At 42.1% G+C, this 144,179-nt stretch overlaps 2 protein-coding genes and 1 long non-coding RNA gene across 4 annotated transcripts; 1 reads left to right on the top strand and 2 right to left on the bottom strand.

The window, feature by feature from the left end:
* The first annotated feature begins 586 nt into the window (after window positions 1–586).
* LOC109899719 (zinc finger protein 436-like) lies at window positions 587–5,274 on the top strand. Its single transcript, XM_020495186.2, has 2 exons — window positions 587–1,232; window positions 3,337–5,274. The coding sequence occupies exons 1-2, from the start codon at window positions 863–865 to the stop codon at window positions 4,284–4,286; spliced, it is 1,320 nt and encodes a 439-aa protein (XP_020350775.1). The 5' UTR covers window positions 587–862; the 3' UTR covers window positions 4,287–5,274.
* A 5,782-nt stretch (window positions 5,275–11,056) lies between these two features.
* On the bottom strand, window positions 11,057–67,058 carry LOC109899715 (apoptosis-stimulating of p53 protein 2-like). 2 transcript variants are annotated; one of them, XM_020495183.2, is made up of 20 exons: window positions 66,565–67,058; window positions 51,392–51,539; window positions 47,438–47,551; window positions 44,517–44,587; window positions 43,833–43,934; window positions 41,330–41,489; window positions 41,017–41,198; window positions 39,452–39,616; window positions 39,150–39,191; window positions 28,417–28,464; window positions 27,556–27,751; window positions 21,789–21,899; window positions 21,427–21,551; window positions 20,215–20,620; window positions 16,309–17,147; window positions 14,158–14,295; window positions 13,687–13,820; window positions 13,338–13,504; window positions 12,971–13,170; window positions 11,057–12,840 (listed from the first exon to the last, which is right to left on the bottom strand). In XM_020495183.2, the coding sequence occupies exons 1-20, from the start codon at window positions 66,589–66,591 to the stop codon at window positions 12,799–12,801; spliced, it is 3,417 nt and encodes a 1,138-aa protein (XP_020350772.1). In that variant the 5' UTR covers window positions 66,592–67,058; the 3' UTR covers window positions 11,057–12,798. The 2 variants fall into 2 exon arrangements, with proteins under 2 accessions (XP_020350772.1, XP_020350773.1); XM_020495184.2 differs by lacking the exon at window positions 39,150–39,191 and having other exon boundaries at window positions 66,565–67,057.
* A 4,228-nt stretch (window positions 67,059–71,286) lies between these two features.
* LOC116376219 (uncharacterized) lies at window positions 71,287–72,730 on the bottom strand. Its single transcript, XR_004211624.1, has 3 exons — window positions 72,687–72,730; window positions 72,425–72,488; window positions 71,287–71,619 (listed from the first exon to the last, which is right to left on the bottom strand). It is a non-coding gene; the product is annotated as an uncharacterized LOC116376219 (long non-coding RNA).
* Window positions 72,731–144,179: the final 71,449 nt, after the last annotated feature.

The following is a 144,179-nucleotide window of genomic DNA, read 5'->3' on the forward strand; positions in this document are numbered from 1 at the left end:
TTATTAGCCAGACAAAACCCGCTGAGTTCAACAATAAATAGTGGCAATAAATATCTACAAGACAACATTCCCCCCCCTGATTGTTAGGCTATTTGATGTCCTTTTTATAAAAAAAAAAAAAGTGATGTCCTTTTTTATAAAAACGTGTATAAATAGTAGCCAAATACTGTATACTCTAGGTAGAATATCCTCCCATGTAGGATAGTTTTTAATTAAATAGTGTGTGATAATGACATACAGGTGTGTGAACAGGTGATTAGAATTCATGTGATTGGGATCTGGAGAGTGAGCTGCGTTCAGAGGATCTACGTGTTTGAGAGTGTGAGTTGGAAGCAGACGTTACAATATAGGAAAAAATTATAATCCGCTAATGCTGGCTGGGTATTCCTGTGGTTCACCTCAATAGTCTGAATTGTCTTACTCTTCTCGTCGTTGCATCCATAACTCTGGACTGATTAACACATGCTTCATTTTGTACGTTTCCAAATAATAATTGTATTTAATGAAACACTTTTTGTCAGAAAATAAATACATATAAATGACCAACTGCGTTACCCACTCTAGTCAGCAGATGGCAATGTGCGTCTTTCAGGCGATGCTGCTAGTCTGACGTATAATATAGTGGACGGGACGATTGTTCAACAACAACAAAATCTGGTCAACCATCTCGGTAGCTTGCTAGCCAACATACCCGAAATATTGGAGCTCTTTAGACGCTTTCGGTGATTATTAGCCACTGTGTTTGAAAAATTTCCGTCTTATCTACTAGTTGCCCCATTTAATTGTTGTTGTTAGTCAGCTAACTTTACTGTCTGGTTAAAGTAGAACTAGGCTAGTCGCTAGCTAACTAACATCATCGACCATGAGCTCATTAATGTACTACCCCCCTGCTAAAGAAGAGGTCTGTTGGACGGAGAAAGAAACTATCGTGAAAGTGGAGAACGAAGAAGAAGCCGTCACCGTAAAAAAAGAGGTAGAGGGTGTTACAGTGAAAGAAGAAGAGAAAGAAGTTGCAGTGAAAGAAGAGGACGAAGCTTTCCAAGTGAAAGAGGAGGACGTTACTGTGAAAGAAGACAAAGAGGAAAAGAAAAATGAGGATGCCGTTTTTGGAGTTAAAGAGGAAGAGAATGATATGACTGTCGCAGTGAAGGAAGAGGAATACGTTTTTGGAGTGAAGGAGGGGGAGATTACTGTCACATTGGAGGAGGAGACTGGCGATCTGATTAGCACCAGTAAGTACTGTCTCAAAAACATTGCAGTTGTTGAATGTGTGGTTTAAAAGGGTCATTCTACTGACGTTTTACTGTACTATTTTGTTAAAGCTACAAAGAGTGGGGACCACCAACAACACATAATGTATCAAATACATACAAAATAGCACTTTATGCTTTCTATGATAAAGGTAGCTATCATATTTGAATTCCTGCACACTGTATGAATATAATAGTTGTTTATTCATACTAGTTTAATTTCTATGTACCAAAAGGAGGGTAATGTTTATAGAATATTACACATGCTACGTGTTAGTATAAAGCCAACACCAGACTTGGTTTTCATCTGTTGCAGTTTGTCTTTGTCGTAGTGAAAAACTTGGCCTCAGATTATTGAGGAATCTGATTTGGATTAAACCTCACAGGAAGACAGGTTTATCATATTAATGTTTCATTCAGGGTCATATTCATTAGTGCACAACGTAGCAAAACGTTTTACAACTTAAAAGGAAAACAAGCATTTCTTATTAGACAAGATCAGGTAGTTGCCCCCCACCCCCCCATTTCGGTCTGTTTGCTTCCGTTTACACAACCCTGGTCTCTCTGGAGTCATTCCACCTTAAAAAAGCACAAGAAATAGGATTTCGAACCCCACCAACTCAGATTGTTCTGAATTCATGTCTGTAGTTAGAAACAGACAAGTTTAGCATTCCTGAAACAATTTATTTTGTTTAAATATAATATGATCTCTGAGGAATCAAATCAAATGTTATTGGTCACATACACATATTTAGCAGATGTTATTGCGGGTGTAGCGAAATGCCTGTGTTCCTAGCTCCAACAGTGCAGTAGTATCTAACAATTCACAACAATACACACAAATCTAGTCTATGCCTATAGGCAGCAGCCTTTAATGTGCTAGTGATGACTGTTTAACAGTTTGATGGCCTTGAGATAGAAGCTGTTTTTCAGTCTCTTGGTCCCAGCTTTGATGCACCTGTACTGACCTCGCCTTCTGCACGATAGCGGGGTGAACAGACTGTGGCTCGGGTGGTTGATGTCCTTGATGATCTTTTTGCCTGTGACATCGGGTGCTGTAGGTGTCCTGGAGGGCAAGCAATGTGCCCCCGGTGATGTGTTGTGCAGATCGTACCACCCTCTGGAGAGCCCTGCGGTTATGTGCGGTGCAGTTGCTGTACCAAGCGGTGATACAGCCCGGCAGGATGCTCTCAATTGTGCACCTGTAAAAGTTTCTGAGGGTCTTAGGGGCCAACCTGAATTTCTTCAGCCTCTTGAGTTTGAAGAGGCACTGTTGCGCCTTCTTTACCACAATGTCTGTGTGGGTGGACCATTTCAGATTGTTAGTGATGTGTACGCCGAGGAACTTGAAGCTTTCCACCTTCTCCACTGCGGTTCTGTCGATGTGGATAGATGCGTGCTCCCTCTGCTTTTTCCTAAAGTCCACGATCAGCTAATTGATTGCACCCAAATTGATTCCACACAAATTGGCCATATTAATTTATGCGATTCTTATCTTATAATCTTAAATAAATATAGTACCTAACATCTGATTTGGACAATGAGTAAGACATGAGGAATCCAATAAAATGATCAATAGCCCTCCCCCAACAACCAGTATACAGTATCAGTTCTCTATCTCTGACAAGTAGTATGGAGATGCAGCTTGAAGTATTGCTTTTTCAACCTTTGTAATGTATCCCCTGTGAATCTGGTGATGTTTTTCCCTCTGTTCAGAGAAATTAGCCATTGAAGTTGCTTGCATTCTTTACCGTAAATATGTTTGAAAGTACCATGTTTTGCACACTAGAGGCTACTGTTCCTTCTACTGCCACCACACCCTTTTATCCATTTTGCTTGTCTCTTGTGTTTATTAAATGGATCATCACATTTTCTTTGCAACTTTGGGTGAAAAAACAATAGCTTTGGCTCATTTCTCAGAGATCAAATTATATTAAAAAAGAAATATGTTTCAAGAATGCTAAACTTATCTGTTTCTAACCACAGAAACGATTTCAGAACAATCTCAGATGGTGGGCGACATGGCTTGCTGAAATGACATGGAATGACCCTCTGTTTAACTAAATACTCTGTTTTACTTTGGCAGGGGAGAGACCAGGCTCTTACTCTGAAAGTGGGACGAGTCCCTCAGAGGAACCAGACCCAGAGACGTCCAGACCAGCAAGACCACATCACTGCTTTCAGTGTGGAAAGAGATTTATCCAGTTAGGGCACCTGAAAGAACATAAGAGAATGCACACAGGGGAGAAGCCTTACCACTGCTCCCAATGTGAAAAGAGATTTTCCTCATCAGGGTCCCTGAAATCACACGAGAGAACGCACTCAGGAGAGAAGCCTTTCCAATGCTCCCAGTGTGGAAAGAGTTTTACCCGGTTAGGGAGCCTGAAAAAACATGAGAGAATACACACAGGAGAGAAGCCCTATCAATGTGCTGAGTGTGTAAAGAGTTTTAGCTGGTTAGAGCATCTAGAAGAACATAAAAGAATACACTCATGTGAAAAGCCCTACCAATGCTCCCAATGTGGAAATAGTTTTACCCGGTTAGGGCATCTGGAAGAACATAAAAGAATACACTCAGGAGAGAAACCCTACCAATGCTCCCAGTGTGGCAAGCGTTTTACCCGGTTAGGGAGCCTGAAAAAACATGAGAGAATACACTCAGGAGAGAAGCCCTACCAATGCTCCCAGTGTGGAAAGAGTTTTACCCAGTTAGGGAACCTAAAAGATCACAAGAGAATACACACAGGAGAGAAGCCTTTCCATTGCTCTCATTGTGGAAAGGGTTTTACCCAAGCAGGGTACCTGAAGTCACATAAGAGGACACACACAGGAGAAAAGCCTTACCATTGTTCCCAGTGTGGAAATCACTTCTCCACATCAAGTAACCTGAAAAAACATGAACGGATACACTCAGTAGAGAAGCCATTCCACTGTTTTCATTGTGAAAAGAGTTTTAAGAAGTTAGGGAAACTGAAACAACATGAGCAAAGACACACAGGAGAGAAACCTATTTCAACTGCTCCTCCTGTGGATTGAAATGTACCTGTTTAAAGTAACCGCAATCACATAAAAGAATCCACACTAGAGAGAAAATGTATCATTGCTCCCAGTAGCTAGGTTTCCATCTAATTTGTGACAGATTTCACATTTTCAGATTTCACATTTTCCCAACAGAGGTGCATTTCCATCAAACTTACTTGTTGCAAATAAAAAGCTATACGTGATGACATAGTGCACATAAAAAGCACTAAGTCGTATAACTTTTAATTTAGGCCTACCAAATAAATAGAAAAAGTTAATGTTTCCATCCCATTTTTATCTCTATCTCAAGATCATTTTTATTTGTCAATTGGCAGCCAAGCACTGATCATCATGTCGCCAGCATACAAATTAAGACACTCAATATTTATTGGACAGCATCAAGCTCATCACCGTGCACTTTCACCACCATGGGAATTCAATCATAACTTATTTCATGTGTAGCCTAATAAATTGCATGCTTTTTGAAGTCGTGATGGGAGGACCGCACAACATAACATCATGTCACTGCAACTTTGCTTCGACGTGATGGTTATTCTATCAATATTTGTGCATAAACGTGTTTTCACCAGAATTGTTCCGTAGTTCATTTTACAGACACAAAAAATCCCACCAAGTTGAACGAACAAGTTGTCTATCGGCATTTATGAAATTGTACCAACACTCCCTGTTTCTATCACCTGTTTTGAATTTGTTTTTATATGGCATGACTTTACTCGCTTAAAAATATTGGATGAAAACATTGTTAGTGTGGAATTATATTTACCCAGTTAGGGAACCTGAAAGACCATGAGGTAATAAACACAGGGGAGATGCCTTACCACTGCTCACAGTGTGGGATGGAATATATCACATCAAATGGACTTCAAGTTCATGAGAAAACACATATGCTGCTCCCACACTTATCACATATGTTTGACTGAGAAATTGTGCTTTTGTTGACGTCACATGAAATCAAATTGTATAAAGCGGACTTAAAACTGCAGCTGTATTTTATTTATTTTTTAAACATGAACTAAATATGGAGTATGTCAGTTTGAATGTCAGTTTGAACGGCCTCCCGCTGTCTTATTTTATTGAGTTTCAATGGACTGTGTCATTCCAGTGAGTGTGCATAAAGTCGGTGTAAGAGAGTTAGTGCAAAAAAGGGTCAATGCAAATAGTCCGGGTAGCCATTTCATGAACTGTTCGGTAGTCTTATGGCTTGGGGTTAGAAGCTGTTCAGGTGGCTTTTTGTCCCAGACTTTACACTCTGGTTCCCCTTGCTGTACGGTAGCAGAGTGAACAGTCTATGGCTTAGGTGGCTGGGATCTTTGACACCGTCTGGTATAGAGGTCCTGGATGGCATGGAGCTCGCCCCCAGTGACATACTGGACCATCCACACCACCCTCTGTAGTACCTTGCGATCGAGGGTGGTGCAGTGGCCATACCACGCTGTATTATACAATGCATTCGGAAACTATTCAGACCCCATTTCTTTTTACAGATTTTGTTATGTTAGTAATATTCTAAAATATATATTTTTTGTTTTAATTCCTCATCAATCTACACACAAAACCCCATGATGATAAAGCAAATGTTTTATTTTATCAAATGTTCTGAAAGTCAATAACACTGAATTATCACATTTACATAAGTATTCAGACCCTTTACTCAGTACTTTGTTGAATCACCTTTGGCAGCAATTACAGCCTCGAGTCTACTTGGCATACATGTATTTAGGGAGTTTCTCACATTCTTCTCTGGAGATCCTCTCAAGCTCTGTCAGGTTGGATGGGGAGTGTCATGGCAAAGCTATTTTCAGGTCTCTCCAGAGATTTCGATCGGGTTCAAATCCGGTCTCTGGCTCGGCCACTCAAGGCCATTCTGAGACTTGTCCCGAAGCAACTCCTGCGTTGTCTTGGCTGTGTGCTTAGGGTTGTTTTCCTGTAGTTGGGTGAACCTTCGCCCCAGTCCTGAGCACTCTGGAACAGGTTTTCATCAATGCTCTCTCTGTACTTTGCTCCGTTCATCTTCCCCTCGATTCTGACTAGTCTCCCAGTCCTTGCCGCTGAAAAACATCTCCACAGCATGATGTTGCCACCACCATGCTTCATCGTAGGGATGGTGCCAGGTTTCTTCCAGACGTGATGCTTCGAATTCAGGCCAAATAGTTCAATCTTGTTTTCATCAGACCAGAGAATCTTGTTTCTCATTGTCTGAAAGTCCTTAGGTGCCTTTTGGCAAACTCCAAGCGGGCTGTCATGTGCCTTTTACTGAGGAGTGGCTACCGTCTGTCCATTCTACCATGAAGGCCTGATTGATTGGTGGAGTGCTGCCCTCCAGGACAACTACAGCACCCAATGTCAGAAAGGCCAAAAAGATCATCAAGGACAACAACCAACCGAGCCACTGCCTGTTCACCCCGCTGCCATCCAGAAGGCGAGGTCAGTACAGGTGCATAAAAGCTGGGACCGAGAGATTGAAAAACAGCTTCTATCTCAAGGCCATCAGACTGTTAAACAGCCATCACTAGCACAGTAGAAGCTGCTGCCTACATACAGACTTGAAATAATTGGCCACTTTAATAAATAAATAAATAATTCACTTTAATAATGTTTACACATCTTGCATTACTCATCTCATATGTATATAGGGTATTTTATACCATCAATTGCATTTTGCCTATGCCGCTCGGTCATTGCTCATCCATATATTTATATGTATATATTCTTATTCCATCCCTTTACTTAGATTTGTGTGTATTAGGTAGTGTTGGAGAATTGTTCGATTACTGTTAGATATTACTACACTGTCTGAACTAGAAGCACAAGCATTTTGCTACACTCACAATAACATCTGCTAACCATGTGTATGTGACCAATACAATTCGATTTGATTTGTTCTGATAACATTGAAAAGTTTACATGAAAAACATTCACTAACTCATGAATATTCCCATCGTTATTATTCCACTATGTCAGAGAAAACTTGTGCTGATTGTAAAAAAGGATTTGAATACTGGAGTATTTTTATCTGAATATAAATAAATGCAATATTTTTGTGTTAGCCACTAATCAATGTTTATTTTATGGTGATTTCCATGTAAAAGGACCCATGAGCACCAACGTGAAGTTTATAGGAGCATATCAAATTTTGTGTCAAATGAAAGCGAAGAGTCTATATTTTTCAAAACATTTTGAAGGCCCCTGCCAACTAATATCAACATTTATATTTAATTTTGCATCAATTATTTGCCTTCTGTAAGTTTAAGAAATATTGCGTAGTGTCTTGTTACCAAAAACCCACATATCTTTAAGATATTCTCCAATTTATGTCCCTCATGAGGGAGGATTTCACAGAAGTAAAGATAGATAGACCATCGAATTAGTTCGTGTTTTTACTGATAACAATTTTGTTTATGAATTATTAAGTAATTCAAATGTGTCATTCTGGTACAAAATTGGTAACAGAGTGACCGAAAAATCTGTAACAGAATGACTGCAACTGAATTGGACGCAACGGGTATTCACAAACCACAGATAGTCACAAACCACAGTTACAGTACAGTACAGTAGAGTACAATTCAGTAAAAAGTAGAGTATAGTTAAGTACAGAAGACTAGAGCACACATGAGTAGAGTGCAGTATAATGTAATATACTCTACTCGTCTGTACTGAACTATACTCTTTACTGTACTGTACTCTACTGTGCATTACTGTACTTTTCTCTACTGTTCTGTACTGTAAAAGAGACCTTGGTCTCAGCATGACTACTTGTCAAAATAAAGATTAAATAAAATATTCTACTCTATTTTACTGTACTCTACTGAACTCTAGTGTACTTTGCTGTGATGTCCAACTTGTGAAACATAGATGTCTATGATTGGTACAGATTTGGTCCTGTAATTACAATAATAGCCCGTGTGTAGAGTAATACCTAAACATTCAAAAGGAGGATATTAAATTGTTCTACATTTGTGTACCTATTCAGGACACATCACCATGAAGAGAAGGGCATTAATAATTATGCATCTCTGTATAGTACAGATCAAGGACCCATGACGTGATTCTCAGCGTTACTCTGGTACCGTGAAATTGTCTATATACTGTGCCTTCAGAAAGTATTCATACCCCTTGACCTATTCCACATTTTGTTGCTACAGCCTTTTCTTATCCATCTACACACACAACCTCAAAGTGAAAACATGTTTTTAGACATGTTTGTTAATTTATTGACCATGAAATACAGAAATATCTCATTTATATAAATATTCACACCCCTGAGTCAATACTTTGTAGAAGCACCTTTGGCAGCGATTACAGCTGTGAGTCTTTCTGGGTATGTTTCTAAGAGTTTTCCACAACTGGATTGTGCAACATTTGCAAATTATTATTTTCTAAATTCTTCAAAGCTCTGTCAAATTGTATGTTGTTCATTGCTAGACAACCATTGTCAGGTCTTGACATAGATTTTCAAGTAGATTTAGTGTAACTTGGCCACTGACAAACATTCAATGTCTTCTTGATAAGCAACTCCAGTGTAGATTTAGCCTTTTGTTCACTGTTTTTGTCCTGTTGAAAGGTGAATTCCTCTCCTAGTGTCTGGTTGAAAGCAGACTGAACCAGGTTTTCCTCTAGGATTTAGCCTGTGGTTAGCTTCATTCCGTTTCTTTTTATCCTGAAAAACTCCTCAGTCCTTAACGATTACAAGCATACCCACAACAATATGCAGCCACCACTATGCTTGAAAGTATGAAGAGTGGTACTCAGTAATGTGTTTTATAGGATTCGCCCCAAATATAACACTTAATATTCAGGACAAAAAGTTAATTGCTTTGCCACATTTTTTGCAGTATTACTTTAGTGCCTTGTTGCAAACAGGATGCATTCTTTATCTTGGCCAGGTCGCAGTTGCAAATGAGAACTTGTTCTCAACTAGCCTACCTGGTTAAATAAAGGTAAAATAAAAAAATGTTTTGGAATATTTTTATTCTGTGCAGGCTGACATTTTATCAATCTGTCAATTAGATTGGTATTGTGGCGTAATGACAATGTTGTTGATCCATTCTCCCTTTTCTCTTATCACTGCCATTAAACTGTAACTGTTTAAAAGTCACTCCGGCAACTGAATTAGGAAGACATATATATCTTTGTAGTGATTGGTAGTATTGATACACCATCCAAAGTGTAATTACATCTCCCTCGTTCACTTTCATTTCACATACAGAGCTCGGTCTGGCGGACATCTCACTCTGTCTGTACTTGACCCCAGTCTTCTTCGACACATCATCTCGCTTTTTATCGTGATTTTCATCAAATTCAGATTCAACTTCTGCTTTCCCAATTCTCATCGACCACTTCTTCCTCCTCTTTCAAAATCCACCTTTTCATGTCCCAGTCCCAATATTCCTCTTCTCCCGGTTTTGCGGCATACGGATTTAACTCTTATCTCATCATCGTCCCATCGTCTAGGATTGATGTGCATTCCTAGTAATACACTCATATCCCCCATGGACCAAAAATGGCGGTGGAAATTGTTTTATTAAGACCGTACATATATTTGGTATATATTTTTTTTTCAGCGTCTCGCCATTAAAGCTAACTAAGGAAGAAAAATATGCCGATGCAGCCTGATTGGAGGATGCTTTATGTATGAGCCTAGTATTACCGGGAATGACATTCAGCGATTGTCATTCGGTCTATACTCCTGTAGCCTGAATGAATTGATGAGTCTTGCTGACAAAATTACCGTTTTATGTAGAAAGAAAAGTTGGGATTTTAGGGGGACTCATGTCTCATTCAGGTGGTCTCGTTCTCTCCAGCAGGTGGCAGCAGCTTAACAGAGAGTGAAGTCCCTCGAAATGACAAACCCAGGTCCAGTTCCATTTCAGTCCCTAGTACCTACGTCTTTTGGGGTTACTGATCTGGGAGGACTGGTATATATAATAAGAAGAAGAAGAAGAATAGAAAGGGTAGGGTTATGGTGAAAGGGTAAGGTGCAGAAATGTATTAGTACCAGTCTTGTTCTTTTTCATTGCGCAGGCTCTGCTGGCTTAATTGTTACCAGTGAGGAGGTATTCTAGACAAAGGCAGATTGTTATTTTTGATTTTCTGAAAAACTTAACTGACCAAAAATAGAAATGCAATATGTAGTGTTAGTCCCATGTTTAATAAGCTAATATAAAAGATCCCAGAAATATTCCATATGGACAAAAAGCTTATTTCGCTCAAATGTTGTGCACTAATTTGTATACATCCCTGTTAGTGAGCAAGCCACCCATGGCGACACCCCTGCTCAGTCATGTGAAATCCATAGATTAGTGCCTAATGAATTTATTTCCATTGACTGATTTCCTTAAATGAACTGTAACTCAGTAAAATAGACTGCACTAGCTCAGTGTTCCTCTGTGTATTCTAAAGTTTATGTAGTCCACTGCTTCATGTGTATTTCAATGCTTCATATCTCAAGTCAACTTTTATAACAATAGACTTACCTGAAACAAATTCACAGGCGATTAAGATACTTACATATTTTTAAGAATGCAGAGCACTATTTCATCTCACAAAAAGAGGATAGAATCATTCTAATGGTAGCACACAACTTTGAGACCGTATGCATCGAGCATCTCAGAGTAGCAGTGCTGATCTAGGATCAGCCCCCCCCCCCCCTGTCTATGTAATCTTGTTCATGGTGATCTAAAAGACTAAATGTATCCTAAACAGCACTCCTACTCTGAGACGCTTGATACATATGGCCCCAGGTCTAGAAGACACAGTCACAGCCATTAGTTTGCAAAGTATTTTTATTGTAAATGTTTACAATTCTCCATGTGAGGTTATAGTTTTGACGAGACAAAAACAAATGATAATAAAGTAACAAAAATAAATACATCTGTTGAGTAAGACAGTGGGAAGGGTGGAGGCGAGTTGATGCAGAATTCCTTACTATGAATGAGCAGATTAACCGAGTTTTCATTCAATTAAACCTGCTTGAGAGACATCCTTGTCTGCCATGAATCTTTTGCCATCTCTTACTCTTCAATCAAAAGCTACACAGGTATAACAGGTGTAAAAATGTCTCTTGAAGTTTAGTCTCATCCTTCCTACATGGCTAAATGGTCCAAATGAATTGCGTGGACATCATTTCAGCAACAGAAAACATGGATTCGACAAGTGAGTTAGTTTCAGCGGAATGCTCATTGTGACAATAGCACAACCGCAGTACAATTAGGTTTGTTATATCTCAACCATAAAGCCAGTGTAGAGAAACATAATGAGCGATGCTAATAATCTGCTCACATAGAAATCATATCACAGGCTATATTGGCATCATAAAATAACAAGAGTCAATAGCAATTGCTATATCAACAGTGGCATAGGCTATATTTTGCCAACCATTAGCATTATACATTCCCCCCCCCCCCCCCATTTGATAAGCTGAACAGTGGTAATAGCGCTACACACACACACACACATTAACTCTTGCCAATACAGTAGGGTCAATGCTGAAACATGGGTTAAACATTTTAGTTACACAGAGGGACACGGCCACTAAAAACAGGAAATGACAAGCAGACCGAGCCCCCACAGGGATTGTCGAGGTAACAGAATAACTGTTCAGACAGAACGTCACGCATCACCAAACATTACACTCATTCATTCACTCACCTAATACTCTCTTCAGCTCCAGCTCTTTCTAACAGGGTTAAAATTAAATAATAACCCAGAAGAAAACACAGTTTGAAAGACTATTTAGAAGTGTAAAAATCACCTTTCTACATAAAAACACTGTTTGTTCCATTTATCCCCAGAGTTCCGATCAATATAACTGCAGATACTTAAATCTGATCTGAAAATAATATGACGAACATGTAGAGAAACAGAATGCCTTTAGTGCCTTATACACACATAGTGGTCTGAAAAATACACGTGGAAAACCTCTTCTGCTGGTATATAAAAGTGCCACAGTCGAGCCATAGAGTCAGTGGTTATAGGCCCACCTGACAAGTAGTGTTCATAGGTCAGTTTAAAATCCTTCAAGTGGTTTGGTCTTTCAACAATTCTTCATGTGATTGTTGGCCTGTCCTTGTAAAGTCCTGTTAAAGCCTGCATGGATCTCCATATCAATTGTTGTCTCAATCGTCTCGACTGGCTCCCTTCCCTTGCCTCATTTCATCCATCCTCACTGATGTGAAAGAGCTGGCAAAGTGAGATCAAATTACCCTGGAACCTTCTAACATATTACTAGTACCCATCGTGACATGACAGGTCAGAGCAGATGAAGCAGAGAAAGACTAGGAGAGGAGAGAAAGCTACTGTGGACCAATTAGGTTGCATTTAGACAGGCATTTCTTTTCTTCACCATTTGGTCTTTTGACCAATCAGATCAGCTCTGAAAAAGTTCTGATGTGAAAAGATCTGATGTGATTGGTCAAAAGACCTATTAGTGGAGAAAAATATTAGAATTGGGCTGCCTATGTAAACATAGCCTAAGATGCAGACCGTGTCCAGTTCAGGATGAGTCGGTCTAAGCCAGGCTTCTCTGTCTGGGCTTGATTCTTGGGTAAAGCTGTTGAGAAAGATACACATATTGCTTATTAGATACATTGGAACATTATCAAACAATAATGAACCTCTTAATGCAAAGCTATTCAGTAAGGTTTAACTTGAGGAAACTCAGTTGTGACACTGGGACTCACCCCCAGAAGGTTCCGAGGGATGTACCCCTCGGTGTCGCCCATGCGCGCCCACCACCACTCGATCTCGTCCTCGTCCTCCCGGCGAACGATGGTCATGCAGTCACCCTCGCGGAACGCCAGCTCATCAGAATTGTCATCGGAGTAGTCCCACAGGCCGTAGACTACGGCCCTGTTCATAATGCCCATCTTCTCCTGCACTCCTGGAGGAAAGAGGAGAAAGAGGGTTTAGCAGAGCAAGAACACATACACTCATACAAAAAATGTACAAAGCATAAACACACAGAGATATATGCACGCATACACACAAACTTTCCCCCAGACAGAACACTCCAGGCTATAGGATCAGTAGATATGTTGAGCTACTAACCGTAGAGGAACTGGGAGCACTGGGTGTATCCCTCCTCCATCTCCTCACACTTATCTGCTGCCGTCTGCATGTCACTGTAGGTCATAGCAAACACCGCTGCTCCCGACTCAACCAGGAACTTACACACCTGCACGTTATTACAGGAGGCCGCGCAGTGCAGCGGAGTCCTGAGAGAGAACGAGAGAGGGAAAATAAGAGAGAAATGGAGGAAAAAGGAGTGTGATATTAAGAGAAAAATATATATATATATTCCAAAATACGTTCAAGTTGGACTGCAGTTTACAACACTCATCACTGACTGCAGTAAGAATCACAAATCAGAGGTGTTGGTAGTATAGGGTCCACTCACCATCCATCACTGTCGGCTGCATTGACATTGACACCAAACTGCACCAAGAACTTGACGATCTCCGTGTGTCCAGCACAGACTGCGTTGTGGAGGGCTGTGATCCCCTCATCATTTGGCAGACTAGGGTCCTCCACCTGAGAGGGGAGAGAGAGGTGGATACAATTTCACAACTCGCTTTACACACAGAATATTTTACACCCACTTAATAAAAATTATAATCAGCTAAGACTACAAAACAAACATTAAGACTACAGTACTTCACTTTGAGAGGGATGGTTTACCAGCTGCCATTCTACCTGCTATTACAGAAACAACTTTACACCTGTTCCTTCACTACATACAAGCCTGTTAAAAAGCACTTGTAAGCACTGTTCGTCTATGAAAATCTTTGCCTACAAAATACCTTAATAGAGAGCCACTTTAGGGAATAATATACAGTATACATCTATACATACACAGACATAGTCTTACCTCGTAGATGATCCTCTGGACCAGGTCAAACTCTCCCTCCAGAGAGGAGTCCAGGAGCAGGGCCAGGGGGTTAAACTTCACCCTCATACCGTGGTCAATCCTTTCTGAGCCAGTCTTACGCAGGTTGGTCCTCTTCCCCTAATACAGACACACGGAGGTGACTACACTTTTCAAACAATGTCATGCCTTGATGAAGTTCCACAGCCACTGACACACACTCACAAGGAAGTGTCTACGGATTTTAGCTAGTGCCCGGTCCCATCTGTGCTCAAACGGATAGAGAGATGATATATGGAGGTCCTTGAGCCACATTCCAAATCAATGCTCAGTTCATATGAATGGCCCACAATGCAACACCATGCTAAAGAATAATAAACACGTTGCAAAAACGATTCGATAGAGCATCCAGAGTATCCATTGAATGTGAATACCCTGGCTTGAAAGAGATAAAAGGTATGAGTGACCTGTTCCTTCAGCTCCTAGCTCAGTACTGAGCTTATTGTGAGGGGACCAAATCAGTGAAAAAACAACTGGTTTCACTAAGCAACCTGATTATTACTCAACCAGATTATTGTTATTACTGGCACCATGAAAGAAAGGGCCCTTTTTGGGTCTTAACAGGGGCCCATTGGGTTCAGTGGAAGAGAGCAGGGACTGGGAGGCAAAAATGGATCAGACCATTCATCAACACTCCTAGGGTAGGACCTATTACTGAGTAGTTTACCGTATTTTTACAATTTACAGGTAGTGATGCACGGACAGGTTTGGGTTTTTACTCTATAACGGTATTTTAATGTTTGTTTAAATGTGGTACGTTGTGTGTAACGTCAATTTTTATAGTTTACTTCACTACTTGAGTCATCTCTCTACGCTCTCTCTCTCTCCATGTCGCTTTTCACACAGACCTAGCCTTGTCCCGTCACTCAAGGAGAACATTTGTTGTTCCTCGACCATGAGACACTTGAGTTCAGTCTGCATGGTCAATGCAGCACATGCAACAATGTTGATGACAACGATGCTGTTTCACTTTGCTTCTTAATATGAATCCACAAGTGTTGTATAATTACACTATTAGTTTGTGTTTCTTACATCTGCAAACAGCTAGTTAGTATTTTCTTTTTTAGAACTCATTGCATTTTTCTGCAACTCCCCAATGTGCTCAGGAGGTAAAGGTCGAGTCATACGTCCTCTGAAACATGAACTGCCAAACCACACCTCTTAACACCCGCTTGCTTAACCCGGATGCCGGCTGCACCAATGTGTCGGAGGAAACACTGTTCAACTGACGACCAAGGTCAGCCTGTAGGTGCCCGGGCCACCACAAGGAGTCGCTAGAGCGCGATGAGCCTTGTAAAGTGACGAGCCTTGTAAATCGCAATTGCAACATTTGGTTAAAAATAAGGCTTGGATTGTTTGCCGACATCATGCAGCCCTACGTGGCAGTGTGGAAATGATCTCAAATAAGTGCAGGAAATGTAGAAATTGAAAATAATTTTTGGTTGAATTGAACAGTATAACAATCAGAATGGAGAAGACCCATTAAAATCACTTAGAATGTGTTGACACCCTAGGGTCACGCACTACTCATAAAGCAAATTTAGAACTTTTGTTATTCAAAAACGTCAAATAGTCATACCGTCCATTTTTTAAATGTAAATACTGTTATATGATATTTTGGCCATATCGCCCAGCCCTAGTAGGACCCCACTGATAAACCAGCTTAGATGGGATCAACAATGGAATGCAGCTTGTTGTTTACCTACAGGGCTAGAAAATAACCAAAGCTCATTTCATTGTCACCCTTGGACGGGCGAAGATTGAATAGGTTCCACTCCCTACTGCACTCGATCAGGATTAATGTGCTCATATAACCAACGAGAGGGTGGAGGGTGAACATGTACTGTATGATCTGAACAGTCAGAACAACCCATGATCCAGCCATGAGACTAACAACATGAGGCACATACAGTACTGTAGAGTACAGTCGGCTACTGTTAATACATGCTATGGTTTAAGACGTAGAGTGGATGTGTTTGATCTGCTACTGGTGTTAAATGTGTCTGATTGCAGGCTGATGTTTATGAATGTCATGGAAGGCACTTAAAATGAAATCATCATCATTAAAACAACAGTGTAACTTAGGTTTCTTACAGGTGGCAATGTGACCTGTCCGGTGACCTCTGGTGCCTGCATGCTGAGAGTGTCCTCCCCCAGGCTCTCCTGTCCAGTCCCGCTGGGGTAGGGTGGTGGGGGGTAGGGGGGGAACTCCTCCGTGAAACTCTCTGGAGGAGGGGTCAGGCTGGGTGGGCTGGGCTCCTCCATGCCAACAGCAGCAACAGGGGGCGGTGCGGGGAGCAGAGGCTGGTCAGGTCGCGGTGCAGGATGGGCCGGATGGGGAGGCGGAGTGAACTCCTCTCTGTCTTTCTTTGGGATGGCTGGTGGGGGAGTGTGCTCTGCGGGGAGTGGGGGGAGGAGGTTAGGGGAAGGGGGCAGGACTTCACAAGCCTCAAGTGTTACACTCTCCGGTTGGCTGCTATCCCCACCAATCTGGGCCCCTGGAACACCAGGCCCTGCACCTCCCTCCTCCTTCACAGCCTCGGGTGTGGTGGGCGTGGTGAGGATGGTCTCCATAGCAGCCAGTGTGGTCTTCTGGTATAGCAGTTTCTGGATGTTGGGCCCCGCGGGGCCCTCGGGCTCTGTGATAGAGCTGCGTTTCTTCAAGGGCCGTGGAGCGTTGTACAGCTTCTTCCTGAGGGCCTCCAGGTCCCCGTCGCTCTGGTGGCGGTAAGGGTTGGAGATGAAGGGCAGCAGCTTGGTGGGGCTGAGGGGACGAGGGGTGCGCTCTGTCTCCCCCTGCTGGCCCTCGGTGGGGGGGACATGGGGGGCCCCGTGGTCCACCTCAGAGTGCTGGTCTGGGGAGTGTCGCTGCTCGCAGTAAGGGTTCTCTGGGTACTGAGGGCCTCCGCTGGGGATCACGGGCTTACCGTACACTTCACACACAGAGAGAGACACAGAAATAAACAGAGAGAATCAGTTAGGATTTAAAGCAAGCTTTATAAATACAACAAAGAGACAACCTTTTTTCCTGCTAATAAACAATGACACGCCAGGACCAGAGTTGGAGAACATGTAACATTTGAATCAGCTTAAGAATATCATCCAGGCAGTATATAAAATAATTAAAAAAAATTAAAAGATATGTTTTATTGTCACACACACAGGTGTAGTGAAATGTGTTGTTTTACAGGAAAGCCATAGTAGTATGTCGCCTCTTGAGCAAATTAGGGTTAAGTGCCTTGCTCAAGGGCACACTGACAGTTTTTTACATGCCACTGGACCCGGCCCCTATCTGTTAAGGACCATGTGGTTGCTGCCCTTGTATCAGTCTCCCGACATTAACAGAAGCACCGCTGGGCCCCGAGGGACCCCCTTCAAGCTAATGAGCAGTCATTCTGACTGCAAAATTTAAAAACTTAGACATTAACTCACTAATAAAAACAGCAGCTCTGCTGTATTCTTTGACAGTTTCTCTCTGGTCATGGTTTTAAAAGTTATGAAATCTCACATATGCCAGTATCAAACTTTGCTGTGGCCGAGGTCGTGATTTAAGCTATTCGATTGAGTGTGTAGGCACACTCAATTTAGCCACAGATCTCCCAGTCTGCCGGGTAGGTGGAGTGAATATTTTCAGACAAATGAAATGCATCAAAATGGGGACACTTTGCCTACCTGGTGCGCAGGTCTTCTGAAACAAGTGCACCTACTGCCAACAGCGCAACACGAATAACACGGAAAAAAGAGCACAAGCCTTTACGCCTTCATCATTGGCTTTTCTACAGAAATGTTTATTGATCGACTAGGAGTGCCTTAGATTAACCAGTCCATAGCGATTGACCGTTTGGTGACCACTGTACCAGCATATTTTTCCTCCTCCGTTCTTCTCCCCTTTGTCCTCTGTACACATGCTGCTTTTCCTTCAGAAAAGCATGCATCACTACTTTGTTCAATTGCACAATGTGTCTTATTCACTTTCACTTGTAAATGTCCATCCACACTCACAAAAATGACATTAGGTAGCTACTAGCTATGCTTGTATAACTTTATGAACTGGATTTACCCATTTTTGCAATAAGTTTGTTCATTTTCGCTCGTTAGCATTTAGCGTGCATGTGATTTTGCTATTAGTTTGTGATAATTGTTGGCATTCTGGTAACACAGGCCCAATGGGCATTCTTGTATTTTTAGCACCCCACCACATACATGCCCTGCTCCTGAAGATCTGGGAGAAGGAAAAACTACCCCAAGAGCTCATGGATGCTCTGATAGTAACCATCTTCAAAAAGGGAGACAAGGCAGAGTGTGGGAACTACAGAGGCATCTCCCTCCTGTCAACCACATGCAAAGTAGTTGCACATGTCCTTGCCAACCGACTGCTAGGCCAGTCTGAGGAAGTACTCCCAGAATCGCAGTGTGGCTTCCGCCCATCCAGTGGAACTGCAGATATGATCATCACAGCACGCTAACAACAGAAATGGTGGGAACAAAGCTGCCATTGTAAATGGCCTTCATAGACCTGTCTGTCGGCCCTGCATTAACCTGTTTGGGATAGGGGGCAGCATTTTCACGTTTGGAAGAAAAGTGTGCCCAGAGTAAACTGCCTGTTACTCAGTCCCAGTGGCTAATATATGTATATTATTAGAATATTTGGATATAATACACTCTGAAGTTTCTAAAACTGGTTGAATGATGTCTGTGAGTATAACAGAACTCATATGGCAGGCGATAACCTGAGAAATATCCAACCAGGAAGTGGGAAATCTGAGGTTAGTAGTTTTTGAAGATTTATGTTAAAAACATCCTAAAGATTGATTCTATACATCGTTTGACATGTTTCTACGGACTGTAACGGAACTGTTTTACTTTTCGTCTGCTCGTGCGTCATGAAGTTGGATTACTGGGCTGAACGCGCTGACAACAAGGAGCTATTTGGACATAAAGTTAATAATTTATCGAACAAATCAAACATTTATTGTGGAACTGGGATTCCTGAGAGTGCATTCTGATGAAGATCAAAGGTAAGTGAATATTTATAATGCTATTTCTGACTTCTGTTGACTCAAACATGGCGGATATCTCTTTGGCTTGTTTTGTCGTCTGAGCGCCGTACTCAGATTATTGCATGGTTTGCTTTTTCCATAAAGTTTTTTGAAATCTGACACAGCGGTTACATTAAGGAGAAGTATATCTTTAATTCTGTGAATAACACATGTATCTTATATTAAAGTTTATGATGACTATTTCTGTAAATTGATGTGGCTGTCTGCAAAAATCACCAGATGTTTTGGAAGCAAAACATTACTGAATGTAATGCGCCAATGTAAACTGAGATTTTTGGATATAAATATGCACTTTATTGAACAAAACATACATGTATTGTGTAACATGATGTCCTATGAGTGTCATCTGATGAAGATCATCAAAGGTTAGTGATTCATTTTATCTATATTTCTGCTTTTTGTGACTCCTCTCTTTGGCTGGAAAAATGGCTGTGTGTTTTTGTGACTTGGCTCTGACCTAACAATCATATGTTATGCTTTCGCTGTAAAGCCTTTTTGAAGTTTGGACACGATGGGTATATTAACAAGAGGTTTATCTTTCATTTGGTGTATTGCACTTGTTAATGTGTGAAAGTTAAATATTTCTAACAAATATTTTTGAATTTTGCGCGCTGCCATTTCAGCGGAATGTGGTCGAGAAGTTTTAAAGTCCAAATTAGCTAAAGAAAATTGTGATAAATGAAACTGGTATATTTTTATTTATTTAAGGACAAACAAATGTACAGCCGTGCCATATAGATTGCAAAATAGTTGGGAAGAGATGTTCGATGTACCAATTCCATGGTTTATGAACTGATACATAAAACAATGCTGTTTGATTGAGTGTGTGGACAGGTGTCTTTTATACAGATAACGATGACAAATAGCCAAATGACTCCAGACAGACAGTAGCCCTGATAAAGTCAACAGGAACAGAAGAGGAACCAGAAGGTAGTCTTACCACTGACAAATCCGTTGCCGCGGCTCTGGTTCCTGTTGAGAGCCCCCTGCAAGGCCGGTGGGAAGGGCTTGCCTGGGGTGGGCTGCTGGGTGTACATGGAGTAGATGGAGCTGGCTGTCAGGGTCTGGGGCTTGATCAGGTCTTTAGGCAGCTCTGGGGTGAAGGGTCTGACGGTGGCGGCCGGAGGGGGGTCCTGCTTTGAGGGCAGGGGCAGGGTCTGGCTCTGGGAGGGGGGCAGGGAGACATGGGCCTGTGGGCCCCCCTGGGATTGCTGGTGCTGGCTGGGAGGCTTGGCCTTGGGGAAGGTGCCTGTGTTGAAGCCTGGCTTGCCATAGGGGGCACCACTGTGGGCTTTGGGTTTACTGGCAACGGGTGGGGGAACCTTAACTGGGGGTTTAGCAGCAGACTGGGGAAAGGAGGATAGAGAGGAGCTGGTTAGACCACAGAGGAATGACACACACACACACACACACACAACTGATCAAGGTGGCATGCACACACACACACACACAACTGATCAAGGTGGCATGCACACACACACACACATAACTGATCAAGGTGGCATGCACACACACACACACACAACTGATCAAGGTGGCATGCACACACACACACACAACTGATCAAGGTGGCATGCACACACACACACAACTGATCAAGGTGGCATGCACACACATACACACACAACTGATCAAGGTGGCATGCACACACACACAACTGATCAAGGTGGCATGCACACACACACACACACACACAACTGATCAAGGTGGCATGCACACACAACGGATCAAGGTGGCATGCACACACACACACAACTGATCAAGGTGGCATGCACACACACACACACAACTGATCAAGGTGGCATGCACACACACACACAACTGATCAAGGTGGCATGCACACACACACACAACTGATCAAGGTGGCATGCACACACACACACACACACACACACAACTGATCAAGGTGGCATGCACACACAACTGATCAAGGTGGCATGCACACACACACACAACTGATCAAGGTGGCATGCACACACACACACAACTGATCAAGGTGGCATGCACACACACACACAACTTATCAAGGACAACTCCTGATGTTAAGTGTTCATGTTTAATACATGTTCAGTTTCGACATTCTGGGCACCATCCATTGGGTCTGCAGTAAAAATAGCTAAGGGGCATTTTTGTTGAGATCCACAGTTCTTACCTGGGAGTCTCTGACCAGGTCGTCACTGCTCTGGTTCTTGCGGAGGGAGGCGGTGGGCACTTCAGTGGGCTCAAACATGGAAAAGGGACGCACCCTCCTGTCCTTCTTCATCTCCTCAGTCTCATCTACACACACAACAACACAGGTGTAAAACATAACTATGCAAACATACAGGGAAAACAATAGCAAAACCCTATCTGGACTGTGTAAGTAATTAAGTGCATATTCAAGGGAAATGGCAATTTGAGTCTTCATGTTTGGGTGGGTTCGCAGATATGATTTGGCCACTACATATCTGGTCATCGTGTTGTTGAGTCTACAGTCATACTTATGTGTGGTTGTTGTGCTGTGGGGGTGGTTACCTTGCTCTGTGTTGGGGTTGGGGTGAGAGGTCATTCTGGGCAGTGTGGAGGATGACCCATGAATACTGCTGTTGGGCTCTGGTCCAGAAGGGCCCCACTCTGACAATTTAGCTGAGAGAGGGGGGTGAGGGTGGTGGTTAGGAAGTTGTGGTTTAAGGGGTGTTTTCTAAAAATACTTTCAATTGAAACCAATGGAAGGCAAAATATATTTAGAAAGGGTCTGGCCAAAGTGGGCTATATAGGAATACCCTGTGGCAGGATCTTCTCTTTTCTCAGCAGAATTAGGACAGTACAGGAGCGCAAAATGTGGTAGAACTAACGAGTTCTTTCCATCTTTCTAATTTCCTCAGTAACTGATTTAGACCTGATCGGGCCAGCCGAAACCACATGGTTGTCAGACTGTCAGTTCTTCTGGAGATAATGTGTTCGTTCCAACGGACCCATTTAGAATGCTGCCGGATCCAGAGTGGAAGGAGAATAGCAACAGGCACGGTTTAATTCAACAAACAGGCAGTATTGCCTCACAGCAACACATACAACAACAGAGATCTGGCGGAAAGAGAGATGACGATGACAATACTAAAGAAAAATGTTTCTTCCATAACAAACATACCCCCTCAAAGCATATTTCCACACCCACACAACTCTCTCTCTCTCTCTGCCCACATAGAATCTACTGAAAGGGTAACAAACCGCAAGGACAAGCAGACACACTCACACAGAGCACACCACACCAGAGGGAGTGTACTTTTTATCTCAGCCCGCAGCTCTTTTAGAGGCTTAAGCAAGAACATGGATTCTAAAATAACCAAAAATGCACGAGAGACAAAAAGCAGAGGAGCCTTAGATATCCAGATATCTTGTGTTAAAGATTCTGTCCGTTATAGGCCAGAGAAGGGGGCCCAGTGTGGGCATGGTGAGGGGTGCAGGTATGGCTGGACCCGGGGCCAGGCAAGGACACTTCCCGTCGATGGAGGAGAGCTCTGGAGGGGTTTGGACCAGCTACAGATTCACCTCTTTCCTCCCCTAGGTCTCCCTCTTTTTTTTCCAGATAAATAAAAAAAATGCACCAGTTTAATTTAAGGACCAACAAATGTACAGCCGTTACTTTAACTCCTGTTTTTCCCTCATTTTGCACTGAAGAGGACGTGTAAAGGAAAAGACGGACCGATGAAATGACTAGTTTTAATTTCATATCATAAATGTTTATTGATGCCTCTCCCTGACACACGCGCACTTGCACACGCGCACACACACACCTCCTTCTACCAGGGTAGTTCTTTAAGGCGGACTGAACGAGTGAGTGATCAAGTGCATGAGTAAGGCTGAGTCATTCTGTAGATAATAAAAAAAGACCAACCAATGTGCTTTAACTGGTTTTGTGTGTGTGTCATTAGTGTGTCATTTATGCAACCGGACTGAATCAAAGCTCTTATTGTCAGTGTTGGGGTCAATTTCCTTACATTTAAGTAAATTCAAAAAGTGAATGAAAATTCAATTCATGAGTTAAAAAGTCCTCATGGGAAATAATCGGTTGACTGAATATGAAATGGAAATTGAGCACAATATCTCCACCGGTATTCTATTCAGCCCAACAATTGAGTCAAATCCATTACTCACTTGTGAGTAAAATAGTACCGGATTTGTCATTCCTACTCAGAAGCACTGTAGAATTTGGATAGGGTAATCTGACCATCGTATCAATTTGCACTACTCTCCCCTCTGGTGGAATAAGTATGTCATTACAGGAAGGAATGACTACTCTACTAAAGGCTTCCTTCCGCATGCCAAGAAAAATGTAATTGAAGAATCCCTACTGTTGACCAATGACTGACGAATGGGTGTAGACTTCGGCTACCAAAATTTGTTTGCATAAACAGCCGAATAAAAAAAACCTTGCTGAAGACCAAAACCCAGCTAGCACAGTGGATCTGGGCCGATTCCGGCTGAGAGTCGGAGCACTCGGCTGAGAGTCGGAGCACTCGGCTGACGTTATGTGGCCTGAGTCTGGGCCGCCTTTGGCAGTATTACTTATGGCTAAGATGTAGGGATTCAGCTCAGGCCGATTCCGGTGTGAGTTATCAGGCCAAAATGTATTACTTGGGGCTCGGGCTGATTGGGGCTACTCTCTGGCAGATGATTACACAGGCTGCTTTATATAATTAATTAACATTTAATTATTTATTTTTCCATATTTTCCTCATTGTTTCTGTGATCAAAAAATACAATTAACATTTAAATGAAATTCTTTAAGAGTCCTGTGTAATATTTTGATACTTGTGCAAGGCAATTGATAAGCATTAAAAACTTTGTGGATAGAACTTCCCGAGTGGCGCAGCGGTCTATGACACTGCGCTGCAATGCAAACTGCGATTCTACAGATGCTGGTTCGAGACCCGTGCCGGCCGCGACTGAGAGACCCATGAGGGGACAAACATTTGGCCCAGCGTCGTCCGAGTTATGGGAGGGTTTGGCCGGCCTGAATGTCCTTGTCCCATCACCCTGTAGTGACTCCTGCGGCAGGCTTGGCGCATGCACGCTGACACAGTCACCACGTGTATGGTGTTTCCTCCAAGACTAAATGTTTTTTTTTGTGGATGGGTATAATTCATATGTATAAAATGTATAATAGTACTATTTAAAATGACTAAATGCGGTAATTTTGTATACATTAAATTTGCACCGGGTCGCTTCTGGGGGGGATTCTGGTAAGATGCCGGCAAAGTCGGCTGAATTCTGTGAGACGGAAACAGCCCGATGTACAGTGCCTTGCGAAAGTATTCGGCCCCCTTGAACTTTGCGACCTTTTGCCACATTTCAGGCTTCAAACATAAAGATATAAAACTGTATTTTTTTGTGAAGAATCAACAACAAGTGGGACACAATCATGAAGTGGAACGACATTTATTGGATATTTCAAACTTTTTTAACAAATCAAAAACTTTAAAATTGGGTGTGCAAAATTATTCAGCCCCTTTACTTTCAGTGCAGCAAACTCTCTCCAGAAGTTCAGTGAGGATCTCTGAATGATCCAATGTTGACCTAAATGACTAATGATGATAAATACAATCCACCTGTGTGTAATCAAGTCTCCGTATAAATGCACCTGCACTGTGATAGTCTCAGAGGTCCGTTAAAAGCGCAGAGAGCATCATGAAGAACAAGGAACACACCAGGCAGGTCCGAGATACTGTTGTGAAAAAGTTTAAAGCCAGATTTGGATACAAAAAGATTTCCCAAGCTTGAAACATCCCAAGGAGCACTGTGCAAGCGATAATATTGAAATGGAAGGAGTATCAGACCACTGCAAATCTACCAAGACCTGGCCGTCCCTCTAAACTTTCAGCTCATACAAGGAGAAGACTGATCAGAGATGCAGCCAAGAGGCCCATGATCACTCTGGATGAACTGCAGAGATCTACAGCTGAGGTGGGAGACTCTGTCCATAGGACAACAATCATTCGTATATTGCACAAATCTGGCCTTTATGGAAGAGTGGCAAGCAGAAAGCCATTTCTTAAAGATATCCATAAAAAGTGTTGTTTAAAGTTTGCCACAAGCCACCTGGGAGACACACCAAACATGTGGAAGAAGGTGCTCTGGTCAGATGAAACCAAAATTGAAATTTTTGGCAACAATGCAAAACGTTATGTTTGGCGTAAAAGCAACACAGCTCATCACCCTGAACACACCATCCCCACTGTCAAACATGGTGGTGGCAGCATCATGGTTTGGGCCTGCTTTTCTTCAGCAGGGACAGGGAAGATGGTTCAAATTGATGGGAAGATGGATGGAGCCAAATACAGGACCATTCTGGAAGAAAACCTGATGGAGTCTGCAAAAGACCTGAGACTGGGACGGAGATTTGTCTTCCAACAAGACAATGATCCAAAACATAAAGCAAAATCTACAATGGAATCGTTCAAAAATAAACATATCCAGGTGTTAGAATGGCCAAGTCAAAGTCCAGACCTGAATCCAATCGAGAATCTGTGGAAAGAACTGAAAACTGCTGTTCACAAATGCTCTCCATCCAACCTCACTGAACTCGAGCTGTTTTGCAAGGAGGAATGGGAAAAAATGTCAGTCTCTCGATGTGCAAAACAGATAGAGACATACCCCAAGCGACTTACAGCTGTAATCGCAGCAAAAGGTGGCGCTACAAAGTATTAACTTAAGGGGGCTGAATAATTTTGCACGCCCAATTTTTCCGTTTTTGATTTGTTAAAAAGGTTTGAAATATCCAATAAATGTCGTTACACTTCATGATTGTGTCCCACTTGTTGTTGATTCTTCACAAAAAAATACAGTTTTATATCTTTATGTTTGAAGCCTGAAATGTGGCAAAAGGTCGCAAAGTTCAAGGGGGCCGAATACTTTCGCAAGGCACTGTACTTGGGACGATTCTGGGCAGTCATTCATTTTGATTCCGGGCCGAATCTGACACCGGGCTGATTCAATCAGTTCCGGCTCCCCGGAAGAGAGACGCTTCTGGGCGGGGAACGAACAGAAACATCACAGAATGGCATCATAATATATGCACAAATAGTTCTGAACTGTTTCGGATGGGATTCATGTAGATGCCCTTAGTGCCAATGTAAAGGTAACTGCCAAAATAATGGAAACACGAGTACATTATGGATACAACGTTTTTGAAAGCAGGTGCTTCCACACAGGTGTGGTTCCTGAGTTAATTAAGCAATTAACATCCTATCATGCATAAAAATGTTGGGCAGGCCATTATTTTGGCTATAGGATGACAATGCCCCCATCCACAGGGCATGAGTGGTCACTGAATGGTTTGATGAGCATGTCAACGATGTAAACCATATGCCATGGCCGTCTCAGTCACCAGATTTCAACACAATTGAACACTTATGGGAGATTCTGGAGCTGGGCCTGAGACAGAATACTCCACCACCATCAACAAAATACCAAATTATGGAATTTCTCATGGAAGAATGGTGTTGCATGATCCTCCAACAGTGTTCCAGACACTTGTAGAATCTGGGTATTGAAGCTGTTTTGGCCCATTCTATTAAGTGTTGGTGTTTCCTTTATTTTGGCAGTTACCTGTAGATTAGGTAAATTCATAGTAGCTATTTGACCAATCTGAAGAGGATACTACGGAGCTTTCCCTGGTTCAACCTCTGAATGCACAATCACACAGCAACATGAGGGTTGGTATTCCACCCTGGCAGACATAAGTCACCATTTAGTTGCGGAAGAATTATGGATAAGGAGAAGGTAGGCTATCATCTCAGACGGGCACCACAACACAGCAACATAACCACTGATTCAAGGTCTGGTATCTTTTCAATCCCCTGAATGGTTCATGTTCAAATTAGCAGGGTAATGGGATCCTAGATCTATGGTTAGGGGCATTGGTAGAGGAAGTAGCCACACCAGAGCACCAAGTCCATAGGTTACCTTCTGAGCTCAGAGTCACTTTACAACCGGAGCCCATCTACCAACCGGAGTATCTCAGAATCCTCAGCTCCTCAGCTTCCCCACCCTCAGCTCCGTTAAGGGTTGGGAACTCAGTCACATGTCAAACCTCTTACAAGCTCGTCATCTGGATTTTATGCATCACTCAGCTTAGGTAGAGATATAGAGTACCTTAATTAAAAGGAGACTGTGAGCGTAAGAGGTGGAGTGGAGACTTCGGCAGAAGAATTGTCAGGCAGACGTTTGCCAGGGCCAAGATGTAGGAAGTGAGAGGGGAAAGGTGAAATGAACATGTGTAAGGTTAAGGTCACTGTCACACCTGTGTTGGCCTTGCCCTGGGGATCTGGTTGTGCAGGCATGTTAGCGGTGCCGTCGGGGTAGACAGCAGGTTTGACCAGCAGCTCGTGTCTCACTGGGCCGCGAGGCATGGTGGACGACTGGATGTACGGGCCGACAGCCGCCACACGAGAAGGACCCTGATGCTGCTGCTGACTCCCCGGACAATCAGAGGGCAGCTAGAGGGAGAAAGAGAGATGGAGGGAGGGAGAGAGAGAGAGAGAGAGTTAGACAGACAGTTCAGAGCAAGCCAAACACACAGATCCAGCTTGTCATCAGTGTGGAGGAACAACAGGGTCACTCACTGACAGACACCGTATGTAAAGAGTGAAAAGTACAGCACAAAAACATAAATAATACATTTTTTAAGCATCTCCCTCAGCTTGGTAGTAGATTAAGCTGTTAGTCTATTTGCCACTATCCTAAATACACAAGTTATGGATGAAAATATGATAAAAGCTCATTTAAGGGAGCTAAACAGTGTTGAAAAATACTCCAACTACCCCACATAAAGCCTGATCAAGTTGAACTCTGAAACATTTAGAAAAAAAACACAGACCAAACTATCAGCTCTCTTTTACGTTCCAATATAACCAAAGTCTTTCTCCGAAAGTTTTTGGTTCAGAAAACAAACTTTAGCAGCTGTGTAAAATGAGGTCTTTACGCAACGGAGCAGATTAAATAAGTCAAGCCAGTGCCCTTTAAAACAAGATCAAATCAACTGCACTCCGCTACTGGAAACAGAAATGCAGATAATCCTACGGCTGCTGCTTCTCTACCAAGTCAGGCTGAAGAGATCAGTGTGTGTCTATGTCAGGTCCAGCTCTGCCATTAGTTACTGTACCTGGGGATGAGCGTCTTTTGAAGTCCTCTCCTTACCAGGGTAGCCATTCTTGAGAAAACAAAAACACAAAATGCAACAGCAGTTGAACACACTAGTAGTCAAACCCCATACAAGAACATAAGTCGCTATTGATCAGTTCCTCCCATATGTTCAGACAGAGCGAGGTTAGGTGATTCTAGGCTGACATCTTTCAGGCTAGCGTTTCGCAACCAATGTGTTTGAAACATGCCTTCCAGGTGATGTCAGACAGACCCTTGCTGTGTCGTTGGCCAGAGAGAAGGGTAAATGTAACAGCTCTTTGTGGCCGCCTGAAAAAGCCCTGCTCATTATAATTCGAGGCAGACTGTCACTAAATCCCCTCCTCAAAGAGTCCTGCTCTATTCAGCCTTCAGCTTCTTTGCTTTCATCTGTAATAACTACAGTACATACATATTACACTTTTACCTCTTCAGCTCTCTCCCTTTCTTTACCTCAGCTCTTCCCTTCAACATAGGAGGACTTCAAAAGATGGTGGACTTCTTTAATAATGTATTACATTATTTTCTACTGGTTGTAACTGACAATTAACCTGTCAGTCTATGTTGTTGTTTTTTGCTTGAATTGCTTACGTGTTCGCTATGTGGGGGAAATGGTAAGACAAGCAGAACTACGTGGCTAAGAACTGTTGTAACGGGGAATATTATCGTAGCAACACACTTGTCGAGTGAATGCAATCCCACACTGTGTTAGCTAGGTTTGTCATGTCTTCGGGTGTAGTTCGTAAAGGTTGAAGCATGTATGTTAGGATTGTAACGTTATAATAATTAAGGATGAAGCGTACAATCATGCCAGGAATAAAAAGTGTTTTTGATTTTCTCCCTTCTGTAATAAGCAGCCAATTAAGTCTTTTTCCTTTATTCATGTGTTTAATCTGATACTGTTATGTCCAGCTAAACGTTTTTGATGTATGTAAGCACTTCAGTGTTATATCAAGCTAATAAGTAACTCATAAGACAAGACAGTTGTAAGAGTGTGCTTAACTGTATTTTCATTTAGTTCTAATAGAAGGTGATAATTCTGACTAAAACTACAGAACAAAACCGCCAGTTAAAATCAAGGAACAGTTGTGCTCGTGGTTACTGAAGGGAGCTACAGTGAGAACACAATGCTCTTCACAAGCAAGAGAGAAAGAAGAATCTCATCCAGGTGTAAAACGTCTACAAGATTCCCAAATCCTGGTAGACCCTGTCATCTGCCAGATAAGAGTTTTGCACCTACCTGCAACCTAAGAAGAAAATCTCCACTTAAGGAAGTGTCGTGAAGCAGCATAAGGTCAATGCTAACAGGAAGGTCAGACAAGCAAGTACAAGTCAAGGTGTTTGAAGGTGATCCTTGTGAACTGCTAATGAGAGGCTAAGTTTACAATTCGTAAGGGAGATAGTTGTGTATTTCATCAAGACTTGCTGGTATTATGCATCTGCTCTATCTATCTGAATGTATCACTAGTATGTGTATTACTGGAAAAATATTATTTGATACTTACTAAAGAATATATATATTGCTACAAAACATTAAGGGTTAGTGTACACCTATTAATTATATTTTCACCTGTAAGTTAAGTGTAATTGTTTGGTAAAGTGTTTGTTCAAGCTTTTGTTCCAAGCGTTATACGTGTTTATATCACAAACCGAGGTTTAAATTACAGTGAATTGGAGTATAAATGACATACTTATCCAAACCTTATCTAGAATTTCAGTAAGAGGTAGTTTCACTAAAGGTGACAGGGGATGGGATGGGTCAAGTTGAGCAGCCGCAGCAACACCTCGGGAACATCAAACCTTCATCACAACAAACAGAGCAGCAGGAAGAGACCCAGACCAGTGTGGAGTCATGGCTGCCAGCGAATGATGATACAGAGGCTGCTAATGAGACATCACAACAAGAGCCACGAAGAGGTGAGAGGGTCCGCAGGTTAACTGAAACGGGCAGAGAACTGAGTGATGAAAGGTGGAGACAGCTTGAACATAGTTTCAGGGTCAGCTATGAGAAGTGGAAGGCTCTGGTAAAAGGAGGCAAAACGGTCACTGACAGGCTGTTGCTCTGAAGACCTACTACAAGATATCCTAAGAAAGTTTAGCCATACCTCTACAGAGCTAAACCTAAGCCTATGTAAATTTGCGTCAAATCGGCATTCCCGACAATGATATACGCCGCAGAGTTGATACTTGCGAAGCTATTACAAGGTCTATTATCAAGACTGTAAGGTGTCTGTTAGAAAGCAGGGAAGAAGGTCAAAGTAACCCAATAGAAGAGCTGCACTGGAATGAGAGCAATTCCTTGTGCATGTCCGAACTCTCACATAAGTCAAGTCTCAACTATCAGCACTCAATTGCTTCCTCCCAGTCTCAAAGCAAAAGGTCACCTCCGGATGCTCAAATGTGTCATCTGTCAAGAGACAAGAGGCTGTGGCAGAAGTTGCTGCTAACCAAGCAGCTTTAGAAGTAATGGTTAAGCAAGAATGCCAACTAGAAGAGCTTTAGAGACTTGAAGATGAAGATAAGAAGAGGACAGCGGAGTGTACGAGCAAGATGAATACTCAGAGGACGAGAAGAGAGAACTACTCTAACTCCAAATCTGTGAAAGAGAAAGAAGTCATGCACAGAAGTTGCTCATTTCAGAGTCTTTTACCACAACATGTTGTGACAAGCAGACAACAAGAAAATGGCACCAAGACCACGGAATCCATCAGTGTAAGCCGCCTCCCCATACCAGAACCAGTAACATTCAACGGAGAACCACTCTCTTTCACTGACTGGAAGGTCTCTTTTTAGACTCTGATAGACAGGAAGAAGATACCAGCAACTGAGAAAATATGCTACTTAAGAAAATATGTTGGTGGACCTACCAAGAAGACCATCGCAGTTACTTTCTGTTAGGAACAGAGTCAGTCTACCATGCTGTGTGGTCCATTCTTGAAGAAAGGTACGTAAACAAATTCCTTATCGCCAAGTCCTTCAGAGATAAGCTCAAAGCATGGCCTAAGATAGGATCCAAGGACAGTAGAACTTAGAAACCTTGTAGACTTTCTTCGCAGCTGTGAGGCTGCTATGTCTCAGAATTAAGGCCTTGAGGTGCTTAATGACTGAAATGAAAACCAAAAGATCCTCGCTAAACATCCAGATTGGCTAACTTCAAGATGGAATACAAAGGTCATAGACATCTTAGAAGAAACTGAGACCTTTCCTAGCTTCAGCCAGTTTGTGAAGTTTCTCACGAGAGAAGCCAAGATCGCTTGCAATCCTGTAACATCCCTGTACGCTTTGAAACCAAGTGAAGATGGGAAACCTAAGACGCCAAGGATTCAAAGCCCCGGAGCAAGGGTATTAGCAACGAACTCTGATGAAAAAGGTACTGTTACTAGTTGTGTCTTCTGTGAGAAGTCAGGTCACAGTCTCCACAAATGTTGGAAGTTCTTGGATAAGCCCACCACAGAGCGACAGAAGTTTGTTCAAGGAAATAAATTGTGCTTCGGCTGTTTAAGGCCTGGGCATCGTTTGAAAGATTGTGATAACAGGAACACCTGTGACACGTGTCAGAGGAGGCATCCATCCTGCATGAACGAAGATCGTACTAAAAAAGGTCAAGGGATAAGAATGAGCCCCCACAAGATAAGGGGACAAGAGCGTCAAGTGAGGCCATATCTAACAGAGTTGTAAGGGACATTAACACCACTCAAATCTCCACAATCATTCCAGTATGGGTGTCAACCACAAGCGAGTGAAGTTCTCATGTACGCACATCTTGACACCCAGAGCGACACCACTGTTATCCTTGAAGAGGCAACAAAAGCTCTCAATACAAGGAAGGAGCCAGTACATCTGAAACTCTCTACAATGGCTTCAGGGAATACCATTGTGCCCTGCCAGAAGCTGTCTGGTTTGCAGGTTAGAGGGGTTTTCTTGAAGAAGAAAATCCCTCTGCCAACGACCTACTCGAGAGAGTTTATTACCCCAAACAGAGATCATATTCCCACTCCAGAGACTGCAAGAACACGGTCTCATCTTGAACACATTGCAGAGGAGATTGCTCCTCAACAGAGCTGTGATGTCGGCCTCTTAATTGGCTACAACTGCTCCCAGGCTCTCCTTCTAAGAGAACTTGTGTCTGTAAGGGAAATCAGCCTTTTGCTCAGAGAACAGACCTTGGCTGGAGCATAGTCGGCCGTGGAAAGCCATGCATCGACTATGGCGATGCTATTGGAGTGAGTCATCGGGTTATCATTAGACAGGTGATGCAAAGACTTCAATCTTCTTCCAACCTCACAAATCAAGTACACTATTTTTGTAGAACACACGTAAGAGGTAATGACAGCACTGGATATTATCAAGACGCTTGAATCTGACTTCAACATGAGAGCCGCAGAAGAGGACCTCATATCTCAAGAGGATATCTGGTTCCTGACAAAAATGAAAGCAGGCATCAGATGCAAGGACAATGGACATTACGAGATGCCTCTGCCGTTTAAGGAAGAAAGACCCAACCTGCCGAACAATAAGACATGTGCAGTTCACCGTCTCAAGTACTACACAACCTTCATGGAAGAGACCATAGCTTGTGGAGATGCTGAGAAGGTCTCCGAGGATGAAATGAACAAGCATCCAGCATGGTACATCCCGCACCATGGGGTTTATCACCCACAAAAGCCTGGGAAGATACGAGTCATCTTTGACTGCTCAGAGAAGTTTAGAGAGACATCCTTGAATGACCATCTCCTTACTGGTCCAGAGTTGACAAACACATTGCTGGGTGTCCTTTGCCGTTTCCGTAAGGGACCAGTCACAATCATGTGTGACATGGAGCGCATGTTCCACCAGTTTCATGTGAAAGCAGAAGACCAAGATTATCTGCATTCCCTTTGGTGGGAGAACAGAGATCTAGATCTAGTCTCAAACCTCACTGTATCGTATGAAGGTCCACTTGTTCGGCGCAGCTTCATCTCCTGGTTGTGCCAACTACAGTTTCAAACATATTGCTGCCAAAGGACGAGGAAGCTTCAGTGAGGAGTCTATCCAGTTCATAGAAAGGAACTTTTATGTTGATGATGGGTTGATGAGCGTATCGTCTGTAGCTGAAGCGGCCCAGCTGGTGAAAGAAGCAAGGGAGCTTTGCAGCATCAGCAAACTTCGGTTGCACAAGTTTATCTCCAACAGCAATGAATTTATAGCTACAATTCCCAAAGAAGAACGTGCAGAGGGTATCAAAGACCTGGATATACCTCTGGGTTAACAACACACGGAGAGAGCACTTGGTGAACTCTGGTGTGTCGCATCAGACAAGTTCCAGAGTGCTCATACCTCAGAACAATCAGCACAGCAGGATAAGTTCATTGCTCCCTAGTTATGGGGAAGTGGAGAATCGCCCCTTCCAAGGTTATGACCATACCACGACTGGAACTTTCAGCAGCGGTGGTAGCTGTTCAAACAAGTGACATGCTCAAAAAGGAGCTAGAAAAACAAGGTCTACAGGAATACATCTGGACAGACTCGAATGTATTTCTTGGCTACATCAACAACGAAGCCAGAAGATTCCACATCTTTGTAGCTAACCGTATTCAACGCATTAAGCAAAGAACAGATCCCGAAGAATGGAGATATGTGACCTCTCAAGAGAATCCTGCGGATCACGCTTCCAGAGGTCTCACATCAGAACAGCTCATGGCTTCCAACTGGTTCACAGGTACAGACTTTCTTTGGCAGGAGAAACTTCCCAAAGGACAAATCAAGGTGGGAGAGATCTGACAATGACCCAGAACCCCTTCCCAGAAATCACAGGTGATTGGCGGGAGTGTAACTGACAATTAACCTGTCAGTCTATGTCGTTGTTTTTTAGTTTGAATTGTTTACGTGTTCGCTATGCGAGGGAAATGGTAAGACAAGCAGAACTACGTGGCCAACAACTGTTGTGACAGAGATTATTATGGTAGCCACACACTTGTTCAGTGAAGGCAATCTCACGCAGGGTTAGCTAGGTTTTTCATGTCTCCGGGTGTAGTTCGTAAAGGTTGAAGCGTGTATGTTAGGATGGTAACGTTATAATAATTAAGGATGAAGTGTGAATTCGTGCCAGGAATAAGAGGTGTGAAGTTTGATTTCCTCCCTTACGTAATAAGCATCCAATGAAGTATTTTTCTTTTATTCATGTGTTTAATCTGATACTGTTATCTCCAGCTAAACCTTTTTTATGTATGTAAGCACTTCAGAGTTATATCAAGCTAATAAGTGACTCATAAGACAAGACAGTTGTAAGAGTGAGAGAGTATTTTCTAGTTCTCGCGGAAGGTGAGGATTAATTCCACTACGGTGTGTGGTTGAATTATTAATTCTGTGAGTTTTAGCACTGCAGATTGGAGGGAGGTCTAATGGCATAGAATGTGTTTTGCTTAGTATAAACTTTCATCCAAAGCAGTTTACAAAGCAGACTATTTGTGACTCGTTTCAGGAAACTAGGCGTATGCCGTACGTCACTACTTCACAGGAGTGGCATTTGAACGTAAACATTTATTTTTGATCAGAATGCATTTTTTTGGGCAGAAATGCCTTAATAACAAAATTGTATTCCATCCATAAATATGAAAACAATTATTAAATTACGAGCCTAGTTGGTTTAGCCACGGATAAATACAGAAACCTTCCTGCTAGCCATGATTGGCTGAGATAATGAATGGGCGGGACATGTCGAGAGATGAGTTTGGATTGGTCTGCCATGTAGCATGCTTCTGTCTATAACATGAGTGTTGACAGTCTTTTCTACCTCGCTGTTTTTGAAAGATACAAAGTTAGCCATTGAGAACTACAAAGGTTTCTACTTTCCTCAACAACATTGATGCCCTGAATTTAGCTGGCGCTATCGACAGATCAGTTGGAAAAAGTGATGGGCTACTTTCTGCACACACCACGGTCAATGTGAACCGGAGTGACTTGACACAACGCTGGTCAAACAATATGTAGCTACAAACAAAATGGAGTTAAATGGTTCCAGTCTGCCGTGAAGCATTCATCGATGAATACGGGTAAGAGTCTAGCTATATTTTCAGATATGTTTATAATTTCGTCAGAAAGTTGTATTTATTGCAAGTTAAAGCATACTGTTAGTTAGCAAGGAAACGTTAGCTTGCTCGCTCACTAGCTAACATTACTTGTATGATATGTGTAGTAATATTTTTTAAATCCGAAACCCATTTGCATTATTAGTTATAGCCTAATGTTAGCTAGCTAAAATTGAACCTACTTTGTTAGCTTTAGCTGCCTGCAAATTCATACTACATCTATGACAATGTTTGTATGACTTGGGATTATGCAGGTTCGTTGATTAGCTAGCTACCTAGCTAGCTACATGTCTAAACAAAAAGACTCCACTTCAAATGGATTATTACATGACCCATCAAATTAGCCAGGTGTGTCTGGGGTTGATTGCGGCCATCTACTGGATTTCATGAACATGTGTACATGTCTAGACAAGTGTAACCCATCCATTTAGCTAGATGTGTATGGGGGGTGGTTATAGCATTTCCTTCAGATGACCCATCAATTTAGTGTGTCGGGTAAGCGTCATCTATTAATAATAAAATATTTATAAAATATTTTTATCTGGACACTTCTGTTTTTGATATTGCTACTATGCAAGTAACCACTTCACTGTACCGCTGACACCTGTATCCTGTGCATGTGTGAAATTAACATAGATTTTATTTGATTACCACATGGCCTCACATGTGAATCCTTAAAGAGTTGGGTGGGGCTTAAGAGGGTGTGAACGATACTGAATGGGTTTAGACAAAGAGATCTCCAGTAGGTGTACCAAAACATTCAAGGGACATTTTCTCAAAAGTGGGGTTACAAGTTTATCAACTTTAAAACCAGAATTACTTTCCCATTGTCCCCAACTGCAGTGTACGATATACCATGCTCTAGCTCTGAGTTTATTTTATCTAATGTAAAAAAACAACAACTTTCTAATGTTGTTACATAAGACCGAATCAAGGCAGTCGGTCACATTTGCACATATACAGCTTAATATATACTTTATGACATTCTCTATGCAAATACCATATGAACCAGGGAATATTGTGATCCGTATCATGCACACTTTTAAGGAAACATTTTCAACTTCATCATCTCCAGCACCATACCAAAATGTGAAAATGGTGTGTTTCTTTGTTACGTAAAAAAAAGAAGAGGTTAAGTGTTTCTGATGACACCATCTGTGTGTCACTGCATCCTGTGATTTAACCAACTATGAGTAGGCAAAGGTTAGCAGTAGTTGGTTAAAATCACATAATACACACCAGATGGTTTTCCGATGACATTATCTAAAAACACTTTGTGTGTATCTTTATGACTGCAACACATAGAATCCTGGCATTTTCACATAATATTATGTTGATGTTTGGGTGGTGCAGGAGATTAACATTTGGGAAATGTCCCTTTAAATTATAAAACTTGGATTAGTAGGCATAAAGTTACTCAACTGGACAGATAAAGTGCCTTCAGAATGTATTCACACCCATTTACTTTTCCCACATTTTGTCGTGTTACAGCCTGAATTTGAAATGGATAAAATTTAGATTTTCTTTGTCACTGGCCTACACACGCACAACACTCAATAATGTGGAATTGTGTTTTATGACGTTTTTTACAACTAAATTGAAAATGAAAAGCTGAAATGTCAACCCTTTGTTAAGGCAAGCCTAAATATGTTCAGGGGTAAAAATGTGCTTAACAAGTCACATAATAACTTGTGTGTGCAATAATAGTGTTTAACATAATTGTTGAATGACTACCTTAACTCTGTACCCCACACATACAATTATCTGTAAGGTCCCTCAGCCATGCAATGAATTTCAAACACAAATTCAACCACAAAACACCAATACCTACAGTATTGGTCGATGGATAAAAAAAAACAGATATTGATTATCCCTTTGAGCAAAGTGAAATTATTAATTACACTTGGGTTGGTGTATAAATACACCCAGTCACTAAAAAGATACAGGTGTCCTTCCTAACTCAGTTGCCGGAGAGGAAGGAAACCGCTCAGGGATTTCACCAGTTTATTGGCTGTGATTGGAGAAAACATCAACAACAGTGTGGTTACAAAGTGTTATGTTTGGGGAAAATCCAATACAACACATTACTGAGTTACACTCTCCATACTTGCAAGTATGGCGGGGGCTGCATCATGTTATGGGTATGCTTGTAATTGTTAAGGACTGGGGAATGTTTGATGATTTTTTTTAAAGAATGGAGTTAAGCAGGGGCAAAATCCTAGAGGAAACCTGGTTCAGTCTGCTCACCATCTGACACTGGTAGATTAATTCACCTTTCAGCAGGACAATAACCTAAAACAAAAGATCAAATCTACACGAGTTGTTTACAAAAACTTAACTTTGACTTAAATCTACAAGAAAATCTAAGACCTGAAAATGATGGTCAAGCAATGATCAAAAACCAATGGCAGAGCTTGAATAATTTTCAAAGGAATAAAATGGGCAAATGTTGTACCTTCCAGGTGTGGAAAGCTCCTTAAGACCCAGAAATACTCACAGCTGTAATCGCTGCAAAAGGTGCTTCAACAAAGTATTGACTCAGGGGTGTGAATACTTATGTAAAGTAGATATTTCTATATTTCATTTTCAATACATTCGCCAACATTTCTAAAAACATTTGTTCAGTTTGTAGTTATGGGGTATTGTGTGTAGATGGGTAAAAAAATATATATATTTAATTAATTTTGAATTCAGGTTCAACAAAATGTGGAATAAGTCAAGGGGTATGAATACTTTCTGAAGGCACTGTAAATCTAGACTCCCCACATTAAGTTAGTTTGATTGAGATTCAACATGATAGAGTTATCAAGGAGGAAAGTAAAGGCTGTTGGCTATTCATTTGACAGTGGTTTTGTTTCTCTATTAAAATACTATTAAAATTAAAATTGCCCACCACATGAAACATGTAAAATCATAATAAATTATGCCTGGAATTTACGAACATAATTTAAGAATTTGAGTGCCCGAGCAAATCATCCACAACCACTCTGAGATTCCATTTGACAAACACTCCTCGCCCTTACATGTTGTTGTAGTACACTAATAGCTACAGCAAATCTCATTTGTCCAGACAATTTCCTCACAAAATCTTTCAAAGACAGATGAAAAAGTTCCATGTTTACATAGATTAAAAAGTGCAATGGAAACCACAGGAGTCAAAAACAATTCAGAGGAAGAGGGGCAGAGAGATACCAGGCAGTGATACCATCTCCTCTGGCATTCCTGTCTGTCTGCCTGCCTAAGCTTTAGTCTCCTCCCCTCTCCTGGAGTTGTTTTTGCCAAGTTGGGCTGAAGAGATGGAATGTTGTGTGTAAACTGAGATAGAAAAATCAAACCCGTGACAAGAATCAAAACAATGATTCATTCCATGCCATTCATGTCCTTCAATCCTGATCTTTGGGAGCCACCGGGGTGCAGGCTTTTGCTCCAGCCAAGCACTAAAATACCTTGATCAGGTGTTAGTACTGGGCTGGGAAAAGCATCTCCCCACTATGTGGGTCCCAGGGATGAGGGTTGAAGAACGCTGAATAGAGAGAGATTGAAAAAGTGAACTGTGGAAGGAGATATCTGAGTGTATTTCAGTCCTGTGAGTCAGTGATTTGTTTGTCAGTGCAGAAAGGCAACAAGAGACAGGTTTGAGGCGTCTTACTTTTTTGATAGAGGCCGGCTCTGAGGGCCAGGGCATCTGGGGCTTTCAGAGGTAAACAAAATACAGTTGTGTTTATACTCTGCAGCCCCAAGGGGGCGCTCAGGTTATCAATTTTGATAGGGTGTGCTTCACGATAAACATTTCCATTTCTTTCACAAAGTCTTGAGATGTCAAAGTAGTAGTTCTGCACTCATCTGTGCGCATGTGTGTGTGCGAGTGCACATGTGTTTGTGCGTGTACAGTATGTGCGCATGCACACTATGTGTGTGTGTGTGTGCGTGTGCGTGTGTGTGTACACTCACAGGCAGGTTCTCTTTCTGCTGCAGAGCGGCCTTCTTCTTCCAGAGGCGGTCTCGGAGCTCACTGACCCTTTTGTCCATAGAGGCCACCTCCAGGTTGCGCTTGTTCAGACTCTCTCTCTGATGCTGCAGCTTTGAGTTCTGCTCCTGGTTCAGCTTGTTACGCAGCTAGAGGGGACAAGAGATGACATGTCAGAGAGCTGAACTAGGATGGAGGACAGGGTAGAGTACATACAATGCGCCATCAGAAGTATTCATACACCTTGACTTATTCCACATTTTGTTGTGTTACAGTCTGAATTAAAAAATTGCTAAAATGTATTTTGTTTCTCACCCAAATTTACTGAAAATTAAATACAGAAATATATGATTTACATGAGTATTCAGACCACTGAGTCAATAAATGTTAGAATCCCCTTTAGCAGCGATTACAGCTGTGAGTCTTTCTGGGTAAGTCTCTAAGAGCTTTGCACACCTGGACTGTACAATACAATTGCACATTATTCTTTTTTTAAATCTTCAAGCTCTGTCACGTTGGTTGCTGATCATTGCTAGACAGCAATTTTCAAGTCTTGCCATAGATTTTCAAGCCGTTTTAAGTCAAAACTGTAACTAGGCCACTCAGGAACATTCAATGTCGTCTTGGTAAGCAACTCCAGTGTATATTTGGGCTTGTGATTTAGGCTTTCCTTCTGAAAGGTGAATTTGTTTCCCAGTGTTTGTTGGAAGGTAGACTGAGCTAGGTTTTTAGGAAGGACGCCTGTATGTTTGTAGTGACTGAGTGTATTGATACAGCATCCAAAGTGTAATTAATAACTTCACCATGCTCAAATGGATATTCAATGTCTGCTTTTTTTTGTTTTGTTTTACCCATTTCCCAATAGGTGCTCTTCTCTGTGAGGCATTGGAAACCTCCCTGGTCTGTGTTTGAAATGCACTGCTTGAATGAGGGATCTTATAGATAATTGTATGTGTGGAGTATAGAGATGAGGTAGTCATTCAAATATCATGTTAAACACTCTTATTGCACAAAGAGTGAGTCCATGCAACTTATGTGATTTGTTAAGCAAATTATTACTCTTAAACTTATTTAGGCTGGCCTTAACAAAGGGGTTGAATACTTATTAACTCAAGACATTTCAGCTCATTTTTAATTAATTTGTAAACATTTCGAAAAACATTACTCCACTTTGACATCATGGGGTACTGTGTGTAGGCCAGTGACCAAAAAAAGAAAATAATAATCGCAATTTCATTTTAAATTCAGGCTGTAAAATAGCAAAATGTCGAAAAAGTCAAGGGGTGTGAATACTTTCTGAAGGCACTGTATGAGGTCATGAACCAGTGGTTCTGATGGCTCAGTTGATTAGTTAGGGCATGGTAGTAGAGATAGTTCAGGGTTTGAGTCCCACACAAGCCACATACAAAATGTACGTGATTTGAAATCAGACATGGGCTAAATAGCCTGCATATGTAAAACACTTTCTAACAACTGAGCTCCTGGGATTTAGTTCAAGTACAATGGAATTTTCAATTGTCCCTCATCTGCAAACTCCAATCATACACACCTGTAGCTCCTTGTAGAGGAGGTCCAGTTCAGCCACAGAGCTCTGGTTGTCGTGGAAGGAGTCCATCTTGCCGTTCTTGAGCATCTCCAGCTGTCTGCTGAGCTCCTCCACCTTGGACACAGCCACCACCAGCTCCTTCTGCTTCTGTTGGAACAGACTGTTCATCTGCTCTATCTCCTCCACTAAAGACGAGAGAGAGGAGGTTAGAACCAATCGATCAGTCAGTCATCCTACACAAATCCACCAATCAATTCACCGCTCAATCAATCCAAACAACCAATCCCTTGCCCATTCATAGCAGCACTGTGCTCACCTAGCTTGCCGTTGCTGAGGCGTTTTTGCTCCACCTGGCCCTTGAGGGCCCGGACCTTCTTCAGCCTGGTCTCCTGGTTCTCCACATTCTCCTTGAGACGCTGCAACTTCTCCTGCTCGGACGCTTGCTGCTGCTGCCTCATGTAGCGCAGACGCTGCTCCTAAAGACAGGAGGAGTAGAGAGGAGAGATTGCGTTATTAGTGTTTTTGCTGCCTCTGCTGTGGCTTCAGGTAGCAGACACGGCTCCTGTGGAGGGGAGAGTAAGAGAAAAGAAAGAGGATGGTTACGGAGGCCTGTTGTTTTATAAACCATAGCAGCTGCTCTTACACCTTCCCCGAACAAAGTCATTTTTTTACTTCATCATTTAATTGACAACCTACTATACAATTGTACATGTATGTACATTTTGGTGTATCTATGACCTGTTTTCATACAGTACCTGTCATTGGATATAATTGAACATTTGAATATCACTACAGTCAATGTTTAACAACATTGTGCCATAAACGTGACATGTATTTCCTGAGAAAGGTCATACTTTAAAACAGTGGTGTATTTTCCAGCAAGGCATGTTAACTTGGCCGCTCTCCTGGTTGATCAAATCAAATCTATATTTATTCTTACAGCACATTTCAGACATGTAATGCAGTAAGGCATGGATGATATGCAGAAAATAGTCAAACTAAAGAAAAACCCTTGAATGAGTAGGTGTGTCTGAACTTTTGACTGGTACTGTACATGCCAACTTGCTCTCTCAGAATAGCATAACGGACCTGCAACTTTGACTTTCTCCACTTCCACTCTGCCTTTCTGCAATTTCTCTTAAATTGATTAGTTTCCTCACTCATCCAAGGGGCTCTATGTTTGGATGTGGCCTTTTTCAACTTTACTGGAGCTATGGCATCAATGGTTGCCCTTAATTTGATATTAAAGTGATCAATTAAATCATCACAAGAGGAAGGTGGAGTATTGTTCATACACTAAATATCTGCAGCAACTTCAGAGGTAAGATAGCGTTTCTTAATTAATAATGCATTCAGTATTATCCTGTGCTATGGGCATCAAGGTAGTAAAAAATACACATTGGTGATCAGGTAAAGCAACAAACAAAAGAGGACATGTCAAAAGAAAGCCCCTTGGTAATAACCAGGCCTTGTTTATGGGTGGGCACAGTAACATGTTGGATAAAGTCCATAGAGCTCAAAAGATTCATACGTTCAATGTCCTTGGAGTCAGTCTCTTTGTCAACATGAGTATTAAAATCACTCAAGACAATGACTTTGGCATAGTTCTTAAGGACAATAGACAATAGTTCAGATACATCAGTAAAGAAAGTGGGTTAGTGCCTTGGCGGCCTATACAGGGTGATGGCAAGTACAGGTGGCTGACATTTAAACAGTAAAACATGATGCTTAAAACACCCAAAGTTGCCAAAACGAAATGTCCTTACAGCGGAGGACATTAGTAAAAATAGAGGCTGACCCCACACCCTTTTCTGTTAGAATATGAAAAGCTGTAGTCCGGGGGGTAAGATTCAATAAGAGCAGCACAACAGTCTGATGACAGCCATGTTTCAGTGAGACACATGCAATCAACTTTGACCTCAGTAATGGAGGTCATTCACAAGAAAAGGTTTTAGTTGTGATTGCTCTAACATTTAAAAGCGGCATATTCAATGAGTGTGGGCCACTCTGCCTCGAGGGAACCAATGGAATAACAACCAAATTATTAATGTTTACAACCATGTTTTCTGACAGCCTCCAATCTATCAAAATGGTAGGAGATGACAGTTTTCATAAACTCACTCGGAACCCCAAGCCATAAGACTGCTAAATGGTAAAATAATGGTTACCCAAACTATCTGCACTGACCCAACGCACACTCACTAGACTACTGTATATGCTGTATATACACACACACACACACACACACACACACACACACACACACACACACACACAGCTCCATTGTGCATTGTATTTTATTCCTTGTCTTACTATTTTATTAAATGTTTTGTTTGTATTATTATTTTTTTACTCTGCATTGTTGGGAAGGGATCATAAGCAAGCATTTCACTGTAAGGTCTACACCAGTTGTATTTGGTGCATGTGACATAACATGTTTTGATTTCCCTGTTTGTTACCTTCTCCATCACTCCACCTGCTCAAGGCCATCCCATGAACCAGATGCTTCATCAAAAGGGTTATCTTGCAATCTCTTCCCATTCCTTAAAAAATACAATTATCTCCCTGATAACTCCCCTTCTCAACTTTTCTCTACTTTGTCTTTAATAGTCCCCTCCCTCTGTCTCACCCCATCTCTGTTTTTCAATCTCTCCATTTATTTCCATCACTTTACCCACCCTCTTTCACTTTCTCTTGCTCTCAGCATCTCCCTCTTTCATCTGACCCCACTTGCTCTCTCTTGCTTTCCTTCTTCATCCATGTCTCATTAGCCCCTTTCCACCCCCCTCTCTTTCTTTCTACCCTCCCTCCCTTATTACCTTGGAGGCGAGGAGTTGTTGCTGTGCATCTATCTGCTGCTGCTGTCTGGCAGCCATTTCCTGCAGCTCAGCCAGAGTCATGTCCATCCGTGGGGCAGACACCTGCACAACAGACAGAGAGTCAGTTACACACGCCAACGCACGCACGCCAACGCACGCACGCACACACACACACACACACACACACACACACACACACACACACACACACACACACGAGAGTTGGTAAAGTAAGACAAACACTGAATAGTCTATGTACAAACACCCTCTCTCTCTCTCACTCCAAACCAAGAGAAATATGTGTTTTGCATCTGTCAGGACAGGCCTGAAGCCAAGTAGAACAAGTACAGTCTCTGCATGTGGGTAAATAGCACAAGCTCAAATATAGGGATTTCTTTTTGCGCGATTGGTGACACAGGAGTAACCAAACCCGTTTTTCTCACTCCTTGTTTTTGGAAGCTATAGCTGTTACAGGTTCAAAAGTCTGAAACTAACACCAGCATACCAAGAGCAGGGAGAGTAAATGGTCAAACATATCCCAGTCTAACGAATCATAGGATAGGAAATGTACATGTACACTCTGCAATTAGCAACTGTATACTGCACACGGTGAGTGACTGAATGAAAAACTGTTTTAAAAAGGTCTCCAAGTGTTTGTCTAAAGTCAATGGTTTCTGAACTCACCCCGTTCTCCATCCGTCTATCTGAGGGGCTCTTCACTCCATTCCTCTTTGAGTCTGATCCTCGGGAGCCACCTGAAACACACCAAAACCTCAGTCAAAGACACTCGGAGAGAAGAGTAAAGTAGCAGAAGTTTGGGGACTGTAAACATTAAAAAGCCACCAAGTCTGCTTAGGACACTATGAGAAACTCTCGCAAAGTGTTCATTGGAATTACAGCTGATATGAGTGACTGAAAAAGCGACTGCTCACTCAGATACCATACACTGACACACGTTCTGCAAAAGGTTCCTTCAGCTGGAGAGCAGGGTTCACAAGGAGGTTACACAAACACAGACTGGCCAGCATTAGCAACGAGCTAAACCACTCAGCCAGCACAAAGAGATCAGTGTCGCCAGAGACAGGTCATAATCTCCAAATTTACTACAGCACTCTGGGTTTCTGAGGAGCTGCTCATGGAGTCAAAATGTGTGTGGGTGGGTAAGTTTTAGGGAGCCAATGAACCTGATCTAATCCCTTTAGCACCGGCCCAAGATAAAGCATTTACCAAGTAACTTAAATAAAAGTTTTGGACAACCTCTGTTACAATCATGGGCTATGCCTGGGGACTACTCTGGGGCAAAATAATACGCTAAAACTAACTCTGGACAAATAATTAGCCTACAAGGTAATGATATCACATTGGCAAATTAACTTAATAGGCTACTTAGTTAACTTAATGGAGCAAATAGCCATCTCTTTTGGTAGCTAGCTAAGATCATTTTATGAGAAAGAAGAAAGGAGATGGGGGGAAAAAAAGGCTAAGCCCTCTCTATAGGAGAAAACAAAATGCTTAGTTAGCGGATTGTATCACAAGGCTAACTAACAAGGCTAACCATCTCTATCGGAAAGAACGCAATGTGAGCCAACTACGAAGACATGGCCTAAGTACAAACAAGCTAACAGTGTGGGGGGAAAAAAAGAATAGGCTAAAATGTCAAGAAAGGAAAACAGCCATCTAATCCCAGAGCCAGATCCAAGCTGTGAGGGGTCAAGGGCTTAGTAGTTACGCAACGAGGGGCTGAGAGGATCCCCACCAGAGGACTAACTCATTTATAGAGATGTGATTTGAACACCCCTTCACAATGACAGCCCTGGAGCATTAGGTCAATGAAGGCTTGTCTGGAATTTGAAGACTTGTAATAGCAATCTGTAGGCATATGTGGATCAAGGGGGTCTTAGGCTTCTGTTGTACAATCCATGTCTTGTGGGGAGGGAGGGCCATCCGAGTTTCTACTTTCTAACAACTTGTCACGTAATTGATAACAGGGCTGTGTCTTTACACCTTCTCTTGTGTTCATGAACATGTGTATATACAGTACAGGTCAAAAGTTTGGACACACCTACTCATTCAAGGGTTTCTTTATTTTTACTATGTTATACATTGTAGAATAATAGTGAAAACATTAAAACAACACTTATAGTAACAAAAGAAAAAGTGTTCAATAAATATATTTTACATTCTTCAAAGTAGCCACTCTTTGCCTTGATGACAGTTTTGCACACTCTTGGCATTCTCTCAACCAGCTATACCTGGAATGCTTTTCCAACAGTCTTGAAGGAGTTATATGCTGAGCACTTGGCTGCTTTTCTTTCACTCTGCGCTCTAACTCATCCCAAACCATCTCAATTGAGTTGAGGTCGGGTGATTGTGGAGGCCAGGTCATCTGATGCAGCACTCCATCACTCTCATTCTTGGTCAAATAGCCCTTACACAGCCTGGAGGTGTGTTGGGGCATTGTCCTGTTGAAAAACAAAATAATAGTCTGACTAAGCGCAAACCAGATGGGATGCCGTATCGCTATAGAATGCTGTTGTAGCCATGCTGGTTAAGTGTGCCTTGAATTCTAAATAAACCACTGACAGTGTCACCAGCAAAGCACCACTACACTATCACACCTTCTTCTCCGTGCTTCACGATGGGAACCACACATGCAGAGATCATCCGTTCACCTACTCTGCGTCTCACAAAGACATGGCGGTTGAAGCCAAACTCATCAGATCAAAGGACAGATTTCCACCAGTCTAATGTCCATTGCTCATGTCTCTTGGCCCAAGCAAGTCTCCTGTTCTTACTCATGTCCTTTAGTAGTGGTTACTTTGAAGCAATTTGACCATGAAGCCCTGATTCACACAGTCTCTTCTGAACAGTTGATGTTGAGATGTGTCTTTTACTTGAACTCTGAAGCATTTATTTGGGCTGCAATTTCTGAGCCTGGTAAGTCTAATGAACTTATCCTTTGCAGCAGAGGTAACTCTGGATCTTCCCTTCCTGTGGCGGTCCTCATGAGAGCCAGTTTCAACACAGCACTTAATGCTTTTTGCATCAAGATTGACTGACCTTCATGTCTTAAAGTAATGATGGACTTTCATTTCTCTTTTCTTACTTGAGCTGTTCTTGCCATAACATGGACTTGGTCTTTTGCCAAATAGGTCTATCTTCTCTATACCACCCCTACCATGTCACAACACAACTGAGTGTCTCAAACGCATTAAGAAGGAAAGAAATTCCACAAATTAACAAGGCACACCTGCTAATTGAAAAACATTCTAGGTGACTACATCATGAAGCTGGTTGAGAGAATGCCAAGCGTGTGCAAAGCTGTCATCAAGGCAAAGGGTGGCTACTTTGAAGGATCTCAAACATAAAAATCGATTTTGATGTAACACTTTTTTTGGTTACTACATGATTCCATATGTGCTATTTAATCGTTTTGATGTCTTCACTATAATTATACAATGTAGAAAATAGTTTAAAAATATATATTTAAAAAACCTTGCATGAGTAGGTGTGTCCAAACTTTTGACTGGTACTGTATGTGTGGTGTGTGGCATGCTTTTGTTCTTCTGTATCCATCTCATCCTGTTAGGTGGTTGGGAACTAACCTGATTCTCTGCTGGGTGCTCGGTCATGACGCAGGAAGAAGCGCACCTCTGCCCTGTGCTGTCCCCAGCGCTGAAGCACGTCCAGCATCCGCTCCCCATCTCCTACAGGTCGCTCTGATGGGGGAGTGGAGGTGGGGAAGAGAAGAAGGGGTTAGACTAGAGAACACACACACACAGGTTTAGGATGTTATGGAATCGAGTTATTGTTTCCCCAAGCACCACTAAACCATAACAAATCATTGCATCCCCCCCAAGATTTGGAAATAATGACATGGGCACCTCCTATAAAATTAAAATAAATTAAAAAGTTTAAACCCACTATCATCCCCAAAAAAATTCTAACCCTGCCTAGCAGTATGGATGTGTTTTATGTCATTAATTTAAAGTGACAAGAGTAGAAAAAATGTACACGCATGCGACTGCCAATCCAGCATCCATACATTGGACAAACATACATCTATAAATGTTAGTAATTTAGTCTCAAAAGAAAAGCAGTCGATGTGTGTCGTGTGACACGTGTCGTGTGGTTTGTGAATCCGATCAGACCACACTGACTGACTGGGGGAGGCTAGTCTACATTTTGAGGATTTGATGCATTTAATCAAGACATAAGTAGCAAAACTTGAAATTGTGTTTTTTTTTATACATTGGATAAAAGTAGAGACTCGGAGATAGAAAATGGAACATCATACACTACAGCTGAGGAACACTGGGAAAGTCATTCTGCTTTGAAAGTTGAAAAACATGTAACCCACTTTTGAAAAAAATGCCCTTTGTCATGATTACACAGGGAGTCCTGGAAGCAGGTGCAGAAGAAGAGTTTAATAACAATGATGAAAGGCAAATTAAGAAAACAGGAGCTGCGTACTGAACATGAAAACCAACCAATACTGCCTGAAGACTGAGGCTACTGAGGGCTAAATAAAAGGGGAAGTAATCAAGGTACAGATTAAGTCCAGGTGTGCATAATGATGGTTGCCAGGTGGGAATAATGTGGGTTGCATAACTGGTATATTTTGACGCCAATAAACCCATCCGTTTGAACATGAATTTAGTATATGTCTATCTAGCAAACCAGGCAACAAAATGCAACTTTCTAAGCAATGTTTTGGTTTGTTTCTAGCTTGTTAGCTAGCTAGCAAAATGTTAAGTTAGCAGGCTAGCCAGTTCAAATAATGACCATATTATATAGCTGACAACGTCTTAACTTCAGCTAATTTGTATTCATTATTACAGGAAAATAACCTCACAACAAGATCATTATTTGCAAGTTGATAGCAAGCAAATTACAGAAAATAGCTAACGGATGTGATCATGACGAAATAAAAGCAGGGCATTCTCCCGGAGAATTTTAGAACTTGGCCTAAGGTGGTATCCTAATGGGAAGGTTCCTGACTTTTACAGTGGCTAAACCAACTAGGCACGTAACTGTAACAACTGTATTTGTATTTACAGATGGAATACAAGTTTCTTATTAACTTCTTATGGCTGCAGGGGCAGAATTGAGTAGCTTGGATGAAAGGTGCCCAGAGGTGCCCAGAGTAAACGGCCTGCTCCTCAGTCCCAATTGCTAATATATGCATATTATAAGTATTGGATAGAAAACACTCTGAAGTTTCTAAAACTGTTTGAATGATGTCTGTGAGTATAACAGAACTCATATGACAGGCAAAAACCTGAGAAGAAATCCAAACAGGAAGTGGGAAATCTAAGGTTGGTCGATTTTCAACCCAGCCCCGATTGAATACACAGTGGGATATTGGTTATGTTGCACTTCCTAAGGCTTCCACTAGTCAACCGTCTTTAGAAACTGGTTTGAGGATTCTACTGTGAAGTGGGACCAAATGAGAGAGGAATCAGTCAGGTCTGCCATGAGCTGACCAATCTCTGACCATGTGCGTTCACATGAGAGGGAGCTCTGTTCCATTGCACTTCTGAAGACAATGGAATTCTCCGGTTGGAACATTATTGACGTTTTATGTTGGAAACATTTAAAGATTGATTCCATACATCGTTTGACATGTTTCTACGGACAGGAATGGAACTTTTTGACATTTCGTCTGTAACTAGGGAACGCGCTTCATGACTTTGGATTTGTTTACCAAACGTGCTAACAAAAGTAGCTCTTTGGACATAAATGATAGACATTATCGAACTAAATCAAACTTTTAATGTGGAACTGGAATTCTGGGAGTGCATTAAGATGAAAATCACCAAGGATAAGGGAATATTTATAATGTTATTTCTGATTTCTGTTGACTCCAACATGGCGGATAATTGTTTTTTTTTTTCTGAGCGCCGTCTCAGATTATTGCACGGTTTGCTTTTTCCATAAAGTTTTTTTGAAATCTGACACAGCGGTTGCATTATGGAGAGGTATATCTATATTTCCGTGTCTAAAAATTGTATTTTCATCAACATTTATAATGAGTATTTCTGTAAATGATGTGGCTCTCTGCAATATCACTGGATGTTTTTGGAACTAGTGAACGTAACGCGCCAATGTATACTGAGATTTTTTTTATATAAATATGAACTTTATCAAACAAAACATACATGTATTGTGTAACATGAAGTCTTATGAGTGTCATCTGATGAAGACCATCAAAGGTTAGTGATTAATTGTATCTCTATTTGTGCTTTATGTGACTCCTCTCTTTGGCTGGAAAAATGGCTGTGTTTTTCTGTGAGTTGGTGGTGACCTAACATAATCGTTTGTGGTGCTTTCACTGTAAAGCCTATTTGAAATCCGACACTGTGGTGGGATTAATAACAAGATTACATTTAAAACAGTATAGGATACATGTATGTTTGAGGAATTTTAATTATGTGATTTGTTGTTTTATATTTGGCTCCCTGCACTTTCACTGGCTGTTGTCATATCGATCCCGTTAACGGGATTCCATTCATTAGAAGTTTTAAGGCAGTTCCCGTTCCAGAAGACATTTCTACCAAAAAACGCATTCTGATTTAAAAAAAAAACATGTTTATATTCAAATGCCTCACCAGTGAAGTAGTGACATGTGACATACGCCTAGCTTCCTGAAACGAGTCACATTTTCACTTCATGTCCCAGAGAGGTGGTACCTCAGGGAAGGACAAAGATATGTTGTTGATGTTTTCAGCTGAGCTGGTTCTGATCCAACAGGCCTATTAGTCAACCACTCCAACCTTTAACACCCTCATCCATCTTCTCTTCATTATACAGAAGTACTAATCACATAGTTGATTATTGCACAATGTAGTTAGAATGTTCCAACCACATCGATCATGTTGTCACTCTTAACAAAAAATGACAGGCAAAATAATCAGGTCATTACACACTAGGGTAGGGCAGTATCCAGATTGTCATACCGTTTCTGTATCATACCGGGGCATACGGTATTACCGGAATTGCACACAAGGTGTGCTAATGTTTTTGACGAATAAAACCATTTAGGCAACAGGGATCTTGATCCAGGAGGCGTTTGAATGTCTCTGCTGTAACCAATAAGCTTGATCTTGACATCTAGCCACTTAGCTAGCAAGTTAGCAAACCAAATAATTTAGGAAAAAAAAACAGTACAAACAGTATATCTTCCAAGCCTAGAACGCACAGACAGTTTCACATCAGTGCAGACCGCAAAACAGTGTGCAACTGTTTATTTTAGGGAATAACACACCCAGCTTATTAGCAACAGAGACACAGACAAAGTTGAGCTCTTCAGTAGAAGCATCAAGTCTGGTCAGTTGGCACACAGTCAGCACACCTCTCTTCTTTGTGTGCTTTCCAAAATAGTATTTTGTCATATGCTCTTGAAGTTTGATTAGAAGATCAGCCTAGATGTGTTTTCCTCAAGTAATCACTAGATCATAGGTATTGTTACTGGTCCAGGTTCCTTATTTCACAGGCCTCTACAGGTGTTAGTTGTCAGATTGACAGGCATCTGCAGGTGTAAAGGGGAGAATGCTCACCAGATCCGCGCCACATCTCAGCCAGGTGGCATTCTGTCTCTCCGGGCTCCTTACACAGCTCCACCACGTCCCGGCACAGAGTATCCGGGGTAACGGGCACCTCGGTAAAATGCTGGTCATTGTTACTGAGGTACACTGTCAAGAACATCTGGGGGGCAGAGAGAGACAAACACAGGATATTAACATGATGACATACTTTAAAAGAGATTCCCAGTATTTTTGTATCGTTTTTAGCCAGTAGGTCTGAAAGTAGTCCTCACGAACCAAAATAATGGAAAAACAATTAAATTAGGGATAATTAGTATATTGAAAGCAGGGGCTTCCACACAGGTGTGGTTCTTGAATTAATTAAGCAAATAACATCCCATCATGCTTAGGCTCATGTATACAAATTCTGGGCAGGCCATCTTCATAATAATCTGAGATCTCTACTGCAGCCCTCATCCTCCACGTACAACACCCGTTCTGCCAGTCACATTCTGCTAAATGTCCTCAAAGCACACACATCCCTGAGTCACTCGTCTTTTCAGTTCGCTGCAGCTAGCGACTGGAACGAGCTGCAACAAACACTCAAACTGGACAGTTCTCTCAATCTCTTCATTCAAAGACTCAATCATGGACACTAACTGACAGTTGTGGTTGCTTTGCGTGATGTATTGTCTACCTTCTTTCCCTTTGTGCTGCTGTCTGTGCCCAACAATGTTTGTACCCTGTTTTGGGCTGCTACCATGTTGTGTTGCTACCATGCGGTTTTGTCATGTGTTGCTGACTTTTTTTATCTAAGGAGGCCTTTTGCTTTTTGGTAGGCAGTCATTGTAAATAAGAATTGGTTATAAACTGACTTGCCTACTTAAATAAAATTTAAAAAATTTAAAATATAAAGAAATTAAAATAAAATATACAAATAATGGATTGGCTTTATATAGCGTCTTTCTACCTACTGAGGAACTAAAAGTGCTTAACATTGTAATTTTGACCATTATTTTGGCTTCCATGGCTATGCTCCCATAGGATGACAATTCCCAGATCCACAGGGCAAGAGTGGTCACTGAATGGTTTGAAAACGATGTCAACCATATGCCATGGCTGTCTCAGGTAACAAATGTAAACCCAATTGTATGCTTATGGGAGAATCTAGAGCGGTGCTAGAGATAGTATTTCCACCACCATCAACAAAACACCACATTTTGGAATATCTCGTGGCAGAATGGCATCGTATCCCTTCAATAAAATTCCAGACACTTGTAGAATCTATGCCAAGGTGCTTTTAAGCTGTTCTGGCTCGTGGTGTCCCAACGCCCTACTAAAGATACTTTAAATTGGTGTTTCCTTTATTTTGTCCGTTACCTGTGTGAGCGCGCACACACACAGTGCAAGTCAAAAGTTTGGACACACCTGCTCATTCAAGGGTTTTTCTTTATTTTTACTATTTTCTACATTGTAGAATAATAGTGATGACATCAAAACTATGAAATACCACATATGGAATCATGTAGTAACCAAAAAAGTATTAAACAAAATATATTTAAAATGTGAGATTCTTCAAAGTAGCCACCCTTTTCCTTGATGACAGCTTTGCACACTCTTGGCATTCTCTCAACCAGCTTCACCTGGAATGCTTTTCCAACAGTCTTGAAGGAGTTTCAACATATGCTGAGCACTTGTTGGCTGCTTTTCTTTCACTCTGCAGTCCAACTCATCCCAAACCATCTCAAATGGGTTGATGTTGGGTGATTGTGGAGACCAGATAATCTGATGCAGCACTCCATCACTCTCATTCTTGGTCAAATAGCCCTTACACAGCCTGGAGGTGTGTTGGGGCATTGTCCTGTTGAAAAACAAATGATAGCCCCACTAAGCGCCAACTAGACAGGATGGCGTATCGCTGCAGAATGCTGTGGTGGCCATGCTGGTTATGTATGCCTTGAATTCTAAATAAATCACTGAAACTGTCACCAGCAAAGCACCCCCACACCTCCTTCTCCATGCTTCACGGTGGGAACCACACATGCGGAGATCATCCGTTCACCTACTCTGCGTCTCACAAAGACACACAGTTGGAACCAAAAATCTAAAATTTGGACTCATCAGATCAATGGACAGATTTCCACTGGTCTAATGTCCATTGCTCATGTTTCTTGGCCCAAGCAAGTCTCTTCTTTTCATTGGTTTCCTTTAGTAGTGGTTTCTTTTCAGCAATTTGACCGTGAAGGCCTGATTCACACAGTCTCCTCTGAACAGTTGATGTTGAGATCTGTTTGCTACTTGAACTCTATGAAGCATTTATTTGGACTGCAATCTGAGGTGCAGTCAACTCTAATGAACTTACCCTCCGCAGCAGGGGTAACTCTGGGTATTCCTTTCCTGTGGCGGTTCTCATGAGAACCAGTTTCATCATAGCGCTTGATGGTTTTTGCAACTGCACTTGAAGAAACTTTCAACCTTATTTTCCAGGATTGACTTTTTCCAGATTGACTGAATTTCATGTCTTAAAGTAATGGACTGTCATTTCTCTTTGCTTATTTGAGTTGTTCTTGCCATAATATGGACTTGGTCTTTTACCAAATAGGGCTATCTTCTGTATTCCACCTCTACCTTGTCACCGAATAACTGATTGGCACAAACACATTAAAAAGGAAAGAAATTCAACAAATGAACTTTTAACAAGGCACACCTGTTAATTGAAATGCATTCCAGGTGACTACCTCATGAAGCTGGTTGAGAATGTCAAGAGTGTAGAAAACTGTCATCAAGGCAAAGGGTGGCTACTTTGAAGAACCTCAAATATAAAATAGATTTTAATTTATTTAACACTTTTTTTGGTTACTACATGATTCCATGTGTTATTTCATATTTGTTGTGTGTTCACTATTACTCTACAATGTAGAAAATAGTCAAACTAAAGAAAAATCCTTAAATGAGTAGGTGTGTCCATATAAACACACTGAAAATAAAAATAAACATTAGGAACACCTTCCTAATATTGAGTTGCACTCCCTTTTGGGTCTTACAACAGCCTACATTTGTCAGGACATGGACTCTACAAGGTGTCAAAAGCATTCCAAAGGGATGCTGGCATATGTTGACTTCAATTCTTCCCACAGTTGTGTCAAGTTGGCTGGTGGACCATTCTTGAGACACATGGGACACTTGAGCGTGAAAACCCCAGAACTATTGCAGTTCTTGACACATTCAAACCAGTACGTACACCTGACACCTACTACCATACCCCATTCAAAGGCACTTAAATATTTTGTCTTGCCCATTCAACCTCTGAATGGGCACACATACACAATCCATCTCTCAATTGTCTCAAGGCTTTAAATTACATCTTTAACCTGACTCCGCCATTTCATCTACACTGATTGAAGTGGATTTAACAGGTGACGTCAATAAGGGATCACAGCTTTCACCTGGATAGTCTGTCATGGAAAGGGCAGGTGTTCTTAATGTTTGGTACACTAAGTGTATAGTGCATTCGTAATGTATTCAGATCCATTCACTTTTCAATGTTTTTGTTACATTACAGCCTTATTCTAAAATGGATTAGATTGTTTTTCTCGTCAATCTACACACAATACACCATAAAGACAAAGCAACAACAAAAAACAGTTGACATTTTTGCAAACGTATTAAAAATGTTAAACAGAAATAACTTATTAACATAAGTATTCACACCCTTTGCTCTGAGACTCGAAATTGAGCTTAGGTGCATCCTGTTTCCATTGATCATCCTTGAGATGTTTCTACAACTTGATTTGAGTCCACCTGTGGTAAATTCAAATGATTGGCCATGATTTGGAAAGGCACACACCTGTCTATATAAGGTCCTACAGTTCACAGTTCCCATAAGAGCACAGATGTGACGCTTGGCATTCAGGCCAAATAGTTCAATGTTGGTTTCATCAGACCAGAGAATCGTGTTTTTAGGTGCCTTTTGGCAAACTCCAAGCAGGCAGTCATGTGCCTTTTACTGAAGAGTGGCTTCTGTCTGGTCCCTCTACCATAAAGGCCTGAGTGGTGGAATACTGCAGAGATGGTTGTCCTTCTGGAAGGTTCTCCCATCTCCACAGAGGAACTCTGGAGCTCTGTCAGAGTGACCATTGGGTTCTTCGTCAACTCCCTCTCCCTCGATTGCTCAGTTTGCCCGGGCTGCCAGCTCTAAGAAGAGTCTTGGTGGTTCAAAACTGCTTCCATTTAAGAGTGATGGAGGCCACTGTGTTCTTGGGGACCTTCAATGCTGCAGAAAAATGTTTTGGTACCCTCCCCTGATCTGTTCCTCAACAAAATCATGTCTCAGAACTCTAAGGACAATTCCTTCGACCTTATGGCTTGGTTTTTGTTCTGACATGCACTGTCAACAGTGGGACCTTATATTGACAGTTGTGTGCCTTTCCAAATCATGTCCAATCAATTGAATTTACAGGTGGGCTCCAAGTTGTAGAAAAATCAAGGATAAACAATGGAAACAGGATGCACCTGAGCTCAATTGAGTCTCAGAGCAAAGGGTCAGAATACTTATGTCAATACGGTATGATTTTTTATTTGTTATAAATTAGCATACATTTCTAAATAACTTTTTGCTGTGTCATTATGGGGTATTGTGTGTAGAATGCTAGGGATTTTTAAAAATTTGAATAAGGGTGTAATGTAACAAAATGTGGAAAAGTCAAGAGGTCTGAATACTTTCCGAAGCCACATTGTTCAAAGGAGTGGGCTCCACACACGTCACTGCATCTCAATGGTCTAAAATGGGTTCCTGTCCTTGTGTGGCTTTATGTGAGAGCACCAGAACGGTTAGAGCAGATTCCAAAAAGGCATCAACTACATTCCATTCACCTATTCTGTCTTTTCAGAACACTGACATTGTCCTAACTAGGTAGCCATACTTCTAAGAGTCCATTCTAACCATAAATGTTCTCTCTTTTTAAATATGCAGGTGTAAGTCATTAAAAGCAACCGCCCAATACAAACAATTAAAATCACTGCTGATGATGCAGATAATCTAGGTGGTCCAGACCTAAACCAGTAACTTTGGTAAATTAGGACGCAAAAGTACACTTTATAAAACAATTATGTAATAAACCATAGCTCATGCTTGGCTTACAACAGTAGGGTGATGGGGGGTGTTGTAAATGAAAGGGTCACAGTGGTTTCAGTGATTCACGCCAACCCTACAAAGTACCACCCCAGATAAAGAGAAAGGGTTAACAATGACAGACAAATCTTTCACAAACGTCACCTAAAAGGGGAGCCCCCTGCCCTCATTAAGTTCCTCAACACTGAATAGTTTTAGTTGCTGTTGTTATTTTGTCCTGGTCCTAGATCTGTGCTTAGAGCTTATCCAAGATCTGTGCCAAATATCAGGGATCAGCCTTTGCTTAGAAGGGAAACCTCAACCTCGAGCCAGCACTCCACTTCTTTACATGCATTTCACTACAACATCTGCTAAATGTGTGTATGTGACCAATAAAATTAGATTTTTGAACCACTGGACTACAGTGTGTGTGGATCATTCAACAGCTCTAGGAGAGTAGAAGCTTCAGCTTTGTAGGAGGGGTTTGCCAGATTTGCTCTGCAAGGTTTCAAATAACAGTGACCCAGATACATGATCGTTTATGGCTGCTTGGTTGTTGTGTGGGGTAACAAATCATGTAAGACAAGCATGGAGTTCCCTTTGACTCTTCAATGCAATAGATTAGCACTTTTTTACAGGAGGGCTTTAAATCCCAACAGGACAGGAAAAGTCACCCAGAAATCACTACAGGCAGCAGTTGACAACATCAGCTCGTGCAAAGAATGTAGGACATCCAGAGGACCCTGTTAATGTTAGGAGAGAGGGATAGGGAGGGGGGAGAGAGTGAAATGAGAGAGAGAGAGCGAAAGAGTTGTGACATAAGGTAAAGCCCTCTGGGGCTCAGCACTAAAGTTAATGATCCAGACAGACCATGCCATTGCGCTCTCTTTCAGCCTACACTGGATGAGTTGGCACTTGGTGGCTTCCGCTCCTGACCTTCATCCACCTCCCTCCATCTCTCCCTCCCTTTCACACAAAATACATTGTATGTAAATATCACGAGAGAGGAAGAGAGGAGTGGTGGATACTAAAAATATACAGTACTGCATATTATGGCCCATTTGTTGCCAACAAGTAGCACATACAGTTAACTTGCCAAATTAAAGGAAACACGAGTAAACGAGGGAGACAAAGTATATTGAAAGCAGGTGCTTCCACACAGTTGTGGTTCCTGAGTTAATTCAGCAAATAACATCCCATCATGCTTAGGGTCATGTATAGAAATGCCCAGTTACCCATTTGTTTGGCTACCATGGCTAGGATAGATCTGTGACTTTCAAAGAGGGGTCTCAGGGTAGCCTAGTGGTTAGAGCGTTGGACTAGTAACCGGAAGGTTGCAAGTTCTATTCCCTGAGCTGACAAGGTACAAATCTGAACAGGCCATCATTGAAAATAAGAATTTGTTCTTAACTGACTTCCCTAGTTAAATAAAGGTTAAAAAAAAGGACCATAGGGGGTTTAAAGGATGTGTGTGTCTCAATCACCAGATCAACCAAATTGAACAGTTACGGGAGATTCTGGAGCAGCACCTGAGAAAGCACTTTCCACCACCAACAAAACACCAAATTATGGAATTTCTCATGGGAGAATTGTGTCACATCCCTCCTATAGAGTTCCAGACACGACCATTTATGCCAAGGTACATTGATGTTGTTCTGGCAGCTCGTGGTGGCCCTATTATGTCAAGTTGTTAGCATTTCCTTTATTTTGGCAGTTACCTGTAAATTCCATTTATTTTCTCAATGTCCTGATGAAACAATTTTCTATCACGCACATTCTCTCAGGTCAACATGATCTATAATAATGCTGAAGTTAATAGAAATGCTAGAGCAGAACGGGAGAGTGAAAGTGCAGTAGAAAATTGCACTAAAGTGTGGAGAGTGGTGCTGAGACTACCCCAGAGCTCATTAAAATATGAATTAATGCCACAGCCGGAGAAATAAGCACAGGTCAATAAAAACCTAATGAGTCGATTAAGAAATAACAAAACAGGATAACAGCTGTTTAACAAAGCAGAGCAAAACATATAGACACTTTCACCCAAGCGAGAGTGCAGCAGCTACAGCATCATCGTAGATCTCCAGTAACACACAGGCCAAGGGTACCACGTGGCCTGAATGGAGAGAAGACACTTCAGGGACAAACACCTGCACAGGTCAGCAATCAGGAGCAATGACTAAGATACAATAGTTATACACTATCAAAATCATAGCCTAGTATATCAGCCCTGAAAGTGAAGGTTTAGTTTCAGTATCACAACCAAAAAAAGGGGGGTTGGAACCAGATGCTGTGCTGCATTACCCGCTTGAGGAATATGGATGGTTTCTAATAATGTCCTAAAAGAGTGTGCCCGCTGCCAGTCAAATTATAGATAGCAGGTGCACACAATATCCTGTTGTGACTAGACAGGCATGGGTCTGTCTGATGAAAGCCGCTGGTAGCAGAACATCAAACCCTGTCTGTCTGTGATTCATTTTATGAAAGCACTTCTGAGAGCAGGAGAGCAGCCACAGCTTATGACACTACCATACCCTCTCAACACACACACACACACACACACACACCTTGTAGAGTCATGATGACCTAGCCCAATGGGATTGAGGTATTGACTGCCCTGATCTGAGATCAGACTGGTCTACTCCCAATCCTAACGTTAACCATTAAGGCAGATTGCTGGGGGAACGGCTTATCAGGCGTTTCCAGTTGTTTAGGCATGCTTTCAGATCTACTGGGTTTAAAATAGCCAATTACAAGAAGTAGGACGAGGGCAGTGTGTGTGTGTGTGTGTGTGTGTGTGCCACTCCCACTCAAACAGAATTAACACGTTACCTACGACACATGTGGTGCTGCAAGAGAAATAGGATTTGTGTAGGCTACACTGTCCCGCAAAATAAGGGTCAATACTACTCTATGTTATTCTCCTTTAGTACAAAGTCAATATCTTATTTTGTTGAGTTACCATGAGAGAAGGTGAGGGGGGGGGGGTATCAAAACTGTCCCCTTAGCAGTTTCCATTATCAGATCCCCAGGACTAAACATGAGGCACAGTAAGAGCTATAGACTTCAATGTCAAAGTAACTAAAGGGCTGCTTAGAGAGCAAACATCAATACCACCGTGTGCACCAAGTCAGAGTTACCTACAACATGCTGCCAGGTCCCACACGCACATATGCAAGCGCACACAGTCTCTGTCCATTACATATATTCTGGGTTGATAAAGCGATCCAGCTAGGTCTTGTTGAGCGAGCCCCCTCTAAGGAAGTCAATAGACCGCATCAAGACAGGCTGCATCGCTCGGTGTGTGCATCTGTTTTTCCATCCTCTGCAGAACTCTGGGCCTGAAGACTTGGCTCTGCTCCAGCTGGGCAGTCCTTCAAAAATGAATTGCAAAATAATCTATACATTCTTCCTTTTCATCTAGTCATGGCAGAATACTCTATACGTTATTCCTTTTCATCTACGCATGGCAGAATACTCTGTGCATTAATCCTGTTCATCTACCTCCACTAAAGGGGAAGACAGAGGAGAGAAGGTCTTTGGAGAGAGCGGTAGCTAACAACTTGTGCTGTAGTCTGCAGTAGGCTACGTCACTCCCTACTTATATTCAGCATAACCTCCAGTCTCTGTCTGCACTGCACCATGTTTCCCTCCAAACTCCTCCTTTCATGGTCTCTCCATTCTGCATATTATATTGTGATGTGAGGCAACTATGAGCCTTCTACAAGAGAAAAGAGAAATGGGACCCAAATTAATCAGAATGAGCCAACTAACAAGAATCTTATTCTTCCCTATCCTAGACAAACTGTTTTTTTTCTTCATTTATTTAACTGGGCAAATGAGTTGATCAACAACCCCAATACCATTTATTCATATTTTAGAAGGGACAACTTAACCTCTACGGGATCGGTTGAGCTAACGTGCACTAATGTAATTAGCATGCCATTGTAAGTAACAGAAACGTTTCATGTCTTATATGGGCAGAAAGCTTCAATTCTTGTTAATCTAAATGCACTGTCCAATATACAGTAGCTAGTAGAGTGAAAAATGACCATGCTATTGTTTGACGAGAGTGCAAAACAACAACACATGTATCATGGCAACTGGTTTGATACATTCACCTCTGAAGGATAATAATAATGTACTTACATACAGTAATCTTGCTCTATCCCCCAGAGATAAAATGTATCATAGTTTTGATTGATAAAATCCATTTTTATATTCAAATATAAGAACTGGGTTCTACGGTTTGAATCCCTGCTGTCTCTGGCTCCACGCCCGGCCATCTAGATGTGTGAAAGTTAGTGTATAAAGCTAATGATCCATCATGTATGACATTCCTGGTAGTGTGTAAACATACATCTTGTATTACCCTATCATGTTTGTATGTTCTCTATAGTTATGTACTTGAAAGCGTATCAATTGACCAATTCAGCACCAATTCTGCACAAATATGGTCCAGTATTGCAAAGCTTCACTGGATCAATCTGAAACATTGCGCAGTGAGCAAAATCTAAATTGCGCCTAAACTACAATATTATAGTATGGCCTTTTTCTTGCATTTCAAAGATGGGGGGGAAAAAAACACTTTATTTATTTGTATTATCTTTTACCAGATCTAATGTGTGATATTCTCCGACATTAACTTCACATTTCCACAAACTTCAAAGTGCTTCCTTTAAAATGGTATCAAGAATATGCATATCCTTGCTTCAAGTCCTGAGCAACAAGCAATTAGCCAATTCTGTCATTTTAGGCGAAAATTTAATAAAAAAAAGGGTCAGATCCTTAAGAGGTTTAAACGTCTTTATTAAACAGAATTTGGAATGAGCAGGATAAAGTATAACGAGATCATTGGCACAGGTGAGTGAGGGACCCAAATTCCTCTGACCAACCCTGGCTGTTGTATAGGTCCATCATCTTTTCTACATACTTTACATCTGTTTCAGTCTTTTACGTTTACACTGAAAGTGTCTTTCTGTCCCAAAATGTCTAGGGACACTCAACGAGGGGCTATGTTCTCTGTAAAATAGTACTAGACGTGGAAGGTGTTCCACAACGCATGACCTTCCATGGCATTGCATTCTTTTCTAGAGAACACAGAGCCCTGAGTTGATTATCCCTTTGATACCATCGCTATAAATGAACATATTTGCCGTTAGAATTGTATTCATTTCCCAGTATAAAGGTGACAGCATCCACTGAAGTAGCTAGTATGTTTACTAGCTAGAGTAGTTGCCTTGGTAACCCTACAAACAGACTTGCTAGTTCAGCTAACAAACCATCATCCTACCTTGCTAATATGAAAATCGAAAAAACATAAGCACTTCAAAACCATAAAATTATACCGTGCATTAAATGGAAATAATGCACGCTCTAGAATGCCCTTCAAGCCAATCAGAAACTAGTATTCATAAATGCCACGTTATATGTCAGCCTTTAAAAAAAAGAAATGGTTCACGACGCAAAGTGGGTCGCAACGTGTTACAATAAATGTATAATTATTTCATTAATTACTGGAATTGATTTTGGCCAAGTGCAACTGCACCCTGTTCCAGTGCGCTCTCTGCTTAGCAGCAGTGTCTCTGCTCAGCTTGGCAGCTGCGCGAGTGGGTGGAAGATGCCGGTGTGCTTCGGTTTACCACATCTTTTTTTCTGCAGTTTTCTTCAGCAGCAGATGATGCGCTGTCAGCCACTGGCTTGTCATTCCCACTCGCCATCATGCAATGGACTCAAGTTAGCCACAAGTTCTGACTGAGCTCAATTGTCATGAAACGCAAATACAGCGATGTGTTTCTCTTGGTTTAATACAAACTTTGAGAAATAACGAGGAGCGCCCACAATGTGTTTTGTACAGGGAAGTGCTTAGTAATGAGTCTCTCAAAACGAACAGATTAAAATGGCAGGTCCTGACCAAACATCCACAACATGAGGGTACACCCAGAGTTCTTTCAGAACAGGGCAGAATTCAGGAAACAGTGCTTCGACAGCTGGCAGGCATTTTTGTCATTTTTATAACAGGTGACGATAAGCAGAAGGGAGTACTATTTCTCATAGTAGTCGATGCGAGTTTATCTTTCAAACAATCCCCTTGTACACAACTAATAGCTAGCTACCTAACTTTATCCAAAGCAAGCTATCTAGCTACTGCTAGTGTTTCACTAACAGTAAAGATGAAGATGGAAAAAAACTGTTGCTGTTAAAATACAAGTAATCATTTTTATTCTGAACTGGAATACACTGATTGACGCAAGATGCTTTTTGAGGCAAACACGCACAGTTCTGGGTTGCTCATCTACAGCAGGAAGCAGTCTCCTGCCTAGCTGAGAAAGCAGTAGAAGTTCTGATCAAGTTTGGCACCAGAAACCTATACGAGTCAAGGTTCTCAACTCTGGCATAGTTAAGAAACAGACTCCATGCTGAGCATGACCTCAGAATTGCACTGTCAAAACCTGAGCCCAGAATATACCTGCTTGTTGAAAACTTCAACCAGCCACACACACCTCTCATTAGGACTGTGAGTGTGTTTTCTGGTCTACATCTGATTGATGTGACAGCAACAGTTACGAATTGTAATCATTTATTGTATTTTAACAGCAACAGTTCCAACCTAGACAGATATGTAAGAGTGTTTTTAAGGGGGGGAAATAAACATGAGTAGCTATTTATGGGTATTTCATTGAATTGTTATTAGTCCATGTTGAATTGTTAATGGGCATAAGGGCAATGAAATGTACCGATATGTACATATAGTTGCATGTTTTCGAAAACTTGGGTCCCAGGAAAACACAGAATTTCAAATTTGGGTCTCAGGCTTAAAGTTAATTAATATATTTATAAAACTGTGGTTGGAGCACAGTATACTGATTGGTTGAAAGCCGTGATATATCAGACCGTATACCATGGATATGACAAAACATGTATTTTTACTCTTCTAATTACATTGGTAACCAGTTAATAATAGCAATAAGGCACCTCGGGGCTTGTGGTATATGGCTAATATACCACGGCTAAGGGCTGCTTCCAGGCAGAACAGCCCTTAGCCGTGGTATATTGGCCACAACACACCCCCTCGGGCCTTATTGCTTAAATATTGTACACTGTTTGGACTAAGACAATACAAATACATACAGCAAAGTAGAGCAGAGCTGCCCACATCATTACCTAATTTCCCCACCCTTCTATCACCACAAGCCTAGTTTGATGTGGTTGTTGTTTTGGTTGATTAAGACAATATGTTTCAGTCAACATTGAACAATTCATTGCTGTTTAGGAACAAATGTGTATAGGTTTCAGAACTCATTGTAACAGTATACATTTTTTAATAATTCAACATGAGATTTGGCCAATAAAGAAACTTAGGCTAACCAGAGTATTACCTCTGTACCCTCAAACTGTAACATGGCACTAACCTCCCTAAAATAAACCTGCAGAAAAACAAGCTTTGATTACAAAACTGTGTACACAGCTCAAGACCAAATGTGTTAATCACTGCTAGCTGTGAGAGAAGGTAAATCAGAGTAAAACTATTGTGTGCAACTAGCCTACACCCACAATGGGCCAACAAATGGAGAGCATCTCTTTTCATAGCCCGACAAGACACACATAATCACCTATTCCATACTATCATAAAGAGTCGCTGCCCATTGTCTTAAGAAAATAGTGACCCCCTTTATCACCCTCCCCCACTCAAGCCAGCCACAATGCTGCTACATTCTAACTCCCACAGAGAACTATACAAGCACAGACCATACCTCATGTTCTGTGGCTATATTGTGATAGGGATTATGCTGATCGTACTAATAGCAGACTAGATGCTAACACACCAAAAAGACGTGCACATACGGACACACCCCAGTGGGCCCACCCCAGCGGGCCCAAGGTCTCCTGTGCCTATAAAGAGCTACATGGTATGGTAAGAATAAGAATATATATATATATATATATATATATATATATCTCCATGTGAATGGAGGTTGGTGATAAATGGCTGGGTGTGAATAGTGGCGCTAGGTCATATCTAGCAGACGGGAGTCATCCTGAGAGTACTGTCACTGCTGCCTGACAACATGAATCATTCACTCACTCATCCAGTTACTGGATAGAGAGGAATGAGGGGGAGAGATGCACACACTGCAGGATACCTGTCTGTATAGTAAGTAATACTCTATTTCAATAAAAGTGATGAAAGATGGAGCTCAGCACTGCAGCAAAAGGAATGGATCTCATGTTGGCAGGGGTCCACATTACCAACTGGTATGTGTGGGAATGATCACTTCATCCCACTCCTGTCAGCAGCTTTTTATTCCGTACCCGCTCGCTTTTTGTCCAACTCCCACCCGCGCCCGAACCCAACCACAGTCCTGCAATGTTATTTTAGGTGTATGTGACACAGCTCACTTGCCAACCATGGTCCCAGCAATTTTGCACCCTAAAGGCAAAATCTAAATGTGCTAACAGTAGGTTAGGTTAAATTAGGTTAAATTACCAGAGATTCTCACGTGGCCCAATATATTAGGCTATCGGTATTACTGGACTATATCAGCCAATAGGCTAGATGCAGTTTGAAGAGAGCAGAGTTTGAGAGAGAACAGACACTTGCACTTTCTCTTGAGAACGTGTCTTTTAGTAGTGGGACGATTTTCAGATGGGGATCAATATTTATTTCTAGGCAATGTAGTTCACTATTGCCTAATCATTTGTTTAGTTAATTTATTTTGAAAAGATAACTGCCACCTGATTCTACACCCATGCATAGACAAAGGCAGCCTACTCTTTCACATAGCCAGAGGAGAGGCAAAGCAATAGGGTTCACTCTGTCCACTTTAAGCAGATAATTATTAAGCAAGCAGTTTTTGTATGTGGGGGGGGGGGGGGGGGGGCTGTTGGAATTTGAAGTTGTCTTTGCATATTCAAAAAGCTAGCATAACACCTCACTCTCCAAGGAACACAGACAGATGACGTCAACACCCCTCACCGAATATAAAAAAGTATTCAAATGACAGGATGTATCTAACAATTCCAAGCTAGGAGTAGACGTGGGCTTGACAGCCCGCCGTTCCGCTCTGTGGTCAACAAATTCCATTCTTAGGGCGGAGACACAAGCATCTCGTCAGTATCTCTGATATAGCCGCACTCTAGGAGCTCCGATGCAATAATTGAATAACCAATGTTTCGACAGACAAGCTGTATTCATCAGCCTATAATGGCTACTGAACTTGACGCAGCCAATTCTGAGTCTGTGAATAAAGGAACAGAGCTGCTTTAAAACAATAGGTAGAAAAAAATTGTTTCATCCCAAAGTTCTGTCTGACCTCCCGCAGCATGTCAAAAAAGACCGCGCGGAAATTCTGTTGGGACCTGCAATTAAAATGTCGGGAATGCAGCACTCTACTACAGAGTTGGTTGGTGACTTGTTCAAGGAAAAACAATAACTGCCACGTTAAAAATTATGTATCTGTGTCAAAACTATCCGATTAATGAGCTTTTGAACAAAGATCGATGAGAAATGCTCAATCTCCTATGGACATAAATGTAGACACTCGGGTGATTGATTGTGCATTAGGCTTCTCTGCAAGTCCTTAGTGCTGTGGATGGGTTTTTCCAATGTAAACAATAATAATAGCTTCCTAGTGAATAAATAATTAAAAGGCTTCCCACCATAAAAGTTTTAGCCTAGCAAGGCTCTACAAAAACATCAAGACTTGCCGTTTTTAAAAGAACGAACACTACCATTAAATTGAATCAACCCTACAGAAAGAAAGTCACACACAATACATACATACATACATACATACATACATACATACATACATACATACATACATACATACATACATACATACATACATACATACATACATAGAAAACGGTTTAAATTGTAATGTATAACGTGTAATGCAACTTGAGTTTTTCTTTATATCTGAAAACACATTGGTGGAGATCACAACAATGTAACCAACAGTATGGCTAGGCCCCATGTGTCAATTTAATGCCCGACGAGAACGCTACAATGTTGAGTTAGATATCTCTACCATAGAAGCAAATAGGCGAGTATAGTGACAACTTTTCTCAAGCAATTAAAGGCAGAAATTCTCACCGGCATCATTTTAGCCTCGTACCGCATTTAACCAGTTAAATAATTCCTTGGATCGTAGTATCTAGGAGAGCTGGTGGCGTTGTAGCTCAATGTATTTTTAATCCTGATCCTGTCCCGTAGCCTGTCCGATATAATCGTGTAGATGAGTTCTCTTCTTGTTGTTCTATTGTAAAAAAGGCCAAAGATAATACAATGTATTTCGTTGTCTAATAGCCTAATCAGTCTCCTCTCTTCCTATGCCGTGGACCTGTTGTAACAAAATGCAAGGCCTTCTGGAAAATAAAGTTTTTAGTGGCGATTGTATTGCTTAGAAGTTGGTAATCGTGGACGGAAACGCATTGCGTTCGAATCTCAAATTATTGCCTGACCATTACCCAAACCGATCAAATAACACGGATATGTGCGATTATTTTTTATATATATATATATATTTTGCAATAGTTTTCCGAGGCCGTAGGTGCCTATCCAGCCCTGAAACACCGCTGACAGTGTACTAGTTCGGTGGAGTGCTAGCAGCCTATCCCAGAGTGACGTAGCAGGAGGAAACTCAACCAACTCATCCCATTGGAATTTAAGCCCCGCCTCGTTTCGGACAATGATGGAGTTCGATTAAGCTGAACCGGGTGCAAGCAGCGAGGAAGCACACTGCACCAAATTCCCTAGTTTCAGTCGAATTATCCTTAAACCTCGGAAGACTCTAGCACCTTCCATGCCAGTCGGAATAACGGAAGTGTTATCTCTGAACACTCACGTTGGTTTCTCCATCGACTGTAGGATAAGCGGAACATGGTGCTTAAAATCAAATCAAATCAAATTTGATTGGTCACATACACGTGTTTAATACAGTGCAGTAATATCTAACAAGTAATAGTTAACAAATTACACTACATATACCCAATACACACAAATCTAAGTAGGAATGAATTAAGACTATATACATATATGGATGAGCGATGTCACAGCGGAACGGACTAAGATACCGTAGAATAGTATAGAATACAGTATATACAAATTATGAGAAATGCAACATATGTAAACATTACTAAGTGACTAAGATACCATAGAAGTATAGAATACAGTATACATATGAGATGAGTAGTGCCAGATATGTAAACACTATTAAGTGTTCCATTCCTTAAAGTGGCCAGTGATTTCTAGTCTATGCCTATATGCAGCAGCCTCTAATGTGCTAGTGATGGCTGAACCTCTTAAGGATTGGACCCTTTTTTTCAAATTTCACCTAAAATGACAAACCCAAATCTAACTGCCTGTAGCTCAGGCCCTGAAGCAAGGATATGCATTTTCTTGGTAACATTTGAAAGGAAACAATTTGAAGTTTGTGGAAATGTGAAAGGAATGTAGGAGAGTATAACACATTAGATCTGGTAAAAGATAATACAAATAAAAAACAACTGTTTTTTAAAATTGTTTTTGTAGCATCATCTTTGAAATGCAAGAGAAAGGCCATAATGTATTTCTTCCATTTTTTTAATCATAACTTTTCATGTTCAAAACTGTGCACTCTCCTCAAACAATAGCATGGTATTCTTTCACTGTAATAGCTATAGTAAATTGGACAGTGCAGTTAGATTAACAAGAATTTAAGCCAATATCAGATATGTCTGTCTTGGGAAATGTTCTTGTTACTTACAACCTCATGCTAATCACATTAGCCTACGTTAGCTCAACCGTCCTGCAGGGGACCCACCGATCCTGAAGAAGTTTTAGCAGTCTGATGGCCTTGAGATTGAAAAACAGCTTCTGTCTCTTGGTACCAGCTTTGATGCACCTGTACTGACCTCGCCTTCTGGATGATAGCGGGGAAAACAGGCCGTAGCTCGGGTGGTTGATGTCCTTGGTTATCTTTTTGGCCTTCCTGTTAATACTCTGTGGAGACTAAAGATCCTAGCTGACAATGTGTCCAGCTTGAGACATGTCATTATTTTCTTCTCCACACTCACACCTCACAATAATCATGCTTTTATTTGTAAATTAAAGTATATTGAAATACAAATCTATAAAATGAAGTGTACACGATAACATAAGGATGGAAGTCCAGGACATATGAATAAAACAAACATTTCCCTCATTATGTCGAGATCATGACTTATTTAACTCATGATCACCACATAACAAAAGTGGTTTTGTCGAGATCACGCATCATCCATTATTTGTTCAGATGCAAGATAATCACTTCATCAATGAGCCCTGTGGCTGCATTGATTGTGATGTTGGGCGTATAAGCCCTGAACGATGCCTGACAGGCAACTGGGTCTCCCAGGTTGTATGCCGCCCTCAAGACCACAGCCAAACATGCATGGAAAAATGCAGCTAGTTCGCTAGCAAGCTACAGTAGCTTGTTGTCTATGCTGGTTGTTAGCTTGCATAACTGATATGTGTGTAATTATAAGGGGCACATTATGTTTTGTGGATAATATTTACATTTACAGTGTATATTATATTCAGAAGGTTTTACCTGATTAAGTACAACACCATTGGATATTTATTTTTATATTCCTAAAACTTAAGTTTAAAATGATGCAGTCGTTGATTCCTGTTGATAACACATTTTGATAAATAGCCCAATGTCAAAACACAGTTTTAAAGTGTTCAAATCAATGGTGAGCTGCCGAATGGTAAGTGAACATCGGAGAGTGACATATAAAGGGGAGGAAATGATGAAGGTAATGGAGTCAAGGTCTGAATCATAATGATTAACAGGTGTGCGTAATGATGAGTTCCAGGTGTCCGTAATGGTGAATCCCAGGACCCGTGGTTAGTATTCTGGTGACGTCGTACACCGACCGGATGTTCTCAATTGTGCATCTGTAAAAAAAAAACTGGGTTTAAGGGGCCAAGACAAATTTCTTAAGCCTCCTGAGGTTGAAGAGCCGCTGTTGCTGTTGTGCCTTCTTCACCACACTGTCTGTGTGGGTGGACCATTTCAGATCGTCAGTGATGTGTACGCTGAGGAACTTGAAGCTTTCCACCTTCTCCAATGCGGTCCCGTCGATGTGAATAGAAGCGTGCTCCCTCTGGTGTTTCCTGAAGTCCACGATCAGCTCCTTTGTTTTGTTGTTGTTGAGTGAGAGGTTATTTTCCTGGCACCACTCTCTCAGGGCCTTCACCTCCTCCCTGTAGGCTGTCTCGTCATTGCTGGTAGTCAGGCCTACTACTGTTGTGTCATCTGCAAACTTGATGGTTGAGTTGGAGGTGTGTGTGGCCACACAGTCATGGGTGAACCGGGAGTACAGGAGGAGGCAGAGCATGCACCCTTGTGGGGCCCCTGTGTTGAAGATCAGCAAAGGGGAGGTGTTTTTTACTACCTTCACCACCTGGGGGCAGACTGTCAGGAAGTCTAGAACCCAGTTACAGAGGGCAGGGTTCAGACCCAGGGCCAGAGCTAAATGATGAGTTTGGAGAGTACTATGGTGTTGAATGCTGAGCTATAGTCAATGAACAGCATGGGATGGGACAGTGTGCAGTACGTTGGCGATTGCATCGTCTGTGGATCTATTGGGGTGGTAAGCAAATTGAAGTGGGTCTAGGATGTCAGGTAAGGTAGAGGTCATATATCCTTAACTATCCTCTCAAAGCACTTCATGATGACAGAAGTGAGTATTACGGGGTGATAGTCATTTAGTTCAGTTACCTTTGCTTTCTTGGTTCCAGGAACAATGGTGAGCATCTTGAAGCAAGTGGGGACAGCATAGTGGGATAGGGAGATATTGAATATGTATATATATATAACACACCTAAGGACAATTGCCTTACGTCCCTTCCACAAAAAGTGTCAAATGGTAACACCACATAACACAACATGTCTTTCCAGGAGACGTGCAGTACCAGAAAATCTTCTGCAATAGGTCCAAACAGTTGGTGGTTAAGGTCTATTAGCCTTACACCACTTTAGGCAGAATCTTATCCAGCTGGACATAAACCTCAGAAAGACCATTTGCCACAAGCACAAAGAGTGTCAGCTTCCACAGCCCACCATGCCAAACACCATTGCCAGTGTAGCGAAGCCGGATAAAGGACTATCGCTGTGTTTACATAAGCAGCCCAATTCTGATATTTTTTCCACTAATTGGCCTTTTGACAAATCAGATCAGTTCTGAAAAAGATCTGATGTGATTGGTCAAAAGACCATTTAGTGGAAAAAATATAAAAATTGGGCTACCTGTGTAAATGCAGCCAGTATGGTTCAGCATAAGACCACGTAGAACCAACATAAAATAAAGTATGGATCTTTTCTATCAACCTTCGAAAGTTGTCTGCCTTTATAGATTCACAGAATAGATGTATATAAGCTGTACAGGGCTCTGTAGCATCGAATAAATGATAGACATTCAAATACATATGTCCAAATAATGTCTGCGAAAATCTACAATACAGGAGAGTGTACACTATTTAATACTAACTCAAAAAGAGAATTGGGTATTCAACAAGAATGTTATTTGGGAAAAGTAACTTACAAAAAACTACAGTATGAACATTGTAGTACAGTTCAGGGAGTTTGAGTGTGTCTCAGGTGTAGGAAAGTGCAGAGAACTGTAGCTACAGATGGTTGTACCAGATAATGTGATTCAACCAAAGATTTTCATTGATCGAGGCGGGTGTCAGTCATCATGACATGCAACACTTTGGGGTGGACACCCACCTGTCTTGATCAATGAGAGAAGACTTGAAATAGACAAGATGGCGGCGTACACATTGTTGGATTTCTTAATGGAGTAAAAAAAGTATTTATTTTAATAACAGAGCATTTTTTTTAAATTCAAACTGAGCCCCTGCAACTGGACATGGACATTTTATGAGCCTCCTGTTTCCACAAATTGAGGACAAAGTAAAGTTCAGGTGGGCGGAGTGTTGTCATGGTCAAACTGCCACTCAGCTCATCTTGAGTCATCTACTGCTTGAAATCCAGCATGATCTTCAAAAGAGATACAGTTCAAGGGATACCGTTCTTCTTCAATGACACGTAGGCAAAGGAATTCTGTTTTTATCTATATAGAATCCACTGCAGGAAGAAGCCCAGGCACCACACGGTATTGTCTATAAGGCAGAAAATATATATATTTTATACAGTGTGAATGACAGTTGAACTGTGTCAGCATAACATCAACATTAGGGTAGAATAGTTGACCATGCATACATGTGCACAGGCACAGAGATTAAATTTAGAATGATAACTAGGCTAATAGAAAGAAATATAGCATGCTTATGAAAATATTTTTTTACTCTGGTTGAAACATGTATAGTTGAATGTCACCATGTAGCTAGTAGTACATAAAAAATTACTCCAATGTCAGATTTGTGGTGATGAGAGGAATCATTTGAAGCCATTGCGGTCTGTCCGCATCCCTTTCAAAAAGGCCCACATTGGGGGAGGGACCAGGCCAGAGCACGAAGCACCACCGCACTCCAGTTGTAGTCTTTCAGAGAGTGGAAAAACTGTGTCAGCTTGTATATTTAGCAATGAATTCGCTGATAGGAACATCGCTGAAAGACGTCCAATGGGTCTATCAAACAAAGACAACCATATCTACACGCACAAAAACGTATAGTGCGATCTGTTTAACATAGAGCCTTCGCGAAATACCACAAAGCATGATTTTTCTCTCTCCAGATGTCACCCCCCCCCCCCCCCCCCCCCCCCCAATACATTTAGTATTCACATCTCTGAAAGCTGAACTGTGAGGTGGACAATTATTCTTTTTGGAAAGTAGTCTAAAAAACAAAAAAATTGGCTATAAAGTTTTGCATATGCTACATATCAAAACACAAGGAATAGTGTTTTTGTCATTTGTTATAGCTGTTTTTAAGGGAACATAAATGTGGCTCATTTGGCCAACATCACCTGTTTATTGATGGAGCTGGTTGTGTCAGGACGGATCTGAATGCATATGGATGGAAAGAGACCTCTGTAAGAAATAAACATACAAGTTTAATGACATTCGTAGATTGCCAAGCCTTCGACACTGGGTAAGCAGAAGGGTCATCTGAAGAGGAGAGGCGAGAAGGATCAGAGGACCAAAATGCGGCGTGATATGTGTTCATGTTGAATGTTTAATTAAAGAAAGAACAGAACACTATACAAAAACAGTAAACAAAATAACAACCGTGAAGCTAATGCGCGCTGCGCTGAAACAAGCCATCAACATAGACAATCACCCACAAACAAACAGTGCAACCCAGGCTACCTAAGTATGATTCTCAATCAGAGACAACTAATGACACCTGCCTCTGATTGAGAACCATACTAGGCCGAAACATAGAAATACCCAAATCATAGAAAAACAAACATAGACTGTCCACCCCAACTCATGCCCTGACCATACAAAATAATGACAAAACAAAGGAAATAAAGGTCAGAACGTGACAGAGTGTGCCTCTGGCTATCCATAATTAAAAAATAAATAATAATAATTACAATATATATATATATATATATATATATATACACACATACACAATGGTGCCGTCTGGTTTGCTTAATATAAGGAATTTGAGATGATTTATACTTTTGATACTTAAGTATATTTGAGTAATTACATTTACTTTTGACTCTTACATATATTTTAAACCAAATACTTTTAGACTTTTACTCACGTTGATTTTACTGGGTGATTTTCACTTATACTTATGTCATTTTCTATTAAAAGGTATCTTTTACTTTTACTCAAGTATGACATTGGGTACTTTTTCCGAAAGTGTATCTGGTGTTGTATTCTCATTTGAGCCTTGTTGTGTTTTTAAAATAGTTGAAAGCGCAGTTCTATCACATTTAGATAAAACATAAATCAAACATAATTTTCCATTGTAAACTGGTTGTGCTTTTAGATGGTTGAAGTATAGTGATAACACATTGGGAATTATTTTTGAGTTGGTGAATAAATACATCTCATTGATTAAAGTCTCAACCAATTATTACCCAAATTTCAACATTGAAATGATAACATGTGCCCAGTGGGTTGAGAGTTCGAAAATTAACTCTGCATTCTAAGTCCTGTGCACCCCAGTGTGTGTGATAAAATCAACAGTACAAAACCAAAGATATTGATCTGTTTTAAGAAATCTATCTTATGTCATTGTGATGACTATACTGTAAACTGTTATGCTAATCACTAAAGGATGTGTAATGTTGGAGTTGTTAATGTAGTTCAACTAGTATTTAAATTACACTCAACCAAAAAATAAACACAACATGTAAAGTGTTGATCCCATGTTTCATGAGCTGAAATAAAATATCCCAGAAATGTTCCATATGCACAAAATGCTTATTTTGAAAAAATGTTGTGCTCAAATTTGTTTACATCCCTGTTAGTGAGCATCTATCCTTTGCCAAGATAATCCATCGACCTGACAGGTTTGGTATATCAAAAAGCTTATTAAACAGAATGATCGTTACACAGGTGCACACCAAGACAGTCGTGAAGAGGGCACGACAAATCATATTCCCCCTCAGGAAACTAAAAAGATTTGGCACAGCTGCAACATCAAGGTACCGCTTGCATCACTGCCTGGTACGGCAATTGCTCGGCCTCTGACCGCAAGGCACTACAGAGGGTAGTGCGTACGGCCCAGTACATCCCTGGGGCTAAGCTACCTGCCATCCAGGACCTCTACACCAGGCGGTGTCAGAGGAAGGCCCTAAAAATTGTCAAAGCCCCCAGCCACCCCAGTCATAGACTGTTCTCTCTACTACCGCATGGCAAGCGGTACCGGAGTGCCAAGTCTAGGACAAAAAGGCTTCTCAACAGTTATTACCCCCAAGCCATAAGACTCATGAACAGCTAATCAAATGGCTACCCGGACGATTTGCATTGTGTGTCCCCCCCCCCCAAAACCCTCTTTTACGCTGCTGCTACTCTCTGTTTATCATATATGCATACTCACTTTAACTATACATTCATGTACATACTACCTCAATTGGGCCGACCAACCAGTGCTCCCGCACATTGGTTAACCGGGCTATCTGCAACCATATCTACATGTACATACTACCTCAATCAGCCTGACTAACCGGTGTCTGTATGTAACCTCGCTACTTTTTATAGCCTCGCTACTGTATATAGCCTGTATTTTTACTGTTGTTTTATTTCTTTACTTACCTATTGTTCACCTAACACATTTTTTGCAGTATTGGTTAGAGCCTGTAAGTAAGCATTTCACTGTAACAAATAAACTTTGATTTGATTTGGGCTGGAGGCAATAAAAGGCTACTGCAGTTTTGTCACACAACACAATGCCACAGATGTCTCAACTTTTGTGGGAGCATGCAATTGACATGCTGACTGCAGGAAAGTCCACCAGAGCTGTTGCCAGAGAATTTAATGTTAATTTCTCTACCATAAGCAGCCTCCAACATTGTTTTAGAGAATTTGGCAGTACATCCAACCAGCCTCACAAACACAGACCATGTATATGGTGTCATGTATGTGAGCGGTTTGATGATGTCAACGATCTGAGTGCCCCATTGTGGCAGTGGGATTATCGTATGGGCAGGCATAAGCTACGGACAATGAACACAATTGCATTTTATTGATGGCAATTTGAATGCACAGATATACCGTGACGAATTCCTGAGACCCATTTTTTTTTAAAGGTATCTGTGACCAACAGATGCATATCTATATTCCCAGTCATGTGAAATCCATAGATTATGCCCAATACATTTTTTTTTCAATTGACTGATTTCCTTATATGAACTGTAACTCAGTAAAATCATGTTTCATTCATATTTTTTATTCAGTATTGTTTTCATCGGAACATAGTGGCCACGTATGGAAGCAGATTTGAGTGTTTTGGGTTGTGATATTGCAATATTGTTGTACTAAGCTCACGAGGCATAATCTTCAATAATCAATTATACATGTAAAACCGAAGACTATTGAATATCAAGAAATATCTCAAATTGTGCAGTGGAATGCATATAAATTTGTAATTGGAAAAGGAGGCTACAGTATATGTTTTGAGACTGACTTTTCCATTAACACGTCATGTAGAAACTTTTGAAATGAGGGGAATAGTGTCTTGGTAAAGAGGGACACCTAGTGGTGAGACTAAGAAATGACTTGTATAGTTGAGAGTTGAATACCTTTATTTAACCAGGTAGGCCAGTTGTTAACAAGTTCTCATTTACAACTGAGACCTGGCCAAGATAAAGCAAAGCAGTGCGACACAAACAACACAGAGTTACACATGGAATAAACAAACGTACAGTCAAATACATTGGATTTGAAATAAAGTCATCAACGCTATTTTGAGGGTGAAATTTCAACCACAGGATTGTAATCATGGTAACCAGAGTTCAACATAGACAATCTTTGTAAAAAGATGTTGGCTTTGTACCTTTAAAACAACGTCAGATCTTCAACGTTATATCCACTGTCAGAAAAAAAAACTATAAGCTGGACAGCACCTATTGGAGAATTGATGTATCTAGAGCTACCCTTTGGGGTTTACCTCTACAGGATCGGTGTCCCCCTCATGGGACGGTTAAGCTAGCGTATGTGAATGTGATTAGCATGAGGTTATAAGTAACATGAACATTTCCCAGGACACTGTCATGTTCTGACCTTAGTTCTTTTGTTATGTCTTTGTTTTAGTATGGTCAGGGAGTGAGTTGGGTGGGTTGTCTATGTTCTTTTTTCTCTAATTTGGGATTTCTGTGTTTGGCCTAGTATGGTTCTCAATCAGAGGCAGCTGTCAATCATTGTCCCTGATTGAGAACCATACTTAGGTAGCCTGTTTTCACCTTTGAGTTGTGGGTGATTATTTTCCGTGTCAGTGTTTTGTTCCACACGGAACTGTTTCGGTTTAGTTTTTTCACGTTGTCGTTTATTGTTTTGTTTAGTGTTCATTATTCTATTAAAAACCAAGATGAACACTTACCATGCTGTGTATTGGTCCGATCCTTGCTACTCCTCCCCAGAAGAGGAAAGCCGTTACAGACACAGACATGTCTGATATGGCCAGAAAACTTAAATTCTTGTTAATCTAACTGCACTGTCCAATTTACTATAGCTATTACAGTAAAATAATAACATGCTATTGTTTGAGGAGAGTACACAATTATGAACTTGAAAATGTATTAATAAACCAATTAGGCATGTCTGGGCAGTCTTGATACAACATTTTGAACAGATATGCAGTGGTTCATTGGATCAGCCTAAAAATTTGCACACACAATGCTGCCATCTAGTGGCCAAAATCTAAATTGTACCTGGGCAGGAATAATACATTATGGCCTTAATCTTACATTTCAAAGCTGGTGGTAAAAAATAAAAATACGCACGTTTTTCTTTGTATTATCTTTTACCAGATCTAATGTGTTACATTAATTTAACATTTCCACAAACTTCAAAGTGTTTCCTTTCAAATGGTATCAAGAATATGCATATTCTTGCTTCAGGTCCTGAGCTACAGGCAGTTAGATTTGGGTATGATATTTTATGCGAAAATTTAAAAAAAGGGGCGGATCCTTATTAACTTGTCGACAAGTTAACAAATATATATGCTGGATTCAGATCCCCAACTCAACCAAATATACCAACTAAAGAATAAGTCCAGTAAAGAAAAATGGGCGGATCACTGTTGTCAAGCCTTCAAAATGTGTTGCATTACGGGGATAAAAATGTCAGACTTTGCCTACATGTAGTCTGCATATACTTTACATAAATTATGTGATCAAGGGTCATGAAGTTTTGACTGCAGTCGACTGTAAGTTTCTGCAGTTGCTCATCACCAATTTTATCCTGCAGCCATTGCCTGCTTTGTAGGGGGCTATATTATCAACCAATCATTAGGGTGCTTTTGTATGACCCACGCTAAGGTAACCAAAGACATGAATGAAACAGGAACCAACTTTGATGCAATTCATGTATCCATGCATTTGAGCAAATTAGTGTGATATTTGAGGCTCTCACTCTCTCACCAATTTTTTTTTTCATTCAGCATGTTTTAGTGATACATTCTTATTTAAACAACTTGGGAAAAACTAACTCCAACTGGGAAAAATCGTTTTGAACGGTCATCCAACTCGGGAACTCTGGCCTCTTTCTTACGCTCCGACCTGAAAATCACTGACGTCATGATTTGATCTCATATTCTTCAGAGTTTTCAGTTGTTTTGAACGTGACATTACCTCTCCTTTATGGCCAGTCAGTTTTAATTTCACTATTAGCTGCAAATGCATGTTCGACACTAGCTCAAAGGCCGGCAGATGGCGATATTGAGCTGGTATTGATGGTTTCATCTACCTTCCAAAGGTATCGTATGCAGCTGGCAAATAACTGGTATCCCCATGGATCGGTTTGTACCTAAAACCTTCTCCATTCAGGCTGCAAGGTGTTGATTTCCTCTAATGGTGGAAATAAACATTGAAAATATGCGTACTTTCTTTATGAAACACCATTTTCCACCATGATGCTAGCAAAGATTTTTATAACTAAACCAAGATAGACCACAGCCTGTCGTTTCCAATGGGAACAAATTAGTCATAGTGTGCAGAACAAGCAAGGAGGTGGGCAGAGCCAAGCACGAGCTAGCAAGATCGTATTAGCCCGTTCTAGCAGACATCGATATATTTCCGTTAGGGAACGCCTACTCTGAAGAGTGTGTGTGCAAAAATTCAATTTGCCTTTGCACTCCTAAACAACAACATTTTTTTTTTTAAGTACAATTTTGGCAAAGATTGCACTACGTTTTGTAGACTTCAATCTGTTCATTACAGATTCTAGTTTTAGGAACAGAACTGTATTGAGATAAAATGAGAACAAAGAACAGAGATAAAATGAGAACATTTGCAGAATGTCAACCAAAATCCGCCTCATTCCATCTTCTCCCACTGCCAGGTGAAACACACGTCTCATTGTTCTATCTGTGATGCTAGTGGATAATGATACTTCCTGATGTACTTCCTTGTGTTAAACAAGACTGCTGTAACCTGATTGGCTGAAAGCGATACCCAACATCTGGGACTAGCATTCCTAGTCATTAGCCACTTTAGCATGGTAGTGGACAATAACGTTTCATATAGAAAGTATGGATATTTTCCCAGTTGTTATCGCCTTCACGCCATTAAATCTACAGTGCCTTGCGAAAGTATTCGGCCCCCTTGAACTTTGTGACCTTTTGCCACATTTCAGGCTTCAAACATAAAGATATAAAACTGTATTTTTTTGTGAAGAATCAACAACAAGTGGGACACAATCATGAAGTGGAACGACATTTATTGGATATTTCAAACTTTTTTAACAAATCAAAAACTGAAAAAATGGGCGTGCAAAATTATTCAGCCCCCTTAAGTTAATACTTTGTAGCGCCACCTTTTGCTGCGATTACAGCTGTAAGTCGCTTGGGGTATGTCTCTATCAGTTTTGCACATCGAGAGACTGAAATGTTTTCCCATTCCTTCTTGCAAAACAGCTCGAGCTCAGTGAGGTTGGATGGAGAGCATTTGTGAACAGTAGTTTTCAGTTCTTTCCACAGATTCTCGATTGGATTCAGGTCTGGACTTTGACTTGGCCATTCTAACACCTGGATATGTTTATTTTTGAACCATTCCATTGCAGATTTTGCTTTATGTTTTGGATCATTGTCTTGTTGGAAGACAAATCTCTGTCCCAGCCTCAGGTCTTTTGCAGACTCCATCAGGTTTTCTTCCAGAATGGTCCTGTATTTGGCTCCATCCATCTTCCCATCAATTTTAACCATCTTCCCTGTCCCTGCTGAAGAAAAGCAGGCCCAAACCATGATGCTGCCACCACCATGTTTGACAGTGGGGATGGTGTGGTCAAAAAGTTCAATTTTGGTTTCATCTGACCAGAGCACCTTATTCCACATGTTTTGGTGTGTCTCCCAGGTGGCTTGTGGCAAACTTTAAACTACACTTTTTATGGATATCTTTAAGAAATGGCTTTCTTCTTCCCACTCTTCCATAAAGGCCAGATTTGTGCAATATACGACTGATTGTTGTCCTATGGACAGAGTCTCCCACCTCAGCTGTAGATCTCTGCAGTTCATCCAGAGTGATCATGGGCCTCTTGGCTGCATCTCTGATCAGTCTTCTCCTTTTATGAGCTGAAAGTTTAGAGGGACGGCCAGGTCTTGGTAGATTTGCAGTGGTCTGATACTCCTTCCATTTCAATATTATCGCTTGCACAGTGCTCCTTGGGATGTTTAAAGCTTGGGAAATCTTTTTGTATCCAAATCCGGCTTTAAACTTCTTCACAACAGTATCTCGGACCTGCCTGGTGTGTTCCTTGTTCTTCATGATGCTCTCTGCGCTTTTAACGGACCTCTGAGGAGACTATCACAGTGCAGGTGCATTTATATGGAGACTTGATTACACACAGGTGGATTGTATTTATCATCATTAGTCATTTAGGTCAACATTGGATCATTCAGAGATCCTCACTGAACTTCTGGAGACAGTTTGCTGCACTGAAAGCAAAGGGGCAGAATCATTTTGCACGCCCAATTTTTCAATTTTTGATTTGTTAAAAAAGTTTGAAATATCCAATAAATGTCGTTCCACTTCATGATTGTGTCCCACTTGTTGTTGATTCTTCACAAAAAATACAGTTTTATATATTTATGTTTGAAGCCTGAAATGTGGCAAAAGGTCGCAAAGTTCAAGGGGGCCGAATACTTTCGCAAGGCACTGTAGGTAAGGAGGAACTCGACACCTTTGCAGCCTGAAGGGAGAATTTTAGGTACGAACTGGTCCACAGGGGATACGAGTGTATTGCCGGCTGCGTACAATGATTTGAACGGTAAGATGGAAACTACCCAATATCGCAATCTGCCGGCCTTTGGACTAGGTCGGCACACCAAACAAGTATTTTTATCCATGTGAGCAATGATCAGTCAACAGCATGACGTGTCCCTATTTCCCTGAAGAGTTTCTCTGGTCTGTCATAGGCATTTGAGATGTGAGTGACAAGTTGACATAGCTCTGATGGTGATTTCAAGACCAATTGGAACTCGGGGAAAAAAACAGATGTAAAATCATGATGTCAGTGATCTTCATGTTGGAACGTCAGAGATCTAGAAAGATGCCAGAGTTTCCGACTTGGAATCCCGAGTTGGATGGGGGGGTGCTGCTTATTATTTATTTATTTATATATATATATAACAGTTGAAGTAGGAAGTTTACATACACTTATGTTGGAGTCATTAAAACTCATTTTTCAACCACTCCACAAATTTCTTGTTAACAAACTATAGTTTTGGCAAGTCAAGGGCCTCTTTGCTTGACATCATGGAAAAATCTAAAGAAATCAGCAAAGACCTCAGAAAATACAATTGTAGACCTCCACAAGTCTGGTTCATCCTTGGGAGCAATTTCCAAATGACTGAAGGTACCACATTCATCTGTACAAACAATAGTACGTAAGTATAAACTCCATGGGAGCATGCAACCTTCACACCGCTCAGGAAGGAGATGCATTCTGTCTCCTAGAGATGAACGTACTTTGGTGCGAAAAGTGCAAGTCAATCCCAGAACAACAGCAAAGGACCATGTGAAGATGCTGGAGGAAACAGGTACAAAGTATCTATATCCACAGTAAAATTTGTCCTATATCGACATAACCTGAAAGGCCGCTCAGCAAGGAAGAAGCCACTGCTCCAAAACCGCCATTAAATAAAGCAAAACTACAGTTTGCAACTGCACATGGGGACAAAGACTGTACTTTTTGGAGAAATGTCCTCTGGTCTGATGAAACAGAAATAGAACTGTTTGGCCATAATGACCATTGTTATGTTTGGAGGAAAAAGGGGGAGGCTTGCAAGCTGAAGAACACCATCCCAACAGTGAAGCAAGGGGGTGCCAGCATCATGTTGTGGGGGTGCTTTGCTGCAGGAGGGACTGGTGCACTTCACAAAATGGATATATGTGGATATATTGAAGCAACATCTCAAGACATCAATCAGGAAGTTAAAGCTTAGTCGCAAATGGGTCTACCAAATGGACAATGACCCCAAGCATACGTATAAAGTTGTGGCAAAATGGCTTAAGGACAACGAAGTCAAGGTATTGGAGTGGCCATCACAAAGCCCTGACCTCAATCCAATAGAACATTTGTGGGCAGAACAGAAAAAGCATGTTTGAGCCAAAATTCACCCAACTTATTGTGAGAAGCTTGTGGAATGCTACCCAAAACACTTGACCCAAGTTAAACAATTTAAAGGCAATGCTACCAAATACAAATTGGGTGTATGTAAACTTCTGACCCACTGGGAATGTGATGAAAGAAATAAAAGCTGAAATAAATACTTTTCTCTACTATTATTCTGACTTTTCACATTCTTAAATAAAGTGGTGATCCTAACTGACCTAAGACAGATTTTTTACTAGAATTAAATGTCAGGAATTGTGAAACTGAGTTTAAAGGTATTTGGCTAAGGTGTATGTAAACTTCCTACTACAACTGTGTATATATACAGTGGGGCAAAAAAGTATTTAGTCGGCCACCAATTGTACAAGTTCTCCCACTTAAAAAGATGAGAGGCCTGTAATTTTCATCATAGGTACACTTCAACTATGACAGACAAAATGAAGAAAAGAATCCAAAAAATCACATTGTAGGATTTTTAATGAATTTATTTGCAAATTATGGTGGAAAATAAGTATTTGGTCACCTACAAAAGTTTATCTCAATACTTTGTTATATACCCTTTGTTGGCAATGGCAGAGGTCAAACGTTTTCTGTAAGTCTTCACAAGGTTTTCACACACTGTTGCTGGTATTCTGGCCCATTCCTCTATGCAGATCTCCTCTAGAGCAGTGATGTTTTGGGTCTGTTGCTGGGCAACACGGACTTTCAACTCCCTCCAAAGATTTTCCATGGGGTTGAGATCTGGAGACTGGCTAGGCCACTCCAGGACATTGAAATGCTTCTTACGAAGCCACTCCTTCGTTGCCCGGGCGGTGTGTTTGGGATCATTGTCATGCTGAAAGACCCAGCCACTTTTCATCTTCAATGCCCTTGCTGATGGAAGGAGGTTTTCACTCAAAATCTCACGATACATGGCCCCATTCATTCTTTCCTTTACACGGATCAGTCGTCCTGGTCCCTTTGCAGAAAAACAGCCCCAAATCATGATGTTTCCACCCCCATGCTTCACCGTAGGTATGGTGTTCTTTGGATGCAACTCAGCATTCTTTGTCCTCCAAACACGACGAGTTGAGTTTTTACCAAAAAGTTATATTCTGGTTTCATCTGACCATATGACATTCTCCCAATCTTCTTCTGGATCATCCAAATGCTCTCTAACAAACTTCAGACGGGCCTGGACATGTACTGGCTTAAGCAGGGGGACACGTCTGGCACTGCAGGATTTGAGTCCCTGGCGGCGTAGTGTGTTACTGATGATAGGCTTTGTTACTTTGGTCCCAGCTCTCTGCAGGTCATTCACTAGGTCTACAATTTTGTTTCTGGTGTCCTTTGACAGCTCTTTGGTCTTGGCCATAGTGGAGTTTGGAGTGTGACTGTTTGAGGTTGTGGACAGGTGTCTTTTATACTGATAACAAGTTCAAACAGGTGCCATTAATACAGGTAACGAGTGGAGGACAGAGAAGCCTCAAAAAGTAGAAGTTACAGGTCTGTGAGAGCCAGAAATCTTGCTTGTTTGTAGGTGACCAAATACTTATTTTCCACCATAATTTGCAAATAAATTGATTAAAAATCCTACAATGGGATTTTTTCCTTCTCATTTTGTCTGTCATAGTTGAAGTGTACCTATGATGAAAATTACAGGGCTCTCTCATATTTTTAAGTGGGAGAACTTGCACAATTGGTGGCTGACTAAATACTCTGTTGCCCCACTGTACATTCGTGCAATGATTGTGCTTTTTTCGCAAATGCGCTTTGTTAAATCATCCCCCTTTTGGCGAAGTTGGCTGTCTTTGTTAGGAATAAATAGTCTTCACACAGCTTGCAACGAGCCAGGCGGCCCAAACTGCTGCATATACCCTGACTCTGTTGCACAGAACGCAAGATAAGTGACATAATTTCCCTAGTTAAAATAAATTAATGTTAGCAGGCAATATTAACTAAATATGCAGGTTTAAAAATATATACTTGTGTATTGATTTTAAGAAAGGCGTTGATGTTTATGGTTAGGTACACATTGGTGCAACTGTCACCAATGTGTACCTAACCATAAACATCAACGCCTTTCTTAAAATCAATACACAAGCTTTTTTTGCGAATGCACTTGTTAAATGACCCGTTTTGCGAAGTAGGCTGTGATTCAATTATACATTTAACAGGCACCGCACCGATTATATGCCACACAGGACAAGCTAGATTAACTAGTAATATAATCAACCATTTGTAGTTAACTAGTGATTATGTTAAGATTGATTGTTTTTAATAAGATATGTTTAATGCTAGCTAGCACCCTACCTTGGCTCCTTGCTGCACTCGCATAACATGTAGTCAGTCTGCCACGCAGTCTCCTAGTCGAGTGCAATGTAACCGGCCATGATCGGTGTCCAAAAATGCCAATTACCGATTTGTTATGAAAACTAGAAATCTGTCCTAGTTAATCGGCCATTCCGATTTGGACTCATCTGACCAAACGCCAGATTTCCACTGGTCAAATGTCCATTGCTTTGCCCAAGCAAGTATCTTCTTATTGGTGTCTGTTAGTGGTTTCTTTTCAGCAGTTTGACCATGAAGGCCTGATTCATGCGGTCTCCTCTGAACAGTTGATGTTGAGATGTGTCTCTTACTTGAACTCTTTGACGCATTTGTCTGGGTTGCAATTTCTGAGGCTGGTAACTCTAATGAACTTATTCTCTCTATTAAACGTAACTCTGGGTCTTCCTTTCCTGTGGCGGTCCTCATGAGAGCCAGTTTCATCATAGTGCTTGATGATTTTTGCATCTGCACTTGAAGAAACCTTCAAAGTTCTTGAAATGTTCCAGATAATGCATGAAGGTCAGTCAAAAGTAATGATGGACTGTTGTTTCTCTTAGCTTATTTGAGCTGGTATTTCCATAATATGTACTTGGTCTTTTAGCAAATACGGCTATCTTCTGTATACCCCCTACATTGTCACAACACAACTGATGGGCTCAAACGCATTAAGAAGGAAAGAAATTCCACAAATGAACTTTTAACAAAGCACAATTGATGCATTCCAGGTGACCTCCCCATGAAGCTGGTTGAGAGAGTGCCCAGAGCGTGCAAAGCTGTCATCAAGGCAAAGGGTGGCTACTTTGAAGAATCTCACATTTAAAATAGATTTTGATTTGGTTAACACTTTGTTTTGGTTATTACATGTTTCCATATGTGTTTATTTCATAGTTTTGAAGTCTTCACTATTGTTCTGCAATGTAGGAAATGGTAAAAAAAATGTATTCAGATAATTCAGGGGGTGCTTCAGCACCCTTAGCAACCCTACTCCCACAGCTATGACCACTCCTATTCCTTCAATCAACTTCTGTCATTCTCTGTTCCCCAAATCTGTGTCCTTTACCTCCACTGACCACAGTGACAAGGGTAACTGCTGTGAAACAGGGAGAGGAGGGCTAGGCGATGTGTAACAGACCTGTAATAATGGTGATTAGACAGGATGTTGGCCGGCAGATTTGACTCCTACAGTGTAGTAAGTGACTCGCCAGACTCAACAAACAAACAAAATATCAACACAAACGTGACCGCTATAACTACTGAGTGCAAACATGCAACATCACATAGACATTAACCCACGAACCACAATACAAAACAGGCTACATAAATATGGTTCCCAATCAGAGACAATGACAAACACCTGCCACATCAGGCCAAAACACATAGAAACAGACTAACTAGACATGCAACAGAATGCCCACTCATATCACACCCTGACCAAACAAAACATAGAAACAAACAACGCAAATAATGGTCAGAGTGTGACAGCTAAAAAAATTATGCTGGCCTTCATCTCATTAAACTAGCCTACTCCCTTGTGCTGGGACTGGCACGTGTTTCTCGGGGAACATCTACATTTTGCATTTGAATCATTTAGATGAAGCTCTTATTCAGAGCGACTTACAGTAGCCTTGCGCATCAATAGATTTTTCACCTAGTCTGCTCTGGGATTTGAACCAGCAACCATTCAGCTACTGGCCCAACGCTCAAAACCACTAGGCTACCTGCCAACCCAGCATGGCATGTCATGTTCATAACAGGGGCACTCTCTATTTGGAACAATGTTTCCCAAATTTTGATAGTTGTTGCAGAAACAAGTCTACCTGCAGGACATCCGACAAGGTGTTGTGTGAGGCTAATATCCAGTTCCATTGAATCTGGCTCCCACAGGTTTGCCACAGATAATAGGTTCTAAATGGATGCATCATTATCACCATTATCACCAAGCCAAGTGGCGGGAAGAGGAAGAAGACGGAGAAGGATGAAACTTGTCCGACGATGCAACATTCGATCTCAATACAGTTAGGTTCCCAAAACTAGAAGGCATTCCCTAATGGAATATGCAAATTCATGTTAAAATGTTCCACTAGGATCTTACGAGCTCATGCTTGGCTCTGCCCACCTCCTTGCTTGTTCTGCCCACTATGCTTAATTAGCTTCCAATTAGAAACAACACTGGTGGTGTTGGGTTAGTAAGTAGTGTATTTAGGTTTACTTTGGCTAGGCCTACACTCGGTAGAGACAGAAGTTGGCTGCTCTCTCCTTCATACAGCAGGCTGAGAGAGAGAGAGAGAGAGAGAGAGAGAGAGAGAGAGAGAGAGAGTCAAAACAACCCTCTGTGCCAAGCTAGCCTTCTTGCCAAGCTTTCTGTACCTGCCTACTGTTCCTGTCATTGCCAACAGGCGGTGACATAAACCCATTAACTCTGTGAGAGTCAGGGAATTGACAGAGGCTCAATCTGATGCTCTCAACCAAACAGTACTTTGTGTTATCCATAATACCACTGCACTTCATTTTCTTCAGGTGACAGAAGTAGCCTAGTAATTTGGTCTGAGAGGATATCTATGAATTCTATTTCTGTTCACTTACCACACTGCTCTGAGCTTCCCTGATGATTTATGGGCAAGTATTGGTGTGCGATGTGTGGGTGGTATCCCCACATGTACTCCTATTCTAAGATGCAGGCTATTTATGGATACAGGCCCAGGTGCCTACATTCACAATAGACATATACATCATTGACACACACACACACACATCCAGTTCAGAGATCCAGAGCTCCATCAGCAGCAGATTACAATTTTGAATGGAAAATGGATGTTATCGAACCGCATCATATCGAACCAAATCTCATCGTTTCGTTCCTCTAATGAAACCAAATCGACCGCATCGTTTGGTTCCTTTAATAAAACCAAATCGACCGCATCGTTTCGTTCCTCTAATGAAACAAAATTGACCGACTCGCTTTGAACTAAAACGTATCATTGCTGTATCATATCGGAGCCCATATATCTAGATGTGTATCAAATTGTCATTGAAAGGGAAGGTGTACACCCCTAGTGTGTATGCATGTGGCATTCTTGCTTGGAGAATATGTACTGCATGTGCTGTGTGAGTTCCTGCAGTCCTTAACTAATCTGAACACGGCTGGTCTTCTGTGAGAGCTAGTGCTGCAACCTAACTTCGTCCCCAGGCTATTGCGCACAAATCCTGGAACATCAACAATTAAAAAGTGGCCTTAGTGGGAGCATAGAATTGTATTTCAGTGACCTTACTGAGTAAATTATTTGTCTTTAATTTTAGCGAATCACACGACAGCGTGGCGTGGCTCCAAATGGAGGCAGAAATGTGTGGTGCGCAGAAGACACATACTTGGGAGGGTTAGGGGGAGGCCGATTTTTAAGCCAATGCCTATGCATCAGGAGTTTATCCCTTTCTTTCTGTATTGGCCAAGTTTGATGCGTTGGTCCACCAGACCTATTCGCCCATTTGGGTGGAAATGTCTGGGAACGAGATTAGCCACGACCTAACCTGGACTGTACAGCATCCAGCCCCCACCAGGGAGCAGCAGAGCACTGTTCCTCAGCACTAGAGGTAGAAGTTGTCCCCTTAACCACAGATCTAGGATCAGATAGGTATGCCATTCATCAAATCATGGGTATGACAAAAATATCGAGCCTAACCCTGTGTGAGTGGTTGAGTGCAACTTTATCTACAGCCACTTGTTCTTCAAGCACTTTCAGTGTGGATTTAATTTTCGACAGCTTTAAATAATGGTCTCACAGATAAGGCCAGTAGTAAGAAGCTCCTGAGACAACCTGCCAGTGTCTTCTGGAGAACTGTCTGCTACCCCTGACGGCCTCCAGCTCCCCTGTAACACACACACACACACACACATACGTATGTAAGGCCCTGTCCTCTGGTTGACGGTAGGGGCTTTAATTTCAACCTCGACTGCCTGTCACCCCGAGTTGGAAAGAGCCACTGTCACTCATTGAGGCTCCAGGGCCCTGTGTGTTTTAGTGAATGTGTTTGTTAGGTTGGCTTATTTTAGGTTCTGTAATCCGTCTGTGGTTGATCTATGGCAGGGGGTTCTGACTAATGGCCTAATCAATGCCCTTCAGACAGGACCACGCTTAGTTGAAGGAATTGGTGTCAATGCTGGACTGTAACAAAATCATTACCAGAATAATTAGTAAACTCAGCAAAAAAAGAAACAGCCCTTTTTCAGGACCCTGTCTTTTAAAGATAATTCGTAAAAATCCAAATAACTTCACAGATCTTCATTCTAAAGGGTTTAAACGCTATTTCCCATGCTTGTTCAATGAACCATAAACAATTAATGAAGGTTCCACAGGTGCATGTTCATTAAGACACTAACAGCTTACAGATGGTAGGCAATTAAGGTCACAGTTATGAAAACTTTGGACACTAAAGAGGCCTTTCTACTGACTCTGAAAAACACCAAAAGAAAGATGCCCAGGGTCCCTGCTCATCTGCGTGAACGTGCCTTAGATATGCTGCAAGGATGCATGAGGACTGCAGATGTGGCCAGAGCAATACATTGCAATGTCTTAGACAGCTAAGACAACGCTACAGGGAGACAGTACGTACGGACAGCTGATCATCCACACAGTGGCAGACAACGTGTAACAACACCTGCACAGGATCAGTATGTCCGAACATCACACCTGTGGGACAGGTACAGGATGGCAACAACAACTGCCCAAGTTACACCAGGAATGCACTATCCTTCCATCAGTGCTCAGACTGTCCGCAATAGGCTGAGAGAGGCTGGACTGAGGGCTTGTAGGCCTGTTGTAAGACAGGTTCTCACCAGACAACACCGGCAACAACGTCGCCTATGGGCACAAACCCACCGTCGCTGGACCAGACAGGACTGGTCAAGAGTGCTCTTCACTGACGAGTCGCGGTTTTGTTTCACCAGGGGTGATGGTCGGATTTGCATTTATCCTCGAAGGAATGGGCGTTACACCGATGCCTGTGCTCTGGGGAGGGATCGATTTGGAGGTGGAGGGTCTGTCCTGATCTAAGGCGGTGTGTCACAGCATCATTGTACTGAGCTTGTTTTCAATGCAGGCAATGTCAATGGTGTGCATTACAGGGAAGACATCCTCCTCCCTCATGTGGTACCCTTCCTGCAGTCTCATCCTGACATGACCATCCAGCATGATAATGCCACCAGCCAAACGGCTCGTTCTGTACTTGATTTCCTGCAAGTCAGGAATGTCAGTGTTCTGCCATGGCCAGCGACGTGCCCGGATCTCAATCCCATTGAGCACTTCTGGGACCTGTTGGATTGGAGGGTGAGGGCTAGGGCCATTCCCCCCAGAAATGTCTGGGAACTTGCAGGTGCCTTGGTGGAAGAGTGAGGTAACATCTCACAGCAAGAACTGGCAAATCTGGTGCAGTCCATGAGGAGGAGATGCAGTTAATGCAGCTGGTGGCCAAACCAGATACTGACTGATACTTTTGATTTTGACCCCCCCTTTGTTCAGGGACACATTATTCCATTTTTGTTAGTCACATGTCTGTGGAACTTGTTCAGTTTATGTCTCAGTTGTTGAATCTTGAAATGTTCATACAAATATGTACACATGTTAAGTTTGCTGACAATAAACGCAGTTGACAGTGAGGACGTTTCTTTTTTTTGCTGAGTTTATGTGTGTCTGTGTAGGTCTGCGGTGGGCATGATGGAACCTGGGCATCCACATCTCCAGAGTCAAATCTGTCAACCTGGACCAATGGACCAAAGAACAGATCCAGGTAACATGGGAATGCATGTATGGGGGTGTGTGACGGACAGTGTGGTCTGTGGATAGTTTTGGGGGTGCTCAGTATGGGAGGATGTGAGGCAGTGTGAGTAAGACCAATGGGGGGGGGGTATATTTGTGAGGGTGTCACGGCTGTTGAAGAAAGAGGACCAAGGTGCAGCGTGGTGAGCGTACATATTCTTTATTTCGAAAAGACGCCAAACAAAACAATTAACACTACAAAACAAACCGTGAAGCTAAAGGCTATGTGCCATGAACAAAGACAACTTCCCACCTAGGATAGGATAGGGCTACCTAAGTATGGTTCTCAATCAGAGACAACAATAGACAGCTGTCCCTGATTGAGAACCATACCCGGCCAAAACATAGAAATACAAAATCATAGATAACATAACATAGAATGCCCACCCCAAATCACACCCTGACCAAATCAAATAGAGACATTAAAAGGCTCTCCAAGGAAAGGCCGTGACAGAGGGGGGAAAAAAATGTAATAATTGTGCACGCAAACGCAAAATGTAGGCCTATCTGTGGTTTGTTGAAGAGAGTGCATAGCTGTTATCTGTGGGGATAGATAGAGCGTGAGTCTCTCTCCCTCTCTCTCCCTCTCTCTCTCTCTCTCTCTCTTTCTCTCTCTCTCTCTCTCTCACAATGTTAATTGCTAACCCTGATTATTTCCTGAAGGATGATTATTCCAACTCCAACTCATTCATTCCTTCTCCCAACGCCACCATCCTCATCTGTCTGGCAAGTGTGTGTGTGTGTGTGTGTGTGTGTGTGTGTCATTACCAAGTACAAACTGCCTAGAATGTAATTATATCATTTCAAAGCAGTCAGGTTGTGACTTTTTCAGTTTCTCTTCATTCCATTTGTTTTGAAGACATTGCCCGCCATTTGAATGTGAGTCATTTTACCTTAAAGGCACAAGAGGATTTCAACACCCACCATGCTGAAATTGTTTCTGTAGTTCAATATAGATACGATTATTTGATTTAAGTGTCATTTAATCTCTGAGAAATTAAGCTAATTGATTGCATCCAAATTGTCTCTTTTTATTTGATAGGATTCATAGAATCTTCAATAAATATAGTACCTAACATCCGATTTGGACCATAATTCTTCCTAACAATGAGTAAGATGAGGATCCACTAAAATGATCAAAAGCCACCCACGGACCCCCACGCCAATCCCAATCCAACAACGTTTTTTGGAATTTCCGATGATCCCTGACTGTCCAGTGATTATTAGCTAGTGTTCAATTTGGTTTTGGTCATTTTAAAGTTTATTGAATTTTACAAATCAAATCAAATCAAATGTATTTATATAGCCCTTCGTACATCAGCTGATATTTTTATTTATTTATTTTATTTTACCTTTATTTAACCAGGTAGGCAAGTTGAGAACAAGTTCTCATTTACAATTGCGACCTGGCCAAGATAAAGCAAAGCAGTTCGACAGATAAAACGACACAGAGTTACACATGGAGTAAAAACAAACATACAGTCAATAATGCAGTATAAACAAGTCTATATACAATGTGAGCAAATGAGGTGAGAAGGGAGGTAAAGGCAAAAAAGGCCATGATGGCAAAGTAAATACAATATAGCAAGTAAAATACTGGAATGGTAGTTTTGCAATGGAAGAATGTGCAAAGTAGAAATAAAAAATAATGGGGTGCAAAGGAGCAAAATAAATAAATAAATTACAATTAAATACAGTTGGGAAAGAGGTAGTTGTTTGGGCTAAATTATAGGTGGGCTATGTACAGGTGCAGTAATCTGTGAGCTGCTCTGACAGTTGGTGCTTAAAGCTAGTGAGGGAGATAAGTGTTTCCAGTTTCAGAGATTTTTGTAGTTCGTTCCAGTCATTGGCAGCAGAGAACTGGAAGGAGAGGCGGCCAAAGAAAGAATTGGTTTTGGGGGTGACTAGAGAGATATACCTGCTGGAGCGTGTGCTACAGGTGGGAGATGCTATGGTGACCAGCGAGCTGAGATAAGGGGGGACTTTACCTAGCAGGGTCTTGTAGATGACATGGAGCCAGTGGGTTTGGCGACGAGTATGAAGCGAGGGCCAGCCAACGAGAGCGTACAGGTCGCAATGGTGGGTAGTATATGGGGCTTTGGTGATAAAACGGATTGCACTGTGATAGACTGCATCCAATTTGTTGAGTAGGGTATTGGAGGCTATTTTGTAAATGACATCGCCAAAGTCGAGGATTGGTAGGATGGTCAGTTTTACAAGGGTATGTTTGGCAGCATGAGTGAAGGATGCTTTGTTAGGAATAGGAAGCCAATTCTAGATTTAACTTTGGATTGGAAATGTTTGATATGGGTCTGGAAGGAGAGTTTACAGTCTAACCAGACACCTGGTTATTTTGTAGTTGTCCACGTATTCTAAGTCAGAGCCGTCCAGAGTAGTGATGTTGGACAGGCGGGTAGGTGCAGGTAGCGATCGGTTGAAGAGCATGCATTTAGTTTTACTTGTATTTAAAAGCAATTGGAGGCCACGGAAGGAGAGTTGTATGGCATTGAAGCTTGCCTGGAGGGTTGTTAACACAGTGTCCAAAGAAGGGCCGGAAGTATACAGAATGGTGTCGTCTGCGTAGAGGTGGATCAGGGACTCACCAGCAGCAAGAGCGACCTCATTGATGTATACAGAGAAGAGAGTCGGTCCAAGAATTGAACCCTGTGGCACCCCCATAGAGACTGCCAGAGGTCCGGACAGCAGACCCTCCGATTTGACACACTGAACTCTATCAGAGAAGTAGTTGGTGAACCAGGCGAGGCAATCATTTGAGAAACCAAGGCTGTCGAGTCTGCCGATGAGGATATGGTGATTGACAGAGTCGAAAGCCTTGGCCAGATCAATGAATACGGCTGCACAGTAATGTTTCTTATCGATGGCGGTAAAGATATCGTTTAGGACCTTGAGCGTGGCTGAGGTGCACCCATGACCAGCTCTGAAACCAGATTGCATAGCAGAGAAGGTATGGTGAGATTCGAAATGGTCGGTAATCTGTTTGTTGACTTGGCTTTCGAAGACCTTAGAAAGGCACGGTAGGATAGATATAGGTCTGTAGCAGTTTGGGTCAAGAGTGTCCCCCCCTTTGAAGAGGGGGATGACCGCAGCTGCTTTCCAATCTTTGGGAATCTCAGACGACACGAAAGAGAGGTTGAACAGGCTAGTAATAGGGGTGGCAACAATTTCGGCAGATAATTTTAGAAAGAAAGGGTCCAGATTGTCTAGCCCGGCTGATTTGTAGGGGTCCAGATTTTGCAGCTCTTTCAGAACATCAGCTGAATGGATTTGGGAGAAGGAGGAATAGGGTAGGCTTGGGCGGGTTGCTGTTGGGGGTGCAGTGCTGTTGTCCTGGGTAGGAGTATCCAGGTGGAAAGCATGGCCAGCCGTAGAAAAATGCTTATTGAAATTCTCAATTATGGTGGATTTATCAGTGGTGACAGTGTTTCCTATCTTCAGTGCAGTGGGCAGCTGGGAGGAGGTGTTCTTATTCTCCATGGACTTTACAGTGTCCTAGAACTTTTTTGAGTTAGTGTTGCAGGAAGCAAATTTCTGCTTGAAAAAGCTAGCCTTGGCTTTTCTAACTGCCTGTGTATAATGATTTCTAGCTTCCCTGAACAGCTGCATATCACGGGGGCTGTTCGATGCTAATGCAGAACGCCATAGGATGTTTTTGTGTTGGTTAAGGGCAGTCAGGTCTGGGGAGAACCAAGGGCTATATCTGTTCCTGGTTCTAAATTTCTTGAATGGGGCATGTTTATTTAAGATGGTTAGGAAGGCATTTAAAAAAAATATCCAGGCATCCTCTACTGACGGGATGAGATCAATATCCTTCCAGGATACCCCGGCCAGGTCGATTAGAAAGGCCTGCTCGCAGAAGTGTTTCAGGGAGCGTTTTACAGTGATGAGTGGAGGTCGTTTGACCGCTGACCCATTACGGATGCAGGCAATGAGGCAGTGATCGCTGAGATCTTGGTTGAAGACAGCAGAGGTGTATTTAGAGGGGAAGTTGGTTAGGATGATATCTATGAGGGTGCCCGTGTTTAAGGTTTTGGGGAGGTACCTGGTAGGTTCATTGATAATTTGTGTGAGATTGAGGGCATCAAGTTTAGATTGTAGGATGGCTGGGGTGTTAAGCATGTTCCAGTTTAGGTCGCCTAGCAGCACGAACTCTGAAGATAGATGGGGGGCAATCAGTTCACATATGGTGTCCAGAGCACAGCTGGGGGCAGAGGGTGGTCTATAGCAGGCGGCAACGGTGAGAGACTTGTTTTTAGAGAGGTGGATTTTTAAAAGTAGAAGTTCAAATTGTTTGGGTACAGACCTGGATAGTAGGACAGAACTCTGCATGCTATCTTTGCAGTAGATTGCAACACCGCCCCCTTTGGCAGTTCTATCTTGTCTGAAAATGTTGTAGTTTGGAATTAAAATGTCTGAGTTTTTGGTGGTCTTCCTAAGCCAGGATTCAGACACAGCTAGAACATCCGGGTTGGCAGAGTGTGCTAAAGCAGTGAATAGAACAAACTTAGGGAGGAGGCTTCTAATGTTAACATGCATGAAACCAAGGCTATTACGGTTACAGAAGTCGTCAAAAGAGAGCGCCTGGGGAATAGGAGTGGAGCTAGGCACTGCAGGGCCTGGATTCACCTCTACATCGCCAGAGGAACATAGGAGGAGTAGAATAAGGGTACGGCTAAAAGCTATGAGAATTGGTCGTCTAGAACGTCTGGAACATAGAGTAAAAGGAGGTTTCTGGGGGCGATAAAATAGCATCAAGGTATAATGTACAGACAAATGTATGGTAGGATGTGAATACAGTGGAGGTAAACCTAGGTATTGAGTGATGAAGAGAGAGATATTGTCTCTAGAAACATCGTTGAAACCAGGAGATGTCATTGCATGTGTGGGTGGTGGAACTAATAGGTTGGATAAGGTATAGTGAGCAGGACTAGAGGCTCTACAGTGAAATAAGCCAATAAACACTAACCAGAACAGAAATGGACAAGACATATTGACATTAAGGAGAGGCATGCTTAGTCGAGTGATCAAAAGGGTCCGGTGAGTGGAGAGGTTGGTTGGTGATTTAGACAGCTAGCCAGGGCATCGGTAGCAAGCTAGCATAGGATGGAGGTCTGTTGTTAGCCACCTCTTGCGTTCCGTCAGTAGATTTAGAGTGGGGTTCCGTGTGGTAGAGGGGATTAATCCAAATCACACAACAACAACAAAAATAAAAACAATAGATATAGTTATAGAGGCCCAAGAAGAAAACATAATAATAATAAGAAAAAAGAAAAAAGAAAAAAGAAAAAAGAAAAAGAAAAAGAAATATCTCAAAGTGCTGTACAGAAACCCAGCCTAAAACCCCAAACAGCAAGCAATGCAGGTGTAGAAGTACTGTGGCTAGGAAAAACCTAGGAAGAAACCTAGAGAGGAACCAGGCTATGTGGGGTGGAGGGGTGGCCAGTCCTCTTCTGGCTGTGCCGGGTGGAGATTATAACAGAACATGGCCAAGATGTTCAAATGTTCATAAATGAACAGCATGGTCAAATAATAATAATCACAGTAGTTGTCGAGGGTGCAGCAAGTCAGCACCTCAGGAGTAAATGTCAGTTGGCTTTTCATAGCCGATCATTAAGAGTATCTCTACCACTCCTGCTGTCTCTAGAGAGTTGAAAACAGCAGGTCTGGGACAGGTAGCACGTCCGGTGAACAGGTCATGATTCCATAGCCATAGGCAGAACAGTTGAAACTGGAGCAGCAGCACGGCCAGGTGGACTGGGGACAGCAAGGATTCATCATGCCAGGTAGTCCTAAGGCATGGTCCTAGGGCTCAGGTCCTCCGAGAGAGAGAAAGAAAGAGAGAAAGCAAGAATTAGAGAGAGCATACTTAAATTCACACAGGACACCGGATAAGACAGGAGAAGTACTTCAGATATAACAAACTGACCCTAGCCCCCCGACACATAAACTACTGCAGCATAAATACTGGAGGCTGAGACAGGGGTCAGGAGACACTGTGGCCCCATCCGATGATACCCCCGGACAGGGCCAAACAGGAAGGATATAACCCCACCCACTTTGCCAAAGCACAGCCCCCACACCACTAGAGGGATATCTTCAACCACCAACTTACCATCCTGAGACAAGGCCGAGTATAGCCCACAAAGATCTCCGCCACGGCACAACCCAAGGGGGGGGGGGCGCCAACCCAGACAGAAAGCTCACATCAGTGACTCAACCCACTCAAGTGACGCACCCCTCCTAGGGACGGCATGAAAGAGCACCAGTAAGACAGTGACTCAGCCCCTGTAATAGGGTTAGAGGCAGAGAATCCCAGTGGAAAGAGGGGAACCGGCCAGGCAGAGACAGCAAGGGTGGTTCGTTGCTCCAGAGCCTTTCTGTTCACCTTAACACTCCAGACTACACTCAATCATATGACCCACCGAAGAGATGAGTCTTCAGTAAAGACTTTAAGGTTGAGACCGAGTCTGCGTCTCTCACATGGGTAGGCAGACCATTCCATAAAAATGGAGCTCTATAGGAGAAAGCCCTGCCTCCAGCTGTTTGCTTAGAAATTCTAAGGTCAATTAGGAGGCCTGCGTCTTGTGACCATAGCGTACGTGTAGGTATGTACGGCAGGACCAAATCAAAGAGATAGCTAGGAGCAAGCCCATGTAATGCTTTGTAGGTTAGCAGTAAAACCTTGAAATCAGCCCTTGCTTTAACAGGAAGCCAGTGTCGGGAGGCTAGCACTGGAGTAATATGATCCATTTTTTTGGTTCTAGTCAGGATTCTAGCAGCCGTATTTAGCACTAACTGAAGTTTATTCAGTGCTTTATCCGGGTAGCTGGAAAGTAGGGCATTGCAGTGGTCTAACCTAGAAGTAACAAAAGCATGGATTAATTTTTCTGCATCATTTTTGGACAGAAAATTTCTGATTTTTGCAATGTTACGTAGATGGAAAAAAGCTGTCCTTGAAAGTCTTGTTATGTTATTCAAAAGAGAGATCAGGGTCCAGAGTAACGCCGAGGTCCTTCACAGTTTTATTTGAGACGACTGTACAACCATTAAGATGAATTGTCAGATTCAACAGAAGATCTCTTTGTTTCTTGGGACCTAAAACAAGCATCTCTGTTTTGTCCGAGTTTAAAAGTAGAACGTTTGCAGCCATCCACTTCCTTATGTCTGAAACATAGGCTTCTAGTGAGGGTAATTTTGGGGCTTCACCATGTTTCATTGAAATGTACAGCTGTGTGTCATCTGCATAGCAGTGAAAGGTAACATTATGTTTTCGAATGACATCCCCAAGAGGTAAAATATATAGTGGAAACTATACGGGTCCTAAAACGGAACCTTAGGGAACACCAAAATGTACAGTTGATTTGTCAGAGGACAAACCATTCACAGAGACAAACTGATATCTTTCCGACAGATAAGATCTAAGCCAGGTCAGAACTTGTCCGATTGACCAATTCGGGTTTCCAATCTCTCCAAAATAATGTGGTGATCGATGGTATCAAAAGCAGCACTAAGGTCTAGGAAGACGAGGACAGATGCAGAGCCTCTGCTATAAATAAAAAGGGTCAATTTGGATGCAATCAATTCGCCAAATTTCTCAGCGATCAAATTAAATAAGATTAGCGTTCCTTCAACATTATCTACAGGAACGATTTCTGAACAAGAAGGACAAATCTACAAGAAGATTATGATGGTTATATTAACTGTAGAAACCAGGCAAGATACAAAATGGATAAGGCCAAATTCCAACATTATATAGACAACTTACATCAGCCTCGTAAACTGTGGAACATTTTAAAGGGCATTCCACAGGAGGGAGGAATGGCCCAAAATTCAGCTTGTGGAAGGCTACCTGAAACGTTTGACCCAAGTTACAGTTTTTCTCAGTCGCTTTGGTGCATTTCTTAGATCAAAAGTGCAATTCTTGATACTACTTGTACAAATTCCAAATCATCTAGTCACTTGTGCACATCATTAAAGCAATTTCTTATTCCTTTTGAACAAATTGCAATTGATAATGTACAAGTGTCAGCTTTTTTCCACATTATCAATTGCTCATGTCATGTTGATCAAAATATAGTAGATGGTTCTCTGTTGAATAGTCTTACCCCTCAAAACATCTAGGCATTAGTTCCTTGCATAAGCCATTACATGCAAAATTGTTGAACTATTTGTCATAAACTGTCAAGCATAGTTTTACACATTTCTATTAGACCTTTTGTACAAAAATGTGAATTGATGAATCGTGCAGGTGAAATTGACCCTCACTCATGAAGGAATGTAAAGTGTTAGTTCAACCAACAATCAACCAGTTGTCTAAATTGCTCAAAGTTGCATCTCATGAAGAATCAATTGGCAAGCGTATATAGACAGACCACAATACAGAGTTGCAATTGTCCAATAATGGATGGACCAGGAAACGAACAGGGTCAACAGCCAAGAGGAGGAAGAAGAGGAGCAAGGATGCGTGGTGGAAGGCAAAACAGAGGAAGAGGCAGAAGAGGACATAGGGGCCACTATTGTAGACCATGTTGTCAATCATGGCCTTACAATGGCTGAGACAGGTCGAAGGGTGCAGCCGAATATTGGGAGATCAACCGTGTCCTCAATAGTTCAAGCGTTTCGAAGAGAGAACAGGTATGTCCACCAATGTACAGTGCACTGTTACTGTATATAAGCAGTATACTGTATACTTCCTACAATGCTTCATATTACAGTAGTCCACTTGTATTTCACAGCATACAGAAATATACTCTATACAGATACATACTGCACCTTACATGCACCCACCTGTATGTTTTACAGTAAAATGTGTGTTCGCATAGTTTTTGTCTATGTGAAAGTATGCGATGCATCACTGCATTTCCCCACATAGGACTGCAAGATTACCTCAAACCGGTGCCAGAGGACGCCTTTTCACACCTCAACAGGAGGAGGCTATTTGCACCATGGTTCGAGTAAACAATGCCATGAGACTCAGGGAAATACAAAGGACCATTATAGAAGACAACGATGTCTTTGAAAACATCCATACGGTTAGCATATCAACCATCGACAGGGTGCTGCATAGAACCACACGAGTATGAAACAGCTGTACCGTGTACCATTCCAAAGGAATGAGGACAGAGTTAAGGAGCTACGGTACCAGTATGTACAGGTAAAACATATCTATGTAACTACTTTACAGCAACATTTTATAGTGATACATAGTACAGTAAGCATAAACTGCACACATGTCCATTGCTGTGGAAGGAACATGCAATATATGTACATTTTATGTCACTCTTCCTTACCAAAACAAATTCAACTGTGTATTCTGGGATATAGCGTATAATGGAGTTGGAATCAAGTGAACCCTCTCACAACTTTGTATACGTGGATGAGGCTGGCTTCAACCTGACCAAATGCAGAAGGCGGGGTCGGAATATCATCGGTCACAAAGCTACTGTGGATTTGCCAGGCCAACGGGGAGGAAATATCACCATGTGTGCTGCTATTTCGGAGCATGGTGTCCTAACCCATATCCACCTTATAGGGCGATACAACACCCAGCATCTACTCAACTTTTTAGAGACTATCTACAGGGCTCTCATCCCTGATGATGAGAGGGGTCTGCTTAGAGAGAATTTGCCAAAGTATGTGGTCATTTGTGATAATGTGAGTTTCCATCGATCAAACATCATAAGGCAATGGTTTGTGACCCACCCGAGGATGCTCATAGAATTCCTCCCACCTTATTCACCATTCCTTAATCCAATTTAGTAGTTATTTTCAGCATGGAGGTGGAAGGTGTACGATCGTCAGCCACACACACAGATGACCCTGCTGACTGCAATGGATGCAGCATGTGAGGATATCACAGTAGACGCCTGCAGAGGACGGATAAGGCATTCCAAAAGATTCTTTCCACGTTGCATTGGAAGGGAAAATATCCGGTGTGATGTGGATGAGAATATGTGGGCCGACAGACGGGAACGTCTGGATGTGTAGAGACAGCACAACAGTGCTGCGGGCAAAGTTGTGCCTTAGGGGTGGTTTCCTGTGTTTCTTTCTAATTTAGTTGTTTTTCCTTTGTGCCCCTTGGGTTGTCCAGTCTCTTTCAATCAATAACCCACATACAGTAATATGTAAATAGTACTGTTGACATTGATATATGCCATAGAAGTGCAGCCTTGTGCATTTTCAATACAGTAACTGTCATCCAAACTGTAGCCTAAGTTTACATCAGGTAATACTGTCAAAGTACACAGTTACATTGACAACATGCCTAAACATTTTTGACGACCTTGTTCGTGAACAATGACTCAATGACTTATCATTCTGATGACACTGACATGATCATTGGCATGAATATTTACTTTTGAGAGATGTACTATGGATTTTTAGTGACTGACTAGCTTTAGAAACATATCCATTGTATATTGCAGTTTGTACAAATTGTTCTGAGAAATGCACTTGTTATTTTGCACATGTTAGGGATGATGTGAAAAATGCACCAAAGCGACTGAGAAAAACTGTAAACAATTTAAAGGCAATGCTACCAAATACTAATTGAGTGTATGTAAACTTCTGACCCACTGGGAATGTGATGAAAGAAATAAAAGCTGAAATAAATAATTCTCTCCTATTATTTTGACATTTGACATTTTTAAAATAAAGTGTTGATCCTAACTGACATAAGACAGGGCATTTTTACTCTGATTAAATGTAAGGAATTGTGAAAAACTGAGTTTCAATGTATTTGGCTAAGGTGTATGTAAACTTCCGACTTCAACTGTTTATAATGCTGGTGATATCCTGTCAGAGGCCAAAGAAATATCCCGTGGAGTACTGCAGGGATCAATTTTAGGGCCTCTCTTATTTCTTATATACGTTAATGATATGCCAGATACAATAAAGTGCAAACGATTGCTTCATGCTGAAGAGTCATCCATACCGGTATCAGGGAAGGATACCGTTTACATAGAGGACACCCTGAGTAAGGAATTGCATTTTGTTAGAGACTGGTTGTCTGACAACAAATTGTCTCAACTTTTGGGAAAAACTGAATCGATTTTGTTTGGAACAAAAGGTAGATTAGGGCTGACAAGATGACATTAAATTGTGCAGGCAAGGAGATTGAGTCTAAAACAAGTGTATCTTATCTTGGTGTGTCCCTAGATCAAACCCTTTCTGGAGATCTGATTGCTGCTAAAAATGTTTCTAAAACGGCGAACAAATATAAATGTTCATATCGTAACACAAGATATTTTTACATTAAAGTTAAGAAACTGCTTATCTCAATCTTGATTCAGTGTCATTTTGATTATGCCTGCTCTGCGTGGTATAGTGGGCTATCAACAAAGCTGAAATAGAGGTATACGCTGAATGTCCCCTCTAGGACCCACATAGGGGTACAGGAGTTCCTGGAGGTGGGCTTGTTGTTGCCTTTGGAGTCCAGAGTGGACCAACTTAAACTTAAACAGTGAACGGGTAAAAGAGCAAAGATACCAATATGTCCAGGTAAGACGTCTGAGGTTACGTACACAGCTATACAAAATATTTACAGTAAAAAAAAACACTAGCATTTCTACAGTAAAACTGTGCACTTACTGTTTTTCAGAGAGTAATGGAGGTGGAAGCACTGGAAAGACCACATTCATTTGTATTTATCGATGAAGCTGGATTTAACCTTGCCAAAACACGGCGCAGAGGAAGGAATGTTATAGGTCAATCGGCCACTGTGGAGGTTCCAGGCCAAAGGGGGGGAAATATCACCATGTGTGCTGCAATGGCCAATGATGGTTTGCTTCTCAACACACCACTCATTGGCCCATACAACACAGAAAGGCTTATAGCTTTCCTAGAACAGCTCTATGCTCAGCTAGTGCCAGCAGAACAGGGGGAGCCAGTAAGAAACCCCCAAGTTTTTGTCATAGTTTGCGATAACGTTGCTTTTCACCACTCTGCAGCTGTCACAGATTGGTTTGCAGCACATCACAGATTTATGGTTTTGTACCTGCCTGCATATTCACCCTTCCTCAACCCAATAGAGGAGTTATATATATAGATTAAATATCTTACTCTGCCTGGAGGTGGAAAGTGTTTGGTCACCACCCACATGACCAAATGTCTCTTTTGGAAGCCATGCGTGCCGGATGTGAGGACACGAGTCCAGAGGACTGCCAGGGATGGATAAGACCACTCCAGTAGGTTCTTCCCCAGGTGCATGGCAAGAGAAAACATTAGATGTGATGTTGAAGAAAACCTGTGGCCTGATGCTAGAGAGAGGCAGGATTAGCCCCTCAATTATTTGTTCGAATTACAGTATGTACTTTTAGTTTCTACCTTTTTTTTTCTCATTACTGTAATTCCGTAAATTACTACAGACTATTGAAGCAAACTGCTAATTTTCATTTACCTTAAAGAATTGTTATGTTCTAAAAAAATATATAAATCATGTGAAAGAATGTCACTCTTTTCTTTGAAGAAAATATGACTTTGTATGAAGTCACTGAAATTGTTCAAACTGTAAAGATGAAAAGTTAGTATTTTCTGTATTGGTGTTTGATGCTAGTGTTTTTACTCTCAGTGTGTTCTGAGTGACAGTGTGTGTTATCTCAGTGAGGGTTGTGCATAGTGTTTGGCTGCACTGAGCGTGTTTTGAGCCATGTGTTAAGAGTTGTGTTGCTTGGAATGAGTTTTGCAGGTGATGTGAACTGTTTAGCTCAGGTGACTGTTGGTAGTGCAGACTGTAGTTAGAGTTTTGCACGTGACTCCAGTTGTGCCCACTGTCGTTTAGCAATCGGAAAAAAACTGTAATACTTTCAGGTGATATCCTCTGGATCCACATTGTACATTTAGTTGTATATGTCTGTTACCCAAAATAAATTCAACTGAACTAAATTACTATCGCTCGTATAACTCACTTCTGTCATTATGAAGTGCTTTTAGAGACTAGTTTAGAATCATATAACCTCTACCTAGCCTTACCTGACATACTCGACCCACTTCAATTTGCTTACCTACCCAATAGAGCCACAGACGATGCAATCACCATCACACTGCCCTATCCCATCTGGACAAGAGGAATATCTATGTAAGTTCATTGACTATAGCTCAGCATTCAACACCACAGAACCCTCCAAGCTCATAATTAAGCTCGGGACCCTGGGTCTGAACCCCGCCCTGTGCAACTGGGTCCTGGACTTCCTGACGGGCCACCCCCCAGGTGGTGAAGGTAGGAAACAACACCTCCACTTCGCTGATCCTCAACACAGGGGCCCCACAAGGGTGCATGCTCAGCCCCCTCCTTAACTCCCTGTTCACCCACAACTGCGTGGCCACGCACACCTTCAACTCAATCATCAAGTTTGCAGACAATACAACAGTAGTAGGCCTGATTACCAACAATGACGAGACAGCCTACAGGGAGGAGGTGAGTGGGAGTGTAGTTCCTGGAAAATAACATCTCACTCATTGTCGACAAAACAAAGGAGCTGATTGTGGACATCAGGAAACACCAGATGGGAGCACGCCCCTATCCACAACTACCTGCCCTCCAGGACACCTACAGCAACTGATATCACAGGAAGGCCAAAAAGATCATCAAGGACAACAACCACCCGAGCCACTGCCTATTCACTCTGCTATCATCCAGAAGGCTATGTCAGAACAGGTGCATCAAAGCTGGAACCGAGAGACTTGAAAAACAGCTTCTATCTCAAGGTCATCAGACTATTAAATGGCCATAACGAGGCGGCTTCCACACGGTTACGTAACCCTGCTGCCCCAGATACATAGACTTGAAATCACTGTTCACTTTAATAATGGAATGCTAGTCACTTTATTAATGTTTACATATTTTGCTTTACTCATCTCATATTTAACTACAGTCTTCTATTCTACTGTATTTTAGTCTATGCCACTCCGACATTGCTCATCCTAAAATGTATATATTCCTTATGCCATTCTTTTGCTTTTAGGTTTGTTTATTGAGTGTGTTGTGAATTATTAGATATTACTGCGCTTTTGGAGCTAGAAACACAAGCATTTTGTTACACCTGCAATAATATCTGCTAAACGTGTGTATGTCAATAATAAAATTTTGACTTGATTCTTTAATTCATTATTTTATGGCTGGTTACAGAACCTGCAAAAGTGTCAAAACCCATTTTTTCCCTGCCAAGATTCCTTTCGTTTCAAAGTTTTTTTCTTCAATCCTTTGATGTAATTAAATATTTAGTCACGTTTTTGTTCATCATATATTAAATATCTTGTAGAAATACACATGACACTTGACCAACCGGTGTCCCTTTGACTAAGGATATACACTTTATGACACTGTCAAGGAGCATTGTGACCATCATAAACATATAAGCCAGATAGGCCTATCACGTACATGCCCTGATATCAGTCATCAGTCATCAGTCAAAAAGAGAGTGTCTTGTCCTGCTCCTGAAATCTGCCCTTGCATTCAACCCAGTCATCAGCAATAGAGCACCGAGGAAGATGAATGTCTGACATCAATGCGTGCGCAATTGCAATGACGATTTAATATGGTCAATTTCAAAGCATTTTATATAACATAGCCTACATGTCAACAGTATGTTTATGGGGTAATTAACGGTTTTGCCTTGCGTGGTAGGTTTTGTGGGCTTTGACACTCTAATGTAGGTCTCATAAAAACCGTAAAATATCTAGCGTGTTAGGTTTTGTGGGCTTTGACACTCTAATGTAGGTGTCATAACAGGTCTAAATATCATATATATCATATATATGTGTGTGTGTCATATAACATGTTGTCAGCTGTTATGCCATATTGCATGGCTATGACACAGTGTCCAGTAAAGTGTTACTGTTATGACATATTGAAGACTTTAAGATCGCTCTCCCTGTGTGTGTTTGTGTGTGTGTAGAGAATAGTGGACATGGGGAACATCAAGGCCAAACAACTGTATGAAGCCCTCCTCGGAGGCAACTTCAGACAGCCACAGACAGACCAGTGTCCTTTTTGTGTGTGTGTATAGTTATAATAATTAATCCCTCTGTGTGCATCTGCAATTGACCACCACCCTACTCTACAAAACACAGTTCCTTTTCCCAATTCACTTTGGAACCAATATTATGATGAGACACACATTTGGACACAGCACCTTTTGAGTGCATAGTTATAACGCAGCATGACAGCATGGTACCTGGTCTGCCTGCTGTTCTGATAACGAGGACGGGACAGCAGTTCTTAATAACATATGTTCCTGTTCAAACTCGGACTGAATTCACACCGTCAGCTTGTGTCAAGATAGTTCTGTTACATACCTGATATCTAGCTTTTGTTTTGGTGTGGTCATCAGTTTTTGGTGGCTACTGCTCGGTCTGACAGTAGCTCAAAGGCATAGAGGTAGAACGAATATGTAGGCCTATGTACAGTATATTCACTGTGTGGGTAGTTGGACAATTTTAAATGTAATGCTGTGTGTTGCTTAGCTTTCAAGTTGTCCTTCAAATTCTTGTGTTGATGAAGTGCCATTCCTTTTTCATGGTTCCTTTGTCGGTCTTTCTTTTCTTCGCTCCCATCTTTCCCATCTCCTCCTCTTCTTTTACTTCTCTGTCAGATAGTTTCCCTCTATTTGTCTTGACACACACACACAGACACACACACACACACACACACACACACACACACACACACACACACACACACACAGACACACACACACACACACACACAGACACACACACACACACACACAATAAAGATGTGCCTACAGTAGAAGCACCCAAATAGATTCACACACTTTTTGTCAAGGGTCTGTATTTTTCCTGCTGCTCTGACAGTGTCCTCCTTTTATCTCTTGCTGTTCCGCATTGTGAATTTCAGTCTCTCCAATTCTTTCCTCCTTTCCTTCCCTGTCTCTCACTTCTCCCCTATTCCTCACGCCATTCCATCCTCTCACCTTTTGCCTCCTGTTATCCTCCTTCTCTGCCCCCTATCCATCGCCACTTCCAGTTCCATCTCTTTTCTCTCTCCCTCCACTCTCCCTCCTGGTTCAGTAGCGGTGCTATTGTCTTATGATCAAAGTTTCTACCCCCAGGCCATAATACAATAATGCTACTGGAGCGAGTGGTGTGTCTGTTGGTGTCTCTGTGTCTCTCTTTGTGTGTGTGTGTGTGCGTGCGTGTGCGTGTGCGTGTGTGCGCACGTGTGTGTGTGTGTACCACAGTGTTACTCCTGATCTCAGAGTAGTGGAGTTCTTCATCCGGGATAAGTATGAAAGGAGGAAATACTATGACCAGAATGGCCTCAAAACAGCTCCAGCAAGTGTACACACACACACACACACACACACACACACACACACACACACACACACACACACACACACACACACACACACACACACACACACACACACACACACACACACACACACTGTCCACAACAGTGATCTGTTACACAGCAATTGGCATGAATAATGGGCGTGTGTCTGTACACATTGTGTGGGGGTAGCATTATTTGTGTGAGATTTGTAAGTGAATCCGCTGCGTATGGGAGTTATTTGTGTGGGTGGCTGCGTACTGGTATGTAAAGTAAGCGTGGGTGATTGAATGCATGCCCATCTGTGTGTATGTTTGTTTGTACTCATGCTCATGCTTGCATATGCACACATCTCTCAGATCACTGAGTGTCTAAAGCCCATTTTCCACCTGAGGGGCCTTAACCCTCTCCCCCTGTCCACTCACACCTGCTAGCTAGCATTCGCCTGATAGCTCAGCTGACACACACACACTCAGTCATGACGTATGCAAACTTTATGCAGACTCTCACATCACAGAGAGAGATGTCTCTCTCTCTCAATTCAAAGGGCTTTATTAACATGGGAAACATATTTACATTGCCAAAGCAGGTGGAATAGATGATAAACAAAAATGAAATCTCCCTCTCTCTCAGGTTCTGCTAGCAGGCGTACACTGATCTAGTATCTGTCTCTGCCACCCACACAGACACTGCCTTTGTATATGCAAATTAATTATTAAAAATGACTCATTATTCATTTAAAGGGAAAGTTCACCCAAAAACACTACCGGGTCCTTTATAACAATTTCCTGGCTGTTTGTCAGTTCTCCAGACAGTTTTTATGTCCATTGCTTGAGTATTTAGATGTAGGTAATAAGCTGATACTACCCCTGCCTTCCCCATAAAAGTCAACATCAAAGTCCATCATAAATACCTCCCAAACACAACGCTCTCCCATGACCCCAATAGTCCTTTAAATGACTTCCTCTGCACAACTTTCAGATTTGAGTATGATTTTAGTATGCTAAGATTTACCAAAGTATTTTGTTGTTTTTGACCAAGGTCGGGACATCCGAGGTGGGTGTGGTTGAAGGATGTAAACAATCGTCAAATTTAATTACAGTGAAGAATGTCAGACTAAGAATGAAGAGGGAATTGGAGACCTGCCTTGGTACTCTTGTGCCATATCGGTTTGAGATGGATTATTCTGAGGCTGAGTTTAATTTGCGGGCTGACTGAGAGAAATGAGTGAGCAGATGTGGAGGAAACACAGGCTCTTCCCAGAACGCACAGTGACTGCTGGTGCAGTTGCTGGAGATGCCAACCTCTACCAACAGACAGTGAATGACTCGGCTGTCGAGAATGGGACCAGCTAATTCCGATAATTGAGGAGGTAGAACATCGGACTGACGACGCAGCAGAAGATGGCGCATGTAATTAAACACTTGAATTTCTTGTGTCTCATCAATCCTGGTGTGTTGGAGACGTTCTTCAGAATGCCCAGGAACAACAGGAAACGACGTGCCACACCTGCCATTCCAAATTGGAAGCTCTTTGAAGCGTAAGTGTTTTGGCTAATATTACTCACAGGATATTTATATTACTCTCTAAGATAATAAATATTCTACCTAATGACACCCTTCCAACTGTATTTTTGAGTATCCTGCCTGCATAGCATAATGTGACAGGCTATTGTAGTCCCTCTCAAGTTTGTCTGACAATGATGACATCCTGGCTAGGTAACCAGTGTCTAGAAAGAGTGGATGTGCACCATAGAAATAGTATGTATGGGACGCGCACTTCACAATCTGGGTCTATATAAACAAGAATTTATATTACCGAACAGTGTAAGAAGTATAAAGTCAATACTGGTAGTAGAGAAGAACATGTTGCTTGCAGTTGCCAGTTTAGCTTTTATACCAATAATTTCCTAAAGAGCCTGTAAACCCACACACACGAAGAAGAAAAACAGCCTCACACTTGAGTTGGCTATACAGTCTTCAAGTATACAAAACCGAGAACTGTCAATAGTATTGCAGCAGCTAGCCTTTCGGTTTGAATCCCCGAGCCGGCAAGGTGAAAGATCTGTATGTGCCTATGAGCAAGGCACTTAAACTTAACTGCTCCTGTTAGTCGCTCTGGATAAGAGCATCTGCTAAATTAGCTAAATGTATAGTAACATCATCAATGCGGCTTATAAGTGAATATGCTTAATGATCCCTGAGACTGTTATTTTATGTTGTATATGCCTGCCTATTGTATATATATCACTGCCATGTATTTATTTTCTGTCTATCTAGACAATACCGACTGGTCCTTCGTCAGATCACCCTGGAGTGGATGCGGAGGGGGAGAACAGGCCAACGACGGGTACTCCCAGGTTCTGTGGTGGCAGCAATTACATCCAACCAACCTTACCCCAGGCTCATAGCCTCATATACAAATAACACTTTCAAGAAATAACATTCTAGTTACAGTAAACATATTTTTGAAACCATTTAATGTTATTATAAAACAACAATTACACAGTTACTATTCATTCACACCGTCACTCAGCATTAGTTAGACAGGGGATTTACAAACATGTTCCTGGAGAGCAACCGTCTTGTAGGTTTTGACTCCAGTAGGTGAGCTTGATTAGGGTTGGATTGAAAACCTATAGGACGGTAGATCTCTAGGTACAAGGTTTGAGAACCATGGGGTTATGTAAAACACAGGGAAGATCAGAATCCTACTCATGTCTCCATGTGCTGGCTCATGCCTGCCCGGGCCAGATTAATTGAATCCCCCCATTGAACAGGTGTACCCATTGAAGACAATGATGGCATAATGGGGAGACTGCTGGCCATTGTGAATGTACCCATAGGACCAAAGCAGGAAGTAAAAGCAGGAAGTGTACCCATCACTATGTGCTGGTGTTTGTTGAATCAACTCATCTGACATTAAAAAAAAACACATTCCATTGCATGAGCCACATCAGTTAGCATCATTTGAATGGACATTCTACATTACCATGGAAATTACTGCATCGTGAATGGCAAGCGGTTCCGATGCACCAAGTCTGGAAACAACAGAACCCTGAACAGCTTCTACCCCTAAGCCATAAGACTGCTAATTATTTAACAAAATAGCTACTTGGACTACCTGCACTGACCCTTTTTGCACCAACGTATTTGACTCCTCACATACTCTGCTGTTACTGTTTACTATCTGTCACTTTATTCCTAGTTATATGTACATATCTACCTCAATTACTTTGTAACCCTGCACATTAACTCTGTACTTGTACTCCTTGTAAATATAGTCAAGTTATTGTTACTCATTGTGTATTTATTACTTTTATTATTACGTGTTGTTATTATTGCTTTTCCTTCCCTTCTTTGGAAGGGCCCGTAAGTTTTCTTTGTTAGTCTACACCTGTTGTTTGCGAAACGTGTCCATTAAAATGTGACAAGGCAGCTATTGCAAGTGTACCCATGAGTTGACCAGTCGAATTGCCAGGTTTAGAGGTTCCAAGCCTGTTCCAAACATTCATTCTGATTTCTATGCTCATGAGTTTACCGGAATGAATACACCCGAGGTAGAGAATGGTGCTGTTCTTGGTAGTCTACAGTACATAGCAGTCACACTGAACGCAACCACCAATGATTGCATGACATGTTATTGAATGGCATTCCACAACATCACACTGCCATCATTAGGCTAGCTAGATTTAGTTGCAAAGTTGAACAATTTCACCTTAGTTTGTTTTTTCAGCCAGGGCGATGTTGGGAGTAAAAAAAAAATGTATTTCTTAAATCTTTATAAGAATTAGGCAAGTTCCTTAAGAACAAATTCTTATCTACAATGACGGCCTACGAAGAGACAAAAGGCCTCCTGCAGGGATGGGGGCTGGGATAAAAAAAAGTGGGTTAAAAGACAAATCACAACAAAAGAGACCACACTACATAAAGAGAGGCCTAAGACAACACAGCATGGCAGCGACGCAACATCATAGCAGCACAACAAATAGCCATTATAGCACAGGCTGTAAAACAGTGATCACTAAGGTCATTACAGAAAACACCAGACTGATACCTATCAGGATTATTTGTGAGGATAACATGAAGGAGAGTAGCCTTTTCTGTGTGTTTGGAGTCATACCTTGTGGAATTGGAAGTAATCTGAGAGAGATTTAGGGAGTTGTTTTAAGACTTGGTCAGGTGGATTAAGCATGTCCCAGTTTAGGTCACCTAGCAGGTAAACTTCAGTCTTAGTGTAAGGGGCCAGGAGAGCGCAAAGACTTGGAGACATCTGAGCACTGAAGGTGTTCCTTGGTAAAGTTTGCCACTCCACCGCCTTTTGTAAAATCTGTCTTGCCGAAAAAGGTTAGAACCAGGAAGGTTCACATCGGTGATCAGAACACTCTTTCTTAACCACGTCTCAGTAATGACCAACACATCTGATTGGAGCTGTGAACATACACTCACTTTCAATTGATCCATATTTGGTAATAAGCTTCTCGTGTTAATGTGCAGAAAACCCAGGCTTTTACGATAGCAGAAATCAGTGTAGCAGAAATCAGAGCACAAGTCAGAATTGGGGCTAGCAACAGTAGATGGGCCAGGGTGTACATACACATTTCCAGATATCATTAGAAGTAATACAATTAGGGAATGGCAGAGGACAGGGAAGGCTTTGCAGTGTTTATTTTTTTAATGACATTTGAATGTGCATCAGATGGCAACAAGATCATGTTGTACAGCAATTTCATCAGGTAACATGAATTCAAAGTCGGCAAGAGATGGTTAGAATAGGATGTGAGGCTGTGTAACCAGTAGAGAGTAAGAGTTGCAAGTGTGGGAACAAACATCGTCTGTCTCACAGTCGGGTAAACAAGCAAGTTCATAGTCAACAAAGCAAGCAGGAGTCATGGCGCAAATAGCATAAAGCACATGAAAAAAATAAAACGACTTGGGGCTTGCCATTGTAAGTTGAGTCACTCACCCTAACAAAATAACTTGAGGAAGTAGATCTCTATTAATCCAGTAGGCTATACATGTCTGAAATAAAATAAATGAATAGTAGGCCTATACTAGTTAATTAAAGAGTTTCTGAGTAAGCTCACATAATAAGCTTCACAACTGAATTAGGCCATTTAAAACTCAGATCAGTCCAAAGTCTGCGGTGTGTATGTGTGTGTGCCGAAGGCGAGCAAAAGCTCAGGAGAGAGGGGGCAGTGTGGTGGTTGGTACCTGTACCAGACGTGGAGACAGGCCAGGGCAGACAGGGTGTGGAGGAACGTTGGGTCCCCTCATTGAAAAGGGTGTGAAAATGAAATTCAACAAAGAAAAATCCGAGACAGTATGGTTAATTGTTCTATCCTCATGTCTGTTCCACCACTCTTCTCCTTCTTCCATTCCCTCCCAGGCGGCTATAACCAGAAATAATGATTGGTGAGATCTGTACTGAAAAAGAATGGCACCGGAGGGGATGGCTGGCATTTTACAGGCTCCTAACCAATTGTGCTATTTTTTTATATATTTTTTTCCTTGTTTAACTAATTGTGGACATAATGTTGAAGCTACTATCTCTTATGACCGAAAAGAGCTTCTGGAAATCAGAACAGCGATTACTCATCTCGAACTGGACGAACACCGTCCTGAACAGGCAGAATCGGGAAACATATGTGCTAAAGTTCTAAGTGAAAAACCCTCCAAGAGCCTCTCCTTTCAGCAGAAACTTGTGAAAAGCTTAAGTTGCTACAGCTCAACCGCCAACATGTCGTTCATCATGTCAGCACTAAAGAAAAAAAATTGGTCCCATCACACTTGAACACCTCAGAGGCAATACTGAGACAGTTTGAGGATGTTTTTGAAGGGATGGGGGCTCGGCCATGTGAGCTTCACCTGGTGGGGGATGAGTCTGTCAGACCAGTTCAACAGCTTCCCTGCCAAATCCCCGTTCCACTGAAGGAAAAGATACTAAAGGCTGTTGATTCAATGGAGGAACAGGGTGTCATTACGAAGGTCACCAAACCTACGTTTGTGGATAAGCAACATGGTTGTGGTGGAAAAGCCTGGCAAAATAAGAGTCTAACTAGATCCAAGTGCCCTGAACAAAGCCTTATGTAGAGCACATTACCAAATGCCTACCATTGAAGAGGTACTGAGAAGCCTGGCAAAAGTGAAAATATTTTCTGTTATGGATGCAAAAAATGGTTCCTGGCAGGTACGTTTGGATGAAGAGAGTAGTTGGCTCAACACATTTTGGACCTCCTATGGTAGATACCGGTGGACAAGGTTACATTTTTGGAGTGAAACCAGCTGCAGTGGAATATCAGCGAAGGCGACACGATGCACTTCAGGGACTGCCAGGAATAATCCTCGTAGCTGACGACATCCTGGTGTACAGAGGTGGGGCTACAATGGAAGAAGCAGTGCAGGACCATGACCACAACCTGACTCAGCTCTTACAAAGAGCAAGGTAGCTGAATCTAAAGATGAATAAAGACAGTTAAGCTCAGACTCACAAGTGTTACATACATGGGACATATTTTGACAGCTGAAGGCCTGAAGCCAGACCCGAAGAAGGTGGAGAAAGTACAGAAATTTCCGCCACCTAACAGACGCAAAAGCAGTGCAGCGACTGCTTGGTTTCGTAAATTACTTAGCCAAATTCTTACCTCATCTGTCTGATCTATGTGAGCCATAAAGGTGTGCTGTGGGCATGGCTTCCTCAACATGATGCTGCATTGGAGCAAATCAATAAATTGGTAACCAACCAATACTGGGGTATTACGACCACCTGAGGAAGTTACCCTACAATGTGATGCAAGTGACAAAGGCCTAGGGGCAGCTCCTGCAGAAGTGGCAGCACATTGCATTTGCTTCAAGGACATTGACACCCATGGAGCAAGGATATGCCCAAATTGAAAAGGAGTGCCTGGCCATAGTGTTCACCTGTAACCGTTTTGATCAATACCTTCATGGTAGGGACTTTATCACGGTGCACACTGATCACAAGCCGCTTGAGGTTTTCTTCAAAAAACCTCTTCTGTCTGCCTCGAAGCAACTACAAAGGATGCTGCTAAAGCTTCAGCATTATCAACCACAGGTAGTATACAAGAAAGGAATAGAGCTTCACATTTCTTGTCCAGGGCAGCACTACCAACAACTAGTCACCTGCAATATCGGACAAATGAGACGGTATATGCTCTACAGGCTGAGTTTGAAGATGTGAACCATGCTACTGATCAAAACATCTCACTGCAGACACGGGATGCTATCAAAACTCATTCAGCAGAGGACAAGACTTGTTGAATGCTTCAGTCGTTTATCCTAAGAGGCTGGCTGGACACAAGAAAGAGTACACCCATCCTGGTGAGGGACTACTGGACATAGAGACAAGACAAACTCACAATGCAGGAAGAGGTCATCTACAAAGGCGACAGGGTGGTAGTGCCAGAAACTCTACGCCCAATGATTTTCTCTCGTATCCATGCAGGGCACTCAGGGGTCGAAGCCAGTCTCGGGAAAGCCATAGACTCAGTATTCTGGCCCAATATGACCCAAGAAATTAAACATTTTGTGGCTGTGTGCAGCAAATGTAACGCTAATCTACCTAAGCAGCAAAAGGAAACGCTGCAGCCACATGACATACTGTACCAGCACATCCTTGGTCTGAAGTGGGAATGGATCTGTTCACAGTCAACAACGTTCCTTTTCTGATTATAGTGGACTACTGTTCAGATTTTTGAGAGGTGGAGAAAGTGATTGACACAACAGCCTCTTGCATCATTGACTGTTGTAAGCAACAGTTTAGCAGTTATGGCATGCCTGACAGTGGTGTAGTTACGGATAATGGGCCCCAGTTCAGGAGTCAAGACCCATTATGTAACCTCCTCACCCTAGCAAAGACTCTCATATCAAAGGCTATGCAGGAAGGCACAGATGTTTGGCAAGCTATTTTGGTGTGGAGAAATACTCCCACAGAGGACTTCGGCAGCAGTCCTGTACAGCGCTTAATGTCCAGACGCACTCGCTCTTTGTTGCCAACAACTCCCAAGCTCCTCACAGCAATGGTCATTAGGGATGTTCAGGCACACAAGCGTGCACGTCAGGACAACGTGATTCTACGTGACCTACGTGATTCTACGTGACCTACGTTAGGAGCAATACTGGCTATAACCAAGGCTCAGCCAATCGTTTACATAACAGAATGCAACGCAGCAAGGGACTGAAGAGAGAAGAGACAACCAATTTGCTAGTTACGTCATCGGCACACGCTCTGATAAGACAGCATAGAGTAAAAAGGCAGTTACAGCAGCGTGTCCCCTGAATGATAACGAAGAGGTAATGTTAGGTCAGAAACCTGACCACGGAGATGGGAGTGGGAAGGTGATGAAGCGTATTTCATGAGCTTTAACTGAAAAACAACTGGCATTTGGAAATTTGAGGTGAGGGAGAAAGTATTAGCATTGTTAAGTGTCTTGCTAGCTGGATCAAATTCTCCTTTAGCTAGCCAGAGAAATGTTGAGCAACATTAGCGACCTCATCTGATCAAATAATTGAGTTTATGGTGTGAAAATTAGCTTGCTAATAAAGTCAGACAGCTATAACGTTAGCTAGCTAATGTCACAACATCAGATGAGCAAACATTAGTAGCCTAACCAATTCGCTATAGTATTAGCTGGTATATGACTCCTTGCCGTTCAAATTATAATGCGTTAGTTGCTTACTGGACCCTGGCAATCTGTGTGAAATGTTAACTAGCTAACGAAATAACCACTATCTGTTAACTAATGTTTTCCCTCAACAGTATGTGGTTAATTTTCAGAATGAGAGAATTAGGTGAAATGGGGTGTTGCTTGTTAAACAAGTGGATTCATGGATCAAGTGTGGCTGGAGCTGGGCCTGGCTTAAGCTGGATGCCACTATTAGAGGTCGACCGATTCTGATTTTTCAATGCTGATACCTATACCTATTATTAGAGGACCAAAAAAAGACAATACCGATTAATCGGACGATTATAATATTTATATTTGTAATAATGACAATTACAACAATCCTGAATGAACAATGAACAGAGGTTAATATAATACATCAATAAAATCTATTTAGTCTCAAATAAATAATGAAACGTTCAATTTGGTTTAAATAATGCAAAAACAAAGTGTTGGAGAAGAAAGTAAGTGCAATATGTGCCATGTAAAAAAGCTAAAGATGTCACGACTTCTGCCGAAGTCGTTGACTCTCCTTGTTCGGGCGGTGCTCGGCGTTCGACGTCACCGGTCTTCTAGCCATCATTGATCCATTTTTCATTTTCCATTGGTTTTGTCTTGTCTTCCCACACACCTGTTTTCAATCCCATTCATTACCTGTTGTGTATGTAACCCTCTGTTTCCCCTCATGTCTTTGTCAGAGATTGTTTTATTGTCAGTGTAGTGTGATTGTTGTATAGGTGCGCGTCGGGTCTTCGTACCCATATTTGTTTACATTCATTTTTCTTATTAGTGTTATGGAGCATGTTACTTGGACATTTATTAAAAGACTCCATTTTACACTCCGTTTGACTCTCCTGCACCTGACTTCCCTGCCACCTATACACATATTTCTGACAAAAGATTAAATTCCTTGCTCAGAACATGATAACCTATGAAAGCTGGTGGTTCCATTTAACAAGAGTCTTCAATATTCCAAGTTAAGAAGTTTTAGGTTGTAGTTAATATAGGAATTATGACGCGTCGACTATTTCTTTCTATACCATTTGTATTCTGTATACCTTTGACTATTGGATGTTCTTATAGGCACTTTAGTATTGCCAGCCTATTCTCGGGAGTTGATAGGCTTGAAGTCATATACAGCGTTGTGCTTCAAGCATTGCTAAGAGCTGCTGGCAAACACAGTAAAGTGCTGTTTAAATGAATGCTTACGGGCCTGCTGCTGCCTTCCACCGCTCAGTCAGACTGCTCTATCAAATATCAAATCTTAGACTTAATTATAATAAACCCACAGAAATATGAGCCTTTGGTCATTAATATGGCCAAATCCAATTTCGAAAACAAAACATTTATTCTTTCAGTGAAATACAGAACTGTTCCTTATTTTAATTAAATGGGTGGCAAACCTAAGTATAAATATTGCTGTTACATTTCACAAACTTCAATGTTATGTCATAATTATGTAGAATTCGATGGTAAATTAATAGGCACCACTTTGATTATATGCAACGCAGGACAAGCTAGTTAACCTAGTAATATCATCAACCATGTGTAGTTCACTAGTGATTATGTGAAAATTGATTTGTTTTTTAATTTAATGCTAGCTAACAACTTACCTTGGCTCCTTGCAGCCACAAGGTCCTTTTGATGCTGCACTTGCGTAACAGGTGGTCAGCCTGCCACGCAGTCTCCTCGTGGATTGCAATGTAATCGGCCATAATCGGCATCCAAAAAAGGCCGATTACCGACTGTTTTGAAACTTGAAATCGGCCATAATTAATCGACAATGGCGATTAATCGGTCGACCTCTAGCCACTATAGAGGTGAAAGGAACACCGCACACTTTCCCTTTCTCACTTTTGCTGACACATTGTAGCACAGATCTACAGGCAGAAAGTGAATAATATGCATTGTAGCCCAAAGATATTGTTATTATTGTGTTGTACTTGACAGTAACATGTGTGAGTGAGGGGGAATTGTACTTTATTTTACTCTGTGAACGTTATTTTTGCGTACATGTAGCCTTGTGCACTTTATCGATGTCTATAGTGGTCACTATAATAGAGCAAAAATAGAATGCCTGTTTGTTTCATGCTATTTCTACTTTAAGATGTTTTTTTCCCAAGTGCAATATTTAGATGTGTATGGTCACAAGCGTTCTATTATAAAGGCTGTCATAGCTAACTGCAATATTAGTGTATTGTTTTTTTCTCAAGACTTGAGTGTCATTTACAGTGAAGTCTAGGCAACAAATTACATTAGATTGCTTTCTTTCAAAAAATTTTAGCTATGAGTTGGGTTCACATTAACCACTTTTTTTTAATTTTACACACAGAGACTGATCATGTAGATCATATTCTTTGTTGTTTAATTAGTTAAAACCTGCATTTCCACCTAGCAGGGATTTTTTGCATATTTCAGTGGCAGGGGGGGTGTCCACCTTTTTGGGCCCTCAGCAGTTTGCATCCCTGATGCATAGGTCATATGAAGTGGTAGTAAAAGGGCCGAAAGTATTGAAGGAACCGGAGGGACATACGCCCAGTTCAGGAGAGCATAGGGCACAGGAGGTCCACATGGGAAGACTGTGAATATCATCTGGGTTGTGTGGGCAGGACACCTAATGAGGAGACGTGGAAGACCCCACCAGGGCAGTTATCTCTGCCGACTGTGCCTCGACAATTTCAGGAGCATGTGGAAGAGGAAGGAGAGGCCCTGAGGCTCCCAGAGGTGCCCAATATGCTACCAGTGTGCCACTCTAGGACAAGGACTAACATAAGACCGTCCCTGTCTATGTCCCTTAAGAGGTGGGCAATGATTTTGATCTAAAAATAAAAATAAGGTGTTGATAATGTAAATAGGTATTTTCACTGTGGTATTAAAGTGGTATGAAGTGCTCAAGCTTATTCTACATGAAAAGGAAGATGTTGATAATGGACATGATGCCAACCTAGAGATGGCGCTAGTGGGGCACCAATCTAGGATAGATAAACAGGTGCATTATGAGTGTCTGATTAGGGTGTAGTGACCTGTAACATGTAATACATGAGTAAAGGATTATGCTTGTATCTTATCTAACTCTCTGACGTGAGTTATTCACATACACATATTAACAACCATCTGGCAGTCTGATGGACAAATCTGGGTTTGAGGGATGCCAGGAGAACGCTACTTGCCCGATTGCATAGTGCCAATTGTAAAGTTTAGTGGAGCAGGAATAATGGTCTGGGGCTGTTTTTCATGGTTCAGGCTAAGCCCCTTAGTTCCAGTGAAGGGACATCTTAATGTTACAGCATACAATAACATTCTAGACGATTCTGTGCTTCCAACTTTGCGGCAGTAGTTTGGGGAAGGCCATTTCCTGTTTCAGCATGACAATCCCCCTGTGCACAAAGTGAGGTCCGTACAGAAATGGTTTGTCGATCTGTGTGGAAGAACTTGACTGGCATGCACGGGGCCCTGACCTCAACCCCTTCAAACACATTTGGGCTGAATTGGAACACCGACCCTGAGCCAGGCCTAATCTCCCAACATCAGTGCCCGACCTCACTAATGTTCTTGTGGCTGAATGGAATCAAGTCCCCACAGCAATGCTCCAACATCTAGTGGAAAGCCTTCCCAGAAGAGTGGAGGCTGTATAGCAGAAAGGGGGGGACTAACTCCATATTAATGCCCATGATTTTGGAATGAGATGTTTTACAAGCAGGTGTCCACATACCTTTGGTCACGTAGTGTACCTTGAATGGTTGGAGCTTATCCGTCCATGGTGGAAAGACAGTGGGAACAGAACCAGGTTTCAACCGGTCCTGATTGTAGTCAGTGGCCACAAAGTGAACGTTGGACATGGCCAACCGCAGCTGTTGAATGACTTCAGGCGTCGAATCGACACCATAAGCAAGATATCAGATGGCCTGCAGCCATGCCTGACGCAAAGCTCCATTGCAGCCAGGAAAAGGAGTGGAAATGTGTAGTGTATTTGTATCTGACTGGAACATTATTGCACCCGGGTACAATGCACTTCATTTTGGCCAACGTCATTCAGCTACTCGACTACTAACGCTATTCGCCTACACTTACATTACTTCCGAGATTACTAGCCGCTAGCCTTGCTAGCCTACTGTCTTTGTTTTCACTCCCTTGTGTTCTGATTTCCTTTCATGAAGACCGATTGTAAGACTCCCATTCGCCCTGCCTCCTGTAATTATCCATCTTAGAACCACGAAGAAGAGTATCTACCAGATAACAAACTATATGGAAGACCTTTGCACTAGCACGAAGTAGGACGTTGGCAAATCAATGCCAAGACACCAATCATTTTTTATGTAATAATTACTGCACTATTTTTTATGCTTTTTAGGTCATTTTGGAATTTCAGCATTTTGATATAATAATAATACAGAAATCTAAATACTCCAATAATGGACCTAAAAACTGTCTGGGGTACTGACAAACAGCCAGAAGTGCCCAGAAGTGTAGCCTGGTCAACTTCCCCTTTAAGTCGTTTTGCACAGATGGAGGTTGAGGGTACAGAGTGTCTGTTAAGAGAGCTCTGAAAATATGTCTAATTTGTACGTAGATTGTGCATAGGGTGTGTACTGTATGTGCATGTTAATGTGTTCATATGTGAATTTAATTTGTGTGTGTGTGCATGTGTGTGCGTGTGTGTGTGTGTGTGTGTGTGTGTGTGTGTGTGTGTGTGTGTGTGTGTGTGTGTGTGTGTGTGTGTGTGTGTGTGTGTGTGTGTGTGTGTGTGTGTGAGAGAGAGAGAGAGAGAGAGAGAATAGAGCCCTTGTGTCAAGTCCAACATCACTCAGAAAACAATGATGCATTGTGGATGAACACATCTGATCTAGCAGTCCATGCATGAGCCCATTGTTCTGCCATGAGTAACATGGTATGGCCTGTGTGTGCTTGTGCGAGTGGGCAAGTGCGCATGTCACATTACGTCAATTTTACTGAAGTCAACAAGACCTCACAAGCTCGCTGTCTAAGACCACCTGACACTACTGGGCCAATCAGTTCACTCCAAATGCCCAGAATAAGATAGTGACAAGGGGATTGAGAATGAGATAATGGTACAAGATGAAGAGATCCACCTAATCCCAAAATCAGCCTCTATCTCCTATATAGTGAAAATGTCATCTAGCCAATTAAAGAGATGCTGTCCTAGCTAGATGAAATCAAAAACAAACAGGGTGTCTGTAGAGATGGGCTCCTCAGTTAGGTGTTCCACCCCTCAGCAGAGAACAGGCTGTAACATGGGTCACCATTTTAACACTACACTCCTGACCTGCCTCACATATTTTATATCCTTCACCAGCACTGTCCTTTCTCTCACATTCTCTCTCACACACTCTCTTGAGTCTCTTTCTCTATATCCCTGTCTCTTCCTCTCTCCCCCTTTCTCTCACTCTGCATCTTGTCTCTCTCTTTCTGTCATCTACTCCCCTCTCTTTCTTTTTCTCTTTGTCTCCTCTGTTCTCTCTCTCTCTCTCTCTCTCTCTCTCTCCACATCTTATGTTTCTCTTTCTATCATTTACCCCCCCTCTCTCGCTCTCCCTATCATTTCCCCCTCTTTTCTTTTCTCTCTCCACCACTCCTCAGCTTCATCACAAATGTGCCTGTTAGTGCTGTTTCTGCCTCTCTGTCTCCGTTCTCAGCATCAAAGTAAGAGAAGGAAAAAAAACGACAGAACAAAAGTCACACTCAAGAAAATACCCTGAATTCAGATCTCTCCTAGGCCCTCTTTTTATCCAGAGGCGAGAGAAAGGCTGGTTTGATGAATAACAGACAGGGAGAGAGCTAAAAATTCCCTTCAGATAGAACAAGACTCGCTCCGTGTGTGTTTTTCCCCTTAGGTAGTTTAGAGAGGGGAAGAGGAGGAAAGAGAGGGACGGGGGATATAAAACACAGATTTGGAAAATGATGCACGCTCTCTCTCACTTTCTCTGAACACACACTCTGCCTACCCCCTGATGTCGATTGCTAACGAGCGCTAGTGGCGTTTTCCTAACAGCCTAAACAGTGCTGTATGCAGGGCTGATCTGGCTAGGGAGATAGCATAACTTAGCTTTGCTCCCCTGTGTTGAAGTGCTCTCAGTGCAGCTTCAGTCAGTGACCTCCTGAGGTTGGCCAAGAGAAGCTAGGAGAAGCCTACTTGGCAGTGAATAGTCAAGGGTTTTAGGTGCTCTCTCTCTCTCTCTCTCTCTCTCTCTCTCTCTCTCTCTCTCTCTCTCTCTCTCTCTCTCACTCTCAGGGAGGGTAGAGGTTGAGTAAGGCTGTCACTCAGGTGATCTGATACAGCCACTTGACTTGGCCCAGGCAGAAAGGGCCTTTGTGGTGTTCAACACACACACCCACACACACAGTCAATCTCTGGCCCACAGAGCTCTTTCAATAACAGCAGAGTTGTTCTAGCCTTTGGCATGTGTGTTTGCCTACGCATGTGTGTGTGATTGCCCATATCCTTCACCATATGAGTTTGTCCTGTGCTTCTAGATCTTGTGGGAGTGTGTGTGACCTTCTGGTGAATGTGATGACGACTGACTTTCTCAGGCTCTGCTAGGCTGGGTAGTGACAATGCCCTAGCTTACACTACTGGCTGCTTACTAATCCTCCTCTTTTCATCTATCCCCCCTTCTCTTCCATGTCCTCTAATTCCTCCCCCCTTTCTTCTTTCTCTTTCTTTCTCTCCCTGTTCCGCCTCCAACCACCTCTTCCTATATACCCCTCTCTTTCTCGACATGCATCCTTCCCCTGCCCCCCAATCCTATCTCTTTTTGTTCTCCTTCCCTCTTTCCCTCCCTGCGGAAGTGTTCTGAAGCTGCTGCCTCTCCCTCCTCACAGGCTGCTCAGAAGAACAAGCAGGAGGTCTGACGTTTCACCGTCATGCCACCTGATGTTGTGCTGTGCTGCTTACCTGTGCTGTGCTGGTCCTTTCTGTGTGCTGGGTTCTGCTATGCTGTGGTGCTCTGTCTTGTAATGGTTTTCCAATGCCCCCTCATCACATACAGCACCCTCACAGTACACTTCCAAGTGTGTGTGTTTGCAGCATGCGTGCAGGACTGGGACGGGCAAGGAATTTTGACTGTGGTCTCTGTAATAACCGTCCAAATAAAACATTTTGACGGCGGTCTTCACCCGTAACACAGTAATTGTGCCAGCTCTACGTGCGTGACATGAGGGGAATTGTATTTATTTATTCTTTATTGAACTAGGCAAGTCAGTTAAGAACAAATTCTTATTTACAATGACGGCCTACTGGGGAACAGTGGGTTAACTGCCTTGTTCAAGGTCAGAACGACTGATTCTTACCTTGGGGATTTGATCCAGCAACCTTTCAGTTACAGGCCCAACGATCTAACCACTAGGCTACCTGCCGCCCCAACTATCTCAATCCTGAATGAACCCCATAGTGAAGAGGTTTAATGACTGAATGACGGAGGCTGCTAGATCACCAAGCCACCAGCCCACTGCCCCTCACTAACCACAATGACTCAGACAGACAACCATCAAGCTCTAATTGCTCTGGAAGAGAAGGCGGTAACTCCATATGAGATTTGAATTGCTCATAACTACACTAAATTGTTCTGTGAGTGCAGCTGAATCACTTCTCTTGCCGTGCGTGTGCCGCTGTGTAAAAGTGAATAACGGAAAAACCTATTTTTACGGAGTTTTTCAACCTCTGATGAATTTGTTTATGTGTGTGTGTTTCTTAAGACTACGTGTGCCCCATCCAGGTGTGTTATTTTATGTGTTGTCTTTGCTGACCTAACCTCCAGTGACTCTTTCTTGATAGACGGAACAAGAGAAGAAGAAGGGGGAAAAGAAGGGAGGAAAGGACTCCTCTGGGAAGGTAAAGACAAGACGGTAGTTTGGGATCATGCTGAGTCACGTGCGTGTCTTTATGTGCACACTCACGCATGTGTGCTTGTGGAGCTTTTCCTGTTTGGACTGAGTGGCTCTAGGTCATGGTGAATAATGTGATGTGTGCGTGCGTCAACGCCATTCTCTTATTCTCAGCGCTGGAGGAAATAGCTGGACGTTCGACTGGCTCTTGACAGACTGTGCGCTGCACTGTTGGGAAGGGCCTGTTAAGTAAGCATTTTATTGTTAGTCTACAGCTGTTGTTTACGAAGCATGTGACAAATACAATTTGATTTGTGTGTGTGTGTGTGTTTGCTGGGTCAAGGTTAGTTATGTGAATAAATCCATGGCCTGTGGAATAGCGTGCTCTGTCTTGGTTTATATAGTGATGATGGGGCTTTCTGCTCCACTGCCCACAGGGAATAGAGACTGCCTGGGAAAAACACTACTGTACCCAGGCTTTACTGAACACTACCCATACTGAACACACACTGAACATTCTCTAGTTCTGTTGCTTAACACCCGCTACTCAACACACACTGAACACAGTCTGAAACACTACTTTACTAAGTACTCTTAGTCTTAGCTGAACACTTACTGAACATAAACTGCTCTTACTGAATCCTAATTTGTGACTCAGATTGCCAAAACAACTCACTGAACACACACCAGCTACCCACAGCTTTATTTCAACAACTTCAATGACGCCACAGTGAGTGACCTGGCTTAGTCCTTTTCTGACCCCACCCGACCCTGTCAGAGACCCAGACTCAAGGCAAAGCATGCTGGGAATCAGAAAGCAGGAGAATGTGCTTCTACACCTGCATTGCTTGCTGTTTGGGGTTTTAGGCTGGGTTTCTGTACAGCACTTTGAGATATCAGCTGATGTACGAAGGGCTATATAAATAAATTTGATTTGATTTGATTTGATCTGTGCTGACCTGCAGTCTGAGAGCAGATTGATTGATGTGTATGTGTGTGTGCGCGCATGAACACGCAATCTCGTGCGTGTTTGTGCATGTCTGTCCAGCTGTGTGATGACAGCTGTGTGTGTGTGTGTGTGTGTGTGAGACGCAGCAGTGTGTGTAGTGGATTTGCAGTTATGTCACTTGCTCATTTCTGTTCCTCACTTATGCTTATCAGCTGGGCTCCTGCTGTCGATCGGCCCCGGAGTCTAGGAGATATTTTAGTGTGGGGGGCTGTATGTTTATGAGGCTGTGTGTTTGTTGGGAAATATTTCTGTGTGTGTGCTTACGTGTTTCTTTCCGTATACTGCATAAACTCAAGGGTCTGTGTGTGTGTGTGGTGCTGACACGCTAAAAGCTTGCTAATCTCAGACAGGATAGCAGAGGAAACATGCTGACAGCCTGGCTCTTCTCTCTCTGTCTGATCATCCCCCTCCTTGAGTGTGTCATTTTATAACCCCATCCGAGCCCTCTCTCTAAATGTCCACACTCACACACACACTCTCTAAGTGGTTGCACACACACACTCACTCACTCTAATCGTCCCAACGTCCGCACTCCCACGCACTGAATCCAGTTATAGAACACCCCAGCAAAGGGAGAGGAGGGAATGAGTGATGGGGAGAGGAGGTGGGGGAGGGAATGAGGGATGGGGAGAGGAGGAGGGGGAAGGGAATGAGGGATGGGGAGAGGAGGAGGGGAGGGAATGAGGGATGGGGAGAGGAGGAGGGGGGATGAGGGATGGGGAGAGGAGGAGAGGAGGGAATGAGGGATGGGGAGAGGAGGAGAGGAGGAGGGGGGATGAGGGATGGGGGGAGGAGGATGGGAGGGAATGAGGGATGGGGAGAGGAGGAGGGTGGAGGGAATGGGGGATGGGGAGAGGAGAGGAGGAGGGGGGAGGGAATGAGGGACGGGGAGAGGAGGAGGGTTGAGGGAATGAGGGATGGGGAGAAGAGGAGGGGGGAGGGAATGAGGGATGAGGAGAGGAGGGGGGAATGAGGGATGGGGAGAGGAGGAGGGGGGAGGGAATGAGGGATGAGGAGGGGGGAGGGAATTAGGGATGGGGAGAGGAGGAGGGGGAGGGAATGAGAGATGAGGAGAGGAGAAGGGGGAGGGAATGAGGGATGGGGAGAGGAGAGGAGAGGAGAGGAGAGGAGAGGAGAGGAGAGGAGAGGAGAGGAGAGGAGAGGAGAGGAGAGGAGAGGAGAGGAGAGGAGAGGAGAGGAGAGGAGAGGAGAGGAGAGGAGAGGAGAGGAGAGGAGAGGAGAGGAGAGGAGAGGAGAGGAGAGGAGAGGGATGGGGAGAGGAGGAGGGGGAGGGGGAGGGAATGAGGGATGGGGAGAGGAGCAGGGGGGAGGGAATGAGGGATGTGGAGAGGAGGAGGAGGGAATGAGGGATGGGGAGAGGAGGAGGGGGAGGAGGAAAGGAAAATGAGGCTTTTAGAATAATTGCTCCTCTCAAAGCAGCAGGAACTCAAGGTAATGGAGGATGGGAGGAGATGTGCACATCCTCTATTTCTTAGAGATGGGACTAATGTTTACAAATTAATACATTAAAAGATTAAATGTATTGCATCAATAACTATTCAACTCCTTTGTTATGTCAAGCCAAAATAACTTAAAGAGTAAAAATGTGCTTAACAAGTCTCATGGCCACGACACAAGTCAGATAATTAGTTGCATGGACTAACTCTGTGTGCAATAATGGTGTTTAACATTAGTTTTGAATAACTACCTCATCTCTGTAACCCACACATACAATTATCTGTAAGGTCCCTTAGTCGAGCAGTGAATTTCAAGCATAGATTCAACAACAGAGACCAGGGAGGCCACACAAAGAAGTGCACCTATTGGTAAAAATAAAAAAGCAGACATTGATTATCTCTCTGAGCATGGGAAAGTTGTTACACTTTGGATGGTGTATCAATACACCCAGTCATCACAAAGATCTAGGCCTCATTCCTAACTCAGTTGCTTGAGAGGAAGGAAACCACTCAGGGATTTCACCATGAGGCCAATTTTAATCCAGTTGCAGAGTTAAATGTCTCTGATAGGAGAATTGAGGATGGATCAACAACATTGTAGTTATCCACAATACTTACCTAAATGACAGAGTGAAAAGAAAGAAGCTTGCACAGAATAAAAAATATTCCAAAACATTTATCCTGTTTGCAACAAGGCATTAAAGTAATACTTAAAAAAATGTGGCAAAGAAATTCACTTTGTTGTCCTGAGTACAAAGTATTATGTCTTACACAACACGTCACTGAGTACCACTCTTCATATTTTCAAGCATAGTGGTGGTTGCATAGTGTTATGGGTATGCTTGTCATTGGCAAGGATTAGGGAGTTTTTTTAGGATAAAAAGAAAAGGAATAGTGCTAAGCACAGGTCCTAGAGGAAAACCTAGTTCAGTCTCCTTTCCAACAGACACTGGGAGACAATTCCAGCTTTTAGCAGGACAATAATCTGAAAACGAAGGGCCAATTACATGCTGGAGTTACTCAACAAGTGGCCTTGTTACAGTTTTGACTTAAATCATCAAGACTTGAAAATGTCTGTCTAGCAATGATCAACAACCAACTTCACAGAGCTGGAATTTTTAAGGGAATAATGGGCAAATGTTGTACAATCCAGGTTTTCAAAGCTCTTAGCGACTTACCCAGAAAGACTCACGGCTGTAATCGCTGCCAAAAGGTGATTCTAACATGTGTTTTTGGTTACTTCATGATTCCATTTGTGTTATTTCATAGTTTTGATATCTTCACTATTATTCTACAATGTAGAAAATAGTCAAAAACTGGAACCCCCTTAAAATTTGTGGATTTGGCTATTTCAGCCACACCCATTGCTGACTTGTCTATAAAATCGAGCAACAGCCATGCAATCTCCATAGACAAATATTGGCAGTAAAATGGCCGTACTGAAGAGTTCAGTGACTTTCAACGTGGCACCGTCATAGAAAAGTCCGTTTGGCAAATTTCTCCCCTGCTAGAGCTGCTCCGGTCAACTGCCCCGGTCAGCTGCTGTTATTGTGAGGTGGAAACATCTAGGAGCAACAACGACGCAGCCGTGAAGTGGTAGGCCATACAAGTTCACAGAATGGGTGTGAGTGCTGAAGCGCGTAAACATCGTCTGTCCTCGGTCGCAACACTCACCAAACTGCCTCTGGAAGCAACGTCAGTACAAGAACTGTTCTTTGGGAACTTTTTGAAATGTGTTTCCATGGCTGAGCAGCTGCACAGAAGTCTAAGATCACCATGGCCAATGGCAAGAGTCGGCTGGAGTGGTGTGAAACTCGCCACCGTTGGACTCTGGTGAAGTGGAAATGCTTTCTTTGGAGTGATGAATCACGCTTCGCCATCTGGCAGTCCGATGGACAAATCTGGGTTTGGCAGATGCCAGAAGAACGCTACTTGCCCGAATGCATAGTTCCAACTGTAAAGTTTGGTGGAGGAGGAATAATGGTCTGGGGCTGTTTTTCATGGTTCGGGCCCCTTAGTTTCAGTGAAGGGAAATCTTAATGTTACAGAATACAGTGACATTCTAGACAATTTTGTTTTTCCAACTTTGTAGCAACAGTTTGGGGAAGGCCTTTTCGTTCTTCAGGCATGACAATGCCCCCGTGCATAAAGCGAGGTTCATACAGAAATGATTGTCGAGATCGGTGTGGAAGAACTTGACTGGGCTGCACAGAGCCCTAACCTCAACCCCATCGAACACCTTTGGGATGAATTCGAAAGCCTGCGAGCCAGGCCTAAATGCCAAACATCAGTGCTCGACCTCACTAATGATCTTATTGCTGAATCGAAGCAAGTCACCGCAGCACTCTTCCCAGAAGAGTGGAGGCTGTTATAGTAGCAAATGGGGGACCAACTCCAAATGAATGCCCATGATTTTGGAATGAGATTTTTGACCAGCCGGTGTCCACATACTTTTGTCTTCTAGGATGATTCAGAGATAGGGGAGAGATATGGTATAATCAATGTTATGAGATGTAGTAAGAGTTGCACAGTCTATGGTTTAGATGCTTTTCCATTAGGTAGCACTAGCAGGTAGATACTAGGTAATGTTTTGATGGGGTGATAACGTATAGAAGATGTTAGGTGAGGACGTATAGACCTAGGCTCAGCTGTATAGACTATAGCAGGGATGGTCTACTTTGATGGGAGTGGGGGCCACAGAAGTCCAGAACTCGTCATGAGGGTCAGTGGCTCGTTGGTTTGCATACCCCCCCCCCCTTTTTAAAATGTACGTTTTAAAGTTAATTTGATAAAATTCCCAGCATTTTGCCATGTGATGTGATAACTGATGGTCAGTAATTTGGCCATGCCTACTAGAGGTTTAGATAGCTGGCCGCTAGACTAATTTACCAATCAAAAAACAAAATAGCTGACATGAGCTAATTGAGTGACTGCTGATGCACAAGCACATTTCGAAATTGCACCTTGTGTATTCTCTCTCTCTCAACAGTAAATTGAGACCTTGGCTGAGTTCCAAAAAAACATTGGGTCCGCGGCCAGGCCGCCAGTTGCCCATATGGGGACTAGAGGTATGGAATAACATCTGGCTGCTGTTAGGTAACTTATTTGCCTCAGAGTGATCCTCCCTCAGCATCTGATTAGTCGGATAGCCTACTGACTGGGTTTAACTAGGATTATTAAGATTCTCTTCGCTATTGAAGGCTATGTAAGTTCTACATTTTGGAGAACAAATTCAACATGCACAGATAATTTCTCACCTGTTCTTTTCCATCTATCCATCACACCCCTCTCTCTCATTCATCCCTTTGCCCTTCCTTTTCTCTCTCCATCTGTACTCTCCTTTCTCTATTACCCCCCCCCCCCACCTCCCCTGTATGTCCACTGCCTTTGGGCTGTAGGCCTAATTAGGCTCTAGCCATGATTCTGGCCATCTGCTGGCCTCTCTCTGTGTCAATTCTCATTGGCTGAACTCTGGCTGAGTGCAAAGTCAGTGTGACACCTGCAGTGAGTGTGTGCGTGTGATAGTGTGTAGGATGTGAGGGAAGAGGGGTGGTGAGGTAGTGTATTTTATTGGGAGGGGGAAGGGTACAGAGATGGAGAGGGGAAAACATGTACACACACTGCAGTACGTTTTGAGGTAATGGCATACACAACAGTGGTGTGATTTCGGGTGACACACAGGTGTGTTGCCTTGTGCATAGACAGCCATGCACAAGGCAGTCCCTCTATCTATCCTTTCCACTCACTATCATTCACAAGCTTTTCTGCGCTCTCTCAGTTTCTGTCTCACCATCTCTCGTTCGCTCTCTGTTTCCCTCCCTCCTGCCAAACAACAAGGCGTCTCCCTCCCATCGGAGCGGAAGCGTATGTTTTCTTTTTTTCCAGTCCATAAATAAATATCAAAGGAGAACTAGTGATGTTCCCTGCATCGAACGTGTGTGTGACAGCTACTGTAACAGTCTCGGGATTTAGGGGGTACTGGATCAGGGAGCGTGGGGCACAGCACATCTGGGCGGGGATGGGCTCTGAGAGGGAGATAGGATACAACACACACACAGAGACGTCACATACACATACTACACCATGTGCTATCTCTGGTTGATAGGATTTAGTTTGCGCAAATGGTTTGAATGGGGCTCAAAGCTGCAGTATCCTGTGACTAACAGCCTAGCCCTCTTGCATGCTCACTTACACACACACATGTACTGGCAGCCCAAACGAGCAGCATCCAGGTGACTAATAACTGCCTCATCCTCTTTACACAATCACACACAGAGACCGCGCTCTTCTCTCAGTGGTGGGATAGCTGGCCATGGATCGATAGCATAGCCACAGGGAGGCTAATCAATAGCCTGGATATACACTGCTGGAGAAGGAAGATCAGCTGAGACCGTTACCAGGGCAATTTTTGGCCTGAGCCCTAACAGGCCTACAACGTTCAGGCCATACCCTACCCAGGCCCGGTTGCTTCTGCCAAATTCAAGGCCCGTCCCGAAATCAGAAATAACTTCCTTCATTAGTAAATCCATTAGATTCTCTCTGTCTGTCACTCACTCCCTACGCGCTGCTCGCTCTGCATGCGCTCTGCTCATGGGGGCTCTGAGTTGGTGAGTATCCATAGCAACCAGTGGAGACTGCTGAGGGGAGGACGGCACATAATAACGGCTAGAATGGAGCGTAATGGCTGGAATGGAATGGTTTCAAACACATGAAAAACATGTTTGATACCATTCCATTTACTCCATTCCGGCTTTTATTATGAGCCGTCCTCTCCTCCGCAGCCTCCACTGATAGCAACAGCTACGCTTGGGCTGCTTTTCTCAATGAAGAGACACGAGACAGCAGTTAGCTGTAAGCTACTTTTCGTCACTCTAAACCCCCAAAAAACTCACGAAACATTATTGTTTCCGGTGTAATAATCTGTCCTGTCTTATATTTGATGAGGTTGAAGCACTTCTGACAATGTTATGATCTTAGTCAGCCGAGACTGTATTGAGCAGCAGAGCACGAACAAATGGCACAGCTTCAAAATGTTAGTGATCCCCGAGCTCTGCCCGTACCCTAGTTATTGATTTGATTTGATTTTTTAAAGCCCCTACCTGGCCCTAACCTGATGTTCCCTTTTTTTGCGAGGGCATTGATAAACCTCCCTGGACTTTGTGGTTGAATCTGTTCAACTGAGGGACCTTACAGCTAACTGTATGTGTGGGGTGCAGAGATGAGGTAGTCGTTTCAAAATCATGTTAAACACTGTTATTGCACACAGAGTGTGTCCATGCAGTTTATTATGTGGCTTGTTAATCGTTACACCTGATGTTATTTAGGCTTTCCATAACAAAAGGACTCGAGACATTTCAGCTTTTCCTTTTTAATTCATTTGTAAACATGTATCCACTTTGACATGATGTTTGTCTGCCAGTTACACAACATCTCAATGTAATTCATCTTGGAGTTTAGGCTGTAAAAACAACCAAATGTGGAAGAAGTCAAGGGGTGTGTAGACTTTCTGAAGGCACTGTACACACACACACACACACACACACACACATGGAGAGACGTCCCATGCACGTGCTACACCACATCTCTGGTCGATGGGAGTTGGTTTGTGCAAATGGTGTGAAAGCAGAAGTATCCTGTGACGAACAGCTTACCTCCTTGCTTGCCCTCTCACACAAACAGGGCTGGCCTAGCCTTTTTTGGGGACCCTAGGTGAGATTTGTGTCGGCTATATCTCAAACGCTCTCAACCAGAGCACACTTTGGGGAAATACAGTGAAAAAAAAGAGAGCTGCATTTCCAGGAACTCTACATTTCTACCTTCTGTCCTTTCTGAGTGTGTGTGAGCTTGAATGTGTGAGTTGTCCAACCACAGTCAGCTCAGCATTGAGCTCGTTTGGTCTTTCACCGTGACTGACTCAAACTGTGTTCGCTCTGTTCCTGCGATGCCAAGAGATAAGCATTTATAAAGCCTTTTGTGTAAAAACCCGAAATTAAAACTTTATCTCTCGCAGACATGGAGTGAATGACCACGTATCTGCCCTTTGTGCGATTGCACACACAGCAACGCAATACACACAGACACACTCGAATTACACACAAACACACCAGAGACTCTAATTCAGGCTTATATGAAACTATTCTGTGACCCCCCCCCCCTGTGCGGGCGAGCTGGGATGGGGTGTAAAAAAAACCGAAATCGAATTATTTTATGCGAAGTGGCTGAGTGATGTTGTATAATAAGAGCAAATTTGGAAAACAGCGCAGCATTCGCTTGCATTGAACAGTGCCCTGTGTGCCTATCACGGAGGTCTTTAATGTGGGAATCTGCAAAGAGATGGAGAGAGAGGTAGCTTTAGTGTGAGATCAGTCTAAACAACTCACCTCCAAGCCAAGCAGCTACACTTACAAGACACACACACACACACAGTTTTCTAAAGCCCAGCTTTATTGCCACTGTCTTGCAGTTTCCACATTTGCAAGCTTTCTGCATTGTTGGTGTGGAACTGTACAGATATCAGTGGCAGGCTGTCACACAACACACACACACACACACACACACACACACACACACACACACACACACACACACACACACACACACACACACACACACACACGTGTTGACTCATGTTTCTGAATGGTCCCCTCATCAGCTCTGTGCGTCTGTGTGTACAAAGAGAGAGAGAGAGAGAGAGTGTGTGTGTGTGTGTGTGTGTGTGTGTGTGTGTGTGTGTGTGTGTGTGTGTGTGTGTGTGTGTGTGTGTGTGTGTGTGTGTGTGTGTGACTGTCAGATTAATTTAGCTCTGGAAGAGACACTTCTGTGTGGCAGCTTAGGATCTTCCCTCTGTGACAAAACCTCTTAGAGAAGCTGTGTGTGTGTGTGTGTGTGTGTGTGTGTGTGTGTGTGTGTGTGTGTGTGTGTGTGTGTGTGTGTGTGTGTGTGTGTGTGTGTGTGTGTGTGTGTGTGTGTGTGTGTGTGTGTGTGTGTGTTGAGCCTGTCAGAGACTGTTAAAGTCTGTCAGGCTGCAGCAGTTCTGAACCATTCACCACAGTAATGCTCCGTCACCCCCAAACGCCACCACACACATACATCAAACAACCAACATTGCAGATGCCCTGGGCTTGATGAATAATGCTTGTGTTGTGGTTCAGGTGTGTTCCAGAACAGGTTTCTAGTGAGTCCATGATTTGGAGAGCTGTTTTGTGTTTCGACTTAAGCTTCAATGTTATGTACAGTGTTGCCATGGAGCTGTGTGTACAACTTTTGATGGAGTCTTATTTTTCCTTACATTGATGCTTCAGTGTCGGTCCTATTTCATAGTGCCCTTCGTTGTCTTTTAGTTTTACTAAAGAGCATTTTAAAGTCGTAAAGTCTCTCACTCTCTCTTTCTCTCCGTCTCTCCTTCATTCCGGGGCTGTCTTGACACACCACTCCAGACAGTGGCAGCTTTATCAATCTCTTTTGTAGTGTTAATAAGGCAGCTGTCGGGCTGGCTGGTGACATCTCTGTGTGACAGACAGCTAGTGGGGCCAGACTCACAGAACTGTTTGTTTTTCTCCAGCTTAAGCTTTTTTCCCCAAGATGAGTTGCACAGTATCAGGGAACTGAGTATATTACTTTTTCCTCCCTGTTGATCTCTGTGATGTTAATGTGTAGGGTTTGGTAGACTTGCTTGGTTTGTTTAATCCCTATAGTGCACGAAGGTTTGCTGGTCTTTGCGGGCTGTAGTAGGCCACATTGATTTGTGATGGTATATTTCTGGGTTGGGTTTAGAGGTCGACCGATTATGATTTTTCAATGCTGATACTGACACCGATTATTGGAGGACCAAAAAAAGCCGATACCGATTAATTATATATATATATTTGTAATAATGACAATTACAACAATACTGAATGAACAATGAACACTTTTATTTTAACTTAATATGATACATCAATGAAATTAATTTAGTCTGAAATAAATAATGAAACATATTCAATTTGGTTTAAATAATGCAAAAACAAAGTGTTGGAGAAGTAAGTAAAAGTGCAATATGGTGCCATGTAAGAAAGCTAACGTTTAAGTTCCTTGCTCAGAACATGAGAACATATGAAAGCTGGTGGTTTCTTTAAACATGAGTCTTCAATATTCCCAGGTAAGACGTTTTAGGTTGTAGTTATTATAGGCCTATTTCTCTCTATACCATTTGTATTTCATTAACCTTTGACTATTGGATGTTCTAATAGGTACTTTAGTATTGCCAGCCTAATCTCAGGAGTTGATAGGCTTGAAGTCATAAACAGCGCAATGCTTGAAGCATTGCGAAGAGCTGCTGGCAAACACAGTAAAGTGCGGTTTGAATGAATGCTTACAGCCTGCTGTTACCTACCACTGCTGCAGACTGCTCCATCAAATCATAGACTAAATTATAATATAATAACACACAGAAATACGAGCCTTAGGTCATTAATATGGTCAAATCCGGAAACTATCATTTCGAAAACAAAACGTTTATTCTTTCAGTGAAATACGGAACCGTTCCGTATCTAACGGGTGACTGCTGTTACATTGTACAACCTTTAATGTTATGTCATAATTATGGAACATTCTGGCAAATTAAATCGTAACGAGCCAGGCGGCCCAAAGTGTTGTATATACCCTGACTCTCTGTGCAATGAACGCAAGAGAAGTGACACAATTTCCCTAGTTTAATATTGCCTGCTAACATGAATTTCTTCTAACTAAATATGCAGGTTTTTAATATATATACTTCTGTGTATTGATTTTAAGAAAGGCATTGATGTTTATGGTTAGGTGCATTCGTGCAACAATTGTGCTTTTTCGCAAATGCGCTTGTTAAATCACCCGTTTGGCGAAGTAGGCTGTGATTCAATGATAAATGAACTGCATCGATTATATGCAACGCAGGACAAGCTAGATTAACTAGTAATATCATCAACCATGTGTAGTTAACTAGTGATTATGTTAATATTGATTGTTTTTCATAAGATAAGTTTAATGCTAGCTAGCACCTTACCTTGGCTCATTGCTGCACTTGCATAACAGGTAGTCAGCCTGCCTCGCAGTCTCCTCATGGAGTGCAATGTAATCGGCCATGATCGGTGTCCAAAAATGCCGATTACCGATTGTTCTGAAAACTTGAAATCGTCCCTAATTAATCGGCCATTCCGATTAATCGGTCGACCTCTAGTTGGGTTAGTTTGTGCTGATCTTCGCAGCATTTCAGCCTCGTCTGATTTTTAGCATTGTGTGGGCTGTTTAGGCTACTTTGTGTGGGCCATTTAGGCTACTTTGTGTTGGCGTTTAGGCTACTTTGTGTGGGCCGTTTAGGCTACTTTGTGTGGGCCGTTTAGCCTACTTTGTGTTGGTGTTTAGGCTACTTTGTGTGGGCGTTTACAGCTTTCAACTGTCCTCTAATTGGTATGCAGTTCTGTGCTGCTCTGCTGTAGATGTAAAGGTGATGGTAATGGACATGGAAGGCAGTGTGCAGCTGGTGTTCCTTCCCAGCAGGATGGTGACAGATTAGAATGCTCACTTTGTTTGCCCGGTGTTGCTGAAGTTGTATTGATCTCTGGGCTCACATCAAATTAGGTTTCCACTGTCAACAACAAATAGGCCTCGCCTGACAGCCGAATTGCCAATCACAACCTAGAGCCAGTTCTTACATCCGATCACAATTTAGAGTCTGCCCTGATAACCAGTCAATAAAGCTAGAGCCAGTCCTTACATCCAATCACAATCTAGAGCCAGCCATGAGATCCGGTCACCAACTAGTCAGCGATGATGCCAATTACAATCAGTTAGTCCCGATTCCTAGAGATGTAAACTGTTATGTAAGAGGGCATGTGCCAATGTGTGTCTGTTTTTTCAGAAAGACTACACTAGGCCTTTGTGTAGCTCAACTGTGTAACCATAACTGTGTGCCTGATGAACACGGAATGATAATGGTGCACAGTAATTCTGCTCAACCCTTTACAACAATATATAACTGTCCAACCATATGGAATCCTGTAAATGTGTTTCTTAGTGCTGTGTTCTACATATCTTTGATTGTGTGCTGACTCTGCTCTCTCTTTGATCTTCCTTCCAGTCTTCACAGAAGAAGGTGGAGCTTCAGACAGAATCCAAAGTCAGTCCCAAGAGGAGCCCCGAGTCAGGCATCGACCTTCTCGGCCTGGGTAAGGCATGACCAACATATCCCAGATCCCAAATGGATACTCCAAATGCCCGACTTGCTCTCTCGCTCTGTCTGTCTGTCTCTGTCTTTCTCTCTCCCTCTCTCTGGAACTTGAGGTTACGGTAATTTGGCGCATATCAGACTCAAAAGAAACACGTGGCTTTTCTGCTAATTTACTATTACCATAACACTTCATTATTATCAGTAGCATACACGTTTCTTTTACATGGATATGCTTCTTAATGAAACCTATTTCAAACAAGCCATTAAACTTCACTTCTTTCATGGCATTTCATATTACTCATAACTATTAATCCACAAATGAAGAAATGCCAGGTTGGAGAGGATCTATCGCATTTTTTCAGATTGACACAACATTAGCGTTTGACGAGGTCAAAATTAAGATATATGCCTACTTTGTCCTTGTCTGTTGGTTTTTCTGCAAATAAAAAAATTGAATCCTATTTCGACGCACAAGTCAATTCACATGAAGTCTGTTTTTTTAAAGTATTAGCATAACGTCACAAACGCTGCTGCGTTCATCGATGGAAATAGTATTGAATAGTATTGGTATGGTGTCAAATCCGATACAAAAGTCAAATGGGCGCAAGACGGCGCAAGCGAGCACGATGAAACATCATTGAGTGAGAGAGAGCAGGTCTTGCGAGCGTGGCTTTGAGCGAGCAGAACTGCATTTCCGCATGCTGTAAATGACTTACGACATCTCAAAAATTACTGCACTCTCACAAATACACCTCGTCCTGACTCCCTTTCACACCAATTCTCCAGTTCGCTCTACAAAATCCATTTTGCTTTCACAAATGCTTACTATAATTTTATAACAAGGGGAAATTCTAGCCAAGGAACATTGCAATTGTTCAGGCCTTTGGACAAATCACAGCCTGACTGCTCCATAACCAGATTTTTGACCATAGATATGAAAGGTAAACGATGGCTGACAATAAACAGGTAAGTTCTATAGTTTTTTAGTAGATAAACTAGCTAACCAATTAGCCAGCTAGTCAACTATGACTTCCATTTCAGTACTGAAATAAGTAGTTATTTGTTCTTCTGTTATTAAAGCAGGCTATTCGTGAGACAAGCTAGGTTAATGTCAGCTAGCTACCGCTTACATACACCTTAGCCAAAACATTTAAACTCAGTTTTTCACAATTCCTGACATTTAATCCTAATAAAAATTGTCTTAGGTCAGTGAGTGTCACAACTTCTACCAAAGTCGGTGTCTCTCCTTGTTCAGGCGGTGCTCGGTGATCGACGTTACCGGTCTTCTAGCCGTCATTGATCTATGTTTCATTTTCCATTGGTTTTGTCTGGTCTTCTTACACACCTGGTTCCAATCCCATTCATTATATGTTCATCATGTCCTTGTCAGAGATTGTTTATTGTTATGTTCATGTTTTATGGATTGGTGTGCGACGGGATTCTTGTACCCACATTTATTTTATTATGGACTTTGGTTTTGGAGTTTGTGTTTTAAGTTAATGAAATACTCCATTTATACCAAGTTTGTTTCTCCTGCGCTTGACTTCCCTGCCACCTACATACACGACGTGACAGTTAGGATCACCACTTTATTTTAAGAATGTGAAATGTCAGAATAATATTAGAGAGAATGATTTATTTCAGCTTTTATGTCTTTCATCACATTCCCAGTGGTTCAAAAGTTTACATATACTCAATTAGTATTTGGTAGAATTGCCTTTAAATTGTTTTACTTGGGTCAAACTTTTCGGGTAGCCTTCCACAAGCTTCCCACAACACTTTTGGTGAATTTTGGCCCATTCCTCAGTCAGGTTTGTAGGCCTCCTTGCTTGCACACACTTTTTTAGTTCTGCCCATATATTTTCTATAGGATTGAGGTCAGGGCTTTGTGATGGCCAGTCCAATACCTTGACTTTGTTGCCCTTAACTTCTTGGATATAGGGGGCGTTCTTTTAATTTATGGATAAAAAAACGTGCCCGTTTTAAGCGCAATATTTTGTCACGAAAAGATGCTCGACTATGCATATAATTGGCAGCTTTGGAAAGAAAACACTCTAAGGTTTCCAAAACTGCAAAGATATTATCTGTGAGTGCCACAGAACTCATGCTACAGGCGAAACCAAGATGAAACTTCAACCAGGAAATGGGCAGAATTTTTGAAGCTCTGTTTTCCATTGTTATAAGTCACTGCATCACAATTCCAGTGGGTCAGAAGTTTACATACAAGTTGACTGTGCCTTAAACAGCTTGGAAAATTCAAGAAAATGATGTCATGGCTTTAGAAGCTTCTCATAGGCTAATTGAAGTCATTTGAGTCAATTGGAAGTATACCTGTAGATGTATTTCAAGGCCTACCTTCAAACTCAGTGCCTCTTTGCTTGACATCATGGGAAAATCAAAAGAAATCAGCCAAGACCTCAGAAACAAAATTCTAGACCTCCACAGGTCTGGTTCATCCTTGGGAGCAATCTCCAAACGCCTGAAGGTACCACATTCATCTGTACAAACAATGGTACGCAAGTATAAACACCATGGGACCACGTAGCCGTCATACCGCTCAGGAAGGAGACGCGTTCTCTCTCCTAGAGATGAACGTACTTTGGTGCGAAAAGTGCAAATCAATCCCAGAACAACAGCAAAGGACCTTGTGAAGATGGTAGAGGAAACAGGTACAAAAGTGTCTATATCCACAGTAAAACGATAATGACTTCAAACCATTTATTTTGCTCCATCCCTCTTTCCATGCAGTCCACTGTTACTAATATGTGGTGGTGAAGTTGTTCTCTGCTCAGCTGACAGAGATGGGTGACACAGAATTCCTTAATGTCTCCTCTATGCACAGCACTCTTGGGACTTCTGGTAGGTAACCATGACATCCACCAATTACCCCCGTAACATAATCATTAGTGGTACTGAGAGTTCCTCTCATTCCTCTCATTTCTCACTGAGAGTTCCTCTCATTCCTCTCATTTCTCACTGAGAGTTCCTCTTATTTGTCACATAGAGAGGATGATAACCAGCTGCTAACTGCTAACTTTATTGGTGAGAAAGATGGGTCTATACTGAATTTTTGTGATAGTTATTAACCACGTTTCCATCTACAGTTTTTACGCGAGTAAATCAAATCAAATCAAATCAAATTTATTTATATAGCCCTTCGTACATCAGCTGATATCTCAAAGTGCTGTACAGAAACCCAGCCTAAAACCCCAAACAGCAAGCAATGCAGGTGTAGAAGCACGGTGGCTAGGAAAAACTCCCTAGAAAGGCCAATACCTACGAAGAAACCTAGAGAGGAACCAGGCTATGTGGGGTGGCCAGTCCTCTTCTGGCTGTGCCGGGTGGAGATTATAACAGAACATGGCCAAGATGTTAAAATGTTCATAAATGACCAGCATGGTCGAATAATAATAAGGCAGAACAGTTGAAACTGGAGCAGCAGCACAGTCAGGTGGAAGTTGAAACTGGAGCAGCAGCATGGCCAGGTGGACTGGGGACAGCAAGGAGTCATCATGTCAGGTAGTCCTGGGGCATGGTCCTAGGGCTCAGGTCAGTTGAAACTGGAACAGCAGCATGGCCAGGTGGACTGGGGACAGCAAGGAGTCATCATGTCAGGTAGTCCTGGGGCATGGTCCTAGGGCTCAGGTCCTCCGAGAGAGAGAAAGAATGAGAGAAGGAGAGAATTAGAGAACGCACACTTAGATTCACACAGGACACCGAATAGGACAGGAGAAGTACTCCAGATATAACAAACTGACCCCAGCCCCCCGACACATAAACTACTGCAGCATAAATACTGGAGGCTGAGACAGGAGGGGTCAGGAGACACTGTGGCCCCATCCGAGGACACCCCCGGACAGGGCCAAACAGGAAGGATATAACCCCTGAGTAAAGTCATTCCTTATAAAAAAATGTACGACAGCTTTGATGGAAACAGGAAGTTTTGTTACAATTTTATAAATGCAGACAGATCATTTATTTGTTCTACATGGTGGGATCTTTTTGTGTCTGTAAAATGAGTTTTGCGAGAAATGGCAGTGGAAAACTTTGCTGGCTAACAAGTAATAAGCTAGCACTTATTTTCTGAAATAATTTGGCTAAACTACTGGGCTTCCCCGAGTAGCTAGATAAACAGATGGCTCTGCAGTGCATATCAAACAGAAGGCTAGTAATAGCCAATCACAACACTGGACTGGCCAATGTCAGGAATTTGTTAGTTCGTTCACTCCAGTGTAAGTGGTCAATCTAAGGTTTCTAGACACGCACCCATCTTTAAGCCCACCCCTCATCAGCCTGAAATCCAAACCCAAAGGTGCCACATGAGAGAGAGAGAACAATTTGAGAAATTGAGAGTGAAAACTTGACAATGACAAGTGACTATTGCTGGTGGACATTTTAATGCATTAAAATGTTTGTTTTACAAGTTTGAATCACGTTTCTTTGCTTACAGTTATATATGTACTGTTTAAGAAATGTTTATTTTTGATCTGTGACAATGATGTTCTACTCACTCAGTCACACTTGCAAGCTCAAGTTTAATTTGTGCTCTCGACTGGCCTGGGGACTCGCGGGACCCATCCTCTGCTCGCATGACCATATATCTTCTCTCTCGACTCAGTGTTTGCTCCCGTAATGATGTTTCATCTGTCTTGCGTGCTCCATCTAGTGCTCGTTCGACTTTTAAATCAGATTTGACACCATCATTGGCATATATTCTTCAAAGAGAGGACGCTGTAATGAGAGAAGTGATTTAGCCTAAGCTACTGAAAATAAGCCTTTTACAAGATGAAATCAGCGTTTGATTCTTATTAAAGAGATGGAGTCCAGAACGGCTACTTTAGGAAACTGAATGAACATTTACACTGAGTCTACAAAACATTAAGGACACCTGCACTTTCCATGATATCGACTGTCCAGCTGAATCCAGGTGAAAGCTATGATGCCGTATTGATGTTACTTGTTAAATCCACCTCAATCAGTGTAGATGAAATGTATGTATTTATTTAACCTTTATTTAACTAGGCAAGTCAGTTAGGGACAAATTCTTATGTTCAATGACGGCCTACCCCGGCCAAACCCGGACGATGGGTTTGGCCTATTTATCAGTGTTGATTGGTCGAAAATTAAGAGAAGACTCCGTGTCAAATTAGGCCGTGCTCGATTGGTCAACTGCTGTTAAATAATGAATATATAGTCAGACACATCCAACCTTTTTTTTAAAGAATACTGTTATTTATTTACTAACAAGCTATGAAAACGCACATTGTATAAAAGAAAGTACGCGCATCAAGTGCCATAGCCTATAAGCTACAGCTTCTACACACCCATGGATCTAGTAGTTTTGCTGCTGGAGCATCAAATGACAGTTGGAAAGAGGAGATTTAGACAGTTAAATAGATGAACTACAGTTCGCAAAACAATTGCTTATAATCATTAGTAAATATGCACGCAATTAGGTAAAGCTTATCTACATGTAAATAAAAACATTTACACATAAAAAAAATAAAAAAATGGTATGCCTTATTAAATGGTTTTGACAGTTAATGTATTTTCATGACGGTCTTCATCCATAACGGTCAGTTATTCAATTACACAGCCCGAGTCTCGCTCTCTCTCTCTGTCGCTCTCTTTCTCCCTGTCTCGCTGTGTGTGTGTCGGGGGGGGGGGGGGGGGGGTTATGACAGAGTGTAAGAGGCGTGTAGAGGCGCGAGAGGTGTCAGGTTGTTTAAACTGATGTGGCCAGGGGAGTGGGGTGGAGGATTGGGTCTGTCTGAAAGGATCCTCAAATTAAACCATGTGTCTTCCTAACGGAGCCCTGTACGTTTCCATGGCTCCCACAGCCTTCGCTCCCAGAGTGGCCATCCCATAATAGATGGTCAGATGGAGCCGGCTGACTGAGACGATGGCCAACCTTTCACCATAATAACGAATGGAGGCTATTGTCAATGGGAGAAGAGAAATTGAAAAGCCTGGGGCGCTGTCTCTCATTTCATCGCCCTCTCCCTCTCTCTGGGCAAACTCCCCATCATGCACTCACGACTCATCCCTCTCTTTCTTTTTCTATCTCTCTAAATTATTACCCTTGTTCTGTCTCTCTCAAGGGGCTAAATTTGGTTCACACTTAAAGGGATCTATTATGGGTGTTCTATTAGTGTTACAGTGCCTATATTTATTTTCTCACCCATCTACGCACAATACCACATAATGACAAATTAAAAACATGTTTTTAGACATTTTTGCTAAATTATTGAAATTGAAATATAGAAATATCTCATGTAAATAAGTATTCACACCCCCGAGTCAATACTTTGTGGAGGTACCTTTGGCAGTGATTACAGCTGTGAGTCTTTCTGGGTAAGTCTCTTAAGAGCTTTACATATCTGGATTGTGCAACATTTGCCCATTATTCTTTAAAAAACATGTTCATACTCTGTCAAATTGGTTGTTGATTTTCCAGTAGATTTAAGACAAAACTGTAACTCGGCCAGGAACATTCACTGTCTTCTTGGTAAGCAACTCCAGTGTAGACTTGGCCTTGTGTTTTAGGTTAATGTCCTGCTGAAAGGTGAATTCATCTCCCAGTGTCTGGTGGAACGCAGACTAAACTACGTTTTTTACAAGGATTATGCCTGTGCTTAACACCATTACATAAAAAAAATTATCCTGAAAAACTGCCGTCCGTAATGATTACAAGCATACCCATAACATGATGCACCCACCACTATGCTTGAAAATATGGAGAGTGGTACTCAGTAATCTGTTGTATTGGATTTTCCCCAAACATAACACTTTGTATTCAGGACAAAAAGCTAATTGCTTAGCCACATTTGTTGCTGTTTTATTTTAGCCCCTTATTGCAAACAGGATGGATGTTTTGGAATGTGTTTGTACAGGCTTCCTTCTCCCTCTGTCAAATAGGTTAGTACTGTGGAGTAACTACGTTATTGTCGATCCATCCTCAGTTTTCTCCTATCACAGCCATTAAACACTAACCGTTTTAAAGTCCCCATTGGCCTCATGGTGAAATCCCTGGGCGGCTTCCTTCCACTCCGGCAACTGAGTTAGGAAGGATGCCTGTACCTTTTTGTAGTGACTGGGTGTATTGATACACCATCCAAAGTGTACCATGCTCAAAGGGATATTCAATGGCTGCTTTTTGAACGTTTACCCATCTAGCAAAAGGTGCCCTTCATTGCGAGGCACTGGAGAACTTCCCTGGTCTTTGTGGTTAAATCTGGGTTTGAAATGCACTGCTTGACTGAGGGACCTTATAGATAATTGTATGTGTGGTGTACAGAGATAAGTTAGTCAAAAAATCATGTTAAACACTATTATTGCTGTTTAAAATCGTGCAACTTATTATGTGATTTGTTAAGCACAGTTTTACTCCTGAACATATTTAGGCTTGCCATATTCAAAGGGGTTGAATACTTATTGACTCAAGACATTTCAGCTTTTCATTTTGTAAAATTATCGGGGGAAAAAAACTGAATTCCACTTTTACATTATGGGGTTATTGTATGTAGGGGAGATACATCCCTGGTTCAAATGTTTAAGATATGCGTGCATCGATCTGTGGGAGCCCAAACCGATCCAAATGAAGCGTGCATAGGTCAGAAAACCTATTCGAACGTTATGAATCTCGAGTTCACTGTTCTTTTACTCATATTTTTTCCTTCTGAAAATAGCTCTTATCTGTTGTGACTTAATTGAAGAGTCCTCTCCTTCAGCCCGGTAGCATATCGAACATTTATGCATGTAGCTGTGAATGACTGTCAGATAAGTGCGCACAGTGTGGGAGATACAGCTGCGCCAATGAGAGGTGGTTCTGCCCGTTGTTCTAATAGGCTATTCGTACGTCTGGCACCTTCAGCATGTTAAATGCTTTCGCAATGTCAAATCATAGGCTTTATCAGTAGAGTGACAACCATTGTAATTTGCTGGGTTTCCTAACGCACTGTAGAAAATTATGTTTTTCCTGAGTTGTGTAGCCTACTGGAGTGGACGCAACTCACATCCAACTGCTGATTGGGGTTTTCAATCATTACGGTTTTATTTAGGCTGACTCCATAAGACATCATTTTGCTTTAAACAGTTAGCGCATTAGGTCATTTTTACATAAACAGGTTTGGACCCTAATTTCATAAAGGACAGCAATAATTTCCGCATTTATTGGCCAGAGCAGGAGAAGCTATCTGTAACATTCCAAACAGTCTAAAACAACACAATTTTGAGACTGGCGTAAAATCCAAAGCTGCATTATGTTAATTGGCTAAATGACATGCTGATTTCTAAATATAACAAGTTAATCAGTGGGTGATTTCAGATAAAAGGTAATAATGGGGCGGTAGATCCTCTGTCCAATGGCTCAGCTCAGAGAGGCCCAGCTCCCATCACCAGCAGAAATTAATTTAAAATAGGAAATGAATGTTCATGCAAAAATGTTAGTGTATCGAACCCAAATCACATAAATTCGTTCTCCGAATCAAAATGAATCTCACTGATTCATGTCTAACCAAAAGGTCTCGTTCCCGTGTCTCATCGGAGCCCATGCATCTAGATACATATTGAGTCGTTCATGAAAGGAGAGATGCACATCCCTACATAATCCCCATCACATACATATATATCCTCCTCATGACTTGTCTTTGGAATTCTGATTAATGGTTCCAAAAAGTAATGTATCCACAAATTCAATTCCATTTGCACTTTGGGAAGTGAAATCACTGAGGATTCATTTAATTAAAATGCATATCCAACAGAACGGAATGGTAAAATGGTACGATAGTTATTATTTCTCTTAGTTGACTGTTTTGAGGTGGCATTGTGTCGAGAGAGATGACTGCGCTTTTTCGTTGCACATTGAGGTTCTGAACCCCAT

Source organism: Oncorhynchus kisutch, linkage group LG11 (assembly GCF_002021735.2).
Source record: "Oncorhynchus kisutch isolate 150728-3 linkage group LG11, Okis_V2, whole genome shotgun sequence".
Classification (NCBI taxonomy): domain Eukaryota; kingdom Metazoa; phylum Chordata; class Actinopteri; order Salmoniformes; family Salmonidae; genus Oncorhynchus; species Oncorhynchus kisutch.

Bases quoted from the DNA above. Each gene is read 5' to 3' on its own strand.
- LOC109899719 (XM_020495186.2), top strand. From the start codon at position 863: ATGAGCTCATTAATGTACTACCCCCCTGCTAAAGAAGAGGTCTGTTGG. The intron at 1,233-3,336 runs GTAAGTACTGTC...TTACTTTGGCAG, and splicing joins TGGCGATCTGATTAGCACCA to GGGAGAGACCAGGCTCTTAC.
- LOC109899715 (XM_020495183.2), bottom strand. From the start codon at position 66,591: ATGCGGTACGAGGCTAAAATGATGCCG. The intron at 43,935-44,516 runs GTGAGTTCAGAA...TCTGTTGTGCAG, and splicing joins ATAGACGGATGGAGAACGGG to GTGTCTGCCCCACGGATGGA. The intron at 27,752-28,416 runs GTACAGTAACTA...TTCTCCCTCTAG, and splicing joins CAAAAGACGCTCATCCCCAG to CTGCCCTCTGATTGTCCGGG.